Source organism: Benincasa hispida, chromosome 5 (genome assembly GCF_009727055.1).
Source record: "Benincasa hispida cultivar B227 chromosome 5, ASM972705v1, whole genome shotgun sequence".
Lineage (NCBI taxonomy): Eukaryota > Viridiplantae > Streptophyta > Magnoliopsida > Cucurbitales > Cucurbitaceae > Benincasa > Benincasa hispida.
Window position 1 is genome coordinate 19,767,237 of NC_052353.1, and position 144,179 is coordinate 19,911,415.

Here is a 144,179-nt window from a genome sequence, read left to right on the forward strand (position 1 = left end):
GTATATTTATGAATGGATCGACGTCCCTATCATGAACGTATGTCTTAGCTAATCAATTTTGGCTTGCACATTTTCTTAGTTGTTTGTCTATACTTAAAATCACTATAGTAGTAACAACTGAATCATGTATACTAGGAATATAGGCTTTCCATATACCTCGAATGCATGTTAAACCTAGTTCAAAGATAAATTGATTAATTACGTTAGGGCTTTCCCATTAGTTAATCACACGATGAAATCCTAAGGCTTAATGCGAATGTTGTTAATTCTATATGGTTGCTTTAAGCCCAGTAGGATTAAAGCATTTAATTAGTTAGAGCTTAGGCTTTAATTCTTGTTTGGGATGCTTGCTCGGTTTAATCAAATGATTTGGCTATTTGTAGTGTCGATGAGTTGGGCTAGGCAAAGTTTAATTAAGGAAAATCAATCATCAAAATTACATAGGAATCCCTTTTGCTCTCAAAACTAGATAAATTCAATCTTAGGTATATTTACCCATTGCTTTTATTTTCTTGCACTGTCACACTATCCACAACAAATCCTCCGTTTACCACTCTAATTAGTCGATTAGCTTTACAAGAACTCATACTAGTGCTTTCTTGCAGATCGATCTAGACTTGCCGCTGTTATTACCCCATCATAGTAGTAGTTGTATAGTTCGGTATTATAATTTTTTTTTATTGGTAGAGGTTTTAGGCGACAGTAAATCCCTAACATTAATAATGAAGGGGATTTAATGTCATTCTTTTTGCAATTCTTGATCTAGGATTGCATGCTTGGATATCTAGAAAAGTTTGATCAACTTGCTTTTTGGAGTATTCAAACCTTGAGCGGGGTAGTAGTCCTCTTTATCTCTTGGTCCTCGATCAAAAGGTAATCCAAAAGTAGTTCTCCTGATCTCTTGGTCCTTAATAGGTGAAATTCAACAATTTATTAGTTAAATTGATACCTTACGATGTCGCTCCCTGAATGCATTTTTCCAAAGTTGTACGCGCTTTTCTTGATTGTTTTAGTTTAAATTATAAATATTAACTAAAGGACCCTTAGATAAAATCGAAAACACTTTCTTAATAGCTATGAAATTCAATTGTATGATTCCCTGAGGACGATACTTGATATTAGATCGTTTTATACTTTACTACAGTTTGACTTGTACGCTCACAAGTTTTTGACACAAAGAAGTTTGAGGCTCTTCAATGCTCTATGACATAAGCAAAATAATAATTTTCATTAATTTCTAGGGTTGGATTATTTCACTATACCATATTCAAGATTGGGTCATCCATGAAAAAAAAAACTCTATTAGTTTACTACCCATGGCAATTTTTCCTGTATTTATATGGTAAATATAAATAAATAAAGAAAGTGAATGAACATAAAGGAACCAAACAAAACATAATGACGGGTGCAAATTAATACACTTACAAAATTTCAAGATTTAAATAGAAATATTTATTAGTATGTGATTTAATTGATACAATTCTCTATGTTTGGGGTGTATATGGATTTTTTTTTTCTCTAAACATTATGTGTATATATAATCTGAAATGGAAATGCTCGATAACCAAATGCATTAATGTCTATGAGAATATGAAAACTAATCATGTACTAAAAAACACAAAATCAATTTTTTTTTAAAAAAAAACTCGAAATCACGTTAGTTTTTATTTCTAAAATAGTATAGTAAAACAATTTTTTGTTTGATAATATGTGGATGGAGGAAACGAATCTCAAACCATGAGGATAATAATACAAGCTTTATACCAATTGAACTATGTTCATATTGGTTGACGAAATAATATTTAAGTTTCACCACCAATAACTATTTTTAATGATTGTCAAAAAAAATCTAAAAGATAATTATTTTCAATGATAAAAGATCAAGTGCAACACACATAGTTTTACTAGGGACCATATAGGAACAAAATTCAAAACTTCAGGGTAAAAATGTAATATTTTGAAGCATTAGGATCAATTAGAAATCAAATGCAAAATTTAACGATAAAAGTGTAACATTTTAATTATTTTTTTTTAGTATAGTAGGAGTAGAAGGATTTGAACTACATACCTTATAATCAATAACACTCTTGTATGCTAGTTGAGCTATCCTCACTTTGACTAACACATTGAAACTTAAGGGACGTTTGGGGCACTAAGTTGGTTATTATACTATATGGGTTAAAATAGTTTGTAGGTTATAATGGTCTGTGTTTGGAGTGCAGACTATTTTAGTCTAAGTTATAATAATATGTGTCTGGAGTAGAGATTATTTTATTATGGGTTGAAAATAGTAAACGTTGAACAAAGAGGATTTGAAATAATAATCTAATTCTTTAATTAATTATAAGTTATAATAGTTGGAACCACCAACTATCGTAGTTTGTGACAACCCCTAAACGAGTGTTTGGGGCACTGAGTTATTATAGTCAGTGGTCATTCTAGTTGGGTTATAATAGTTTGTGTTTAAGATGTAGATTATTTTAGTTTGGATTATAGTAGTATGTGTTTGGAGTGCAAACTATTTTAGTTTGAGGAGGAAATAGTAAACACTACAAGAAATAAAAAAAAAATGATGAATGTAAAATAGTAAAAACTATAGCAAATAATATATACTGTGGCAAATGAGGTTTTGAAATAGTATTGACTGTAGCTAATTGAGGATTATAAAATAGTGTTTCCTATAGTAATGTGCACTTTTAATAATTGGAGGCCCAAACGATCCCGATCAATAAAAACTAGATATAAAATTTGTGAGGCATTTGGGACACTAACTTGAAGTTAGTAGGGTGGGTTATTATAAATAGCCGAACCCATGTTTGGGCACCAAGGACAATAGTAGTGGTTACGATTATTTATAGCTGCAATTAAATATAATAACTCCTATTTTAAAACCCTATTTGCTAGAGTATTTGCTCTTTCTCACTCACCCTCTCTCTTATTCTTCACTACCATGTTTACCATTTTCTATCAAAACAAAAATAGTTTGCACCCTAATCACTAACTATAGTAACCAACTCAATGTCCCAAACGCCCTATATGAGTCGTTTATTTTGTGGGAATTCAATATTTCCATGGAGTGGACATCTAGATTACTGTTTGTTTTGTGGTAATGTAAGATACCCAAGCATTTGGAGATTCTTTGGCATCCTTAGATGCCCTTATGGAGTGCACATCGAGGACTTTGGATGCCCTCCTGAAACGTGGGCTTTCTAGATTCTCATGGTGAGGGCATCCAATTTCTTACTTTTCTTTTTAACCCTTCTCTATTTTATTTTAATTAAATAAATACCATCAAACTATGTATTTCACTTTCTTTGTTTATATTGTAGTTGTTTTATTTTCATTCTAAGAAAAATATTCAAATTCAAATTCAAATTAATATTTATTTTATAAAAAATATTAAAAATATATATATATATTATATTGTTAAAAAACAAATAAAATTATATTAATTTTTAGAACATTATATAAATTTGAGAAAATTATTATAAATAGAAAAATCCTAAAAATAATATTTTTGGAAAATTTTTAAATATTTTTAAAGAGCCTATAAATTGAAGACATTTCGGTAAAACTCCTAAGTAACAAACAAAATTATCTGAATATTCTCAAATATGTATGCATACGAAATAAATATGATTGTGATGATTCCAAACATCTTTAATTTTAGGATCTAAATAAAAAACTATTTTTCCAAAAAAAATAAAAAAAAGCAAATTAGAATCCCTCCCCTCCCGCCAAACCAAACCTCCCCAAAGCCCTAGTCTGGTGGTCTCTTCTTCTGTAGCATCTGCTCCTCCAGAATCCGGATAATCCGTCGATAAAGCCCTCGAACTCTCGACTTCACTTTCTACCAAGCTCCCCATTGTCACTCATTTCCTTTTTGAACATTCACTTCGCACTCTCCGAGGATGAGTTTTGCCGCTTATAGAATGATGCACTGGCCTACCGGCATCGAGAACTGTGATTCAGGCTTCATCACCCATTCTCCCGCCGACTTCGTCCCCGGTGTCGCATCTCACGCCGACGACCTTGACTCCGACTGGCAGCCCCGCCGAGAAATTGGTCCAGTTCCCAATCTCGTTGTCACCGCCGGCAATGTCCTCGAGGTATATGTTGTTAGGGTCCAAGAAGAAGGTGGAAGGGAATCAAAAAGCTCAGGAGAAGTCAGACGCGGTGGCATTATGGATGGAGTCTCTGGGGCCTCACTCGAGCTTGTTTGCCACTACAGGTATGCTTCATGTTTTGTGAATGTACTCAACGATTTTCATGTTACCGTGCTCAATTTTATTACTTGTTTGTCAGAACATACATACACCATGGAGCAGCTTTTTGCGAGCTCCTCAATTTTGGGCCTTTGTGTTGCGTCTCATTTTCTACTTCTCATCAAATGTGATTTATATTTGGTAAACAGTTGCCATTTTTGTTTAGTGATAGTTTGCTATTCTTGCGTTTTGCATTGCAGGTTGCATGGTAATGTTGAGTCCATGGCAATTTTATCTAGTAGAGGAGGTGATGGTTCCAAGAAGAGAGATTCGATCATATTAGTCTTTCAAGAAGCAAAAATTTCAGTGCTAGAGTTTGATGATTCTACCCATAGTCTCCGTACAAGGTGGGTGGAGGTGCTAAAGGAACGATATATTTGTTTACCTTTTCGTTTGTTCTCTACAATCATTTAGTTCACATGTGCAGGTTTTTGAGCTTTCAAACAAAGAAAATGTGCATAATCAGAAATAACTAGATTTACAAGTGTTTTTTTTTTTTTTGTTTTAAAAAAAAAAAGCTTTTGGTATTTCCTTTCAGCTATATCTGTCATGTGTATCTACTAAAACTTTTTCTTATTGTTCGATCTTTGATTAACATAATTGGGGACTAAGTCCCTAATTGTTGAATTCATATTTGTCACAATTCTTGTTATTTTTTTCTGTTACTTTTTTTGAGAGAAAAACATTATTGGTGCAAGTAGAAAACATTCATTCCAGATTTGATATCAGTGGCTAGTTTTATTTCTTATTTTTTGAAAGATCGATACGAAGGCAATACAACTACTTGTTGGCGTTGAATGTACATCAGTGGAGCCTTTTTGTTTTATCAAGATTCCTATTAGAATCTATGAGAACTTACATTTAGTATGGAATATGGTTTTCTAATCTGATATGCCATGTGATACAGATGTTATTCTCTTATCATCTTTTTGGTTTTAAACTTCGTAGTTGTTTATTTTTGCAAAATGGTTCAACATTACTTTTTTGGATAAGAAACGATTTCATTGATTTAGTGAAATACCCAAAGATATCAATGGAATAAAGAGTCCCTATTCTCCGAGGGTATACAAAAAAGATTCCCAATTTGCAATGTGAAAGGAAAAGCCATGACTATGTAAAATGGTTCAACATTATCAGTGAACTAGACCATCTTCTATTGAAGTTATATATATATATGTATATAGAATTCATGGAACATAAACAAGGCTCCAGGAAGTTACTAAAATCCTATTATATATTTAAAATATAAGAACTCAGAGTGTAAATCATTCCAAGTGCACATGGTCCTAGTCTTTCTCCACTTTCTCGATTTTTGTGGACTTACGCTGTCTACTATCTCTATTTGACCAATAATTTTTCTTGGGCTCTAATTTTACTATGTGACTTAAATATCAAGACAAATACTTGTTTGTTATGCATGTAATTATCCTGTCTCTCCAAATAATTTCCTAATTGTTTCCTTCCTCCACCAGATAGATCTACAAAGGTACTATGCTTGGAAAGAACTTGTGCAAGATGATACTCTGGTTATTTATTATTTTAGTTGCCTAAATTTATTTGGCAGTTGACAATTACTATTGAGTGGAAATTTTCGTTTGTAGCTCAATGCATTGCTTTGAGGGCCCTCAATGGCTTCATTTGAAAAGAGGTCGAGAATCATTTGCAAGAGGTCCAGTGGTAAAGGTTGATCCTCAAGGCAGGTGTGGAGGAGTTCTTGTTTATGGTTTGCAAATGATAATACTTAAGGCTTCTCAGGTGTCTTTTGCCTTTCAAACTTTTTTATTTGGTTGTGCATGACAATTTAATGCCATGCTTTGTTAGTACAATAACTATGCTAAAATTGACTTGTCATTCCCAATGTTTGCTCGTTGTGTGAGATGAGATATGACTAGCATGTTTAGTAATGCACTAGTACTGGAAGTAGTAATGTTTAGTGTTGATGGTAGTCAAACTCAAACTAATGGAGGTGACAAATATGAAGAAAATGTGTAGAGGACTTGTTTGACTATGCTTTTGCTTTGTTTTTTTTTTTTTTTTTTCCTCTCTGTAAACCTTTATGGACATTGTTGATTGCCACATCATATTTTCAGTTGATTTTTGGGAAGGAAAATAATATTATTGTATTTTTCTCACATATCTAAAACAAATACAAAGTCCTCTTGTTTAGAAGAAAGACCATCAACCATTAAGGAAAAGGAATCATCAGCAAATGAAATCTGTTCTTAATCAATCTAACTTTATAAGAGTTGGTAGAGAAAAGGTGGATGCTGAGTCTGTTCCATCTTGATAAAGCCTTATTGACATGGAAGGCAAGTACCTGACAAAACGATACTCCTATGTTCTAACTAATAAAGGATGGCGTACCATCAGTAACTTTATTCATAAGTTTGAAAGGTGAGATCAACCATTAATGAAAAATTTTCAGTCATTCCTTCTTATGTCGGATTAAGATTTGCAACATGTTTGTTTTCTTAGGCTCCTTGCAATGGTCTTTTTCTTTTTTGCCTTGACTGTATGTATCTTTCATTTATCTAAATGAAAGTTTGGTTTCTCATGATTTGTTTGTTAGGCTGGTTCTGGTTTGGTTGTCGACGATGAAGCTTTTGGTAACACAGGTGCAATTTCTGCTCGAGTTGAATCATCATACCTAATTAACCTAAGGGATTTGGATGTGAAGCATGTAAAGGATTTTGTATTTGTACATGGTGAGTGTGTATCGGAAATTCCTTGATTTTCTATCATATTTATCCTGCTTTAATCTTACCCTTCATGTTTTATTTAATTTTATCTATTATTATATTGTCTTGATTCTTTGTGTCCTATAGCATTTTAATTATGGGGACCATTAGGAGAGTTTTAAGAATTTTAAGAATTTTGACGACGTTGATCATTCTTCATTGGTATGCATTGTTCATAAAGTTTTTCTTTGAAAGCACGTATATTTTATTTGGGATAAATGGTGTGTCAAGAGGCCCTAATTTTGCATTATGCTCATGGCCTACCTTTTCTAATTAATAAGGGGATCTTAGAATTACTTTCACACCCTACAAGAGTTGTCTCATTAAAACACGAAGTATTGGAGATCAAATGATTAGAAGAAGTGATCAAAAGATCATCAAAAGTAGGAGAGATGTTGATTTTAATGGAGAATGCTCATGTAGTCCTGAGCAAGATACTTTCTTGAGTACTCCCTTCAAGGGCAAGAGTGAACCACCCATTTTCCTCCCCTCCATACACTATAGTTATTACCTTTTTCCATAAAGGACCTTCTTCATTCATGAATCTCCAAAGCCATGTCTACAAAAGAACATTATTCCATTGTTTGAAGGATCGTATTCCCAAATCCTGCTATAAATTAGGGAGGGAAGTCCACACCCAATTAACATGATGAATACATCTTTTAAAATCACCACCATCCATGAAAAAGTCTCTAACCAAATGGTCAATCTCTTCCATATCCAAACATATATATTTATTACCTTGGACACAAATATTTAGTATCTTAGACGTTCAACTTTCAAACATTTTTTTAAAAGGAAACAAAACTCTTCATTGATGAAATGAAAAGAGTCTAATGCTCAAAGTACAGAAATCTCGAAGGATGGTAAGAAAAAGAACACTGAGAGAACATTGATAGAGGAAAATAAGCATCTAAAAAATATAAAGAAGTGAACAAAGTAGCCGACGAACAGATGGAAGAAGGTGTACAAGATGAGAGACTAGTCAAATTAGAACCATCATGGGATGACCTAGTGGTAAATATGGGAATAACCCTTTGATAAAGGGCTAAGAGGTCATGGGTTCACTCCATGACAGTCACCTACCTAGGATTTAAAATCCTACGAGTTTGTTTGACACCCAAATGTTGTAGGGTCAGGCAGGTTGTCTTGTAAAATTAGTTGAGGTGCACGTAAGCTGGTTGGACATTCATGAATATAAGGAAAAAAAAAGACGAGTCGAATTAGTCGAGCAAAACAAGTAAATTCATGAGAAGACACCTAAAAAATCAAGACCAAGGCCTTTCAAACCAAAATACCAAGAACGTGCCTGCGAAACATAAATCCAAAAGAAAAAGTCATCTTCCAACAAGTTTGCACCAAGATCAATTTAACAAACTTCCACATCTTCGATAAAAGCTTTACTGCGAAACGAATGAATCATAATTTTATTGTTAAGCTTTATTGCTTTACAAACTTCTATATCTTCAACTTTCAAACATTCAGTATTGATGAAAACCAATTCTTGGAGACTTCTTGATTTGAATCACAATTTTATTGGAATGAATGCTACCTCATTATAACTGTTAGGTTATTATGAAGCCCCCTATAGTACAGTCTTATGTTAGGAGGGGTTATCGTGGAAATTAACTGTAGTCGATTGTATTTTGTATTTATAGTCCTTGCCCTTTATTTGTTATCTTTTGTGTTAATTATGAACGGGTGGAATCATATATATTTGTATCTTTTGTGCTCAATATTACAAATCTCCCGGTGGAGTTCTCATGACAACCTAGGGTGATAAGGAAATAAGTGGCAATGATCAGAGTTAGAGCTGAAGGTTCTTACACATGGTGAAAACTTGCAACCTTTCAAGTTTCACAAGGCACATTTTCACCCAAAAAAAACATGATGAATCTGAAAATTCAGATTCATTCTCATCTTTAATACATTATGTACTTCTTGATTTCATGTATTTGCACTTATTGATGATGAGTATGAACTTGAAGGGTTGAGGTTAAATCTAGACAATATAGATGAAAGGTTGTAACCTTTCGTGGTGACCTTTCATTTAGTATAAATAGTGTTGTATTTTTCATATTTGAAGTAGAAGTAGAATTTGAATGAATTTATCATAGAGTTAAATCTCTCTCAAGCTATTATGCTTTCTTTGTATTCTAGTGTTTAGAATGCATGCTTAGAACTTTCAGTCTAATTTGATCAATTATAGATTTGGGAGAGTTCGAGATCTTGTAAATAGGAACAAGTTCTCCTATCTTCTTGATCTTTGATCATCTTTCCAAGCCAAATTTGGTGAACTTTCTTGCTGTTGTGAATCAATTTGTTATTGGGGATTATTCTTATTATTGTGGGAGTTCACCTTGAATAAGGTGAGTTCTCAATCGTAATTGAGATAGTTTCCTTTATCATAGGGAACCCTATTTAAAGGCTACAAACCAATCTTTTATTTTATTTTTTAAAACGAAAACAAGACTTTTTCATTGAATTAATGAAATGAGTCTAATGCTCAAAGTACAATGAAACAAACAATGAAAAGAGAAAATACAACAAAGAAAATGGAGCAAACAAGAACAACATGAAAGATAAAGGAGATCAATCCTTAATACAACACCCAACAAACCAACCTTTTAAACACAGGGTAAATAAGGATTACCATGGGTAAACTTTAAAACATTAAAGCAAAAAATACAAAAGAACTTCAAGCTAACAACCAAAGAAAACCGGTTGAATAAAACTATTAACATAATTAAATAGAAAGCCCAAAACCCCTACATCGAATATCCATACCCATCAAACAAAACCCATGATCCAAAGGGAACGTTATATTCTCTCCATTATCATAATGCTTAGATAGCAATAGAAATCTGATTGATGTGTTTGCTGGCAAATTAAAATTTGACTTCTTTTCATATTCCCCTTGCTTCTTTAAACAAGAGCTTAAACAAGAGAACAAGCTTGATTTAAGAGCTTTTTGACCAAAAATCTCATACTAGAATCTCCCGAATCTCTTGTATTCCATGAGGTTTTGGTGTAGAGTTTGTATTTAAATTTTCAAGTGTGGGGTTCTGTTTTTTGGTTAGAGTTGAGGATGGTGGTTTTCATACATTCTCACACTGTAACTTGTCACTTGTTTAATGAAATGTTTTGTTTTCTCTCCTTTTAGGTTATATTGAACCTGTGATGGTGATCCTTCATGAGCAGGAACTTACTTGGGCCGGCCGTGTTTCTTGGAAGCATCACACATGTATGATTTCTGCGCTAAGTATTAGCACAACCTTGAAGCAACATCCTTTAATATGGTCTGCCAACGTAAGTATAAAGTTAGATAAGTCCTACTAGGAAGCTCAAAAACTTCACCAACTTAAACAGTACAGATATATCATTTTTATCAAATAATCTATTGCATTTAAACATTTTGATTAACCAACATATTTGTTGAAATTACCCTTGGTTTTATTGGGTGTTGAAATTACAAATATGGCATTTTTATCAAATGATAGGTTAAATCACATAAGAAATAATAGTGGATTTCTTAAAACGAGAAGAAATTTGCTGTCGCTTTGCATCCCTAACATCAGTACAACAAATTGAAGACTTTTGGCCATTAATCTAGAGCCTAGAAAACTGCTAAAAAACTTTCATTGTTTTGATTAAAATCTCTAACATCAAATCCTCATATTTTTAATATAATAAAGTTTCATCCAAAAATTGAAGAATTGAAACTTGAGTGTTATCCACCCCTGAAACTATTGAAAAATTCTCTAAAAAAAAAAAACCTCTCCTCGAAAAAACCCTAGCCACTTGAAAAATCTAGCTGCCTTCCTTCTATCCTTCGACCACCGCCGCATCTCAGTCCATCCTCTGATCACTGCTGTCAATTGCAGGCGCCTTTCATCACCTACCGTCGCCATCCTTGGCCATCGATCCATGTTCTCAACTTTTTCTTTTCTTCCTTCTTCCAGGTTTACATCTTCTTCTTTTCTTCATTCTTTCGGTTGGTGGGGGAGAGACCTCATTGTTCATTGCTCCCTCGTATGTTGATTTGTCTACTCCCAAATATCATTTGGTTGTCGACTTTCTTGTGTGGTCTGGGAGCTCTTATTTCTTTTCTTCCAGGTTTTATCCCGCTCTTTCCAATAGGGAAGCGATAGAGGTGGTCGCTCTTCTTTCTTTATGTGAGGGTCACCCTTTTAGGCATGGGAGCAGAGAGTGAGGATCTGGAGCCTCAATCCTTTGGAGGGGTTATCGTGGAAGTCTTTCTTTCATAATTTAGTTTATCCTTCTCCCTTAGGTTTATCGGTTTTTTTTGGTGTTTTGGAGGATTAAGATTCCTAGGAAAGTGAGGTTCTTTACTTGGAAGTTTTGCATGGCCGTGCTAAAACAATGGATCGACTTAAGAGGAAGTTTTCCTTGCTTGTTGGTCCTTTCTATATTCTGTCGAAATGTGGAGGAAGACTTGGACTATATTATTTGACGTTGTGAGTTTGCCAGTCTAGTGTGTGGGATTCTTTCTCTTAGATGTTTAGCATCGCGGTTGCTCGTCACAGACATGTTTGTGCTTTGTGCAGTGATTGAGGAGTTCATTCCTCAACTTGTTTCGTGGGGAGAAGGGTCTCTTTCTATGGCTTGCAGGGGTGTGCGCTATTTTTTGGGGTTTTGTGGGGCAAATGAAATAGTAGGGATTTTAGAGGTGTGGAGTAGGACCCTTGTGAGATTTGGTCCTTCATTTGTTTTCATGTTTCTTCATGGAGTTGTGATTTCGAAGACTTTTTGTAACTATTCTATAGGTGTTATTTTGCGTGGTTGGGTCCCTTTTTATGGAGGAAGCTCCCTTCTTTTGTGGGCTGTTTTTTTGTATGCCCTTGTATTCTTTCATTTTTCTCCATGAAAGTAGTTGTTTTCACAAAAAAAAAAAAAAAATGATATTATTATTTAAATTGAGAATTACATGTTATGCTGCAGTGAGATGTGTGCTGCATTGTATCGGGGGAAAAGCCTCTAGAGCTCCTTTGATCTCTTAACATATTGCTATGGTCTATCTCTTATTGACAATATTGTCCATCTGTTCCATTCACCATTTTTTGAGTTGCCAATAAATTCTGTCTATTTGAAGTGAGCTAAAGCAGGGTTATTCTTGTGGCCTGTAATTGTTTAGAATAAGTGGAAATGGTGGTAGTTGTGCAAATAGTTTCGTAAAATGATTAATGTTTGATCATTATTGTCAATTTTCAATTGCAACTTGACAACTTCCTACTTCCACGGTATTGGTGGGTGAAGGGGTCTTAATTACTTACATGTTACTATTAATCTTTCTTTTTGTAGAACTCTTTCAATTGACAATAATTTTCTTTCGGTTGTTTTTTCCTTTTTCTTTTCTACGCTGTAGAACCTCCCTCATGATGCTTACAAGCTACTTGCGGTGCCATCACCAATTGGTGGTGTACTTGTCGTTAGTGCAAATAGTATTCATTATCACAGTCAGGTAGCAATCATTTTCTGTTCATGTACTTTAATTGAACAAAGTATTTGTCTTCTGCTAAAAAAGAAGAAAAGAAAAAAAAAAGAGCTGAAGTAATGTTTGGTATGAGTGGTCTCGTCCTATATGGCTTTCCCCGCTTTACATTTTGGTTACTTTGGAGTTTTGTCATACTTGAATCTAATGTGCTGGTTCTCTATTTCAGTCAGCTTCATGCATGTTGGCTTTGAATAATTATGCTGTTTCTGCTGATAGCAGGTTGTGTTTCTCTCTCATCTTCATTTTTTGTTTATTTATCTGCTTTTTTCATTTATATTTACGTGACCATTTCCAACCTCTTCTCCTTGAAATTGGAAAGAAACATGTTATATGTCTAATATCATTTGTCAGTTTTTAGTTTGGCATTCATGCCGGGACATCATGTAAAAAAAATAATATGTGAATCACATGCCTATATAAGATAATAACTAGAATGTAAATCAAGTTTGGCATTCAGTTCAGAAATGCTGGATAATGCATCCGTTGAACTGAGCATTCAGTTCAGTAATGCTGGATAATTTCTGTACCCTTTTGGTCGTGGTCCATGGAAATTCTTATCCCAACGTGGACCCCATTTCCTCCATTTTGTTGATTTTTGTGTTAGGAATGACATTCACATTCATTCTACGGAGGATTCTTGTTGTTGTTGTTGTTGTTCTTCTTCTTCTATTATTTTGTTTAAGATACTGACTTTATTAATGAGTTAATGCCTCCGAAGGCCTATGTATATAGGGGAAACCAGAAGATAGGCTTAAATAACGAAGTTAATTAACATCTTATCAAAAATAAAAAAAGTGAAAAAAACGTTTTTTGGTCGTCTAGCTTCCATTTGGTTCCTAAGTTTCAAAATGTCACATATGTAGTTCGTAAGTTTTGAGTTTGATTTAATTTTAGTCCCTAGGTTTCAAAATGTTAAATTTTACCATTGAGATTTGAGTTTTGTTTCAATTTTGTCTCTAGGTTTCAAGATCTATACTTTTGACCTTGATTTTTCATTGAATACTCACTTTCAGTCTTTAGTATTATGTTTATTAATAAATTAAAATAATTATGAAGTGAAAATTCAAAATTATTAATAGCTACTAACGCTAAATCTTGAAGTGATTATTTAGTAAAAAATCAAGGTTAAAAGTATAGATATTGAAATCATGGGACAAATTGAAACACACTCTGAGTACAGATGGGAGAGGAATGTTGTTATATGGTTTGTTTTGGTGTAGAGGTTGTTATCTTGAATAGTGAGTAAGAACTTGCAGGTTGTTTAGGGGAGAGGAACCAACCCTCTTGAGTTAGCTGGGGACTATCTTAGTTATCTTTTGTTCTCTGTTGGTGTTGGACTATATTTCGGCTTGTATTTCGCTATGCTTAATCTAAATATCAAGCATATTGAGGAGTATTCTTACATCTTCCTAGTCAGAAAAAATGTTGTGGTTCTTTCATCCTTGGGATTTCTTCTCTTGCTCTTTCCTTTTTTCTTTCAATTTTTTTCCCTTCACCTTGTCTTTTACCCAGTTTACCCTCTTCCCTATCTCGAGAAATTCTATTTTTTTTTTTTTTGGAGAAGCCTGCGAGAGTGAAGATGCCCAAGGTGGGATGTTTGGCATGTCTTGTGCCTTGCAGGAACATCAACAACATTGATGTTTTTCAATGGTCATTCTGGTAAACCGTCTTCCCTGTTGTTTGGGTTCTTCATAATTTTGGCCACCTTATCAACACTATTTTTGTTCTCCCGAACAGTTGGGCTAGGTTAGCACTTTGGGTTCTCTTTCGCTCCCAACATTTACTGTAGGGATCTGTTTGTTGTGGTTTTTCTCCAATCTTACCTTTATTGATAGAAGCAGGGTTCTTTTGTTCTTGGAATTTCAGGCTGTTTTCTGGGATATTTGGTTAGAAAGAAATAGTTTTCAGGAGTATAAGGAGGTTTGCAGTGGTTTGCAATATAATGCCTTTTTGTGGGCCATTTCATCTTTTTTCTTTTCTTTCTTTTTCTTTTTTGATATGGTCTTTTCATCTCTTGATTTTTTTGTCGTAAACTTATGGTTTCAACATTATAATTCAGTCAAGACATGCCTAGATCAAATTTCAATGTGGAATTGGACGCTGCCAACGCTACATGGTTGGTAAATGATGTGGCCTTGCTGTCAACCAAGACTGGGGAGCTATTATTGCTGGCACTTGTCTATGATGGACGGTGAGTGCTTCCATTTTTCTTGGTGCCCATCATAATTTTCAGCTTCTCTCGTTCGAACATTTTTAGGATGGAATAGTACTCTTGATTTGCAGGGTTGTGCAGAGACTTGATCTTTCAAAGTCTAAAGCTTCAGTACTTACATCGGTTAGTTATATTTGTCGTAATTTTCAGCCTGGAAACTTTGGTGGTACTTTGTCCTACCATTTTAGTTGCTAGTTTGATTCAAAATCGAGGTTTATGTATAAGTATATCAATTCTGTTCCTATAAAAAAAAAGTATATCAATTCTGTTTTATTAAAAAAGTATTTCAATTCTGTTTTATTATTGATAGGGAACATGAAAGAATATTGAACTTGATGTTTATATATTTATATCTTGTTGGAATGATACGTAGGGCATTGCGTCAATTGGAAATTCATTATTTTTTCTGGGCAGTCGATTGGGAGATAGTTTACTTGTGCAGTTTAGTTGTGGAGTGGGATCCTCAGGATTGGCATCCAGTTTAAAGGACGAGGTTTGTTGGGCTCCATAAACTTACTTTTGCTAATTACTTTGGACTTGCTTTCGTTGCTTACTTTGGACACTTCTAGTTAATGTTGTTTCGTTGTATTTTGGTGAGTCTTTGTTAAAGTGTTGATATATATATATATATATATATTTAAATGGAAGTAATACCCTTCATTGAAATAATGAAAAGAGGCTACTGTTCAAAGTACAAGAAACTAAAAGAAAAAAAAAAAAACAAGATGCAATAAGATTAAGAAGTAAAAATAAAAGCATTCCAATTTATACAAATATCTTATAATCTGCGAAGAACTAGGAAAGAGAGCACCAGGAATAGGATGACGCTTCGAGGCAAGTAAACTCAATCTATCCATACAAGGAAGTGATTTATCTTTAAATGTACATTGATTCCTTTCAGATCAAATTTAAGATAGAATAGCTTTGATAGCATTAGAATTTAGACCATAAAAGCTGGGATCCACCAAAGATGGCCTAACTAGAAGCTGTAAGATATGTTCCTTGAAAGAAAATCCAAAGACCCACCGGATGTTATAGTAGGAGAAAGAACGTCATTAGGATCGTCTAGATTAAGTGCCCTAGAAAAAAAAAGTGTTGCAAGTCCTCATTATTAGCCAAACAAAGACGACAAATAGTAGGAGATAAATAAAGCATTGATGTAATTAAATTTATCCTAACCCATCAACTTAAGCTTTTGGGTCAATCAATGATTTAACATGGTATTAGAGTAGGAGGTTTTGGGTTCAAATCTTTGTAATTTCATTTCCTTCCCAATTAATACTTATTTCTACTTATTGGATTTTCTTCAAATTTTCAAGCCCACAAGTGAGGAGATGTATTACAGTGTTGATATAATTAAATTTACAAAAGAGTAAACAAAAGGCAAAAAATGGACATCTTCGTTCTCTCTCCTCTCAGATTCCCTCTAGCTCCTTCCCATCCATATTTGGTGACCATGATACAACCAGCTCCATCGTTTGATCTGCCCTTTATCACAATGTCTCCATCCCATCGGTATTGTGTGACCATCAACCATAAAGTGTTCTCCATTGAAGCTAATGTTAGTTGTAGAGCCTCTCACATTCGTCTGAGAGCTTGCCAAGCTTGACAATAATGATGGAGTCAACAAGATCCTTGTCCCTATGGGTGAGGAAGGGATGGAAAGCTTTTTATACCTTACTATAATCCTTCCCCACCAAACAAAAGGGTTACTCGCAGCCCACAACCATTAATACATCCTCTACCAACCCCATCAATGTGGCCCCTCCATCCTACAAAGAGGCGCTTAAAGCCAAAGCTCCTTTATTACATTCGCCTGGAGTGGTTGCAGACATATAAACCAGCCATTAATTACACGCTTGCCACCATCCACTTTAATACAACCATTATTGTGAAGAGACAATGTTCCACAACAATTGGTACAACATTATGAGAGCGCTTTAGGTACATGCTTGCGACCACTGTGTCGTTAAACCTCTCCAAGCCGATCACACCCTCCTTTGTTGTGAAAGTGAAGAACAAGCATTCACCCTTGGAGCAATAAAGGATTGGAACAAAGTGGATCCTTTTTCCCTAAAGTTCTCCTCATGGAGCTTCAATGCAACAAAAGAAAGTCCTGTTGTACCTTACTACAATGCTGGATCAGAATCAGGAATCTTCATTTGGAACATTGGGATGATAACACCTTTAAGCTAATCGAAGACGCCCATGGGGGGTCTCATTAAAGTGGCTAAGAAGACATTATCCCACTTAGATCTTTTAAAGGTGACGATCAAAGTCAAGAAAAACACAACTGCTGTCATTCTTGTCCAAGTTGAGGTTCCGTCCCCTTCATCCTTTCCGATTGTGGTTCAAATTGTCCCTTCTTTTTGCAGCGATCATTATCTTAGTTCATTGCCCGAGTTCATGGTGTCCATCCTTTGGCCGACGGTACATTTTTTGTTTGACGCTTCTCCCAATGTTTCTGATGAGTTGTAGAAAGGCCTCCTCGGGTCGTACCCATTAGCCAAATGTAGGCCTAGGGTTGTAAATGGTTTGGTTCGACTCGGTTTTTGAAGAAAACCGAAATCAAATAGCTTCATTGGTTAAAGACATAGAGAACCTAGAACGGAACTGGGGTTACTAATAAGCCGCACCGTTCGAACCGCTCAGACCGATAGTTTAGGGCCGTGCGGTTCGGTTCTTGGTTGATGAAACGATAATGATGTAATAAGGTAGGGATTTTTTTGGTAAAATCAAGTTAATCTTGGTTAATCTTTGATTAATTATATTTTAATTACCAATTTAGTTTTAATCTCTTTTTAGTTATCCTTTTGGGACTCTTGTAATTCTCTATAAATAGAGAGAGCCTCCTTGTGTTATGTCACATTTTCATTAATAAAAAGACTCTTGATTTGATTCTTGGAGAGAATTCTCCTTTTATCTCCTTTAGGCTACATTAAATAGAGCGCACACACAGGATTTTGGCGAGAAGGGAGTATCTTTTAGGAAATATTCGAAATTAAAATAAAATCTTGCACTCTCCCAATGTCGAACACATGACCTCATGTACTCGAGGGTGCTTACCAACCATCCTAACTAGAGTTCTTTTTGTTGTTTATTATTTCCGTTTATTACATATGATTAAATGGTTGACTCGGTTTTCAATCCTCTCTTTCTGCCTAACCCGAACCAAAAATTTCGGTTTTATATATTTCCAACATGAAACCGCCAACCGGACGGGTTTCAACCCGAACCGACGACTGGTTTCAGTCGGTTTAGGCAGTTTTTCGGTTTTTTTCTTGCACCCGTATGTAGGCCTGAAACACATGTACCTACCCTTGGGTTATCTTCTGACCCATCTTCTTCCTCCTTTCCTATCCACCATTGATCTCACCCCTATTATCCTTATCTGTTTAACACATCTAGTTACCAAACCTCTCAAGCCCAACAATTTTGGGCTTAATCTTTCAATTGGCCCACATGGCACCCCCCATTTTAGCCATATCTGATCCTTTGCTCCTTGCCTCGGCTGAATCGCCAATATCTAACTTGAGACCCTCCTCTCCTTTACCCGACCCATCAAAACTTAACCTCTCTCCACACAAGCTTTCTATCTCCATCCACAATAAAATGTCTTATCTCATCCCTGGGGGACCAGCTTTACCTCTTCAGTCTTCCTCTTGCCCGAATTTTTCCGTTCATGAAGACCTTCCTATCACCCACCTTCCCTTCTCCACAACCCCACCCACACCTCTCTCCAATCCCCCTTCGCCCTCTCTAGACTTACAATTCAAATCACTATGGTCGGATGGCTTTATTGGCTTATAGTGATTTAGACCCTGAAGAAGACATTGAGGCTGAAGCTTCCATCGATCCTACATATCACCTTTGAATTGTGGTCCCTTGGCTTATAGAACAAATTGTGTATTATGGCTATCCCCTCTGCCTCTACCTCCAAGAAAAGTAAGCCCACCCAAAAACAATCGATAGGCATAAACGAATTAAAAGGGCTTCTTTTCTCCCTCAACTATGAAATGTCCACTCATAGATTAGAGCAAGGTGGGTCATTCTCGTCTGAATGATTATTCTCTTTTGGAATGTTCAAGGTATTAAAGCTTGGGACAAAAAGGCATTCGTGAAAAGTCTCATCCTAAAGCACAATCCTACAATGGTTATACTTCAAGAAAGAAGAGTTGGATAAAGCCACCATTACATCTTTGTGGAGTTCAAGACACATTAGTTGATCTGCTTTAGAGGCCTTCTGTACTTTAGGTGGAATCACATGGAATGATTCATTTTCTCTCTCACTTGATTTCGTCCACACTGTTGATTATTGGTGGAAGAACACTCCTCTTCGAGGTTGGCCGGTCATGGATTAATTTTAAAACTCAAGGGTTTGAAAGAGGTCCTCAAATATGGAATCTAGCTTTGGCTGCATCACCTCACAATAGAACCAACTTATCGCTAAAATTGCCCTGCTAGACAACCTAGAAGAATCTAATAACTGTCTTCCTATACATACGGTATAGCGGGGTAGCCTTTAAGCTCAGCTTCTCTCTGTTGTTGCCGAGGAGGAAACCCTTTGGATGCAGAAATGTAAGTCTATATGGCTCAATCAAGGTGATTTGGATACTCGCTCTTTTCATAGAGTGGTGGCTACTAAACGAAGACAAAACACTATTCTTGAAATTATCTATGCCGATGGGTCAAGTATACTCACTGAATCTGGTATTGAAGGAGTTCCTACATTTTTTTTACTCGAATCTACAGAAAGAAATATTGTGCAAACAAGTCTCTTGGCTTTGGTAGCTTTTGGTACAAACAAGTCTCTTGGCGTGGGTGGTTTCACAATTGAATTTTATAAGGTGTCTTGGCACATCCTTAAAAATGTCATATTGAGGGCATACCAAGATTTTTTTTCAAGAAAGGCATTGTTAATGCTAATTTAAATGAGACTTTTATCTGTCCTATTCTCAAGAGATCAGATGCCCGTAGAGTTGGACATCTTAGACCGATTAGCCTCACAACTAAAGTCTACAAAATTCTTGCTAGAGTTCTATTTGATAGACTCAAAGGGGTTCTTCCATCCATCATTTCTGAACACCAATTGGCCTTTGTGGAGGGGTTATAAATCCTTGATGCATCTTTGATTGCAAACGAGCTTCATTGATGATTGGAAGAGGAAGAACAAAAAAGGCATTGTGATCAAACTGGACATAGAAAAGGCTTACTGTTGATTGGGGCTTCCTTAATTCAATTCTGAAGGATAGAGGCTTTGGAAATCTTTGGAGAAAATGGATCATGGGTTGTTGATTTACAACAATTTTTTTGATCATTATTAACGGGTGCCCTCGTGGTAAAATTCAAGCTACTAGAAGTATTAGGCTAGGCAACCCACTGTCCCCTTTCCTCTTCAACATTATTATCAATACCCTTAGCAGACTTATGACCCAAGCTGCATCGGAAAGGAAAATACAGGGCTTTGACGTGGGGAAAGTTGGTTTATCCATTAGCCACCTACAATTTGCAGATGACACTATCCTTTTCTACACATACAACCCTGAGTACATAATAATTCATTTGACATCATTAGTTTTTGAATCCTGTTCGGATGTTTCCATCAATCATAAAAAAATATGAAATTATGGGCATTAATCTCGATCTGGGGAAACACAGAGCATCGTGGATTTATATGGATGCAAGGTTAGTTCTTGGCCTAACTCCTTCCTTGGCCTCCCTTTGAATGGTAAACCGAGAACCTTTTCATTTTGGGCTCCAATTGTTGAGAAGATCGAGTAGAGAATCAAAGCTTGGGCCTCATCCTACATATCCAAAGGAGGTATATTGACTCTCATTCAAGCCACGACGGGTAATCTCCCTACTTACTATCTCTCCTGCCTTAAATTGCCCAGTAAAGTGGCACATATGATTGAAAAGCTTTATAGAGATTTCCTTTGGGAAGGGAAAGAGGATGGCTCCAATTCGCGGTGTTGGTTGGGATAAAACTTGCATTGTGGGGAAGGCTCATTGCGGCCAAATTTGGCTCCTCCAAATGTAATAATAAATATGGTACACACTCGCTGACTACTGCCAAATGTCCATGGAAGGCCATATCCATCCTCCTACCATTGGTGAATCAACATGTTGCTGTGGAAATTAGTCAACGGACGTTCTGTTTCTTTTTGGCATGATTCTTGGGTGAACTCTAACCCCTTGCACATGACCTTCCCTAACTTACTTGCTCTCTCCCTTACTAAGGAGGCTACAATCTTCGATTCATGGAAGGAGGCTGAGGGGTGTTGGAACCTCAATCTCTATAGGAACCTCAACGAGTTGGAAATTTGTGAATGGGCTGATTATCTCATGTGCTAACAAACTACCAGCCACTTCAAACAAATGGTAAATCTTCCAGAACCATCTGGGATCTTCTCCTAATGTCTTATTGCTTTCAAGCTCAAGTTCAACTCTAGGTTGGTTCTTCCAAATCTATATGGTCCGATCACTTGCCTAAAAAGTTTAAATTCTTTTTGTGGGAGCTGTCACACAAGGCTGTTCTTACTCATGTCAAGCTTCAACACTGTTTGCCTTCTTTGGCCGTTTCCCCCAGTTGGTGTACTCTTTACAAGCAGAACAATGAGACTCCAAGCCACCTTTTCCTCTTCTGCCCATTCTCCAACAGATTTTGGAACCACATCCTCTATGCTTTCAATTGGTCTGTGGTCTTTCCATCTGATTTCATCAGTTTTCTATCTCTCATGATTGAGGGACACCCTTTCGAAGGAAGAAAGAACCTCTTATGGATGCATCTTATCATATCTTTTTTGTGGTGGGTGTGGATCGAACAAATAGCTGTATTGTCAATGATGAAGCTCAACGTTTCGACCTTTTTTAGAGCATGTGATCTTCTTCATTATCTCTGGGTGTAAATTGTGTAGATACTTCCATTCACATAGTTTTAATTCTCTTTTGTTTTGTCCACTTGGAGATGTCTTTTAACTCCTTTGGCTTGGGGCTTCCCCCCCTCCCCTTTTTTGTAATTTCATATATCAATGAAATTGTTTCTTATAAAAAAAATTTACAATAACCCATCAACTTAAGCTTTTGGGTGAATGGGTGATTTAACGATTCTTACCCTCCCTGCTTTCCAACTCAATTACTTGTATGCCATTTGACTTTATGCACTCTTTTCATTATTATTTTTAATAACAAAGGTTCTGTTTGTTTGCTGTTAGTGTGTACTTTTTGATCGGAGAAGATTCCTTCTATTATTAATAAATATCAGCATATGACCTTTCATTGAGAAGAAGGAAGTTCATTTATTGATAAAGCATGCAGTTAATTAAGTTCATTTATTACATATAAAATTTATATTCCACGAATTTATGTTATGATTCTTCTGCTAAATTGTGGACTGTACTGTCGAAGCTGGTTAAGGAAATCATCCCATTAGGATGTTAATTTTTTTTGGGTAAAAGAAAAAATTTCATTGATATGAAAAAGGGGAAAACCCCAAGCAAAAAGGAATTACAATAGAGATTGCCATTAGGATGTTATTTTTATTCCCTCCAACAACTTAAAATTAACTGCATAAGTTGAATTGATTGGAGATAATGAAGTTTTATTTGATTTTCCTTTCATTGTGAACATGGAAGTTCATTTACTGATAAATTTTGGAGTTGAATAAGTTCATTTATTATTTATTTGAATAGGGATTGCCATTAGGATGTTATTTTTATTTTCCGTGAACGTTACATGTTGAGATTAGCTTATCCTTACCAATGCATAGTTGTCTTCAGTGCCATGCATATTAATATTTTGTACACTTTATAGGTTGGAGATATTGAAGTTGATGCTCATATAGCCAAGCGAATGCGTAGGTCATCTTCCGATGCTCTACAAGATATGGTTGGAGGAGATGAGCTATCATTGTATGGTTCAGCTCCAAATAATACGGAATCTGCTCAGGTTTTATAGATTGGACTATGTGAACAATCTTTCAATCTCTCTTAACTTTTCTCTTATTTCAATTATTTTTTACCTATATGCATTAGTCTCTTTTCATCATTTCAATGAAAAGGTTTTTTTTTTTAAAAAGGGTTACCTATATGGATAAATAGAAAAGAAACTAAAGACTCCAATCAAAGCCAAAAAGTGAAAGAGAGAGAAGCAATCAAGGAGACTACCGCTTGGTATCAAATGGATTTGTAAAATACATCTAGAATTATTAAAATTTTAATAGTTTTATCTCTATGCCTATGCATATGAAATGCATGGAATTTAAGTTTTGGGTGGGTAAGTGCTTGGAGGATAGACCCCTTAGTTCCTTGTTTCCAAGTTATATTAGTTGCTTTTGTCAAAGTATCACGCTGGTGTTTTGACCCTTTCCTAGTATGAGAGCCCGCCTTCTTTGGGTTTCCACTATCTATTGACCAAGAGAGAAACAACAGATGTTTTGGATTTGTTATCTTATGGAGGGACGTTCACCTTAACCCTAATCAGTGGGATATTCACTCTTGGAGCCCCAGTCCATCCAAAAGTTTCTCTTGTAATTTTTGTTTCAGTATTTGGTCCGTTCCTCCCATCGACCGTTTCCCTTTTTCCCTCATCGTGAAAGTTTAAGATTTTGCATGAAAGGGTTAGTATCTTGAACTAGATCTTGGCTCGAGGGTCCATGGTGATTAGGTTGTCCTGTTGTATTCTTTGCAGGAGAGCAGAAGAGGACTTGAATCATCTTCTTTGGGATTTGATTTTTTTGGTGCTGTTTGCAGTTGTTATTTGAGGTGTTCATATTTGGTTTTACCGAATTTTAGGATTAGAACAGGACGGTCAAGGATCTCCTTCTCCACTCCCCTTTCTAGGGAAGGGGCTTTTTTGTGACAAGCGAGGGTATATGCTATTTTGTGGGGTCTTGTGGTGAGAGAGATGATAGAATCTTTACAAATTGAGAGAGGCTTTCTTCGAGTGATGTTTGATCCTTTTTTAGATTCTAAGTTTCTTTTTGGCTTTTTGTGACCAGGCCTTTTTGTATATATACCATGAGTCTTCTTTTACTTCACTGGAGCCCTTTGGTATAGTCCCATTCCCTTTTGTGGGCTTTTTTTTTTTTTTGAAAAGGAAACAAGTCTCTTCATTAATAAAATTAAATGAGACTAATGCTCAAAGTACAAGAGAGTTATACAAAGAGCATAAAGTATAAGACCTATGGATTAGGCATCTCAACTAGGTTGACACCCCCTTAGCGCTCTCATCATTTCATACAAGCTAATCTCAATATAAAAATATTCAAGGCAAAAGCACTTCTCTTACAACGGTTGAATAAAGATACCAAGAAAGATAGTTTCCTTCCAACAAAAACTACAACAGAACAAAAAAAAAAAAAAAAAAAAGAACAGACTGAAGAAAGACCAAACTATGCAGTAAAGATAAATGCTCGCCAGCTTAAGCAAAAATCTTGAATGGAATAAGCCTCGAATTGCTTGGATTGAATGCACCACAAAGAAGCATTTCAGCAGGCAGCTTCAAAGCGATCTGACCAGCCAAGGAATTTATCATGAAAAACCCTTTGCTTTCTCTCAAACCACAATTCAGCCAACAAAGCCTTGACCGCATCGATCCAAATCAAACGAGGCTTTTTCTTTAAATGAGGACCAATTAACATCTACTGGACATTGTCTCTAAAATCATTGCTAAATACCCATGAGGTATTGAAGATGTTGAATAATTTCCACCAGCACTTAACTGAATAAGGGCAATTGAAGAAGAGATATTGTAGATCCTCTCCGTTCTGTTTACAAAGAAAGCACATGGAAGGAGACAAGCAACTTAAACACAACTTACGTTGCATAACCGAGGAGACGTTTAGTAGACCAAAGACCATTATCCATACAAGAGTGGAGACGTTTTGTGGGCTTCTTTTTGTTCTTGGCCTATGCATTTTTTTTTCTCTTAATGAAAGTATGGTTTTTTCATTAAAAAACATAGTTGTTGATATAGGGTATTCTTGAGTTTCTGCCTAAGCTTTGAGGTGTTATTCTAGAACAGGTTTCATCAGTAGTACTTGAGTTCCAATTGGCCACCTCCTATTAGAGGAACTACGAGGATGAATAACCACCCTAAATGAAAATTAGGAGGGAATGTATGGTTGGTGAGCCTTAATAGTATTAAAAATTGGACAGAGGATTCAAAACGAGCAAATGCATATGTGATAAATGGAAGGAGGTTGGGGTCTAGCATGTTTTGAGTGTTTTGACATCCCTTTTTGGGTCAATTCGTTAGTTCTTTCGTATAATTATTATTTTGTGAGTGATTACCAACAACTGGTGCTCTGTTCTAGAATTTTGTTGTTACTGTGTTGGTTAGACCACTTTTTTCTTTTTTCTTTTTTCTTTTTTTGTATGTGTTTTTAAAAATAAAAGAACCTGCAGAAGTTCCTTTCTCTAACAAGCTACTTTAAACATCAATCAGGAAAATAGTAAAAAGCAAGGTGGGATCACCATTGTGGCATTACCTTTACTTATGAATGTTTTTATTCTTCATCTTGGATTACTATTGAGAAAAATTGAGAACTTAGTATGAACGCATCCATTTGTCTGATTAATCCATCTTTGCAAGAACCAATTATTTCCAAAACAGCTAGAAAATATCTCCCATCCAAGCTGTCATAGGCCTCTCTCAAGGACGTTTCCACTCCATGTTCTGGGTAACTTGTTTTCTTAGTCTTAAATTATTTGCGTGGCATCTCTTACAAGAGAGACAAAACACGTGTAGTAACTAGATAATGTCATGCTTGAGATTGTACCTATAAATTCGGATTTTTTTATCCATGTAATTTCTCAAAGTTTGTTTTCTTTGAACATTTTTGTATCTTTTCACTGTTTTAATTCAATGATAAGTTTTTATGTTGTTCAAAATATGTGCTAGTTTCTCTAGTGAATCATTAACAAGAAAATAAATGGACATTATTTTGCTCAGAATATTGTAACCTTATTTGAATACTTGCTGCTTTGCTCAGAATACTGTAGTCTTGTTTGAATTCTTGCTGCTTGGCTTTCTGACATGAGGTCCTTTTCATGCACGCAGAAAAGTTTTTCTTTTGCTGTTAGAGATTCATTGATCAATATTGGGCCTCTGAAGGATTTCTCCTACGGTTTAAGAATTAATGCAGATCCTAATGCAACTGGAATTGCCAAACAAAGCAATTATGAACTTGTTAGTAACCTAATAACCATGTGAGTTTTAGTATTTAGTTAAAGTAGATACGTAATTCCTCTTCTGTGATAATTTGTAGGTTTGTTGTTCGGGTCATGGTAAAAATGGGGCATTATGCATTCTTCGCCAGTCAATTCGCCCCGAAATGATTACTGAGGTATATTATTGTGATATACAGGTTGAATTGTACAATGGTTCTTAACTAATAATAAATTTATTCTTATAAAAAAAAGTAATAATTAACTTATGCACATATTAATCTGTATAGCTCAACTGACAGTATTGGTTTATTCGAAAAAACATTAAGGATGCTCTTTTACTAATAAAGGATGGTGTACCATCAGTAACTTTATTCGTCAAGGATGCTCTTTTCTCTCTCCTTTCGCATTCCGATGCTTTCAGACTCCAGCTTCATTTGATTCCTTCATATTCGTCTTTTTTCTGCATTGGTTGTTTCTTCAGGATTTTCTCTTATTTTCGTCTTAGTTTGGTGCTCTCTCAGTGATATCGTGGAAGTTAAGAGCTGTTGTGTTTGGAATACTAGTGTATTCATTAAGAAAAGAACGGTTTCTTCCTTGAAGATATGACCAATAAGAATAGAATCTTTCTTTCTTTACCTCTTTGACGATGGTTTGAAGCAGTTTTCGTGGAATTTCTGCATCCTCAAGAAAGTTCAAGATGATTTTTGGGACTGTTTGGTCGTCTAAGTTTGATGCTTCTCATGGTTGGTTCTTTGAATGTGCTGTTTGACAGGCTACTGGAGGAAGGCAGAATCTTCGTGTTAGCTGTTGGTTTTGAGAAGAAAGGATGACTAGTTTTTTGGGAAATGGTTAAAGATTTTCTTGATGGAGCTATGGTAAAGAAAGGTTGGCTTGCCAATTCTTTTCTCGAAGTTTAGTCTTTTATGGAGGTTCTAATTTCACTAAAACAAAGTTGCATATGTGGTTAGTCAGATTCATGCTCATTCTGCTCTAGTCTCTAGAGTCTCTCTCCCTAAGAAATCAACTATTTGGGTTAGAAAAGAGAAAGAGGTATTGGACTTGCATTTTGAAGTTATTATCGTGGTCACCAAATTGTTAGCTAATCATTATTGGGATGAGGTTAAATTTTCTTTTGAGGATTATTTTCAGTCCCGTATTATCCTTAATCCATTCATGGATGATAGGGCCATGAATCCAAGATCAAGATGATGATGATTTCTCATATATTACTTTGAATAAAGATGGGAAAAATAATGGTGTGGTTTTAAATAAGAAAGGAAAATTACCAATAGGGAAAGATAATGATTTAAATGCTTGTTCTGACATTTCAGTGTGCAATCCGAGCCTTCCTTCTGATTGTAATCAAGAAAAGAATGTGAAGGGTTTTATTGATTTTAATGCTTCGAATTTAAATGGGCAGGAGGTTTTTAATCCTATCAGTTCCAAAGGTGCATTAAACTCAATTCTCTCTCATCCTCTTGCTACTAATGCAGTGCCTTCAAGAAGCAGCTCTCAATTATGATGATTCATCTCCTTCAAACGATGGAGTATCTCACCCAATCAGTCAGCAACTTTTCCCTCGAATTAATGAGTCAATGATTAACTACCATTTGTGGAATATGAAATTCTATTAACGCAAGTTGGTGAGTCCAAAGGGTATTTCCTTTCTACTATGCTTGGAAGAAACATCTCTCTATAATATCCGAACATTCTGAAGTAATTGTTGATCAATTGGAAGAGGATTATGCCGAAATATTGTTCCATTCTCCACGGTTGAACACTTCTCAGACTGATTTTCAGATCAAAGGCAAAATCCTAAGAAATTTTCTCAATCAGATATTTCTCTTCCAGGTTCCAATACTCATTTTATTCAAGGAATGTCTAACCCATCTTGCTCTCAAAACAACCCAAATACTGATCTCATTGACACTAACGAGGACTCGATCCTAAGTGCTAGTAGTGAAGAAATGGATTTTGTTATATCAACTGTTGAAACTGAGCAATGTTTAGATGAGCTCCCTATTCAGGCAATTGATACTTTATTTCAACTCATGGATGTAAATCAAGCTGTTCAAGCTGATCGGGACGAAAATTTAATTGATTCAATGTTATCCCCATCTCTCATTCTATCCAAATTTGCTAATATTGTTCCTAATTGTGATTTATAGTTGTGGCAAATTCTTTCTCAACCTCTAAAAGTTCCAGTCAAAGCTTCTTAGTGCTGGTAATTGCGGGGGTTTATTTTTATTTTTTTTATTATGTAGATAATTTCATGGAATATTCATGACTTCCTTAAAGAAATTTATACAGAATCTTCATCAAGATCTTGTGCTAATACAGGGAACAAAAAGAGTGAATATCAATCTTGTTTTCATTAAATCTATATGGGGTTCAATAGAGATTGGATGGGCACTTGTTGCATCATTGGTAATGTGGGATGAAAGGAGCACAAACATTTGTGGCCTGACATTTTTTATCATTGGGACGTTTCTTCTTGTTCATGGAACATTAGCTTTTGAAGATTGCTTAAAAATGATGATATTTCGGATTTTCAGCAGCTCCTTGGATGGTTACTAGGATAGAAAGTGATTGATAACTCAGGCTCTTGTCGTTGGTCTCTTGATGAATCGGGCAAGTTTTTCTGTGAAATCTTTATGAAAACACTTGGCAACACCTTCTCCTATTTGTTAAGAGGCGATGGTGGAATCTCTTCTCACCCTTCAACATCCAGTGGGTTCTCTTAGTTCATTTAAGGAGAATATCTTTCAAATATTGATTGGTCCAGCTGTGGTGCCAAAGTCCAAAGTTTTGTGGTCTATTGCAGTGAAAAATTTATTCTTTGAATTATGGTTTTAACACAATCAAAGAAGTTTCCATAACACTCTCCCTAGGGATGATTGATTTGATTCAACTCATCCAAAGGCCTCTTCTTAGTGTTCTCTTTCTAAACATTTCGCGGGATACTCTATTCAAAATATTTGCATTATTTGGAATGCTTTTATGTTTCCCTTGTAATTCACGTAGGTTAAGATATTTTGAATATTTGGCTGTTTCTTTATTATTCTCGTTTCTCCTTTTGGAGTTCTTGTATTTTTGAGAATTAGTCTATTTTCATTTTATCAATGAAAAATGTTTCATTCCTTTCAAAAAAAAAAAGAAAAAAAGAAAGAAAGAAAGAATATTTGGCTATTGCTTTATTGTTCTTGTTTCTCATTTTTTCTTCTATTTTTGAGCATTAGTTTCTTTTCATTTTATCAATAAAAATATAAAAATAAAAATTATGCATACATTAAATCTTAATTCTTGAAGCAAATAAAACATGCATAGTTTATGAGAAACTTATAATAAGATGAATCCATATGCGTTCCATTATGTATGAATGTAAATAAAACTATATGGTGAAATATTCTTATATGGATTATTATAAACAACAGCCTCAATACATCAGAAGATGCTGCAATAGAAGCTTCCTCATTCCAAGCTTATGCCATCAATTATTATCTGTGTGGATTTGGAAGATTAAAATTGTTCTTTTTTTAGATGTTCATTTGCTCTGGCTTGTTGGCACAAATTGTTTCAGATTTTTTGATTACATTGTGTATTTCCAATTAACTCAAGGAGCAATCCCCATCTTTTGGTCATTTCATGTTCACCATTGCTTTCAACATCTCATTTATTATGGGTTTATTGAGTAGAAGCTATCATTTAGAGATTTTGTTGGAATGCAATCATCAAATAGTTGAAAAGAAGCATCATTTTTGGGTTCACTGATTTGAATTTGCTATATTAAATGCTTCACAATGATTTTCTTCATCTAAGTTATTTGTTGGTTTTTCTATTCGGGATATATATATATATATATATATTTTAAAATTGGGTTGTTTTCATATTTTCAACTTGGTTTATTTTCACCTTTTTTTTTGTATCTTTGAACATGTGGTACTTTACATTATTTTAATGAAAGGTTCCGTTTCTTGGTTAAAAAAAAACTATAGGTTAAAGGTCTTAAAAGTTATTCTTATTCTCTTTTCTCTTGAAGAGTAAGTGGATTCTCAATATTCCATATTCAGCTGGTTAATTTATCGAAGGAAAACACAGTTCAGTTTTTGGTTGGCTCGTCTTTGAAATCTAAATCTGAATTATTATGGTCAAACTTGGTCAAAGCTATCCTCTTTGAGATTTGGTTTGAAGGAAATAAGAGAATTTTTCAGAATAAGCCTCTCCAATGGTCTGCTTGTTATGATTATGCTCAGGTTAAAGCTTGATTATGGTGCTTTATTTCCAAGCTCTTCATTCGATTTTCTATTCAAGACGTGTTCAAATTGAAATGCTTTTATCTTTCCAGCTTAGAATTGTTGCATCCTTTTTATTTTTTGCTCCCCTTTTGTATCGGTTTTGGTTTCATTGTATCTCGAGTATTAGCCTCTTTCATTAATGGACTATTTTCAAATATAGGAAAATGAGTCAACTTATTTACAAATATAGTAAAATATCATTGTCTATCAGTGATAGATATTGATACTGATAAATGTCTATCATTGTCTATCACTGATAAACAGTGATAATTTGCTATATTTGAAATATTTCTAGCAGTTTTATCATTTAAAAACATTTGCCCTTCATTAATTCAATTAAAAATCTGTTTCCTTTAAAAGAAGAAAAAACAGAGTAAGCAGAATTTTTATGACTACATTTTCATTGTGCAACTTGTTCAGTCCTTTGGTCTTCAATTTTATTTGAATTTGTATTTTAGATTTAAATTCCTGTCATGAACTTTGATTTCTGTTTCAATAGTTTGCAAATGATGCCAGTCCTATGACTGAACCATTGTTATTGGTTGGTTGTTAAGAACAATAAAACTATTGGTGTAATCAATTGAATAAATCCTTAAAAAGAAAGTGCTGGCTATCACCAAATGTTTTCTCGGTTTGGTGACAAGCTGACTTAACATACTGTGATTCTAATTGCCATATGAAACATTTTTATACGTGCATTTATGGGATTTTCAGGTTGAGCTGCCAGGTTGTAAAGGCATTTGGACTGTGTACCACAAAAATACTCGTGGTAGTGGTGCTGATTCTTCTAGAATGGTTCCAGATGATGATGAATATCATGCATATTTGATCATAAGCCTTGAGGCTCGTACAATGGTAATTTTTCTTTTTCTCTTAATTTTAAGGTAAAAACTGCACAAGTTGGGACTAGAAATAAGGACCTGGAGGCTGGAACTAAAACACAAGTAATGCACCTCTCCTCTACAACTGGAGCAAAGTGCAAACTTTATCTTTCTCTTTTTTGATTTGAGTTTAGCTTTCAGGTGTTTATAGGGTTTGGTGGTGAATTTATTTTCTCATGATTCTAAAAGTTATAGTGAACTCCACTTGCACTCCTCTAGACAACAAAACACAATGAATAGGTAAAAAAAAAAAAAAAAAAAAAAAGAAATCTGAAGAGAATAACCTTTTCACAAATAGTTCCCATTGAGTTTCTTTTGCAATTGATTTGCTTTCCTATGGCATTCTTTAAGGATGCTAAGTAGAAATGTCAAAGTCTGTAAGGGCGAGGGTGAGAGGATTTTTTGCAAGATAGTTGAGTACAAATGGGTACATCTTTTGCAAGTAAATTGCAAGCTCTGGATTTTTTTGCAAGATAGTTGTTCTATATCAGTCAAAGTCTCCTTTCAACAGCAAAAGGAATGCTGGATTACTAGTGTTTATTGGTGTGCTGCATATTTTCATTTGGCGATATGGAGTCTTGTTTCAAAATCAGACCTGGATGGAGGTCTAAGACATTTACCTTATAACTTTATCTCTCATGCTTAACTTTTGTTCTTGAAGTTTTTATGTCTCTTTATGTTTTGTTCACTCCTTTTCAGAGTTTGTATCTTTTGTGCAAGTATCTAATGAAGAATTTGTTTCTTGTTTTAAAAAAAATATATGGGTACATTTTTGCTATCCAAATTTGTGCCCACGCCATTGTTTCTCCTAGTTTGTTTTTTCATGTATCTTAAAATTCAAAAGCTTTGTTTTTCTTGGGGGCTACTTTCAATTGACGATGATGGAGAACTATCATGGGTTGGTCTAGTGGTCACTGAGGATGGAGGTAAATAAGTAAAAGACTTGGGACTTGGAGAGAATAGGTTCAAGTCGTGGTGGTTACCTACCTTGGATTTAATATCCACCTTAGTAATTGAATGTTGGAAGGTGAAATGATTGTCCTATGAGAATATTTTAGCTGAGTACAAGCTCAACACTCATATCTTGAAATTCATGTCCTCTTCCAATAATCTTCCTTGTCACAAGGTCCTAAACAAGTAATAACTAATATAAAATGATACATAACAATTAAAGTCACAAATGAATTTACTAATATAGTTAAAAGAAAATTGAGGTAAATGTAAAACAATAGAACAAATGACTAAGAAAGAGATGGATGAGGTTTGCTGTGCCAGATCCAAGAATAGAAGATTTTGATGCATTTGCTAATGTAACATTCGCAAGGGATGTAGATGACAAAAGGGTAGAATATAAATTGATTACCTATCATATGATAAGTAGAGTCTAAGACCTATGTGGTAGAGGACGAAAAAAAAGACAACAATTCATGTTACCTAAACCAACAATGACTTGATAGATGTATGCGCGGATGATGAAGAATATGCTTTTGATGATTTCTGGTTCTGTTGAAATTTATCAAACTCATCTAGAGAATTAACAAATAGCTTCTTTGATGAACCCAAGATGGATGGAGTCCTCAATTGAACCACATTAGATTTCCTTACAACTTTAATTCTGTCGTAGGTCAAGGATGATTATATAAACACAAAATCTAATCAAAATAATGAAGTTAGACAACCACATTAGATATCCCTGATTGTGATGGTGTATACATGTATGTATAAGAAGGGAGGGATTACACGAGAGAGGTCGTTGGTTATGTGGTGATGTAAGAAGAATTCCTGAAGGAAAAATATTATTCATTAGTTGCCCATACATGAGGAGGAAGACTCCTATTTATATAGTTTTTAATACAAGTGGGGGTAAAAAGGGAATTAATCCAGACTTTTAAGTTTTACCCAATTACTCAATTAGCCACATTCTTCCTTACATCATGTGGGCCCTAGAAATATTGTTAGTAGGCCTTGAGAGTTATACGTTTACATATATACTGTTTTTCTGTCTGTAGGGGGCATCTTTTTGGCTGTAAACCGAGATTGGGTTCTCTTATGAGAATTGGGAGAGGTTGGGGAGCTCTTGAATCCTTCTCCATTGCTGTTGATAAATAAAATTGAGGCGAAGGGCCCAAGGCCCTATCAAAAGGACAAAAAGACCAATAAGCTATATATACATCCATACAACACTACTCAAAATACATTTTCTAGGCACTCGTCTGTGTATATATATATAGATGAGTGCCTAGCAAATTCATTTTGAGTAGTGTTGAATCTACTTTTGAGTTCATGGAAACTATTATTGATGATATTGGTGCAAAAGATTTTTTGGTGATGATTTAGTCTCATTATTTCAAGAAAGTGACGGAGAGATTTCTCATTCCTTCATCAGTGCCTAGCAAATATGCTTCTCTTATTGAACCTTGTGGTCTTGAGTTGTATAAAATTCTTCCCCTCCATTTCCAAGGCATTCGTTATTCATGTTTGTGCAACATCGCTAGTTAGAGATAAACTAGGATAATTAGTATGGTTATTAGAAGGGGGATATTAGTGAATAGTTAGTAAGTTTGTTAGTGCTTTTAGTTATAAATAGAGGGTGAGGGTTGGGAGCAAGGTGTGGACCATTTTAGTAGGATTTCAAATGTGGGAATTTTGGGAGAGTGTAGCCCTCTCGAAAGGCTACATTATTTTATTTTTTTTTTTTTTTTGGATATTGGGATGTATTTCTATCTTTTAATGTTCTTTGTTCTTGAGTTTTCTCAGTTTGATTACTCTATTGTATTTTTTTATTTGGGTTCAGTGGTTTCTGCTTGATGTTTTGAGGCCTAGTTCTGCTTTTCTCTTGGTATTTGTTCTTTATAACTGGGGCTCAGATCTTAGAGTTTTTCTCAGGTGTTGTCTATGGTTTGGTTTTCAGAGTGCTGTCTTTTGTGTTAAGTTTAGTCTTTTAGGCTCTCCCTTTGCTAGTTTCTTTTGTTCAGTTCGTTTGGTGTCTTTTGTTGTGGAAGTTATTTTCTGTAATTTGTATTTTGTTCTTTCTTGGTTGTCTTTAGTGGTTTCTTTGTGTTAGTCTCTTTTCATTTGTTGGGTCTTCTACATAATTCAAGCCCACAAGTGGAAGGGGTAGGTGGTATTATATTAAATTTACCTTCACCCATAAGTTTAAGTTTTTGATCGATCGGTGATTTAATAATTGTCTATTTTTCATAATACATAGATGAGCATTTAACTAAGGGTTGTTAAATAACAAGACAAATAGTAGACTATCTACATCAATGCACAATGTACACTAGCAGTGACCAATATATTTGTATGAATGTTCGTTCTCAATGTTATAACCATTGTATTGGCAGGTGCTTGAAACTGGAGATCTCCTGACTGAAGTCACTGAGAGTGTTGACTACTTTGTACAAGGGAGAACAGTTGCTGCAGGCAACTTGTTTGGAAGGTGAGTGCAACCGTATTTCAGTTATGTAAAATAGCTAATATGTGCTACATGATATTCTAGGATGTCAACTTTTATGATGTTCTGAAAATAGCGCTATCAACATGCACTAGGCAAAGGTTTAAGTAGAACACTAAAATTTTATTCTTCAAAAGGTAAGGAACTTCTAGACTCTATACCAAGGATTTTGAAAATTAAAGGAAATTCTAAAACTAAGATAAAATTTCCAAAAATAGTTTCCTATGCTAGAAAGGAAATCAAATGAAGCAAATAAAATCCTCCAATCAAAAGTCATCCTTGAAATCTAACAAATTAATAAATAAAAGCTTACTTTATCTTGAATGTTTATATAGCAGGTTATATTTTAAAGCTAGGTATCGAGAATGATTTTTCTTATTCCAACATGATGAGAGACTCGATATATATTCTCATATGTGCTGGAGTTATGCTATCAATCTAAACCTATATGTAAAGAATAAAATTACACAATATACAAGGAATGAAACTGAATTAATTCTCAAATTACAGCTGAATGAGTTAGCGTGATTTTCTGCCCATTATTTTATGATAAATAATAATGATTTTTATTTTTATTTTTATTTATTTTTTGGTTTGTCTATAATCTGTTTCTTTATTTCATTATCGTTGTTGGGTAATGTTTCTTTTGAAGAACAGTAAGGTTCTTTTTTTCAATGTTTTGATCTCTTGTTTGCCTCTTTAGGCGTCGAGTTATCCAGGTCTATGAAAGTGGTGCACGGATTTTGGATGGGTCTTTTATGACTCAAGATTTGAACTTGGTAGTCACTAGCAATGAATCTGGAAATGGTTCTGAAGGTTGTTGTACTGTGTTATCTGCATCTATTAGTGATCCATATGTCTTGCTGACTATGACGGATGGGAGTATTCGATTACTTGTTGGAGGTATGTTGAAGGATCTTTAAATTGTGAAATGGAGACAATATATATCACATTAGATTTGTTTACGTGTGTTGATATAGTTTAATTTACCACAAGCCATTAACTCAAGTTTTTTGGTCAATCGATGATTTAACAAGATTGTATATTGATTTTATATTGTCTCGTTAGGTGCTTCTTGCTAAGAGTCGTGTTTGCTCAACTAAATTTTTTTCTTTGTTAACAAGAGTGGTGCTTCATAGTTATCGGTAGTAGGGGTGTTCATGGGTTGGGTTGGGTTGGGTTGAAGATTTTTAGACTCAACCCAATTGTTCGGGTTGTAAATTTTTTCAACCCAAATAACCCTTATTAAAAAATGAACCCAACCCAACCCAACCATAAAATATTTGGGTTGGGTTGGTTCGGGTTAATCGGGTCATTTATTTAAAATTTTGTTCTAAAAAGAAGCAAAACGTAAATATGTAAAAATCTAATTTAATTATTTTCATATATTGAATTAAGATTAACAACTCAATTTCAATTTATATGGTGAAAATTTTCTTTCTAAAGTGCAAAGAAACTACTTTTAAGAGTTATTGAAGAATAAATTATTAAAAAAATATTGGAATTAAATAAAATTAAAATCAACATATGTATAAACAATTGTGTTATAAGTAATAAAAAAATATATTTAAAAGTTAATAATAAATTCGGATTGGTTCGGATGATTGGTTTGAGTTAAATTAGGTGAACCCATAAACCAACCCAACCCAACCCATAAAATTTTCATTTATTTAAGCACAACCCAACCCAAACTGCACAGGTTGGATTGGGTTGATCGGTTTTTTCAGGTCATCGGATTTTTTGAACACTCCTAGTTATCGGTGGAAGAACAACCCCGTGTCTATGGACCAAGCATGGTTTAATGATGGAGCACAAAGGAGTAAAATTGATGCCTAAAGCTTGGAATCTTGAGGCTTTTGGTAACCTAACCAACGAGAAGGCATCTCTCACTTAGGAGATCTCCATTGATTGATTTTGTTAGATTTCCTTTATAACTTTGTAATATTAGATTTGTATATTTATCATATATATTGGTAAGAATTTTTTGTTCTTGGTAGTTGGTCTATATTCTATGTAAGAAAACCTTGTATTTTTTTTTTTTTTTTAAGAAACAAGAAAGAACTTCCCATTGAAATGAAAAGGATTAAAAGTTTAGAAGATACAAACTCTTCCAACGAGAGAGAAAAAAAGATGCGATTGACAAATACAACCAAATAGAGATGAACTTTCAAACAACTTCGACTTGCAAGTCCTCCAAGTTTTGAAAGAACAAAAGATACAACAAAACTATCAAAGAAACCCGAAAAGCAACCACCAACCAATGAAAACAATAGACCAATACAGAGAAAACTGAAAACTCTTTAACAATGTCTGAACTAAAACTTTGATGAAAGAAGCTTTTGATGAACCATCACCAAGAAACTTGAAAAGAAAACCTTCTCCTAACACTCTAAGATCTTCCAATCGAAGAACGAAATAGAGCCTAACAAGTAATATTAACCCTCCACCATGTAAAACTTCCAAAAGTAGTGAACAAGAAGCTAACCACCCTTTATAAAGCAACCCCAGAAAGGGTACACAATCTCTAATAATCGAAGCAGAAATCCAATTATGATTGACAAACAAGTTACAACTCCTTAAAACTTTACGAGAGGGGAAATATAGTGACTTTTTTGAGGTGTAAACCACACGCCTTAATTAAAAATGAAATCTTTGAAGGAACTGAGGAAGGAATTATAACTGGCTCTTCTTGGACATCATCCTTAAATAGCGTCTCAAAAACATCAGCAAATGAGTCCACAAGATCAGGATCTTTTTAACACTCTTTCTTCTAAAAATGCTCCACACTACTCAAACCAACTTTGGAATCTCCATCGAAATCAAATGCATGAATAAGTGTAGAAAGGACAGGTTCCATAGGAGAAAAAAGCAAATAACCCCTTTAATTAGGTTAACATTATCTCCAGAAGAAGAAATAATTGACTGACTGAATGACTCAGAGGAGCAAGATGCTTGTCGATACGACACATTTTCTTGAGGCAAAATCTCATGATTTGACGATGCCATCAATCTTACAGAAGATTCTTCCAAAATATATGCGTTAAAATCTGAGTTTTGTGAACTAGAGAGGGAATTGCCTTCTGTGAACAAAAAAGGAGGATATGGTTCAAATCAGCAGGCTGTAAAAAATTCAAATCTTATGGATTTAACAATCGATCATTGTGCTGAATTTCTAAAATAGGAGATAAACATACATCACCCTTATAAAGCTTCTCAAAAAGCAAATTGAATCCGTGTTGACGCTTTTTTTTCCCTCCTGAAAAGGAAACAAAGCTTTTCATTAAAATAATGAAATGATACTAATGCTCAAAGTACAAAGACAGTAATAAAATAGAAAGCTTTTGATCAATGAGTATAAGAACTAATCAGAAAACAATAACATTCCAAAAACATAAATCTTCAATAGAGAATCTTGCAAAAGACTTGGAAGGAGAGCACCAAGAATAGACCTTAATCCGAGCAAGCTCAAACCAATTAAACCGAGGAACAGACACTGACTTGGGAAAAAAAATATTGAAAAAAACCTCAATGACCATAGCAACTGAGAGCTTGTTTTATCCCTTTGTAAATCCACAGGATTTGAAAAATGTACAGCAGATAAATCCCCATGAATAATATCTAGAAGATCTATTAAATATATATCACCGAAATGAAGTGAAAATTTTTCAAATTTTGCATAAAAAATCTCAACCTTAGCTGGAATAAGCCCACAAAGATTCTTCTTAACTTCAATTTTAGCAGTATAACAGTTAATGAAATTGAGTGTATTGGAAGAAATGCAAACCAAGCCTCCAAAATGCTGGCCAATAGCTTCAAAGCAATCTTTTCCAATAAGGCGAAGGAAGATTCTTCAAAGCACCAATCGCCATAACCTTCAATTAGCTTTGGATGAGAATGCTCCTCTTGTGACCAATTTTCAGATGAAAATTCCCAACTTGTCTCCACTTACCATCCAAAATTCAAATCTAAAAAGTCATTGCCTATTTTAATATTGCTTCATCATCCATGAATGGATTGAGAAAAATCTTGAATTGAAAACAGAGTCAAAGCAATTTTATCAGAAATTTGGTTGGAGAGAAATTAGCATATCTTTCAAGACAAGTTGCTTTATTGGTTTGATCAATTTGAGATTGCTAGAGTCAAATCTTCTTCTTGGTGGTCCATTTCCAAGAAATTCTCCGATTATTCAGTTCAAGATGTTTGTTTTAATTGGAATGCTTTCGTTTAATCTATGTAATTATATCTTTATGACATAAAGTATTCTATTGTCATTATCATATTTTGTTTTGGGATGTGATGAGGGTACTATGGGTATGTCGATCTAGTTGAGATAGCCAGGTGTACCTGCTAATCCTTAATTCTAGTTCTAGTTCTAGTTCTAGTTCTTGTTATTTTGTTGTATCTTTGTAATTTGAGCATTAGTCTCTTTTCATTTCATCAATGAAAAGTATTGTTTCCTTTTTTTTTTAATAAAAAAATTGAATATTCTTTAAAGAACCGTGAGCTAACAATCAATTAAAGGTCTTATTTCATTGTTTCTGTTTTCAGAAGAAAAATGAAAATAGTGAGCCAACGATCTGGAAACCACACAAAGTGACTGAAAATTCAGATCATCATCACTGTCTTTTCTCAGCCAAAAAGAAGAAACCTTATCCTGAAAATTTTCTACTACTTTCAAGGGATTAAGAGAATCAAACTTTAATTGCAACTTGTTCTCCAGAGATGGGAGGAAATCCTTTTCCATTTCCCGAAAACCCATCCAACCTTTTTTATCGAAGTGAGTCAGAACTTGCACAATCGCCAGCCAGAAGATGATCTAAATTTGGACAAGTGAATAGCCGTGAAGTCATCTTTAAATTTCTCTTGAACCATAGCAACTTCGAACCAACAAAGAAGAGGAGCTGAAAAAGGAACTTGCTGGTTACGTCCCATCTCTTCCATATAAATCAGACTCAGACCATTATCACCCCTAATTCTCCCTACATCAATTATACTCATCCTCGAATTTCATAAAGAAAAAGAAAATGGAAGGAAGCAAACATACGCCCAGAATCAAATAACTTTTTCCTACGAATAGAAAATACTTGAGAATGTTTTCAATCCATCAAAGAACCAATTTAGTGGCTTATGTTATTGACTACTTGGCTTCCTGAAATTTTCTAAATGCAGGAATAACATGCTTTCTTGATTTTCTAGTGACTTTAGAAAATTATGTTATAATTTGTAGAGAGTATTATGGCGCAAGAGAGTATTCATGGAAGCGGATATAATTGGTATACTTCGGGTAAATTTGGAAGAGGTCTTTGAAGTTCTTGGATCAACATTTCTGGAGTTTGGTTACGAGTAGACTATCTTGCTTCTTTTAAACTTGGCAATGGCAGTAGGATTTTTTTTTTGGCAAGATACTTGGATGAATACTTCTTTGAGTTCTCTTTTCCCAAGTTTACTTGGAATTGCTTCTCATCCCAAAGGCTCCATCCTAAATCATTGGGATCCAGTTACTCAGTCATGGTCAATCACGTTTGGAAGATTTTTGAAGGAAGATGAAGTGCTGGAGTTTTAACGGTTATTGGCATCTTTAGAGAGGGCCAAAGGGTGATTGATAGACAAGATACTAAGAGCTGGAAATTGGATTCTTTAGGTTCCTTTTCTGTTAATTCTCTTTTTGAACATTTGGTGATGTCGCCTCCCATAGATAATATGTTGTATAAAGCTTTGTGGAAATCAAGCTATCCAAGGAGAGTTATCATCATTATTTGGGTTGTGATTTTTGGGGTGCTTAGTTGTTCAAAGACTCTTCAAAGGAAGCTTCCAAGTCCTTCGATTTTGCCCTTAGTTAGTCCTCTTTGTTAGGTGGATAATGAAGACTCTCTACATCTTTTCTTTGAATGTTGTTATTCCATAGAACATTGGAGGAAACTTACTTTTCTTATGTTCAACTTTCTATGGGTTTTGAGTGATAACTTCAAGTCCAATGTCATCTGGCTTTTAGTGGGCCCTTCCTTAAAAGCTCAATCTTGGACTTTGTGAGCTAATGTGGTCAAAGCTGTTCTTTCTGAAATCTGGTTTGAGAAGAATCAAATGCATTTTTCATGATAAACCACTTCCTTGGTTTGATCATTATGAGATTGCTCAAGTTAAAGCTTCTACATGGTGCTCTCTCCAAATATTTTGCAGATTACTAAATTCAAGATATTTTTCTAAACTGGCTTCTATCTCTTCAAATATTTAAATCTTTGTTTAGTCTTGTATTACTCTTTTTGTACTGGCGAGTTTGAGTTTTATGTTTTGTTTCCTATTTTGTACTTTGAGCCTTAGACTTATTTCATTAATTCAAGGAAAAGCTTTGTTTCTGTTTTAAAGAAAAAGACAAATGTTAACAAGGAGTTCATCCTTTATTTCCGACACTGCTCGAATCGAACTGAAAGAAAAATGATTCAAATTGTGGTTTTGAATAAAAAATTGTTTGTATTGTATGATTCAAGATACTGTATTATATGACGTGTTCTTGAATTGGATTGTTTCAATTCATGAATCAGTAAATCTAAGAAAACACAGGCAAAATATTATTTTTGGGTTGTAGTGTTGTTTGAGCCGAAGAAGAAGGCCTCGTGAAGCAGTTAGTGACAATGTAGCATGGACAAAAAATCCCAGAACATGAATTCTTGGCTCGCTGGTGATTAGATGAAAAATTGAAAATGAAAGATGAATTGAAGAATGTTGAATAAGATAAAAGAGGAGGATAGGGTTTCTCGTTGAAGAAGAAAGCGAATGCACAAGAAAAAACAAATGAGGAAAATGAAATGACTGTTTGATTTGCGATACTTGATAGTCGGGACAAAATATTTTATTATAACAAAAAATATTCAAAATATCATTTAAAGCATACATCTTCCATTCTCTCTCTCAAACACATGCCATTTATCAAAGCTGATGAAACCTTTCATTTTCTTCAATCTTGGCAACTTGATAAATTTTATTTATTTTTTAATTACATTTTTGTTTTTTTCCCCTGCCAAATGATCTTGAAGTCAATGACTGATGTTAGTTGATGTTTTTCCATGCTTATTTTGAAGTTGGTTGATGTTTTCTTTTCTTGGATATTTGTAACTTTGAAGTTAGTTTATGTTTTAAATTTATTTTGGAGTTATTTATTGTTTGAGTATTTATTTCTCTGTTTTAAGCTTTGCAATTTATATTTATATTTAAATGGTATTTATCGAATTGAATCTTAATATACACAATACATAGCAATACAGGGATTTCAATACGCGTTCCATTTCAGAAGTTAACAATTATGTCACATGTCCTTGTCTATGTTTCTTGGGTTAAAACTTGTTTATTGTATAAGATCTTTGATGTTGTTTATCTTTTATATAAGGATAAGGGAATATTATGGTTCTCATTTATGTTTGAAATGTTCTGTTTCGTGTCAACATTTCATGTGGTTTCCTTTTGTCACAGATCCATCTTCTTGCTCAGTTTCTGTATCTGCACCAGCTGCCTTTGGTAGTTCAAGAAAATGTGTATCTTGTTGTACTCTTTATCACGATAAGGGCATTGAGCCATGGCTTCGGAAGACAAGTACAGATGCATGGCTTTCTACCGGAATTGGTGAGACAATTGATGGTACCGATGGCTCAGTCCAAGATCAGGGGGACATATATTGTGTTGCTTGTTATGATAGTGGAGACCTTGAAATATTTGACGTACCTAATTTCATTAGCGTTTTCTATGTGGATAAATTTGTTTCTGGAAAATCACATTTAGTTGATTTTCAAGTGTCAGACATGCAGAAAAATTCTGAGAAGGTTGATCAAAATTCTCAGGAATTGATTAGCCATGGTAGGAACGAAAGTTCACAAAATATGAAGGTTGTTGAGGTAGCCATGCAGAGGTGGTCAGGGCAGCATAGCCGCCCATTTCTTTTTGGAATATTGACAGATGGGACAATCCTTTGTTACCATGCTTATTTATTTGAAAGTACAGACAGTGCCTCTAAAATTGATGATTCGGTTTCCATGGAAAATTCTGTTAGCTCAAGCAATATGAGTTCTTCTAGGTTAAGAAATTTGAGATTTGTTCGTGTCCCCTTGGACATACAAGGAAGGGATGATATGCCAAATGGAACCTTGTCTCGTAGATTATCTATTTTCAAGAATATTTCTGGTTATCAGGGGCTATTTCTCTGTGGGTCAAGACCTGCTTGGTTTATGGTGTTTAGAGAACGGCTTCGAGTTCACCCTCAGGTATTTGTCTAATCTATTTCTAATATTGCATAAGATCTAGAAAGCATGAGGTGTTGGCATTCTTTTTGTTGTAATATTGTTCTGAAATATCAGTTAATTAGTTGTGCTTCATTTAGTCTTGCTCATGCGAAGGAATACCACTGGATCAATCATTTTTGTTTGATGTCGGCAAGTTGCTGTACCACCCAACTTGGATTCCTTGGGAAAATCTATCAACTACTTTAATGTTTTTTATTTGCGGGTCAGTGACAAGTCAAAAATTTCATTTTGTACTTGGGTTGGTTATTGTTATGAGCTATAAAGCACCGACACTCCTAAGATGGCCAAGTGTCAGTGTCGGACACGTGTCCGACACCGACACGTCTCGACACGCCTCCGACATGTGTCCGACACGCCAGCTAGCGTGTCGAATATTTTATTATTTTTTTAAATTTCCGATACGGCAGGGACACGGGTGGGACACGGTTGGGACACTTCTGGGACACTGCATTGCAAAATTAAAAAGAAAAAACAATGAAAGCTTATAAAACTAAAGTTAGCAGCCCAAAAGCATCTGCCCAAGCCCAAAACTTTTAGGTTTTTGTGTTTTTTATTTTAATTTCTCAAAATATATTATTCCTTTCCACTTTTCTTTTCTTCAAAATATCAAAACTCCCCGAGTCCCCACGCCCAAAACGCCACACCTCCACGCCCACTCGATCGACGGCTGGCCACACCTCCACGCCCACTCGATCGACGGCCGGCCACACCTCCACGCCCAAAACTCCACGCCGGCCACACCTCCATATTGGACCGTTAGTCATCTTATCTATGGTTGTGGTTGTATCTTGTATGGTTATTAATGGTGTTTTTAAATGGAATATTTCCCAATATGTTTATTTCACGACATATATTTAATTTTTTAATAAAAAAAAATAACGTGTCCCCGACGTGTCGTGTCCTACTTTTTTGAAAATTGGCATGTCGCCGTGTCGGTGTCGCCGTGTCGCGTGACGGTGTCCGTGCTTCTTAGGTTATGAGACCACCTAACCAGAAAACTCAAAGAAACAAAAAGAACGTAAAGATAGTAATATATTGCAATATTAAGAGAAGTTGCAATATGCCAATAGCCTTTTGAGAGGGCTACCTCTCTCCCAAAGCCCCACAATGGAAACGGTTGATTTATGCCCTAATTGTTGATCAATATTTTCTGTAATTATAATGTGATTGTTTGGTAGGATTTTTTATTTTATGTTTTTGGTCTTGCTTCTATTTAAGACAAACCATTTGTATGATTGTAAAATGTGAAAGAGAGGAATGTGGAAAATCAATTCGCGGACGACACTTTGATATTCTGCGGACGACACATTGATATTCTGCAAATATGAGGAGGAAATGTTAGCAAATTTAAAGAAAATCATAGAACTCTTTGAGTGGTGTTTAGGCCAAAAGGTGAATTGGGAGAAATTAGCTCTAATCTGAGTTAATGTGGAAAATCAGGACATCATTACAGCAGCTGCCAGATTAAATTGCAAAGTTGGCAGCCTACCTTTCAGGTATCTTGGTTTACCTTGGAGGGATATCCAAAGAAGGCTTCCTTTCGGCAATCGGTAATAGATAAAATCCGATTGAAGCTACACAAGTGGAGAGAAGGTACAATCTATCAAGAGGGAGAAGGCAACGCTTCGTAAGTTGGTCTTATCTAACCTTCCCACCTATTTTGTGTCCTCTTTCCTAATGCTGGAAAAAGTAGTAAACTCAATAGAATGTTTGATGAGAAATTTCTTTTGGGAGGGACACAAAAGAGGCAAAATAAATCACTTGATCAATTGGGAGGTGATATCTCGATATCAAAAGGATGGAGTTTGGGTCTCGGAGGTTTGAAGGTGAAAAACTTGGCATTATTAGCTAAATGGGGATGGAGATATTTTCACGAAGAAAGCTCCCTTTGGCACCAAGTCATCAAAAGTATACATGGAAAAGACTTGTTTAATTGGCACGCATCCGGTAAGGCCAACCAGAAGGGAGTGTTAAACAGACCCGATAAACGCTCTTGATCGTTAGAACCTGATGGTATTTTCTTGGTTAAATCACTGGTCAAACATCTCCAACATTCTTCCCCATTAAAAAGAAGATTGGAAAAGGCACTTTGGAAATCCAAGAGCCCGTGCCGAGTTAACATAACGGTATGGGTAATGATTTAGCTTTATTTAAACTGCTCGGAGGTATTACAAAGGAAACTCCCAAACCACTGATTGACTCCTTCCATTTTGTCCCCTATGTATGGCAGCAAATGAAACCCAGCAGCATTTATTCTTTGAATGTTTTCATGCTTTATCTTGCTGGAAGAGTTTACTAAAAATTCTGGACACAAGCTGGGTTTTCGGAAACTGCTTTCATGATAAGATTTTGCAGGTTTTGGAGGGTCCCTCATTGAATTCGGTTCCCAAGTTACTGTGGAATAATGTGATTAAAGCATTGTTAACAGAGTTGTGGTTTGAAAGAAACCAATGCGTATTTCACAACAAAGCAGCCCACTGGCAGGTTTGGTTTGAGTCAGCAAGGATCTTCCTCATGGTGTTCCCTTTTTAAGCAATTTGAAGACTATTCCGTGCAAGACATAAGCTTAAACTAGAGTTCCTTTCTTAAGCAAGATCATTAGCAATTATATTTGTACTTTCTTATCATTTGATGTACAAATTAGGAGTTAGGTTTTCGTCCGGTTTTGTGGCTGGGTATTTTTGGCTGTATCAGTTTTTGTAATTCTTGTACTTGGATTCATTGCACTTCGATATTTGTTCCCTTTCTTTTGGTAACAATTTTTTGGACATGATGCAGGTGGTTAGGGGGTGTCAATCTAGTTAAGATGTCCATGTGCACCTCCTGATCTTCTATATTGTAACTTGTACTCGCTTTTCATTATATCAATGAAAAACTCTGTTTCCATTTAAAAAAAATGTGAAAGAGAGGAATTATTAAAATAAGATTCCAATTTTACCAGTAAATGAAATAAACCCTAGAAAACACTAACCCTAGCCTCCGTTGCTTCAACTTCAATCGTCGTCGTCGTTCAACATCATTGTACAATGGCGAGTCATCTCAACATGTGGCCAGATGTTGCCACACGATAGAGGTTCCCTAACCTGTTTTGTTTTCTTTCTTGTGGAGTCTCCATCTGTTTTTCTTCAAATCATTTTGTTTGTATCCTTATTTTTTAAATTGACAGTAAGCTACCATGTCAAATGACAAGTCATTATGGCCAATGCTTTAGACAATCTCAATACTCCGAACGTCCAAATTGTCAGACAACCTTTCATTTAAATCATTTGGGGGAGCAGCTAGATGCTTCCACATGACAGAGGTTCCCTGACCTGATTGGTTTTCTTTCATATGGAGTTTCCATCTGTCTAGTTTCTTCTTCTTCAAAAAGGGAAAAAATAACAGTAAGCTACCATGTCAAACAACAAGTTACAGATGGCCAAAGTTTCAAACAATCACAATACTCCAAATGTCCAAATTACTACGATCCAATTTATGGGAACAACTTCGTTTGTTGGTTCCAAAGTGTTCAGATGTATATACGTGGACAAGCCTACAAGGAAAACTACCAACATAGTACAACATTCATAAGGAAGGTGCCCAATCTATTTAGGTCGTGATGTTACATTTTTTGTAGAAGGTAGGTGGCAGATCTTGACCGTATTCTTTGGAGTTGTGATCTTGTTTATACTATTTGTGGTAGGTTTTTTTGAGGGGTTTGGCCTCGTTTTTGCTAGGCATGGGGGTTATAGAGAGATGATTGATGAGTTCCTTTTCCATCCTCCCTTCCATGAAATGGGCCATTTTTTGTGATAGGTGGGGTTATGTGCTATTTTGTGGTGCCTTTTGGGTTAGAGGAACAATGGAGTTTTTAGAGAGACTGACTGTTCTCTGAGTGCTTTTTGGTCTGTTATTAGATTTAATGTTTCATTGTGGGTGTTGGTGGAAAAGCTTTTTTGTAATTATTTGTTAGGTCTTAATGTATATGATTGGATATCAGTAGTTGGTTTCCACTTTTTGTGGTCATTTCTTGTTGTTCTCTGGTGTATTCTTTCCTTGGTCTCTCTCAATGGAAGCCTTAATAATAATAAAAAGTTACAACCACCGTAGTTCACCGTTGACTTGTACAATTACCTTTGTCGAGAAAAAGAATATCACATTTGGATAGTCTAATTCTTTGAAATATTCTATGAGGAAATGATCAACCAAGAATATGTTTGATTCAGTCATGATGTTAGTTTGAGTGTTTTGATTTGGCTAAGACTAAAGCTTCCCAATGTTGTTCTCTCTCTATTTTATTTGTGAATTATTCTTTTAATGATATTTTTATTCATTAGGATTCTTTCGTTTTCCTTAAGTAGTTTTTATTAAGCTTTTGGTTTCTTTTTCTATTTTTTCTTTTTTCACTCTTTTGGAGTTTATCTCTTTTTAACATTTTTGTTCCTTGTCATTAATTAGTAAAACGTTTGTACCTTGTAAAAAAAATGAAAATGTTTGATTCAAGAGTTCAAAATGAAAGAATTTGATAGTTAAAAATAAATTTTAGGAATATATGTGGTATATTCCTTAACTCTCAATCTTTTTATTTCTTTTTTCCATCTTTCTTTTAACCTGGATTTACTTTATGACAATTGAAAAAGAATGTGTTACTGAGAACTGCCTTGTCTTTCCCAGCTATGTGATGGACCCATTGTTGCCTTTACAGTGCTACATAATGTAAACTGTAACCATGGACTTATATATGTCACATCACAGGTCAGATATTCTTATAGTGTTCTGCTGTGATTCATTGAGCCTTTAACCAACGATTGTTGTGTATGATTCTTAGCATTTACTGGTATTTGCATGTCCTAGGGTGTTTTGAAGATTTGTCAACTTCCATCTACATCGAATTACGATAATTACTGGCCGGTACAGAAAGTATGTTTTGCCCTTCCTTTTCTAATTTTATTTTTATTTGAATCTGTTTGTCTTTCATTAACTTTAGCTGGTGCACAATATTGAACTTCTGCTCAGGTTCCACTGAAAGGAACTCCACACCAGGTCACCTACTTCCATGAAAAGAATCTGTACCCGGTTATAATTTCAGCGCCTGTGAGTACTTCTATATTTTCTTTCTTTCCATATGCTTACTTCAGCTGATGACTTGCTGACTGTGGATGACATCATGTACAGAGTTCGTGGCCTGGAGTTCAAAATAGATTTTTCTTTGATTGTCTTTAATTTTGGTTCCATATGAACTAATGACTTATTCTGGTGATGAAGCCTTTAATTGATGTAGACTACAAATATTGGAGAATTCTTAAAGGAAAATCTTATTAATTTGTTATTGACATATACATGAGAGGGAAGACTCCTATTTATAGAATTTTTAATACAAGTGGGGGTAATAGCAAGGTGGTCAATTTTCATTCTATAATCCAAATCTTGGTGCCAAAGTTGATGATTCACTTTTTGGTGATGTTAAACTTGGTAATCTTGGAAAGGTTCTTGGTCGTCATCAAGTCTAAATTGTAGGTGATGCGACCATTATGATAAGTTGGATAGGTTTCTTGAAAATGGAGATACTGAATTTGATAATCTTGAAATGGGTTGCCTATGATTTCATCATTTGAAGAATCTGAATTGAAACCCAAGTGTTTGTGAAGAAAAGGTCTCTGTTGGAATATGTGAGGGGCTGGAGGTTGAATTTGAACATAATTTCCTGGCTGTACTTCTTGGTGAAAGCCCCTGGGGATTTCTTGCTACACCCCTCTTGGAAGATTTTGACAATTTCTTGATTACCAGCCAAGTTAAATTGTGGATGTCTTTGTTGTGATGCTGTCTCCTTTGTTCTTGATGTTCTTAAATCTTGGCATCATGTTCTTGAATCTTGGCAGCACGTTCTTGGACATGATGTTGATTGCCCATTTGATCTAGAAACGGTTCTTGAACCCATTCCTTGACTTTCTTGGATCGGTGTTGTTGATCATGATTTTCATAGGAAACCGAGAAAAACCTTGCCAACCAACTTCTTCGTCCTCTGATGTTTCAAAATCAAACCAACTACATGTGGAATAGGCCTTACTTGTGGACAATTGGGAACTTGAAGATGGCATGGAATGTGTTTAGGCTTCGAGACATCTCTGTTTTGCACTTTTTGAAGTAATCTTGCTGGTTCTTGGTTTCTTGGAAGAACTCGTTGAACATCTTCTTGCCTCTGTTTCTAAGGTTTTCTTGATTGAAGATAAGATTATCTTGGATTCTTGGTTAATTATTGGCTATCTTTCCTACTTTCAAAGTTAGTTTCTCAACTGATTGGTGCATAACAACCATTGGAGTTTGCATTGCAATCATCTTATCCAATAAACCACTCACAGAAGTTTCTAAATTTCCAATTCGTTGATTCAAGGTTTGAGGAGAAGTAGAGAGAGATGCTTCCGCATCTTGAGGTTGAGGGTCGAAGAGCTTACCGGAGCCTTTACCTGCCATTAGGTCCCTTCACGAGTGTGCTCTAACACCAAATTGATGTAGACTACGAATCTTGGAGAATTCTTGAAGGAAAATCTTATCATTTGTCATTGATACATGAGAGGAAAGACTCCTATTTATAGAGTTTTTAATACAAGTGGGGTAAAATGGAAATTAACCTAGACTTTTACCCAATTACTCAATTATCCCTATTCTTCTTACATTATTAATACTTGATAAATTCGTACTTCGTCCTCTCCCATTCATCCTGATGCACAAAAGGATTTGAAAAATACCTCAAAATTTTATTAGCCACCACATGGGAAACTACCTTCATATTTATAGGTATGAAGGCAGTAGCTAAAGTACAAGTCAGTTAACTGGCTGTTACAAGGGTAAAAGTAGGCTAAACTTTGCTAAAGAAAAGCAAACTAAAAAAAGGCAAACGGATCAAGAAAGACTACATGCACCCGAATACTAGATCTAACCCAAGAACTATACTGCCAAGACTAAAAGATAATGCAAGAAAAGACAAGGCAAATAACACCCGAGAAAGGCCAAGAACATGAGGATGTTCCTACATTAAACCCCTCCATTGAAAAGGAACCTTGTCCTCAAGTTTAAACAGCCAAGGAAAACTCATCTGGAGCATGAAAAGGAGAAAGATTCGAGATGATGAAGATAGAATTGCTGCACATAGAAGGAGCAAGATCATTATTGTAAGCATTCAGACTGATATTGGATAAGAAAGAAAAGGGTCCAGTTGGAAGACAAGCAATTCACAAATGGACCATGACCAGAACTTCATTAGTAAACATCTCGTCGATGAGCATCATCTCGACGTTGGTAGAATGCATTGGCCTCCTCAAGATGCTTGGACTTCATCATGCAACTCCTGAATAATGAAAGTCATAAGATTTGCTTAAGCTCAGTAGGACGATTTCAAATGATGACTTCCTTGTGGATTGATTGGCCATATGATTGAAAGCAAATTCACCTTGAGGAAGGCAACGATCCCATTGCTTAGGGTTGTTGCCACTTAAATATCGAACCAAGTTCTGCAAAGTACAATCGATCAACTTAATTTTGCCATCAGTTTGAGAATGACAAGTGGTGTTGAAAAGTAAACTAGCGTCAAACTTTTTCCCTAATGACTTTCAAAAGTAACTAATGAATTTCACATCTCTATCTTAAACAATAGATTTAGGAATACCATGTAAACGAACAATTTCTGGAGAGGGGAGGTGAGAATCATGTAAAGTTTTGAAGTCTTTTTGCAAGGAATAAAGTGGATCATTGTACTAAATCTATCAACAACTACAAAAATAGAATCAAATCCTCTAAAACAAAATCCATGGAAATATCTTCCCATTTAGTTTCTTGAAAAGGAAACAAAAGTTTCACTGATATAATGAAAAGAAACTAAATGCTCTAATATATAAGACCTCCAATTTATTTATTATTTTTTTTTTCAGAAAAGAAAACAACTTTTCATGGAGAACAGAAAAGAGACTAATGCTGAAAAATACATCAACCTTCAAGAGACGAGAGAAATTGAGAAAATCAAAAGAAGATAATACTGTTGCGATGCAATGAAAAGAAAACACCAAAAAGCAAACTCTTAAAACCTAACAAACCAACTCTAGAAAAGAAACCCAAAGCTAGAGAATGCATAAACTTTAAAGCCAAAGCCAATTGAAGACCATCAAGAAGACAAGGAAAGAAGCTCTTGAGGACCAAACCACAAAGCAAACCAACTTTTAAACTGTCGCTTCCAAGCTTGCAAGTATTATGAAAAATAACGCAACTTCTTAAGGGCTAAATAGTCAGGCTTAGTCACAAAAACACAAGAACTCCAAAGTAATAATTCTAGTTTTGGAACAAACCACCTAGCTCTTCTTTAATTGAAGTTTGAAAGAGAACGAGGTGGCATTGATTTCAATTGCAAACCACATTTTTCATTCAAAGTAGAGAATTTGGCAGGGATTATGGGTGAGTTTTTTGCTTGAACATTTTCACCATTTTCAAACAAGGTATCAAAATTGTTTGTAAAGTAAACCTCTGAAGTCTCCTCAACAAGATCTTTTTGTGCCTGAGAGTCCATAATATCCTCACCACTTACACTAATAGCTAAATCTCCATTAGAGTTGAAATTAGAAAGACTGTCCAATAGATGGGGGATGACTAGTTTATAAACTCCTTTAACAAAAGAAATATTTGATCCTAGGATATTAGTGACTGATTGGCTAAAATTCGTACCATGAGGCAAAAGATGTAGATTGTCTTCCGATTGTGATTCTACTATTAGGGGACATGTATAAGACCTCTCAAGATCATCTGAATTGAACTTTAAATGTTTCTTTGCAGATAATTGCTTCTTTTTTCACCGGTAAAAAAGAGGATAAACTTGCAAAGATCTTTCAATGCCCACATCCTCTTTACCGCTCTTTAAATCAATAGACTGTAGAGTGCTAATACTTCCAAAGGCAATTAACACTTCCTATGGGAAGCTGAACCACGTCATTCAAAGCCGAAACAAATTTGGGTTCCTTGTCTGACTGAATGGGAACAAGACCTCCAATTAGAAGTCAAAAATAAGATGGGATGAAACCTTATCAGAACAAAAGTGAGCGTATACTCTTCCTGAAGCTAAATGGTAAAAAATAATATCTTGTTGGCCGAGACATCAATTGGGCCTTTGGAAGTGGAACCCGTGCTAGCATTAAAATAGTTATTGGTTCGTTTCTCTTTCTTCTTTACAACGGCTGAGAATTAAACTGATTTTTGTTCATATTCATGACTTTGAACTGGCAAACCATCCATTAATTTTAAAAAAATGTTCATCTTCCTGCATCCCTCAGCCGTCAATCTTCGTTTTCTCTACATTGCAATTGCTCTCTCTGTCCATACCCTATTTCTGTTCTTCCCTGCTGCTCCTCGTTTTCAGCTTCGACCTCCACGCCCCATCAACTTCCGTCCTTTATTTCGTCTCTGACCTTTCCCCTCTGCCTTGTCTTTGGCTGCCACAGACGTCTCCCAACCACCAGTCCTTGCCCTTTTCTTGCAACTAGTTCATATTAAAGTTTGAAGAAACATGTCGTAGAGAATAATAATTGGTTTGCACAGGTACACCAAGAGCAAATCATATGAAGGGTGTTGTTACTGCTAGAAAATAGAGATGATCAAGAGTAGTTTGAAGGATTAAAATTTTTTTCTAGCTATTGAGTTTTTGGTTAAATCCTTGAGGAAACATCCAAGGCAAAAATTTTTGACCAGTTTTAGGTTAAATCCATGAGGAAGTAGACATGAGATTGTTCATTAGTGTTACAAAACTCAAGAAGAACAATTGGTTGAGACATTTGCTTTGAGGAACTTATGGCTGTAAGGGGTCTTAGTGTACATATTCGACCAAGATCGATTGTTTACATGAAACATGCTACTTAGAGTAAAGAGACAAGGAATTTGTGATAATTGGAGATTCTTGAAATTCTGGGGATTTGAAAGTTCTGAAGAGTCTAGATTGTGACGATATAGCTATTATGAGTATTTGCTTTTACACAGAATTCAGTATAAACATGCTATAGATTAATTTTTTTTTTTAATTTATAAAAAGAAAATAATGTAAAAAATATAGGTGAAGATACTTCGTATCCCCACCATTTTCTACATGCCAACAATTAAGGTGACGAGAATGGCAAGGATGCCTAACAGTACAAATCTGCTTGAGCGGAGTGATGAAAAAGCAAGCAAATTACATTGCCATTGTATACAAATAGTAATTCTTGGATTGCTTATGTCTTAAATTATTTTGTATGTTCTTCCTTCTCCTATTCCTGTTTCTATTAGCCATGAATTATGAACAATGGTCGCTGTAAGGTGGAATGTTGTTCCTTTCCAAACAATAACAATAATTATAATAATAAATAAATATATTTTTTTTCATTTTCAGTTATGGGGGATTTCTTCCTATTAGTGAATAATATACTCTTCATTTGGGAAAGTAGAGAAATTTCCTTTTGATTACTATTAATGTTGACTCTTACCACGCAATACGTTGATCGTTAATGACTTGCCATCTGTGGGAATTAATTTAATTCATCTATGCTTTTCTTCCCTATTGGAGTGCAAACTTATGCTGTAACAGTGATGCGGCATATATTCTGCAGGTTCAGAAGCCATTGAATCAAGTGCTATCATCAATGGTTGATCAAGATGTTGGTCACGTTGAGAATCATAACTTGAGTGCTGATGAGCTGCAGCAAACTTACTCTGTGGAAGAGTTTGAGATTCGGATTTTGGAACCAGAAAAATCTGGTGGCCCTTGGCAAACTAGGGCTACAATTGCTATGCACAGTTCTGAAAATGCCCTTACCATTCGTGTTGTTACACTGTTGGTCAGTTCTTTTGCTTTTCTTTCCTTTTCTTTGTTAGTCATTCTTGGTGATCCTATATTCCACAAATTTCTAGCTCTTTCTTTTGGAGTTCTCTTTAACAGGGATAGGGTATGGTGAGTTAATAGTTGAAGACAAAAGAAAGAGTCATATTTCTTATTTAAATATAATATATTGAAGGTATAAGGTTCTTTGATCATTCCTTATTTATTTATTATTTATAAATAAGGAATAAATGGGTAAAAAAGCTAGCATAATTATTTTCATAAATATGGACAGCTACTGTTTTTTAATTATTATTATAATGTGTATATTATATTGTGAATGGATGTAAGTGTCTTGCATTCACAAGTTTATTGATATGTTGTCCTTTAATGTATTTAGGGTTCCATGTATGCATGTATGGATGCTTCAGAATATGAAATGACGATGATTCTTCTTCCAAATGATCTATTAGTTCACATGTCATCTAAGTTTTGCTAGAATTCCTACCAAGGCTATTTAGTTTACTCTGGCAAGAATAACTTTTGTTTTAGTACTAATGTGATGCTATGAGAATTTGAAATTTTGACCTCAAGGGAAGGAATGCATGTTAATTACTGCTGAGTTACACCCATGTTTGCTCTCTTGCAAGAGTAACTATGGTTGGAAATTTGGAACATCACTCGTGGCTGTAAGATGGATCACCCACCCAAGGATGATAATCATCATTTGGAGAGTTGACGCATGTCTCATAAACTTAATAGCTCTTCTTCAAGATCACCAGCATATGGCTCTCCTAATCTCCTCTCACGTTCCCCTCCCCCATCCCAACCTTCCCAACCAGCCTTCTTACCAGAGCTTCCTATCCTGAAAATGGCCTCTGAAAATCCAGCCATCTCTCACCATGAATACTTCTAGAATAGTAATCATTGAAGAAAAGCTTTTCGATTAAGATAGACCCAAACTCTCGAGGTTCTGGAGCGTGTATCACTGAATCTACAAAGGACAAACCTTCTTTATTTCAGTTCATTGGAGCACTTTGAGATGGATCACCGGTAGTATCAAACCCCTACTGACCATGCCTTTGAACAAGAGGTTCTTCAAAGGGTTGAGACTAGATGACCAGCTTGTGTGGCTTGAAAAGATATCAAGAAAAAATGACTACTCTGTGGAGATTGCCAAGCTTATTATAATGGGAAAAAATTGTATTCTGATACCATCTAGAGAGCAAAGAAAAGGATGGAAAGACTTAATGGGACTTACTGCTTTTTATAAGTTTGAAGCTATGGGCATCCGCATTATGGAGGACACAAACCCACGTACAAGGAAACTTTTCTTCACAAAAAAAAAAAAAAAAAAAAACAAGCCAACAAGGAAAAGGTTGATGTAAAAACAAATAGTCAACAAAGATCTTTTAATAGGCTGCCATCCTCCTTTAATGTTGTTCCAGGTTTCCAGCCACCTCAGTATTGTCCAACCTCTCAAGGCCTTTGACTAATATTACTGTTTTGGAAAGGAAGAATTTTCATGGTGACTGGTGTCACAATCGCTCTTTCGGAAGCTTCCCTTAGCGATTGTGCGGCACTTGTTCCTGCTCACGAACAAGTTAGCCAACTCGAATACGGACTGCCGGTGGCACACCGAGTGCCTCTCGCAACCTCCACCCCCGTTTTAGGGAAAACGGTTTTAGAAAATGGGTTTGGAGAAAAGGTTTTCGTAAGAAGTTTTTGTGAGTGTGAATAAAGAAAGAAAGATTGTAGTAGGCTAGAAAGCAATAAGCAACAACAACAGCTTTATAGAGTACTACTCCGAGTATGGGGAAGTGATGATTAGTCTTATCCCCATATAGTGCATTCTGAATAAAAAGCCAACTGGCACCCTTGCATATGCAAAAGGGCGAGTGGTCACTTACAATGAAAATGTAAAGAAAGCAAGCTAACTAAGCTATTACAACACATGATATGAAAGTATGCTAGAAGGGGGTTGGATCGGGCATGCGGCCATGGGCAACATGCCCTGGACAAGCATGACCGTGACAACTGGCATCCTTCAAGCGATGCAATAAAATGTAACATCTGATTGCTCCATTGCACCATTCCAACCTAATAAGGCCATTATGAGATGCGAGGACCAAGAACAAGCCAAAATCGGGTTCTTACAAAGGTTGGCAAAGAGCGGGCTCTTATCAACTACAATACTCACCGTGGAGCCATGGTGAGTACTTTAGTGACCAAGTTGTGCCTTCTTATGGTTGATGGATCGAGGTACGTGGTCTACCTTTTAATATATGGAGTTTGGAACCCTTCAACTTCATTGGTGAAGCTTGCAGAAGTCTAATAGAGGTAGGCAAGAAAACTTCATTGAGGATTGAAATCACCACATATGTATTCTTGTCGGAGTTTATGGTAAAATGGCAAAGCCAATGTCGAAGAAAAACATGTCTATTGAGGCACTTTGCATAAATAATGGAGCTTTTAGCAAAGTTGAGAAACCGTACCATGAAAAGCAGCTTTTGAGAAATAAAGTAGTCAATGGCCATGCAGCGCACCTTATCCTCAATAATGGCCCTGTGTGTACTTTCATCCGAGGTGGCTCTTCTAAATCACCATTGCGTTTTATTTCTTAGACCATTGATTTCATTGCCTCTCATGCATGGATTCGAGTTGGTAATGTCACTTCTACTTCTTTTTGGAAGGTTCCTTGGCTAGATTGTGGTATTCTCTGCAATGTTTTTCCTCGATTATTTGGTCTTGCACTTCATCTTGATTTTATTGTGGCTATTGCTTGGGTGGCTGATATTGAAGCTTGGGACTTGCACTTTCGCCAAAATCTCAATGGTTTGGAGATTGTTGAATGGGCTTCTCTATCACATATCTTATTATCGATTAGGTTGGGTCCCATATCCGATTCTTGGTCTTGGGCTTTGGATTCCTCATCGTCTTTCTCTTTTAAACCCCTTTTAGATGTTATGGTTGGTGTGGCTACGCCTCTTGCTAAAGACCTCTATTATATTATTTGGAAAGATTTTTAATCGTAAAAGGATAAACATTTTCTTTTGGGAGCTTAGTCTTGGTGCAGTCAATACAGCTGATCGGATACAGCACAAGATGCCTTATATGTCTCTTTCACCTTGTTAGTGTATTATGTGTCGGTGTCATGAGGAATCTTCTGCTTATTTGTGGATAACTCTTTTGTTTTGGCACATTATCTTGGAGGCTTTTGGTTGGTCCTTGACAAGCTCTAACCATATTTTTTATATATTGGCATCCTTTATGGTGGGTCATCTTTTTTATGGTACCAATGTTTGTTGTGGTTGGTTCTTACGCGTACTTTCTTTTGGACCCTTTGGTGTGAGCACAACGGTCGTATTTTTAAGGATTCTTACTCCCATTTTGATAGATTTATGGATCTGATTTTATCTACAACTTTTTATTGATGTAAGGATAAACACACCCTTTTTATCGTTTCAGTTTATCTTATTTAGTCTCCAATTGGAAATGGTTCTTGTAATCGTCTATTGGCTTATGGGGTTTCCCCTATTTCATCCCCATGTACCTCACCATCCTCCATCACAAAACCTTTCGTCCTTTTGGAACCTATACAACCATCTGCCCCACCTATCGATGAAATAGTAAACCTTCCTTTGCCTCCATTAGACATCCCATCACCTTCATCCACCCCTAAGTTATCATCAGAAAAGATAACTTGAAACCACAAACCAAGTTACCAACCCTTTTCATCTCTGGCAATAAGCACTTTACATCCACCGACCCTTACCATCAAAAGTTGATACCGATTACTTCTTGTATAGCCCCAATCAAAGCGCCCACATCTCTCCCTCTCAATCCATGTTGTTGGAACCCACTCATGCACTTTGGTGTGATTTTATCTCTCCAGCCTCTTTGGGCAGATGCTCCTTCAACCCAATGCCTCATTTAGTGGCTTTGGCCCCATGGTCTGAAGACTGTCTTTGTAGTTTGTATTGTGACTTGACAATATCCAGCTCGGAAAAATACAGACAAGCTCACGACAAGATAGAAGATTGCTTGTGACGAGGAATTTGTCTTGCTCAATCTCCTATGACAAAAAGGCTGTGGCCTTGCTTAGGAAGGGGTCTCAATCATCTTAGGGGTTGTTTGGGACGTAGAGTTGAGATAGGATGTGTGGAGTTCATATGTCTATGGAGTTCATATATCTGTGGAGTTTATATGTCTGTGTTTTGGGTGCAGAGTTGTTTGGTTTGAGTTCATATGTCTGTGTTTGGATGCAGAGTTGAGTTCCTATATCTGGGTATCTGATGCAGTTTTTTGAACTCTAAATAATATGCTTTTATTATTACTATTTTTGTTTTGATACTTTTTTATTCAATAATTCTACCCATCTCTGTTTGAATAAAATATGGATTGCAATTTTTTTCTTTTAATTTTAATTTTTTTTTTTCTTTCTTTCTTTCTTTTTGGGCAATGAAAAACAATTAACCCATTACATTTCTTGTAGAAATATGTTTAAATAAAATGAGAAACCAAAGAGAAATCAAAACTTTTGATTCTAGCTAATTTTTCTCCATGAATTTCATTATCTTCTTCTTTTTCTTCTTCCTATTGTTACTCTATATTTTTACTATATCATGAGTTTTTTAATTAAATTTCCCCCATCATCGTAACAACCAATGAAATATCACCACATTTCTTCAACAATTTCACTTTAATTTCCTCTAAATTTGGAGGATCATTAGAGAACAAACCTCTCTTTTTCATTAATTCTTGCTGGAAAATGTTTTAGGAAATTTTTTTCATTGTATAGTTTTTTTGTTATATGTTACATACTTTTCGTCTAAAAATTCTTAACACTCATTTGATAAGTGAATTCAATTAAATAAAAAAAAAATTATAAATTTTTATGTACAAATATTGCACTTAATGTAGACAAAATAATATTTTTTATATAATCAACAACCCTACAACATACTTTAACAGTCATCAGTCTTATAATAGTTGGAAGTGGTTGTCAAAGTTGATTATCGAAGATGATTTTTGCTGGAGTTTTTAGTCAAAGGTGGTTGTCAAAGCCTAAAGTTGGTTGCATGAAGGTGTATTGAAGTTGGTTGTCGAAGCCTAAAGTTGGTTGCATGAAAGTGTATTGGAGTTGGTTGTCGAAGTTTGTCATCGGAGGTGGTTTTCGAATCCCAAAGTTGGTTAGGCGAAAGTGGTTGTCGAAGTTGAACATAAAAGATGATTTTCGCTGGAGATTGTAGTTGGAGGTGACTGTCGGAGCCCGAAGTTAGTCGTATGTAGGTGGTATTAGAGTTGGTTGTCGGAGTTTGTTGTCGAAGGTGGTTGTCGAAGCCCCTAGTTGGTCGTCGAAGTTGCTTGCTCAAAGGTGATCATCGAAAGTGATTTTCATTGGAGTTTGTAGTCAAAGGTGGTTATTAGATCCTACGAAGGTGGTTGTTGGAGTTGGTCATAAGAGTTTGTTGTTGGAGCCAATTGGTCATCAGAGTTGGTCACCGAAGGTGGTTGCACGAAGGTTGTCAGAGCTCGAAGTTGGTCGCTGGAGCTGTCATCGGAGGTGGTTGTTAGAGTCCGGATTTCGTCGCCAGAATTTTCATCAGAAGTGGTTGTCGGAGCCCGAAGTTGGTCGTTGGAATTGTCATCGAAGGTGGTTGTCGGAGCCTGGAGTTAGTTCTCAGAGTGTGACAGTGGCCAATGGGTAAAGTCATTGAAAACATAGGAAGGGAGAGTTGGAGTGAGTTGGGGTGAGTTGGTAAAATATATGAACTCAACTCCACCAACATTTACAGTTGGTGTGACAAACAATGAGTTGGTATATTATACCAACTCAACTCAACTCATGTTGGTGAGCCAAACACCCCCTTAATGATCATTATGTCACGGAGTGTACGTGGCTTGAGCTCTTGGAAAAAAATGTCTACCATAATAAACCTTATCACCAAAATCAATCCATCTATTGTCATCCTTCAAGAGACCAAATACAGCAGCTTTGAACAACCTTCCATCAAATCCATTTCGACCTCTAGAGGTATTGAGGGGGATGCTTTGAATGCTTTTCGGTCGTCAGGAGGTATCTTAATTCTATTGAATGCAGCTTCTTTCACTACTACATCCACTACACAATGTGCATTCCCTCTCACTATTCTCTATACCCCGGTGGGTGCTCCAGTAAAGAGCTCGAAAGACCAACATCTGACCACTTTCCCTGTTGCTGACTCTTGGTAAACAAAGGTGGGTCCTCCTCCGGTTTAAATTTGACCATCGTTAGGAAGAACACAACACAAAATCTCGTGATGCCTTTTATTGAGACAGAATAAAGAAGATAGAATTTTAGAAGTAATCTTAAAGATGAAGAGATCAATGAATGGGCATCATTCATACAAACCATTCCTAGCATACAATATACCAACCAAACATATCAGTGGCCTTGGAAACTATTAGGAACCAAGGTAGTAAGGGCTACCTTTGTCCCACATTGATTAGAATGGGATGACCAATGTGATACTCAAGTGGCTTGGCTCTCTCACCTCAATAGCTGACTTTTGGGGTGTAGTTCTCCAAGGTGCTTGAGTAACTAACAATGATATCAGAGTCGATTGTCGACATTTCAGAGAGGAGCACCGACAGAGGGTTTTGATCGCCGGGCTAGCTGTCAGGACATTAACTTTCTGGGATTGGTGTATCGTTAGGAACCAAGGTAGTACAATTGTTAGGTACTTAAGCTTCTTGGAGAACTACTCTCCAAAAGCCAGCTATTGAGGTGAGAGAGCTAAGCCACTTAAGTATCACGTTGGTCATCCCATTCTAACCGATGTGGGACAAAGGTAGTCCATACCACCTTTTCCTAATAGAAACTTGACAACAGTGGCAATTATACAGTTAAATCTATGATTGAGCGTTCCACATCAGGCCATCTTACAAACAGATATGGAAATGTACTTGCCCGAAATGGTTGAGGTTCCTCATTTGGGAAATTCTGCATTCATATCTTGACACAATGGAAATGGATCAACTCCAAAAAATGTCATTTGCTCTATTTATCTCCATCATGGTGCTGTCTTTGCAAATCAGACATTGAGGCAGCATCACATTTTTTTCCATTGCCATTTTGCTACTGAGATTTTAGGCTGAATGTTTCTCTGCATTTGTTTGCCTTGTTTTCCCCCCTTGAGACTCCTTTGCTTGGATGGGGATGCTGTTTATTGATCATCCTTTCAAAGCCAAACAAAACTTATCTGTAGTCTAGCTTAATCAGGACAATATGATGGAATATTTGAGATGAGAGACACTAGAATTTGCCATAATAAAGAAAAAACCGTTGGCGAAGTCCTTGAAGCGGCCATTTACAATGCTTTTTTTTTTTCTTTGGTGTAAAAACTTACAGCCCCTACAAAGTCATAGTTTGAATTTTCTTGTTACAAATTGGAGAAATCTTTTGTAATATCCTAAAAATAGGTCCTTTTTGTATCTCGTTGGATATTTCAAGTAATCAATGCAATTATTTCTTACCCAGAAAAAGATCACCAGCATATGGTCATGTCAAGTTGGTGAAATGGAAAATTCAAGTTAAAACTAATAATTTTACCAAGACCAATGGTCTTGTAATAGAGTATTGGAATTCCTATTATTCAGCAACACTTATGTGTATATGTTAATTGTCAATATTTTCCTTTTGTATTGTTATTTTCTTTTCTTAATTGTAATAGGTCTCTCTTTTATATAAGGACTAAGTTGCATATATGAAAGATTAATATAGACCAATATACTTTATATCCTCTCAAATTTGAAAATATCATTAGATTTAACACCCTTTTTTGTTTTGAGGATTTTTTGTAGTAATCAATTGGTACTACTTTTTTGGATTGGAACCCTTTTTTGTAGGTTTAGGTTTCTCTTGTTCAGCTGTTTTTTTGGTGTTTCCTTGTGATTCCTTTCATTTTTCTCAATGAGAGCTTGGTTTCTTATTCCAATAAAATAATAAGTAAGAAGCACCAATTCTTTGCTTCTTGAGGTAGCTTTCTAATAGATCTCCAATTATGAAACTGTACCAACGCTAAGGAATGTCAGGAGGTTTACTTAATTTGCCATTGTGTTGGGCCCAAGAATCTTGATCAATTACAAAGGTTGACATGTGAATTCTTTCGGGAGATATAGGGAAGATTAATTTGGGTGAGAGATAGGGGAGAGGTAGGGAGCTATGAAATCTCCATTAGTAAAGTACCTTTAGCTTTAATCAATAAGTTGGTTTCTATAACCTCCTATATCTGTCTTTTGGTTTTATTAAAAAAAAATAAAGAAAGAAAATGACATCGTACACTTTTTTTTTTTTTTTTTTTTTTTTTTTTTTTTTTTTTTTTTGTAGAACACAACCACAAAAGAGAATGAAACGCTTTTAGCAGTTGGAACTGCATATGTGCAAGGGGAGGATGTTGCTGCAAGAGGAAGAGTGCTTTTATTTTCTGTTGGAAAAGATGCTGATAATTCACAGACCTTGGTATATTATTTCTAAACTTTCTATCATATTATTTGCCTATGTCTTACTAATAATTATTAATCTAAGTTCTCTGTTGGTTAATCTAGGAAAAGAAATTTGAAGGTTGCTAATATAAAAACTTGCAAGTTCTAACTTCAAAATATATTCAGTGTTTGCTCATTGATATTCAACCTTTGGTCCTCGTCTTGTTCCAGGTTTCAGAGGTTTATTCAAAAGAATTGAAGGGTGCTATATCTGCTTTAGCCTCTCTGCAAGGTCATCTATTGATAGCTTCTGGTCCGAAAATAATCTTACACAAGTGGACTGGTGCAGAGTTGAATGGCATTGCATTTTATGACGTTCCACCCTTATATGTTGTGAGCTTGAACATTGTATGTTCTACTTTTTCGCTGCAATTTATCTCTTACTTATATATATGATATTTACATCTTAAATCCAGGCAGATGTCTTGAGCAGTGTTTTTAAATGTCCAAGGCGTACTAAGGTGCAAGGTGCACAAAAAGGCATGGACTTTCTTTTGTGAGGCACACTATATATAAAAATATTAAGAAGAGAAAGCATAGTTGAAGTGGAAATATGGAAGAAAAAACCCCAAACAAGAAATTTTGCATTTAAGCTTAGTAAACTTGATTCTTTTAGTTAATAAAGAAGAAAAATCCTTAATTATTACTCTTTTGAGCCTTGAGGCTTCACAAAAGGTGCGCCTTATTTTGTGAGCCTCGCCTTGGAAAGGCGAGGCACCAGACCTGCCCTTGAGCCTAGGCGTGCACCTGAGAGAGCTTTAAAAACACTGGTCTTGAATGTTGCTATTGATGGTCAAATTTATTTCTACCTATGCAAGCATTGTTTTTGGCCCATGTATGTTTTTGAATGGGGAAGAAATTTATGATGGACAGACCTGAGCTTTGGATCTCGTCTTCACAGATACTGCCTCTTTCAAGAAAATTTAATCTATCATGCAAGAATTTACTCATTGGAAGTATTTCTTGGTAGTCTGTCTCTCTCAAATAATTGATGGATATGCAAAAGAGGAAGAAATAAATTTAGAAATATGAGAATGTTTACTATCCACGTGGATGAAATCCCAGTCTTACATTTCCTAGACCTCAAGCCTCTTTTAATGTGTGAATGCGGGAACTGCTGCAGGTCAAGAATTTCATACTTCTTGGTGATATACACAAGAGCATTTACTTTCTGAGTTGGAAAGAACAGGGGGCTCAACTTAGCTTGTTGGCCAAGGATTTTGGTTCTCTAGACTGCTATGCAACAGAATTTCTGATTGATGGAAGCACTCTTAGTCTTACTGTTTCTGATGATCAGAAGAATATTCAGGTATCTTATTTGAATCTTGCACTCCCTTTATTTCCTGTGTAAACTGAACTTTCCAATAAAGTCACATATTTCTCATAATATTTTGGAGTAAATATTATCATGGTGGCATCCATGAGATATATATATGTGTGTGTCTGTCAAATTGTTTGTTTATTCGAATGTTTTATATAATATATATATGCCGCAACCAGATATTTTATTATGCACCAAAGTCGACTGAAAGTTGGAAAGGGCAGAAGCTTCTATCAAGAGCAGAATTTCATGTGGGTGCTCATGTGACGAAGTTTCTACGGCTTCAGATGTTGTCTACCACTTCAGACAAAGCAAGCAGTACAGTTTCTGACAAGACCAATCGCTTCGCTTTGTTATTTGGCACCCTTGATGGAAGTATTGGTTGTATTGCACCTCTTGATGAACTCACGTTTCGTAGACTGCAGTCATTACAAAAGAAGCTTGGTGATGCCGTACCACATGTTGGTGGTCTAAATCCGAGGTCTTTTCGCCAGTTCCAATCAAATGGAAAAGTTCATCGACGTGGGCCAGACAGCATTGTTGATTGTGAATTACTATGCCAGTAAGTTTTGTCCCAAACCTTTTCAATTGACTCAGTATTTTAGACATTAGACTAACAGGACTAGGATTTGATTGGAAGAATTTTACTTTTTATTTCTTCTGTAATGTTAGTTGTAAATGTAGTCATCTATGTTTAGATTAATAACCATGTTTTCCATGATTTTTATTTATTTTTGTTTATCGATAACCTTGTTTAGATCAACCCTATATGGACTTCTCAATCACGAACAGACACCTTTCATGCCACATGAATTTACATTGGAACTCACTATTCCACTTCCCTAAATCCTTGGAACTCACTGTTCCACTTCCCCCAAACACACTCCTGACTTGGTTTGAGAAGCCTGACATTTGGTGTGTTGATGCAGTTAATGATGAATAAATTGTCACTAAAGTTGTAGAAAATTTATGGGAAATCTGAATGAAATAAACGTGATAAATAGTAATCTAATGCCAATATAGTTAATAATAAATAAATTGACACTCAAAAGACCTTGGAACTAGAAGAGGAAAATTTGAACTTGATTTTGTTGCTGCCTGCTTGTATTCTGTGGTTAATGAATGGCTCAATTATATTCCCATTTGTGACAGCTATGAGATGCTACCACTGGAGGAGCAGCTTGATATTGCTCACCAAATCGGGACAACTCGTTCGCAGATTCTCTCAAACTTAAATGACCTCTCACTGGGAACAAGTTTCTTATAATTGTACAAGACAGATTGTATAGCCGTGTATTACAATCAAGTTGCATATTCATTGTAAGAGTAGTTCAAACAAATCATGTACTGCCCCATTCTCAGCTCCTTAGATTGACGTTTTGTTTGTTACCAACTTAAATTAAGTTAGAATGAAAAAGGAGAGAGAGAGAGAGAACTGTTGTATCTACCCGTCTTGTGGGTTCCGAATGCTGTATTTAATGCACAGTAGAGCTCAATTTTCCAGTCATATATGTACCAATAACATGCTAGTTTTTTCTTATACTTCGATGCCATAGTATCTTCTTTTAGTTTCATGTCAATTATTTTAATATCGTATCTGTATTAGATGATTTGCTAAATATTGTCTGTTAGATAATATAATATTAAATTTTCCTTCATCCATTCGTTCAAGTTTTTGAGTTGATTAGAGATTTAAGATAGTATTAGGGTAGGTGGTTTAGGAGGTCATGTGTTCAAACCCCTATAGTGTTATTTATTCTCAAATTAATATTGATTTCCACTTGTTGGCTTTTGTTAGACTATATAATATTAAGGATGTGTTTGATTTAATTTTTAAGTGTTTAATTTTGAAAATAACTCATTTCGGAAAAAAAATTGAAGTGTTTGACAACCACTTAAAATAGCTTTTGAAACATTTTTTAAAGTGTTTTTTAAATGGTTACTTTTTTAAGTATTTTTTTCTCTAGTCAATGTAAACAAACTCTTAATTTGCGTTCACCCATCAATTAAAGGGTCAATCGATAATTTAAGATTATCTATTAAGTATATTCTAGTCTAAGTTATACATTGGTTCTTGTGGCCTTTACAATTGAAGTGCATAGTGTGTCAATTTATGATCATTGGATTTATTACTTTATTATTATTTTGTATTTTTAACTTTCGTGTATCAATAAAGCACAGTTTATAAGAGTAATTGTGTTGTACGTATATGTAATGTATTTTTAGAGAGTGAATGTGGTTGTATAATTGTTAAAACTGCAGGTTGAATTGTTTTCCGGAGAAAACAACTATGGTTGAAGATAGTGTTGAATTATAAATTTTGGCCAACAAAAAACTTTCGTGTAATAACTCGTTTTTTAAGTTGTAAATTTTCGTAAGAAGATATCTTGGTTTAACTTTTAATTAAATGAAGGTGTTTGCAACTAATTATTGGACTTAATTAGGATATTTGAGCTGTAAAAAATCCTCTCCTGAGAAACACATTTTGTGTCCTAACGAGCTTGAGTTGCAAAAGGGATGGTCAGAAGGAAATTTTTATTTAGCAAACTTCTTCCTTGAAATGGCAATCATTTGAGTAGGAACCTCAATTCCTACCTAGGAAGTGATTTTGAAAACATAACGCGTTTGGTGCCCTAACGGGCTCAGATAGAGGTGTTCATGGATTGGGTTGAAAGACTTTTTAGACCCAATCCAATTGTTCGGGTTGTAAATTTCAACCCAAATAACCCTTATTAAAAAATGAACCCAATCCAACCCAACCCAACCATGAAATATTTGGATTGGTTTGGTTCGGGTTAACCGGGTCATTTATTTAAAATTTTGTTCTAAAAAGAAACAAAACATAAATATGTAAAAATATAGTTTAATTATTTTCATATATTGAATTAAAATTAACTATTCAATTTCAATTTATATAGCAGAAATTTTATTACTAAAGTACAAAGAAACTACTTTTAAAAGTTGTTGAATAATAAATTATTCAAAAATATTAGAATTAAATAAAATTTAAATCAATATATGTATAAAAAATTGTGTTATAAGTAACAAAAAATATAAATTTTTAAGTTAATAATAAATTTGGGTTAGTTCCGATTGATTTAGGTTATATTAGGTGAACCCATGAACCAACTCCACCAATAAAATTTTCATTTATTTGAACCCAACCCAACCCAAATAAGTTGATAACCCGGTTAAAAAAAATAAAGAATAGGGAAGAGAAGAACAACAAGATTACGTGGAAACTCTAGTACAGGGAAAAAAACCACGATATAAAGACTTTTCTTATTCTTTTAAATCTGATACACTGAATACACAGGGACACACTGTATAAATAGACAGTAGGAAACCGTAGGAGTCTACACAATTACATAAATGCCCTTAGATTAATACCCTATTTTCAACACTCCCCCTCAAGTTGGAGCATAGATATCGACAAGGCCCAACTTGCTTACATAATAATTAAAATTTTGTCTCAGTAACCCTTTTGTAAGTACATCAGCAACTTGTTTGTTTGAAGGAATATAAGGAATGCATATGTTTCCACTGTCCAACCTCTCCTTAATGTAGTGTCGGTCTATCTCTACGTGTTTAGTTCTGTCATGTTGAACTGGGTTGTTTGCAATACTGATGGCAGCTTTATTATCACAAAACAATTTCATTGGAAGCTCATTATCTTGCTGGAGATCTGATAATACTTTCTTCAACCAGATTTCTTCACAAATCCCTAGACTCATGGCCCGATACTCAACCTCAGCACTACTTCTAGCAATAACTCCTTGTTTCTTACTTCTCTAGGTGACTAGATTTTCCCAGAAAAACGTACAATATCCAGACATCGATTTTCTATCAACAATAGACCCTGCCCAGTCAGAATCAGTATAAGCTTCAACAAATCGTTTATCGATTTTCTTGAACATTAGGCCTTTACCAGGAGTTCCTTTCAGATACCGAAGAATACGTTCAACTGCTGTCATATGATCTTCACAAGGAGCTTGCATATACTGACTCACAGCACTTACTGCATAAGAAATATCTGGTCTTATGTGAGACAAATATATCAACTTCCCAACTAGCTGTTGATACCTTTCTTTATTAACAGGAATTCTATTATTCTTATCACCGAGTTTCGCATTGTATTCTACTAGTGTGTCAACAGGTTTACACCCAGTCATACCTATTTCTTTTAGCAAGTCCAGAGTATATTTTCGTTGAGAAACTGATATACCCTCTTTTGAGCGAGCCACTTCTATTCCCAGAAAATATCTTAGCTTCCCGAGGTCTTTAATTTCAAACTCTCTGGCCATCTCTGTTTTTAGCCTCGTGACCTCTACATCATCATCCCCAGATAAAACAATGTCATCAACGTAAACAATAAGAACAACTATCTTCCCTGATGTTGATCTTTTTATAAAAAAGAGTGTGGTCGAAATACCCTTGAACATACCCCTGTGCTTTCACAAACGTTGTGAACCTGTCAAACCAGGCCCTTGGAGACTGTTTCAATCCGTATAGTGACTTCCTCAATCTACACACCTTATTTCTGAATTGACTCTCGAACCCGAGAGGGGGACTCATATAGACTTCCTCCTCAAGTTTTCCATTCAAAAACGCATTTTTAACATCAAGTTGGTGTAGAGGCCAATCTTTATTCACAGTAACTGAAAAAAGCACTAGGATCATGTTAAGTTTAGCCACAGGTGAAAAAATTTCAGAATAATCTACTCCATCGGTTTGAGTAAAGTCTCTTGCAACGAGTTTAGCCTTGTACCGATCAATTGTCCCATCTGACCTGTACTTTATAGTAAACACCCATTTATATCCAACTGTCTTGTGCCTTTCAGGCAAAGTCACCGGTTCCCAGGTTCTATTCTTTTTCAGAGCTCTTATTTCTTCCATAATAGCAGACCGCCATTCTGGTTTTTTCATTGCAACACTTATGTTATCTGGAACCACCTCAGTGTCCAAGCTAGTAGTAAATGCCTTGAACTCGAATGCCAGATTACTATATGTCATGTAACTAGTATTTAGTACATGAACGAGTACCTTTCCTCAGGCTATAGGAAGATCAAGTAATGCATCACGTTCTTTCACCTCTCCAGGCTTCTCACCATGATTGATTATCTGTGTATTAGAAACTTCAGTAGTATCTTTCACATCATCATTAGCAAAGATCATTTCATCCTCTGCAGCTTCAATCATTTCATCCTCTGTAGTTTCCTCTTCTATCACTCTTTTAGTATTACTGCTACCTTCCCCCTTATCTTGCCTGCCTTCATCAGTCTCCATACATATATTAACATTATTAAGAATATACGTACTTGGACCTGATGGCGGGTCTGACTCCTGCACTAGAGCCGGCAGTTCTGGTTCAACAGATGACGCTGCTTCCTTCCTGAGATTCTTCCTGTAGTAAGTTTTCCAAGGAACTTGATTGGTAGGAAGGACCAGACTATCATGTTCAAGGCTAGGGTTAGACAAGGTTTGAATGGACACTGGCTCTAAAGGAATAACATAAGATGACCAGTGAGTCTCTTCATTTATGTTCTCCCCCTGAAGATGACTAACAGGAAAAAATGACTGATCCTCGAGAAAGGTGACATCCTTGGAGACATAGTATTTCCGAGACGACGGGTGATAACACTTATATCCACATTGATGGAGTGGATATCCAAAAAAGACACACTTCTGAGCACAAGGAGTAAATTTCGTGTGGTTTGGACCATAGGAGTGAACAAAAGCAACACAACCAAAAACCGAAGAGAAACATCAGAAATCAATCGAGTATTTGGAAAGGACTCTTTAAACAATTATAAAGGAGTATGAAGATTAAGGATACGAGAGGGCATTCGATTAATGAGGTGAGTAGCAGTGAGAACTGCATCTCCCCAGAGGTACGACAGAAGAGTGGCGGATAACATAAGAGACTGGGCTACTTCAACTAGATGCCGATTTTTACACTCAGCTACTCCATTTTGTTGCGAAGTATAAGCACATGAGCTCTGGTGGACAACACCTTTAGAAACAAGAAACTCTTTGAAGAAGGCATTAAAAAATTCTCACCCATTATCACTTCTTAAAATCCCAATCTTTGTTTTAAATTGAGTTTCGACAGTTGTGTAATACTGTTGGAAAACAAAGGACACTTCAAATTTATCAGTAAGAAGGAAAATCTGATCATCTATAAATGTGACAAACCATCGTTTTCCAGTGGAAGTAGTAACCAGTGAGTGACCCCATACATCATTATTAACAAGAGGAAACGGACTCGAGGGTTTGTAAGGCTAAGAACGAAAAGAGACACGGTGTTGCTTGGCACAAATACACACATCAAAATTAAAAGAAAAAGTACGAGCATTACGAAATAAATAAGGAAATAAATACTTCATATATTGAAAATTCGGATGTCCTAAGCGAAAATGCCATAACATAACATCACGTTCAGAAATAGAGAAATTTAAAGACATAAACCCAGTTTGGTGATCATTCCTAGATAAAGCTTTGTCAGAAAGGAAGTATAATCCCCTGTCGTGCCGGGCAGTGCCAATCGTCATCCCCGATTTCAGATCCTGAAACAAAACGGAATTTGGTGAGAAATTTGTCTTACATTTCAAATCTCTTGTTATTTTACTGACAGATAACAAATTATAAGATATTTTAGGCACATGTAAGGTATCACGTAGGATTAAACCATTAAACGAAGAGATATTGCCCTTTCCTATAACAGGGGAAAAAGACCCATCTACAATTCGAATATGCTCATTACCAGCACTTGGATTATATGACATAAATAACTCTGAGGAACTCGTAAGATAATCATTGGCCCCTGAATCCACAATCCATGGTTTTTTACCATTTATACTAATAGGCCAAAAGAAGGAAAATTACCTGATTGTGCAATTGCACTCACCCCAACCGTACTCAAGTTATGTTTACTGTCACCAGCAGATTGCTTCTGAGTTTGTTCATCTATCGAGTCACTTACCAGGGCACGACTAGTATTAGATTTGTCATGAGACTATCGTCGCCTGCTTTTTGGGGACTTCCCGTGTAATTTCCAACATTGGTCCTTTGTATGCCAAGGATTCTTACAATGTTCACAAACAGGTGGAGGTTTTTTATCACCATCAGTATTGGATGCCTTGGCGACGAAGGCGGCTGCATCAGTAGTAAGAATGGTATTATTCATGGCACATGACTGATCCTCTTCCAGCCGTATTTCAGAACCGACTTCTCTAAGTGAAGGAGTCAGGCGCTGGCCCAATATCCAACTACGGACACCATCAAATTTTAGGTATTCCAGCCAAAACACATAAACACGATCTGCTTCCTCAATCTTCAAATATTGGGCCCCATCCTGTGGACAATTCAGACAATCTCTCTACACAAGTCCATCTCTTGTCATACATTAATAGTTTGTTTAAAATAAGAAGTAACATCCATGGACCCTTGTTTGCATTCATGGACCTGTTTGTGGAGTGCATATAGCCGAGAGAATTCTGTCTTTAGAGTATGGATCTTGTGCTGCCTTCCAGATATCCTTGCTGTTGCAGCATATAGTAGTGGTCTCTTATCTGGTTCCATACTATTCACCAAAACAGACCGTTAACAACGAATCTTCTCCTTTCCAAATTCGTTCTTAGTGGATCACTAGGGCCGACTTTGGAATTTTTCCCTGTCAAATATCCAAACTTGTGACGCCTTTCCAAGGCTATCCGGATTGATGAGACCAGAGAAATAGTTTTGGCCATTTAATTTTCCCTACGATAAATCCTACAGAATACCATTGAACCAGATAAGTAGGAAACATTTAAAGCACAATAGGTAATGGTTTACCGGATTTTCCTGAATAAACCGGTTGAGATTTATATTGAACATCGTATTCCAAATCAAGAACATCTACTGTTGTAGTAAGCCAACCATTGTCTCACATTCGTTCTGGGTAACAGGTTGAACTACAATGGTTGGAACAGGCTGTTGCCTCGAGCTGTTCAAGGACCTGACCGGTTGAACGTGGTATGGAAGGATAATCGGGTCGGGCTATGAAGGAAGAAGAATTGGCCGGCGCAAAACCTCGGGCTGTGGAAGAACCATCGGGTCGGGCTGTGAAGGAAAGATCGGCCGCGCAAATACCATTGGGTCAGAGCGGAAATCACAAAATCGGGTCTGCCCATCGCCGGTCTGCCCTAGTTCAACCAGGAACAGCCCGGTTTGCTCCATACTGGTACCAATCCTGCTCAGATCTGACCGATACGCCTGTTCTTCGCGTCTGAGGCTGCCGATTCTGCCCTGATTGTGACGGTTCCGATCGTAGGTCATCTATTCTTTGCGGCCAGCCTGCTCTTCGCGTCCGAGGCTACCGATTCTGCCCTGATCGTGATGGCTTCGATTGTGGGTACATAGAACAAAAAGTTTAGGCAATTGTTTTTTGATGTAAACCAAGATCTTGAACTCAATGCTTGGAGAATTCTTATTTTATCACAAGAACAAATGTCTCTTACAATCTAGGGCACCTATTTAAAGGATGCAACCTAGCCTTTGAAGTAACTTAAAAATAAGAACTTTGACAGTAGAGAAGTCTAAAAAACAGAGTAAAATCAAAAGTTTTTAAGCCTAAAACAACATTAAAATTGGGAGCAATCTTGTATGAAGATGGTAGAACAACAATATAAGCATTATTCCCATGTTTTTCCAGAATAGGATAAAGGTCTATCTTCTTAGGATGCAATTTCCCATGAGTTCCAGCTAGAAGACAGTTAAACCATAACTAAGTCACCAACTTTCTTGTATTTTCCGTAACCTTTTTCTAGTTTTTTCATGAACTTCCTTGTGAAACTGTTCAATACGCTCAACTATTCAGCTGCCTGATCAACATTCGAAGAAGATGGTAATTTAGATAAGTCCACAATTAAAATAATAAAAAAAAAAAGTAGTTCTTAAAAACTTTATTTTTTAAATTTGGTTAAGAATTCAACTATTGTACTTAGGAAAGATGCAAATCATTGTAAAAATAGAAAGAAATAGGTTTAATTTTCAAAATCTAAAAACAAAAGACGAAATAGTTATCAAACTGTACCTTAATTTTTGTATATCCATCTCACAGAAGTAGACATAATAAATAAGTCTCAGTTCCAAGTTCTTGTTTCTTACACAATGTCAACTCTTGTCATTTTAATTAAAATTGTGTTTCACCAATTTTCTGCTCACCCTTTTGCAAATTTCATTCAAAAGTTGAGGTGGTTACAATTTGAAATCCCATGAAAAAAGAGAAGGCAAGTTAGATTAAAGAGAACAAGTAGGAATTTGGTTTTAAGTCTCATTTCATATTTCGATTTTATTCCAATTTCAGTTCTAATTTTGCAATATTTGTTGTCTATGTTCTTATATTTGCAATATTCTAATTTAAGATTGACTTTGAAACTTGAATAATGTGCCCGCTTCCTCGCTAGCTCGAGGGGACTAGTTTTATGGTTGGACCATAAATAAAATTTTCATTTGAGAATGAGTGATATTTAAGGACATAGAGGTAATTATAGGAGTAAAACGGATATTTAACTTAGTTGTAATTATGAACATCTCGTGAAGGATCAACTTACATGTAGTGATTATATCAATGAACATAACTTGTTCTACAGTGCATAAGAATGCAACTATGGGTCTATAGTGGTTTGACCCATAGTTAATGGATGGAAATTGATGGAATGTACATGCATACAACGGAAACAATCAAAATTAATAAGCACTCTAATTACATTTAATTTGAGTTTCAAAGCAAAAAAAAAAAAAAAAAAAAAAATCAGAGGAGGATTTCAAGAACACAATACATTTGATGAACCTCTTCAATCCTTGCTTCTTCCAAGAATTCGACCTCCAAATCAACAATGGGCCACCAAGAGATATTCTTTACTATTCTCCAACTTGGATTTGAGTGGTGAAAACTCTAATTAAGGTCAATTAGGTGAAGGGAAGAAAAGGGTTTGAGAGAGCAGAATTTTAGAAATTCCAACTACATCATCCTCTTCAATTCCAAAATTGAAGTATATATGTATCTAATCCATGCAAGCACTCATCCATAATGTTGATTGACACTTCAAGTAATATTGAGTGGGATAGGTGTTCAAAAGTGGAGAAACTAGGCTATTTTCAATTTTTTATGTTTTTAATTTAATTTCATGAAATCAAATTAAATAACACAAAATTCAATTATGAAATTGAATTTATATAAATTGAAATATGATTTATATTTAAAAATTAATTAAACAATTTTAATTAATTAATTAATTAATTAATATAAAATATTAAATTAATAAAACATCTATTTCATACATGAATCCTATTCATGTAATTAATATTTAAATCATCATTTAAATATTTTAAACTCGCCAATTACGTTTAATTTCAATAAAATTAAATGTTTAATTATATCCAATATAATTATCCAAACCCTAATTTGAAATTTAATCACTTCAAATTCTATCATTGTCTATCAGTGATAGACATCGATAGAAGTCTATCACTGTCTATCACTGGTTGACAGTGGACTTCCTATCTCTGTTTATCTCTAATAGACATTTTTACTATTGTTTTCTTATACAATATTTGTTTGCCTTTTGAAGTAATTTGATATCATGGTTAATCTTTCTATAGTTATTTTTTATGGTAGACAGTGGAACCATTACAATTGTTATGGGAATTATCAAGTTGCTAGAGTTTTGGTGGATCACATGATGGACTTCAATAGTTTAGTTGGTTTGGTATTTGAATAAATTCAGTTGGATGATTTGATAGAGTCATTAATATTATTAAATTTTGGTAAGAACAATATTCACAATGTGTTCCCACTAAAACAAGATAAGGATGTAAGTTGGTTTTTTATTTTGGCTATAGATGCAAGTACTTGACATCTTTTAGTTGCTCACATTAGTCATCATTCTTTAGAAGGATCTTCCAGTGCTATTAGTAGTGGAGGTTGTGATAGGTTGTTATGTTTAGCTTTTTCTACTTCATCTTCAAATGATTAAGTTATAAGAGATATTAATTTTAGTGATAGTTTTAAGGAAAAAATGTATTCAGAAGGAAAAAAAATACTGTTAAAGTGTTTTTACATAGTTGCAGTGAAGAAGAATTTTCAATTTAGAACTTCAAGATCAAATTCGAAGTCTCTTGAGTTCAAATGTTTGCAAGAAGCCTGTAAATAGTATGTTAGGGTATCTGGGTACAAGGAGCGTGAGTTGTGGATGCTTAGGAAATACATTTCCGACAATGAATACAACTCAAAGTTATCATGGCAAGCTTCTTCATCCCTAATTGGCGATTGTTTCAAAGATGATTTTAGATTTATCTCTATTGATCAATCTATTCCTAGAGATATTGTGCATAAGGCTCGTACTAAGCTTGGGATTAATATTAGTTATCAAAAAGCTTGGTATAACAAGGTCATTAAAAGGTGATGCAACTGAGTCATATAGCTTGATTCCACAGTTCTTTGAAAAGTTGAAGGAAATGAATCCATGTATTATCGATGAAGTATTTTTCTTAGCAAATTAAATTTCTATCTCCATTTGTTGTAGATAAACAATTATCAGTGATAATTGCAGATAAACAATTATCAGTGATAATTGCAGATAAACAATTATCAGTGATAGTTATTTTTCACTATCTATCACTGTCTATCAATGATTGTTGTCTATTACTGTTTATCACTAGTAGACAATGATAAAAATCTATAACTATCTACCTACCAATGATAGACAATGATAGATCTGTTACCATTGACAATGATATAAGTGTTTTCGTGTATTGTTGCAGGTACGCACACTGCTTTAGAAATGGATGAAAAACGAACATTTCAACAAAAATTTCCATGACTATTGGTGTAAGATTATATCAGCAATAACGGAAGCAACAAGGATCATTAAGCACTCTAATTTATTAATTTTGACAAAATATAAAGCATGGTTTTGCAGAAACACGTGAGTTTCATGACATACCTTTGTAGAACTTCTTTAAAGCTCGATCTCCAGCTACAATCTTCTCTGAATCTTGTTACAGACCACCTCAAGATCTTCCCCACTATTCTCTTGGTGCTTTAGATTGAGTTGTGAGATTCAAAACAAGCTTGAATCAAGGGATTATGGAGAATTGCTCACAGCAACAATCTTGTTGAAGAACCCTTTCTTCACCACGAATTTTCAACTAAAATTCTCTTGATTGCATGCCTTAAATTCACTCAAATCTCTTCAATATATTGCAGATCATCATGCAAGGAAGAGAGCTGCATGAGTTGCAACTCATGCTTGGAGTTAATGAAGAAGAGGAAATGGATATTGTGTAAGCATGAAGAAGATGGATAATGGAATATCACAATATTCCATTTGTGCATGTTTTTTTTTCTTTCCAATTTTCCAATTTTATCTCAAAATCAAAACTTGATTTTTAAAATCCATTTTGATTTTAAAACTGAAAAATTTAATTTTTATAAAATTAATTTCATAAATTAATTTTTAAATAAAACTAATCAAATATTAAATTAATTTTTACACATATCCAACTTCATATATTAAATCATATTTAAATACAAATTTTCTTATTCCATTTAATTTTCAAATTAAACAAGTAATTATATCTCATATAGTTATTAATTCCCTTAATTCTAATTTGATTGATTATAGAAAATGTTTTTCATTTTACAAACTGCAAGTTTTTAGGACATAAAACCCAACAATACTCCCACTTGGACTAAAACTCCAGTGGATCAATATATACAAATATATACAATGTTGAGTTTACATGGAGAGAATAAAATGTACAAATTCTCCCACTTGCCCTAGTGATACAAAACTCGTGGACCTAGTCCTACTAGGTAACCCTCGAACACTTTAGCCGAGAGAGCCTTTGTAAATGGATCAACTAAGTTGTCTTGTGAAGCAATCTGGGTGACAATTACGTCTCCCTTGTGTACAATCTCCTTAATGAGATGATATGTTCACTCGGTATGATTTCCTCTTTTATGGCTTTGTGATTCCTTTGAATTTGCAACTGCTCCACTGTTGTCACAATAGAGAGTGACAAGCAGGTGCTACTTTCAGATTTATTAGGAACTTTCTGAGCCATACTACTTCTTTTGCTGCTTCACTTGCAGCTACATACTCAGCTTCCATAGTAGAGTCAACAATACAAATATGTTTGATGCTTCTGCACACAACTGCTCCTCCATTTAGAGTGAATACTGACTCCGAAGTTGATTTCCTCGAATAAATATCGGTCTGAAAGTCAGAATCAGTGTATCCAGTAAGGATCAAATTCTTAGCACCATACACGAGCATATAATCTCTCATTCTCCGAAGATACTTGAGAATATTCTTAACAGTAGTCCAATGATCATATCCAAGATTGGACTGAAATCTGCTAACTATTCCTACGACATGGCATATATCAGGATGAATACATAACATTACATACATTAAACTCCCTACTACTGATGCATATGGAATTCGATTCACCTCCTCAACCCCTTGAGATGTCATAGGAATCTGTTCCTTAGACATGTGAATTCCATGTTTGAAAGGTAATAATTCTTTCTTGAAATTTTGCATTTTATACCTAGACAACATCTTGTCTATATAAGATGCTTGAGATAATGCTAATGTTCTATTCTTACGATTCCGAAATATCTGGATTCCAAAACATACTGTGCTTCTCCCAAATCTTTCATTTGGAATTGCGAAGCCAGCCATCTCTTAACGTCAGCTAGATATTCTACCTTATTCCCAATGAGTAGAATATCATCAATATACAACACTAGAAAAGCAACAGTTTTGTTAACGATTTTCTTGTATATACAGGGTTCGTCAACATTTTGTTCAAAGCCATAAGATTTGATCGCAGTGTCAAATCTCATATACCAGGATCTAGAAGTTTGTTTCAATCTATAAATGGATCGATTAAGTTTGAAAACCTGTTTCTCTTTATCCGGTTGTATAAACCCTTCTCGTTGAGACATATAGATACTCTCTTCAAGATATCCATTCAGAAAAGCTGTCTTGACATCAATTTTCCATATTTCATAATCATAAAATATAGCTATGGACAAGAGTATTCTAATTGACTTTATCATGGAAACTGGAGAGAAAGTTTCTTCATAATCTACCCCCCTCTCTCTGGGTAAACCCTTTTGCCACAAGTCTAGCTTTGTAGGTCTATACCTTACCAGCTTGGTCTCGTTTTCTCTTGTAGATCCATTTCCAACTGTTGGGTTTTACCCCTTCAGTTTGATCTACAAGATCCCAGATAGAATTGAAATACATAGATTCTATTTCAAGGTCTATGGCTTTAATCCATTGGTCTTTATCCACATCATTCATTGCTTGGTTAAAAGACAATGGATCCTCTAAAACCATCATCTGGTATGATGACTTGAACTTCAGTTAAACCCATGTACCGGTCAGGCTGTTGCACAACCCTCCTACTATGACGAGGCATTCTTAACCTTTGAGAAGGATGTGAAGTCCCAGTTTCATCAACAACTCTTGTTGATGGACCTGCTTTATCAACAACTTTTATTGAAGAATATGCTCTATCACAACTTTTATTGATACATTTGTCGTTTCTCTAGACATTTCTACTATTACTAGCTTACTTCGAGGTTGATGATTCTTTACATAGTCTTCCTCTAGAAAGGTTGCATTTATTGATACAAATACCTTATCTTCCCGAGGATCGTAAAAGAAACCACCCTTTGTTTCTTTTGGGTTTACATAGTCCCCAGAAGGATTTTGCATAGTCTTCTTCTATCCAACTTTTTAGGATTTTACGCCAACACATGTGCTGGACAACCTCAAATCCTGAAGTGACATAAGTTTCCTTTACGTCCTCTCCAAAGTCCGTAAGGTATTCTAGAAACTCTTTTCGATGGAACTATGTTCAAAATATACACTGCAGTTTCAAGTGCATGTCCCCAGAAAGAATTGGGTAACTAAGCGTAACTCATCATAGAATGAACCATATCCAACAAGGTTCTGCTTCTCCTCTCTACCACACCGTTTTACTAAGGTGTGCCAGGGGCTATGAGTTGAGATTGAATTCCATGTTCTATCAAATGGTTCTAGAATTCTAAGTTCATATACTTACCACATCGATCCAATCGAAGCATTTTAGTTTTTTTACCTAATTGGTTTTCAACCTCAGTCTTATACTCTTTGAACTTTTCAAAAGTTTCATACTTTTGGTGCATTAGGTAAATATGCTCATACCTATAATAATCATCTATAAAACTGATGAAATATTGATTTCCTCCTCTCGCTCTAACATTTAGAGGCCCACAAATGTCTGAGTGAATCAGCTCCAGGGGTTCCTTGGCTCTAAGACCTTTTCCAGAAAAATATCTTTTTGTCATTTTACCCTCGAGACAGGACTCACAAGGTGGTAATGAACTGTCATCTAACTTACTTAGATGACCATCCTTAACCAATCTCTCAATCCTGTTGAGATTTATGTAACCCAGTCTCAGGTGCCAAAGACAGATATTTGGAGAAATTTTCCTTTTCTTATGAGTCCCAACAATTTCAAACATCTTTATGTTCAATACGACTTTAACCATAGTTGGTCTTAACATATACAAGTTATTTTCTAATTTTACAGAGCAAATCTGTTTACTTCTTGTATTGATGAACAATTCATCATTTTTGAATTAAACTTTATAATTTTGTTCTAGCAAACAAGAGATAGATATTAGATTCCTTTTCATAGAAGGAATATAATATACATTTTTCAAATAAATGTACTTATCTTCTATAAATAACTTCATATCTCCCACTGCTTTAGCTGAAACAGCCTCCTCAGTCCCTACCTTAAAGATTGTTTCACCTTTTGTCAACTGTCTCCAGGAATTTGTTTCCTGTGAGATAGTACAAACATGATTAGTGACACCTAGATCAGTTATCCAGATTTTATCATTTTCTACTAAACATGCTTCGATAACAAGTAAATCATATTTAACTTATTGTTCAAATTTTGCATTTTCATTTATATAATTCAAAATTTTAGATGAATTGGGAGATAGAGGAAAATCCTCTGTTAAAACTCTTTCAGTGTAATCAACTGCTAGTAATTTGTTTGTTGATTTGATTTTACTGTTTAATTCGAAAGTGAGTATTCTAGAAGAATTTGACATGCTGATAAAATTCAAACAAATTCTAATTAGCAACTTGTGACTAAATCCAAAATCAAGTTTTAGCAAAAAGTAATAATGTACCCATAACCATAATTTATTTGCAACGATCTTTAGTGAGTCAGAATACGTGCTACCGAGGGGCAGTTAGATACTCCTTCACTAAAGCAAACAATTTTGACCAAACACTATCTCCGGAATAACTCTTATTCCTATAGTCGTTTAGTTATCGTTTTCGGTCAAGATCTTTACTAACAATTAGTAATTCTTGTAAGTGTGACTTACCATTTTCAGATCTTATAGGACGGTATGAATATGCCTCTGAAATAGAAGACAATATCCAAGACGGAATTATAAGACCCTATTCATTTTACTGAAGCCTGGGTTGTTTCGAATCTATGTTATGACCCTCCGAGGGGATAGCGGTCGTTAAACGACTAGCAAAGGTCGCCTAAAGCAAACTAGGCGCAACATAGGAATCTCACGGTTCAAACTAATGGAGGAGACCATATAACAATGTTGACACATTTCCTTCACCCATCTACTATGAACTACTTCCTCCGTTTACCTTGTTATTGACTCATACAAAACACTTTTCATATGGAGGCCACTCCTAGGGTGATACAAAGCGTCATGTGAATCTCATATCAAATAAATTTATTTACATTTGAATGGCTTCCTCTTATTCACCGCAATCTAGATTTGAGCTAAAAAATACTTTCCGTATGGAGGTCACTCCCAGGGTGACACGAAGTACCGCTTAAATCCGGACTATGAACTCTTAGAGACGTGAGAGCTAAAAAGTATGTATCGTATATGTTATTAATCTCCCACTGAAATGTTCTAATAACTTTATCATATATAAGTTATTAAACTGCCACTGAAGTGTTCTATTGGGTAGATTTATACTTAGGTTATTTTCGGCTAATAAAACAACCCTAAGTCTATGTGGTTTATCTAAGTATAAATCTTATAATTAGATTTTAACCTACGATGTCTAGGTGATAAACCATTTTATTACCTCACATCACTCATGTAAAACTGGTTACAACGCTCAATAATTAGACCATAATCCCCAGGTAGGAGGTGTTTCGTAAACCGTTAACTTAAATAACCCCAGCCTTAGACAAGATTATATATCGGTTGAGTTTGTAACCTGAGTTTTATAAGTTTTAACTATTTAAAATAGGTGGTCAACCTACGTGAGCATGTAGCTATTCTTTATGGCTTTTAAATGTCTAACCCAATTTTATAATAACTTATAAAACGTTAGACATGCTAAACATCTATAACATACATAAAGGCATTCAATATTTAATATAACACTTATATTTAATACAAGAAACCCTAACATGCATACTATATATTATAACAGATTATAACATACTTTCAATGCATGTAACATGCTTTCTATGGCGGGATTTTAAATCTAAATGGCATACTATATGCACATACAAAATTTATTTAATTATAACATACAACAAATGCATAAATAATTAAACAAGACGGATATGGTTTTAGTTTTGAAATAAACAAGCAAACAGAAGTCTAACTATTATAAATTGCTTTCAAAACTGTCTTTGAACCGCTCGAACCACTCCAAACCGAACTCAAGCAACTTGAACCAGACTAGATAAGTCTGAACCAGACCAGCCAAAAATACTTTGAGGCTGAACTGGATTGGACCTTGAGAAAACCGGTCGAACTGGCTGCTCTCGGTCCAAACTCAAAATATCGCTAAGGGCGATCGTGTAGTACTAAAGGCAATCATCTAACACCATTGCCTTGTGTTGAGAAAAGGTACACGATTGCTTAGTGTCTTCTGTCTATCGCATAGTGCAATCGCTTAGCTCTCGAGGAGAACTACACGATCGCTTAACACCATCGCCTAGCGCTTCATGTCATCGTTTAGTGTCTGCCGTAGCTAAATCATCGCTTAGTTCCATCGCATAGAACATCATCGCGTCGTTGAGAGTTGTAGCTACACGATCGTTTAGTTCCATCGCATAGAACTTGAACGCATCACTTAGCATCGAAGCTAGACGATCGCTTAGCGCTACCGCATAGAACATCATCGCGTCGTTTAGTGTTGTAGCTACACGATCGTTTAGTTCCATCGCATAGAACTTGAACGCATCACTTAGCATCGAAGCTAGACGATCGCTTAGCGCTACCGCATAACACTTCATCGTATCGCTTAGCGCTGTAGCTAAACGATCGTTTAGTGTTATCGCTTAGCACTTCATCGCATCGCTTAGCACGCGTCGCAGCTACACGATCGTGTAGTGCTATCGTACAACACCTCCAACGCATCGTTTAGTTCTCAGGAAAAAGCTAAACAATCTCATAGTGCTATCGCATAACATATCAACGCATCGTCTAGCTCTTATAGGTACACGATCGCTTAGCGTTCAACATCACAACGATTAACGTCCATTGCTATACGATCGTCTAGCTTTTCTTGACATCGTGTAACGCCTAGAACTAGATGATCGCTTAGCAACTAAACCTCAACAACAATTTTGATCAAAAGCTGAAAAACTGGAACAGTAGCTCGGTCTCCTTCACTTGTTTCTTCAATTACAACTTAATTTCAACTCTAATTACTTCAAATATGTAACACCTCGCACATTTTTTTAGTAATAATGTAATTTCAGTAACTTTATTATTTGGAATTTCAGTAATTGTTATTACTTGGAGGGCATTTTTGGAATTTTGGACTTCAAGTGTAAGTGCGGGAATTTAATTGTTGGCGTGAAATTATTCAAATTGGAAATTGGAAATTATTTAATTTTTCAAGAATGAACTTTCGAGGATGAAAGTTCTTTGAGGAGGGAAGAATATAACACCCCACACATTTTTTTAGTAATAATGTAATTTCAGTAACTTTATTATTTGGAATTTCAGTAATTGTTATTAGTTGGAGGGAATTTTTGAAATTTTGGACTTCAAGTGTAAGTGCGGGAATTTAATTGTTGACGTGAAATTATTCAAAATGAAAATTAATGGCAGGAATTAATTTCTTTTGAAACGGAAAGGAATTTAATAGTATAAAACTGAAAGAATTAAATGTAATTATATTTATTTCCTTTTTTTGTTTTATTATTATTATTATTGTTTCTTTTTTATAAAAAGTCAAACCCCACTCCCCCTTTCTTCCTCACGCATTCGATGACACCCCCTTCCCCCCTCAATTCATTTTTCCTCTAGCCGAGACCCTAGCCGCCGCGTCAGTTTCTTCTTCATGACCTCCGTCCACCACTGCTCAAGCGTCGTTTGCTTTTGCCATCACTAGATCTGTCGATTTGGGTAAAATTTCTACCATTTGGGTGGTTTTCGGTTGATTCTTGAATACTTATTTACTTTTGGCATCAATTGATTGATACCCATTGTGTTTCAACTTTGGATTCAAGTTTGTGAAGGTATTGAGGTATTGTTTAGTGAAGTTGGAGTTTGTTTTAGCGAGTTTTGGTAAGTTTTATGCTTTGATTACTCTCTTGTGGATTAGTTTTGGTTGTTGAGAAATTTTGGTAAAGTCATTTGGAAGTGATTTTTTTGACGAAGCTACATATGGATTTATTTGAGATATTGGTAGTGAAGTATATATTTGATTCAAGCTTAATCATGTAAGCCTAATTTCAAATTATGATTAGGGGGTTGATTCAAGAATTTCATTCAAGATGAAGAAGAGTTTGGTTTGCTAATTATTTGAGCTTAAAATTGGAGGTTTGGAAGGTGAATTCGAATTGGACCACACCTTAGTTAAGGTTATCTGGAAATATTTTGTAATATTTGGGTGTTTGGAATTTGGCCTTTACTATTAATTTTAAAGCTTGGTTTATGTTTAGGCTTGATTAAGGATTCAAGAATTTCATAAAGATTCAATTGCATTTTGGTTCGACCTAATATCAAGGTAAGTAATCTTACTACTGGAACTGCCCACGGGCCAGAGATTAGTTGTATGCTAGCACGATAAATGTATGTTATGGCAGAATGTTAGCATGATAGACTGATAGTATGATATGATCAAAGTATGTTCTGGTACGAGATCTGAATTATTTAATTATGCATCTACACTTGAATGCTAGTATGAGATGGTATGTGTTTCCATATAGTTGTATTTGATCTGATGATGTTGAGGTATACATGTATATTGTAGAACCATGATGTTGAGGTATACATGTATGTTGTAGAACCATGATGTTGAGGTATATGTGTATGTGGTAGAGCCATGACGTTGAGGATTATATGTATGTCATAGATTCGTACAGTAATGATTATGATGTTGAGACTGTGTAAATGTCCTTACTGATTAGTTAGATGCCCATTAGATTTTGTGTTTCCTTCGGGATTCACCAGTTTGTGTTTCCTTCGGGATTCACCAGTTTGTGTTTCCTTCGGGATTCACCAGTTTGTGTTTCCTTCGGGATTCACCAGTTTGTATCTCCTTCGGGATTCACCAGAGGTAGTGGGCATACTTAACTACAGTAGGATAGGACTCAGTCTCCTTCTTGTTTCATGTGTATATGTGTCCCATGAGGACTAGAGCAGTTTACATGTTTCACAAGAGGTGGGTATCTAGAGGACATAGATGCCCAGCTTGACCTCAGTAGTGGGGTTACTTACTGAGTATTTTATATTCATTCTTTCTCATGTTGTTGTTTCAGGTAAAGGTAGAGATGCACCGATGATGGACAAACGAAATTCGTGATCGAGCCACTAGGACTAGTTTTTACGCTTCCGCATCTTGAGATTTAAAGTTCTTTTCATGTTTCTCTTAATCTTTAGTTTATATGTTTAAAACTTACTTTTAAGAATCGTTTTTCAGGCTTATTTATTATCCTTTATGATTTATGAGTACCGTACTATTGATTTAGTATTTGAATTTAATGAAAGTCTTTTGAACTTACCTTATTTAATTAGCATTTATTTTGCCACAGTCGAGTGTCGTTTTGAGTTTCATGCATGCATGTATTTAGTAACGGCCTTACTTAAGTACTTGAGAGTGATAGGGTGGGGCCCCTTGTTCAAGACCTGGATTCACCCACAGCCTAGTGAGAGGGTATGGCCTCTTGTTCAAGATCTGGATTCAGTACTTGAGAGTGCAACCTTTCTCCTATCCCTTAAATCGGGTAGGCGTGAATTCCATCTTGCATCCTATGTCCCCAGCTATCTATTAGGTCTTACCCTTAAAATGGGAGGCTTATTGAATCAGTGCTGTTGAGCCAACCTTCACCTAGCTCAGGATTAAGATCGAGTTACCTAGGTTATCTAAGTGAAATAGTTAGTCTTATGCAGTAAACAACGTTATAAAGTAAGAGTGACTTATTTCTTGGTCCAATCTTATGCAAACTCATTGCATAGGATGCCCCCACTCCTCATGTCATAACATGTACGAATTAGGATCACAACATATGTAGCACTTTACAAATCTTTGTAACAACTATAGAGTAGGTCGCATCCAATAGTGTTACCAGAATAAGGTACCCAACCTTACATGTATTATAGATCATTTTAACTATTTACTCGAACCGATCCACTCTTATGTCTCCACATAAAGTTCAAGTACTCATATAATAGTCATGGGTCTTAATTTATTGGATTTAGACTTTCATGTATACAATTTATAAAATCAATAATAAGTTTATTGATTATAGAAAATGTTTTTCATTTTACAAACTGCGAGTTTTTAGGACATAAAACCCAACAATTGGTCCATCAATTTAAAGTGTAAGTTTGTTATTACTCTATTGACAACGTCAACACTAGATGGTAACAATCAAAATTTTCCCCTTGTGTTTACTATTGTAAATTCAGAAAATGTTGCATCATAGAAATCGTTTTTTAAAAATGTATAAAGTCGTTTATGAAGCAATCAAATTCCATGCAGAAGCATGGTGAATGCCTGTGCTTTTAATTTGAGTTTCAAATATACAAAAAAATAGAGAAGATTAAACATAAACTAACTAAGCATGCTTTTAACTATGAAGAACTTTAAGGGAAAAGAGGTAACCTTTGAAGACTACTCTTCAATCTTCTCTGATTCTTCACTGTATCTAAGATCTCTTCAATAATGAATAGGACACCACCACCAAGATCTTCCCCGCTATTCTCTGACAAGAACTAGGTTTGTGGGAATCTCTTTTGAAAGATAGGGAAGAGTATTTGAACTTTTACAGAGAAAATTTTTCTCTGCAACTTTTGTGAGAGTGATGAGAAATTGTGTTCTCTGTGTTCTGTCAAAAAGCAGAACAAATTCTACATAAGCTAAGTTTTAATATGAATCACGTTCAAATTAAATTAAATTTATAGTTTTAATATAAATCTCATCCATATTAAATTTAACATAAAATTTTAATATTGATCTCATTCATATTAAATTGAATATGTAGTTTTATTATGAATCTCATTCATATTATTTAATATTTATTTTGATAAATCACATTGTTTAATTTTTTTGACAAATCATATTATTTAATATTTGAATCTTATTCAAATACATTATTCTTTCATATTATATAGTTTTGCTTCGAATTTCGTTAAAAATTAACTTGTAATATAATATATCTATATACATTTATATTAATTGTATCATATATAATTACAAAAATTTCCTTATAATTTAAACAATTCAAATTCTTCCAAAATTAAATAATTCTTGTTTTATCCTTAGTGAGTTAGCAATGAGAACTAATGAACCTACAGATTAGAAGCTTTAATAATTTAAGATTAATTAGTTAAACTCTTTAATTTAATTAATCAACATTCATTAATTGTGCATCACTCCACTAAAGACCCACAACTGCACTCTTCGCACTATAGAATATTTCTTTATCAATGAAAATAACTATTACCAATAAGTCAACCCTTCACAAGCTGCTTGTAATTATAGCTAGGTTAAATTATCGTTTTTAGTAATTACCTCTTACTCCTTAAGTTCTACTGATCCTCTAATGAATAACTTGTTTTTGGTCCTACCATAAACAAATCCCTTTCGGGCTAAAGAAAGGGAGATGCCCCATTGTTCAAGACCCGAAGTCAACGCTTAAGGGATCAATTCATCTACTTCCCTAAATAAGAGAAGGAGTGGATTCCATTTGGTGTAGTTATGTTTCAAGCTCCCTACTCGGACAAATCCAAAAAATGGTAGGCTTATTAAATTGGTGACTTGGGTCACTCTCACCCATACAAATCAAAGAATTTCCCTCATAGACAAGAATTCATAACTCACTCATGATTGAGGTCGAGTTACCTACGATCATCCTATGAAATTTTAATCTCTTCAATCAACCGTATTATAAAGAGAGACAAATCATTTTACGGTCCAGTCTTATACAATTTTTTTATGTAGAATACCTCCATTTGCATGTCTCCAGATGAACGATTTGGCTCAAATCATTTGTAACACTTACAACTATTGAAACATTTACAAAGTGGGTTATATCCATAGAATCATCAAGATAAGACACCCAACTTTATCCATATACTACATACCATTTAGGTTATTACTTGAAAATGATGCACCTATATGTCTACTACATAAAATAAGATGTTATTTTATTTGACCATTAGACTTGTATAATTCAATCCAATGAACTAAGATCCAAATTTTGGATCTTAGTTCATTGGATTTAGTTATACAAGTCTAATGGTCAAATAAAATAACTTCTTATTTTACTAAATAAATGAATTTTGTTTATACATTACAGACCACGAGATTTAGGGCACAAACCCCTACAGTTTAGAGGATCAAGAAGATTTTGTAATTGTATTTGACAGGCATTTCAACATTCCAAAATGTATCTTAAGTTTATTTGGGAATATTGAATATTGTGTGTGCATTCGGCATGTTATGAGAAATTTGAAGTTATCATTTAAGAATCATTTGATTTAAAAGTTTTTACTATAGTTATTCTAATTCTTACACTCTTGATGACTTTGAGTTAAATATGAGATCGATGGAATCAATTTATTCAAATATTCGAGGTTATCTCAGTAACATAGGATTTAGGAGGTGGTCTCATGCATATTCGCGAAGAAAAAGGTATGAAATAATGATAACGAGTACTGTAGAAAGCATAAATTCAGTTTTAAAGGGTACAAGAAACTTACATGTTGCAAGCTTGTTTGATGCAATAAGAGATTTACTCCAAAAGAATCAAAAATTTTTTGGTAGGAGTTCTTTGTTCTTTTTTTTGTTTTTGTTTTTAAATGTACACAATTGATAGACGAATGATAGAGACTATAGACTAGTATCAGTGTCTTTTAGTAATAGAAAAGTCTATCAATATCTATCACTAATAAACTCTAATAGACTTTTATATAAGTGTCTATTACTGATAAATCCTTATAGTAGTCTATCATTGTCTATCAGAAATAGACATTGATAGATCACTATCACTGTGTATCTCTGATACATAGTGATAAAATAGACATTGATAGATCACTATCATTGTGTATCTCTGATACATAGTGATAAACTACTATAAGAGTGTTTATTACTTATAGACTCTGATAGTAGTCTATTACTATTTATCAGATATAGGCAGTCATAGGCAACTATATAAGTATCTATCTTTAATACATTTGTTAATAGTGATTACTTTATCTATTTTTATTTATTAGGTTGATCTTATCAGCAACCTTGAATACAAAGTAATGCATGATGATGAATAATGCATGGTGAAGGCACACTTGGGTTCTTGCAGTTGTTGAGTATGGAATTACAATGAAATTCCATATTCTCATACACTTGTTCTTCATATGCTTAATATGGATAATTATAATTATGTATTTGAGTAGTTATTATATAAGAGTTTTGTTCGACTTATTGGAGTTCATTCAGATTGGAGGGTTGTAGATGACAACATTATAGTATTGCCTCCTATTGTTAATTGTCAAGCAGAAAGACCTAAAAAACAAAGAATCCTATCTATAGGTGAAGCTAAAAGTTTATCAAAATCTAGTCATTGGAATTGCAAAGATCACAATTTTAGGATAAACTTGCTCCAAATAATCAATGATGTAATCATGATAATTGCATATTTTTACTTGTATTTGTTCTTGTATTGACCTGATAGAAGTTCATTCAACATTTATACAAAAGAAATTGGGATTATTGAATTTTGAATAAATTCCATGTGTAAGTGATAGGAGTTCATTCAAGGAAAAATAATCAATGATGTAACTATCAGTGATAGACACTGATAAAAGTCTATCATTGTCTATCAAATAATGATAGACGTCACTTAGTATTTTGAAAGGATACGCAAGTACCTATTGAAGGAACTCATTTTACAGAGATCCTTGAGCAGAAGCGGATTGTGCAAATTTCATTTTTATTGAAAACTAAATTTACAGTAAACACACAAGATATACATTCATAAACAAATTACAACATGCTTTTTATAAAGAAATAGGGTTCAAGAGATACTACCTTTCGAGAACTTTCTCCTTGTACATCCCTTGAATGATCACGAAATTGAACACAACAACCCTTGAAAACTTTCTTCAAAAACTTCATGAACCAAAACAGACACTACTATAGGGAGCCTTCGATATTCGCAAGATGAGAGTCTAGGAGTGGTGGGCTCTTACTATTTTGGTTTGGAGGGTTTGTTTGAGTTTGGAGGAGGAAGAAGATTAAGAACACATAACACTTTTGTTCTTCAGTCGTATATTAAAAGTGCCAGTCGTGTAGTGTTGTCTTTTGAGGAAGAAAAGAAAACTATTTTCTTTTATCCTATTTGCCACAAAAAATAAATTAACCATCCATTAAAGTGGTTGGAGAGAAATTAGGAATTATTATCTAAAATAATAAAATTATTTTAAATAAATATGATAACTAACTTATCATATCTTATTTATATTAAATTATATGTTATATAAAATAGAACACATAACATATAGTCTTAATATTGTATCATATACAATATAAACTATAGTTCATTTTCTCTATTTTATAGCATTTAATATCATATTTATATTAAATTTAACAACTATGAATCACATTCATATAAAATATATTTGAATCTCATTCAAATATATATTTCCTCCAATTAAACAATAATGTATCAAATATATTATGACAATTATATCATATATAATTGAATCAATTTATTTATATTATATATAATTGAATTCTCTCTTATTAATTTGAACGATTCGATTTAACCCAAAAACTGTTTCTCAACTAAATCTTTTTGAGCTACCAAGGGGGCCTTATGAACCTGCAGTTTGAAGCTCCAATGGTACGTGAATAATTAATTAAACTCTTTAATTACATTATCCACCATTCGTTAACTGTCGGGCACTCCATTAAAGACCGACAGCTACACTCTTCGCACTAGAGATATGTTTTTGTATCAATAGTATGGTGGCCCTTCATAAATTGCTCGTAAGTACAGCTAGGCCAAATTATCGATTTGCCCCTGTAGTTACCTCTAACTCTTTACGTACCATCGATCCCTCTAATGAACAATAGATCATAGTCCTACTATGACTAGACCCCCCTCGGGCTAGGAGAGGGTGTGGCGTCACATTGTTCAAGACCCATAATCAGCCCTTAAGGGAGCAATTTATCTATTTACCCCTGCCTCGGGGAAGGAGTGAATTCCAACCTGTGTAACTGTGTTCTCAGCTCCCCAATCAGACAAATCCCCAAAATGATAGGCTTGTTGAGTCGGTGACCTGGCCACTCTCACCCATACAAATTAAAGGACCGCCCTCATAGGCAGGAGTTCACAACTCACTCAGGATTAAGGTCATGTTACCTATGGTCATCTTGATTAAATGAAAGTCTCTATTATGAACGGTGTTATAATGAGACTAAATATTTCGTGATTCGGTCTTATACAAACTCTTTTGTATAGAATATCCTCGCTCACATGTCTAATACATGAATGATTAGGATCAGATCATTTGTAGCACTTTACAATAATTGTAACACCTACAAAGCGAGCCATACTCGTAGTATCACCAGGATAAGGTACCCAACCTTATCCATTTACTACAGACCATTTAGGTTATCACTTAAACATGATCACCTGTATGTTTCCACATACATGTTTAAGCTACAATGATAATCTTGGATGTTAGTGAAGGATCTCTTAATGAAGAGCATCCATAAGCACGTTCGGATCTTTCTGATTTCATCGTGATCGAAATACAACATATACATTCCAACATATAGTTATGCAAATTAACACTAATTAATGGCATGCTTTGAACACTAAAATACAAGGAAAAGAGTTCTCATACCAGTTGAAGACCCTCTTCAAACATTGAACTCAGAAGTAGCGGAAGAACCTCTACTCGCACTCTATCACCCAACAAACCAGACGGCTGTAGCAACACAATTGTCTACACGAACGACAGCAACAAAAATAGTCACAAACAAGTGAACAGTGGGGACAACACCACCAGTTGAAGCCCTTGGTATTCTCGGAGTGAAAATCCAAAGTGTGGTCTTTGGTGAATTTGGTAGAGGTTGGAGAAAAGATAAATCATGTAGACAATAAGCAAGTGGGAGAGAAAGAGCCATCGTATAGCTGTGTGCTTATCGTTTAGAAGAAGCTACACGATCGTGTAGGACTAAGCGATCGTTTAATAAATGGTAGACAATCGTTTAGAAAATGCGGCATGTGATGCGATCGTTTAGACGCTGGTGTGCGATCGTTTAGACGATGAGAAACTATCATATAGGCTCTCAAACTAGGCGATCGTTACGTTTTCACACCAATTGCGAAATTTTGAACTTTTTGCAAAATGAAACAAATTTTCATTTTATTCTTTGGTTACAATAACCGACTTCGGATTCTCCCACTAACGCACGACTAAAGAGAGGTTTTCGGCCAATTATCATATAACTAACCAATTTAATAATTAATTAATATAATCATATTATGTTCTTACCCTATAGTTTGATATCATATATCTACTATAGTAATTTCTCCTCCACTTGATATAAATCATATTTTTATCTAATTTCCTCCATAATAATGTATCTCATACATTTAGTCAATTATATAATATATAATTAACCAGTCCAATTATATCATATATAATCTAACTCCCTCTTGCCAATTTGAACATTTCAAACTGACCGAAACATTGATTCTTGACTTTATCCAAGCTACCCAGGGGACCTAATGGACCTGTGGCTCGAAGCTCCAATGGTACGTGAATAGCTGATTAAACTCTTTAGCTACGAGATCCACCATCCGTTAACTGTCAGGCATTCCACTAAAGACCAACAGGTGAACTCTTCTTACCACAGATATATTTCTGTGTCCATTGGATATAACCAATCATGAGTACGATAACCCTTCACAGATGCTCGTAAGTACAGTTGGGCCAATTTACCGTTTTCCCCTGTAGTTACATCTCATTTCTTAAGTACCACTGAATCCTTTAATGAACAATACAACATAGTCCAACTATGTGTGAACACCTCTCGAGCCAAGAGAAGGTGTGTGGTGCCACATCGTTCAAGCTCTGGAATCAGCCTTTAAGGGAGTTATCTATCTACTTGCCCCTGTTTCGGGGAAAGAGTGAATTCCATCTTGTGTAGCTGAGTTCCCAGCTCTCAAATCAGACGAATCCCCAAAATGGTAGGTTTGAATCGATGACCTGGCCACGCACACCCATACAAATCAAAGGACCGCCCTCAATGACAGGAGTTCCCAACTCACTCAGGATTGAGGTCATTTACCTATGGTCATCCTAGTGAAGTGAAGTTTCTGTCATGAACAGTGTTATGTAACGAAACATTAACACTTCATGGTCAGGTCTTATACAAACATTTTGTATATGACGCCCCCGCTCGCATGTCCCCTACATGAATGATCAGGATCAGACCATCTGTGACAAGTCACAACACTTGTGACCATTCCACAAAGTGGGCCGCATCCGTAGCATTACCAGGATAAGGTTTCCCTCCGATATCCATATACTACAGACCATTTTGGTTATCATTGAAGACATGATCCACTTGTATGTCACAACATACAAGCTTAAGTTACATACAGATAACCAGGGATTTTATGTTTATTGCTTTGTGGTAAAGCAAATAAAACATACAACTGAGCAAAATCAAGATGTGAATTAAATATCATATATTATACAACACAAGCATTCGTATAAACTGTTTACAAACTACAAGATACGAGACTTTAGGGCATCAACCCCAACAATATCCCACTTATCCTAAAGCAAAGTGGGGTGTACATAAAACTAGTACAAAACAATAAACTAGGGCATAAAAGCCCAGTACAATAGAATCTCCCACTTGCCTTAATCCAGCCATGGGCGATCCTGTAGATCCATGCTCTGAAGGTGACCCTCAAACATTGTAGCCATGAGAGCCTTCGTAAACGGGCCAACAACATTGTGCTCCAAAACGATCTTCGTGACGATCACGTCCCCTCGATGCACTATCTCACGGATCAGATGATACTTCTGCTCTATGTGTTTTCCGCGCTTGTGACTCCTCGGCTCCTTGGAGTTCTTGACTGCCCCACTATTGTCACAATAGAGGGTAATGAACCTGACATATCTGGAACAACTTCCAGTTCTGTCAAGAACTTCCTGAGCCAAACAACCTTCTTAGTAGCTTCGCAAGCTGCTACGTACTCCACCTCCATAGTGGAGTCGGCGATGCACCCCTACTTAGTGCTTCGCCACACTACAACTCCTCCGTTAAGAGTAAAGACTGACCCTGATGTGGACTTGTAAGAGTCCTTATTAGTCTAAAAGTCAGAATCCGTGTATTCAGTAAGGATCAAATCCCTAGAACGATACACAAGCATGTAGTCCCTTGTTCTCCGAAGATACTTGAGGATGTTCTTCACTGCGGTCCAGTGACCCTGGCCTGGGTTAGACTGATACCTTATGCCCACAGCATAGCAGATGTCTGGACGAGTACAGAGCATCGCATACATCAAACTGCCAACAACAGACGCATATGGGACCCATCTCATCTTCTCAACCTCTTGAGGCATCTTAGAACACATGTCCTTAGACAAAGTGACTCCATGCCTGAATGGTAGTAGGCCCCTCTTGGAGTCCTGCATCGAGTACTTGAGCAACATCTTGTCAATGTACGATGCCTAAGATAGTGCTAGCACTTTGTTCTTACGATCCCGAAAGATCTGTATGCCTAGAACAAACTGAGCCTCTCCCAAATCTTTCATTTGGAATTGGGTCACTAGCCAATTCTTAGCTGCAGTTAATAGACCTACATCATTCCCAATGAGTAGTATATCGTCTACGTACAACACTAAGAACACTACTGAAGCGTTGATGATCTTCTTGTAGACACAAGGTTCATCAACGTTTTGGTCAAAGTCATACGACTTGATCTGTCACACCCTGCTCCAGATTACCCTCTTAACCTGGATGGAATGGTGACTATAGTAGTTACCAACCCTTTTGCTGGCACTTACTGCCTATCTGACCTATTAAATTTTGCTCAAACCCTGAATATGTACATATCATCAATATACGAACATATTAACTCAGAACTTAACACATTTACATTACAGGGTTCCGCAACATTGTTCACACATGAATATTACAAGTTAGTGAGCCTCATCTAGAATACTAGTCACTAGACAGACACATGTGTACTAACTAATACAGGTCTTCAATTACGCTTCCTTCAACCTATTTCTTTGAGTGGTAGAGTAGCAGCAGAAAAGTCTTTTGGAAACTGACCGCTAACTGAAAGGAAAACATTTGAAAACATGAGCTAGAAGCCAAGTGAGTGACTTAATAAAAACATAAATCTCATGCTTAAACTGAATGCTTAGAAATATAATACTAGAACTAAAATATGCCGAGCAAACATGTATATAAAACTTTTAAAACCATTGTATCTGAAACCTGAATCTTAGTTGAGAATGAACATCCATCGCTCTAATTCCCAATACCAAGCCACGGGCAGATGAGACCTCTACTTCGATCTCTTCATACTGAACTATGGCTAGGAGAGACCCCTACGCCGATCTCTTTAAATATACCGATGGGCATCTCAAGCAACTTCCTCTAAACATAAACATTGATAACTACTCTTAAACACCATTAAACATCATTATTCCCTAGTTGAGAACGAGCATACATCGTTCTAGCTCCCAACGTCTGTTATCGACGAAAAGACCCATACTTCGGCCTCTCATTCAAAACTACCTACGTGCACATGGAATTTTCTAAGTACCGTCAACACTTTAGTTACATTTACCCAGATACCTTCCTTACCTTCAGTATCCGGCTCACTTAAACTATCAAGTTCTCGAAGAGCATTAAAAAGAATAGTTTTCAAATATAGCATAGAAATCTCTTTAGGATACCTTCCCTACCTTCAATATCCTTTTTCATGTGTTTAGGAATACCAATGCATATACTTTGACAACCTTAGGTATTTAAAACATAGCACATCAAGCTTCATTCAACCTTAGATATAATCCTAACACATGCTTCATGCTTTGTAAAATAAATTGGCTTTAATCATGTTGAACTAGCTTGTAAAAACCATTGGCATGCGTTAGACATGGAAAACAAACTTGGAAAACTTATACATTAGTAAACATCATGTGTTGGTCATGCTTTCAATCATAGAAATAAGTTGCTTGCAGTCACATAAAACTTAGCATGAGAATAACTTTGCAAAGCATAAACTTTATCATTTAGAAACATTAGTCACTCACAGCTAGCCGGGCCCTTAAACGATTTATATGCCTCTCCTAGCTCTTCTTGACCTGAAAGGACATAATCCTCGGTTAGATTCCTTAGAATTCTCAGTAAAATGCTTCAGATATCTCGCTTACTAATGAAACTTTCACCAACAAAACCGCATTACTAGTAAGATGATCATCATCAACGAGATCATCCTCATCAGCGAGACTTACCACTTCCAGCGAGATTAGTAACTTTTCAACAAGATTTGTAACTTTCCAGTGAGATTTGTGTCCTTAACGAGACCCTCCTCTTCTTTTACTCACTATCACTCTCGCTCATTTTCTTATCTCTCGCTCACTCTCGCTCATTTTCTTATCTCTCACTCATTCTTGCTCACTATGGTGAGCTGCCTGCTTAATCTTTCCAAGCAGCTGACTGCTTATGCACTGATTCTTTGTTCCAACTTCAAAAATTCATAACTCAAAATCCAGAACTCTTTTTAAGAAACTTTCTTCTACAAACTTTTTTAGAATTAAGTTAACTTTCTTACCTTATCAGCCCCAAATTCCTTGTAATTTGGCTTGAAGCTTCCAATCTTCACTTCGGGCCCTGATTAATCCGAGAATCTGCTCCTTCTGTAATTTCTTCACTTTTTGCTATTCTCCGTGTGAGATCTTTCTCTAGCAAAACAACCTCAAAAACTAGATTCTCCCAGCTTTCGAAGGCACCGATCTCACTTAATTTGCTTAAGTCATTTTCCAAAACCAAGCTTCTAAAGTTCCTCTCCCTTTTATACTTCCTTCCGCCTCCCCTGTTCAAGGTTTAACTGCCACCTCATCCAGCACTTAGTGCTTCCGGCCAATTCCCATTAGTGAGTTTTATTAATTAATTTATTTTTCCTTCCCTTCCTTCATAACTCATGTTAGGCCTTCGCCTCATAATATAAATTTAGCGTGCATCGCATACTCCATCGTCTAACGCCCAGCGCCTATCGTCTAGTGCCCAATGTCTATCGTCTAGCATTCAACGTCTATCGTCTAGCACTTGTTGTGCAGCTCATCGTCTAGCGCTGATGTCGATCTTGTAGTGCCAACGCACCATCGCTTAATGCTATCGTCCAACGTATAGCGCTATTGTTTAGCGAGATCCTTCGTATCGTATAGCTTAATCGTTTAGTAAACGATCTCGCTCTCAATGATCTTGCTAATCTCGCTCTCAATGATCTCGCTCACACATACCCAACACATGAGCAACTTTTAGCAATGCCTCTTGCCAATATTCCGGCCAATCATGCGTCCAACCTTACAAACGCATGGTTGCCTTCTCATCTTATGTGTTAATGTCTCCTAACACTTAATGCATGGGTCCTTTTTGACCTTACACTTAGCCAAATTTTCACTTGTTAAATAACTCACCTTTGACTAAGTATTTCTAACACTTAGAATTTTTTTCCTCCATCTGCCTACTTTCTTTACCTCCTTTCATAATTTGACTTAACACACTTGTTACTCACTTCTGTAGGAAAAATGGAGTACGGGGTTTACATGATCGCAGTATCAAACCGTATGTTCCAAGATTGAGACGCCTGTTTCAGCCCATAAATGGACCAATTCAGCTTGCAAACTTTTTGCTCTTGACCTTGGACTATGAATCCCTTGGGTTGTACCATGTAAATAATCTCCTCAAGATTGCTATTAAGAAAGGTCGTCTTGACTTCCATTTACCATATCTCATAATTATAATAAGTTGCAATGAATAGGAGGATGTAGTGTGAAACCCGGATTTCTATTTTCCTTACTTAAGCAAGTGATAAAAGGAATTAACTAAGTGAAAGTTAAATCCTAAGTTAAGGGGAGGGAAATTTCTAAGTGTTAAGTAGATTTTCCTTGAATAATTTAAGTTGAGCTTTAATTGGTAAAATTGTAATGAAATTTAAATAATAAGTAGGTTGATGAGAAAGTTAGTGTGGAATGGTGAAGAAGGAATGGGGATTTGAAAAAGAAAAATATGGAAATGAAGTTTGGGAAATTTGGGAAAAATTGGCTAAGTATGGAAAATTTATGTGAAATGCGTGTTGTGCACAGAGCACTGGAAGGCAAGTGACTAGTGGCACAATCGTGTAGAAATTGCACGGAAACGAACAAAGTTTGCAGTAGCTAAGAGCGAGATCGTTGAGAGTGAGATCAGCGAGATCGTTGAGAGCAAGATCATCGAGACCGACACCAGCAAGAAAGTTGGAGAGAGCGAGACTAGCGAGAAAGCTGGAGAGAGCAAGAGTTGGAGAAAAAAGAGAAAGCTAGAGAGAGCGAGAGAAAGAGCGAGATTGGAGAGAGCAAGACCAGCGAGATTGCTGGAGAGAGTGAGAGTGAAGAGAGCGAGATTCAGCGAGAAAGGGGAGAGAGCAAGAGTGGAGAGAGCGAGACCAGCGAGAAAGTGGGCGAGAGCGACACTAGCGAGAGTGGAGAGAGCGATAATGCCGAGAGTGAAAAGAGCGAGAACACCTATGCGTTAGCGTTGCTTTGTCCGATTCGAACGTCATGCCCACGCCTCGCCTATGCATTGAACAGTCGAGCAAGTTTCTGGGCATGTATTTGGACGCGTTGGGGTAGATTATGCATTTAAAAAAACCTAATTTTAATACAAACAAACTGAAGACGTAAGGGCAAACGTCAATTAAAATTTAGGTGTCCGATAAAGCGAAATTCTTAAACCCTAAAAATTGTGTTGGATGCATTTGGGAAGAACACATTGAACCAAGGTGAAGTTGGCTTACGTTGATAAAGGGAGGATTAAACATTTGACCATGCAGCCAAGTAGGTGTTGTCAATCCCACGAGCAATTTAAACTCCTATAAATAGGGAGTTGGGATTTCATTTTCAAATCACACAAAAATCATAAATTTCGTAGAGAAAGTAGAGAGCAGTGAGGGTTCAAAGGAATGTGTCAAATTTTGATGAGAGATCTTCCAATCTACTAGGGGGTTTGGAGTGATTAAAAATTCTATCTGAAAGCTCTGGAAGTCTAGTTTTCAGAGTAGGGCTGCCGGAGGAAAAGGCTCAAAGGAACTAGGCTGGAGGTTGAGAAGAAGGCAGAAGGGCCAGACTGTCGGATCAGTCTGAGCCAGTCTTGAAGATTTTGATATTCCGGCCAAATCACATGGAATTCTGAGCTGAAAGTTTAGGGTAAGATTTATAAGACATTTTAGAATACATTTGTAGAAGGAAGTATTTCCAAATAAGGTTAGAAACTATGAGTAATCTAAGTTGTAAGTTAAATCTGGATTCTAAGGGTGAAAAAGGGACCCGAGGAGCTACTAGAGTGAAAAGTTTCTAAGAGTTCGAGGTGAGTGGCTAAAATGTTTTCGAATTAAAATGCTTTTAAACTGTTTTGATTACAAATATTTTACAGAAAGCATGTTTGCGAAAAATAATTCTCATGCCTACTAGTTTTATAAAGTGGTTTCCAAGCAAGATCTGAATTGTGTTGTGAACGCATGCATATTGTTGAAAAACTATTTACATATGTATATGTATTGATTTTATCCAGCATGCGTTACCATATTTAAAGCCATGTTGTATATGTGTTATACTATACATGCTTTAAAGAGAAAAGTTGTTTATAAATAGTTTTGGTAAAATGCGATGTCGAAGTACAAGGAGAAGGCATCCACCCAACTAGATACTGAAGTACAAGGAGAAGGTATCTATTGGTACTAAAGTACGTTTGAGAAGGTTCCAAGCCAACGGGTTACTGAAGTACGTTGGAGAAGGTATCCTAGTAGCTCGATACTGAAGTACAAGGAGAAGGTATCTGAGTAGTAGTACTAATGTGGCCACAGGTGAATAAAGTCAGAGATTGAGCAAAAGGGTTCTCTCTGGACTAATAGTTGGTGTTGGGATTATTTTACCAGTTATACAGTACTTTGATTTGAGAAATGATTTTACTATTTTATGTTTAAAACAACTTTATATAATTTATGCTTGGGAATATTTATGCTGCAAAAGTTTGTATTTCAGATAAAACTATTTTATGAAATTATGCATGAGAATTTACTATGTTTTCTCGGTCACTTACTGGGCGTAAGCTCACCCCGTTTTCAAATGTTTTTGTTTCTCCCCTCCCCCTCACCCCCACAGGTAGTGGTCAAATCCTCTGAAGAAAGCTAAGTATCTGCTTTGCCACTAAAGGACCAAAAGACTTGTAACCGTATGCTAGGTGGTTACAGTTAATATTGTACATATGTTGCTATTGTTCATATAGAGACTAGGGTTTGTGGGTTTTAGGACTTGTAAATCTAGTGTTGTAAATACTCTAAACATATTAAGTTAATAAATTGTGGGCCTACAGCCGTCCCGTTGCATATAATTTGTATTAGGTATCAGAGTTATTCCGCAAGAGTTTTTAGGCAGTAAGTGTCAGTCTAAGGGTTGATAACTGCTGTAGTCACGCCCTTCTCTAGGCTAAGAAGGTGATCTTGGACGGGGTATGACATGCAGATCGACTTTAACATGGTAACAGGCGAGAAAGTTTCCTCATAGTCGACTCCCTCTACCTGGGTATAACCCTTTGTCACAAGTCAAGTCTTGAAGGTCTGTAGCTTCCTATCAGCACCTCGTTTGCGCTTATAGATCCATTTATAACCTATAGGTCTTACCCCATCAGGCTGATCTACAAGATCTCAGACTGGGTTAAAATACATCGAATCCATCTCGAGATCCATGGCTTTGACCCATTCATCCCAATCAACATCCTCCATTGCCTTCTGATATGGATCCTCAACGTCACCATCTACTACCATAGCAAGGATTTTCGTGAAACCCAGATAGCGAACGGGCGGGTTCGCAACCCTCCCACTACGTCGAGGTTCCCTCAGCTCTTGAGGTGGAACTGACCTACTAGATGAACTCCCATCAACAACTCTTGCTGATGTAACAGGCTCTTCAATAACTCTTGTTGAAGTTTTAGTAGTTTCATTGGAAAGCTCACGCAACACAACTTTACTTCGTGGACTGTGCTCCCTTATATGATCCTTCTCCAGGAAAGTAGCGTTCATTGAAACAAACACCCTATTTTCCATTGGATCATAAAAATAACCCCCTCATTTACCTTTGGGGTAGCCTACAAAGAGGCATAACCTCAACCGTGGTTCCAATTTCTTGGGATTTGCCTCAAGCACGTGTGCAGGGTAACCCCAAATGCGGAAGTGACATAAACTAGCTTTATGCCTGTTCCACAACTCTAGAGGTGTTCTCAAAACACTCTTAGAGGGAACACAGTTGAGTATATGTACCGCAGTCTCCACTGCAAAACCCCAAAACGAGTCCGTAAGGAAGTGTAACTCATCATCGAACGAACCATGTCTAACAAGGTCCTATTTCCCCTCTCCGCTACACCATTTCGCAAAGGTGTACCCAGTGCTGAGAGTTGGGAAACTATTCCATGTTTTATCAAATAGTCCTGGAATGCCAAGTCCAAAAACTCTCCACCTCGATCCGATCGAAGTGTTTTAATCTGTCTATCCAATGCGTTTTCAAACTTCAGCCTTGAACTCTTTGAACTTTTCAAAAGATTCAGACTTCCATTGCATAAGATAAACATACCCGTACCTGGAGTAATCATTATAAAACTGATAAAATACTCATAGCCATCTCGGGCTCGCATATTCATAGGACCACAAAGGTCAGAATGTACTAACTCACTTAGAAGTCCATTCTTCATTAATCTCTCAATCCTATTGAGATTGATGTGCCCTAAACGTAGATGCCAAAGATGGGCATTTTCTTTTGGAGAAATGTGCCGACGTTTTATTTGAGTTACAGCAATTTTTAAAACAATTCTGTGTTATGGAGGGAATTAATGGCTAATGACCTTAGCACAATATAATTAAAATTCCAGTTTTGATGTACAATAATAACATCATATTTATGAATAAATGCTTTATTACATTAAAAGAAATAATGTATTTATATTGAAATAAACACTTTTTTAAACAGAAATGAGGTTCCTCTTAAGTTCGGGACTAATATATACAAATTATTCAAAACTAGAAAACATATTATGTAAAGCTAACTGGAGCCCTCCCACTGCATAGCTGAGACGATGTGCCCGGTCCTACTCGCATCGTTCATTCTTACCATCCTCTAGTTGTCGTCAGGATCTAATCCCTTGAAAGAGAGAACAAACATGGTTATGGCGCCCGAATCAATTATCCAGCAGAAATCATCATTCTTCACTAAAACAAGATTTCAAGAACTATTAAATCTATTTACCTTTATCTGCCTTGGCCTTAGCCCTGCTGCCTTCCTTTCTTTTTAATAGCGAGAAAGACAGTTCCTCTTCTAGTATCCATTCTTGATAGCAGTTAGAAAATGTCACATCCCCTCCCTAGCCTTAAATCCCAAGACCTGGAAGGGAGCGTGAGGGATAACTAGTAAGTACTCTAAGACAATCTTTAATATCAACAAATTTTCCCCCCCCCCCCCCATCTATTTAAAGACTTCAAACATGTTTACAACACTCTATATAACTTTCATACACATAGTTCAATTTCCTATATTCTTTATTACATGATTTGAGCCGTGCCCTGAGAATTTACCAAGTCCTGGTGTGTTGGTGGTTAGTAGACTCCTTCCTAAACGATCCGCTTTGCTACCTGGGGGGGAGGGAGGGAGGGATATAAGAAAATATTTGGAAGAGTGTGAGCTACTAAGTTCAGTGAGTGGTTCTTTTAGAATAACAATCACTTTGCAAAACATATTTTTGGGAAAGCAATCACATAATCACAATTCCAATATAATCTATGCATGATCATGTGTACATTCATTCAATTATCATCCTTCAGTTCCATGCTATACGTGGCATGCTCATATCATGGACACATTTATCAATAACATACAACTTTTTATGGAAACTTTCTATAACCCACTTCTCCCGCCAATGTGCACATCGACAATTCTTTTCCCGCTAGTAATGCTTAGGTACTTAACTATATTTTCCGCCGGTCGTCATCGACTATTATTTCCCGCCGACCGAAGCCGATTATATTTTTCTGCCAAGCACCTTTTGTTAAGCATGCTAACTTATGTAATCTAGGTATAATCTCAATTTCCATAGCAATTTCACAAACAATATCATGGCAACAGCATAATCATCATAAGCATGCATTTGGCACTTACATATGCATTTATCCATATATTAATGCATAAAACTAAGTAAACACTCACCGTTAGCATGTTTTTCCACTAAAATCACCTTGAGAATACCTTCCTGAGAATTCCTCAATTAATATTTGTTATATCAATAAATAATGTCAAACTAGCCAAAATACTATTATATAATGAAAACATCAGCTTACCCTACTCCAATTTAGCCAAAATACCAAAATTAGCCTCTTTAGAGGTTATTTGGACTGTGGTAGGCAGCTAGGCATTGGGCAATAGGCAGGGTGGGCATGCTGTGCCGCATAGGGGACTGACGCATCTGGGCATGCGTTGCGTTGGGCGTGCGCTGGTCGTGATGCGTCGTACAGGGGAGGCAGTTGTGCTGGGCTGGTGCACGGGATGCGTCGAGCGAGGCGTACGCGAACGGCTGACTCAATGTTTCACCAACGCAACCTTTGTTTCTTTTGATTCTCCAATCCAATTTAAGTGATGTATGAATTTCCTCCTGCCCTTCTATTTATAGCCATTTCAAACTCACCCCATGGTGACAAACTAAACTCCCATTTGTCTCACTTTGGAGCTGCCAACACTCAGCCTACCAAGCCTAGCCTTGAGTTTTCTCATTTCAGCTTGCCAGCTAAAATCTCCTTTTTTACATCTGAAATCTCCTTTAGCCACCTCCTACTAGAATTTTTATGTGATCCTCCTTTTGCCACCTATTAACTTAAATACTTCACATATTTCTCTACTTAAGTTGTTTAGAGACTTATGCTCGTATACCATTGGCATCCCCCTTGAAGTTCATTAATTAGCCTTCCCTTTATCCTTAACGCAAGATACTCACCCTTCCTTCATCAAAGTCCCACTTAGCCAACGCATGAGTTGGCCATCACCAACGCATAGGATGGCCGCTCACCCTCGACGATGGCTTGCTAGGTGGTGCTTGCTCGGCCTATTAAGCATGGACACATGGTGCGCTGCCTAGGCGTTTGAGCGCTTGACCGCATAGGCACTTCGGCCGCATAGGCGTGTCTCGCCGCATGGGCGTCCCTCACTGCATGGGCGTGCGCTTGGCATAGCGCATCGACGCATGGCTGCTCAGCAGACTCGACAGCGCTTCGACGCATAGGATGGCTTGCCCATTCGACGCATAGGCAGGGCGCTCGACAACAACACATCGATGCATGGGCTGTGCGCTTGACGCACGGCCTGTGCGCTTGTCCTCGACGCACGGCTGCTCTCCTAGCATGATCACTCGACGCATGCTTCCTGCCCGTGTCCATATGGCTCATGTATGCCTTTAAGTTGGTTGTATGCAACCCTTAGCCATTTTTTAAGTTTTCTTGCTTTCATCCTCCATGCCTTCTTGCGTCCAACATGTTTTAAGCCCTTCATAGGCATTTAGACTTTTGGTCACCTTTTTTGGATAATTTTGATGTTTTTGTCCCTTTGCTCCAATATCCTTACTTAGGATTTTTCTTCTCTATTTAACCTCCCACTTTAGATTTAGTGTTTGGGTCTTACAGGAAACACTTTCCCTTTTCAACTGGTGGGCGCCTCCTTGGGGCGACAGGGGTGGGTTAACAAGTGACTTCCCTTTTCCCTTACCACCCTTCTTCTTCTTTCCCTTTGTAGAGTTAGAAGTAGAATGTGCAACTTCATTCCTGAGGTCGAACCTCTATGGAACGTCTTGGAGGATGAGCAACATTGCTCACCCTTCTTCCTTTCCTTACTTTTCAGTAAAGACTAGTAGGTATGCAACTCGTTGAGAAGACTTGTAAGGTTACATTTAACTTTGTTAAGAATCACAATGTAACAAAGTGCAGGAAGCTCTCCGGCAATGAATGCAGGATTATGCTAACCTGCCTGCCTTTATCGATGGTAGACCCATTCAACTCCGCCACATTGAAGTGGACCATCATGTTAAGCACATATTCACGAATAGATGTGCCTTCTTCCATTTTGGAGTTGAATATATATTTAAAAGCCTCATGCATAAGCTGTTTCAGACGGTTGTCCAAACATCCCCCGCAAGGACTCCATGATCTCACGCGTTGAGAACATAGGCTCATGTTTCTTGGCCAAGACTTTAGAAAGACTTGCCAAGATGTAGGCTCGGGCCATCTTATTCTCCTGTGTCTATCGTTCGTATGCCTCCCGAACATTTTGAGCATGATTTGGAGCTGGAATAGGAGGACAAACCTCCGTAAGGGCGAACATGAGATCCTCAATGATTAGGATCGTCGTGATCATGTGTTTCCATGTCGAAAAATAGTCGCCAATTAATTTTTCAGCGCTTAGCAAAGCTAACGTGGTTGTTGCCATTTTTGAAAAGGTTGTTGCTGAAAATACGAACAAAACTTTATTAGATTTTGCTAAACCACATTTAACCAATTATTTTTGCAAAATAGTTTCAAGTACCCTAAGTGAAAGACTTCAGTTTTGCAATGATGCCCCAGTGAGGTAGGACAAACATCACCGGTGGGGTGATCAGATGCCCCTTCGCTAGGATGAGACATTCTTAACCATTAGGCAGAACCAACTCTTGGAACTAAACCTAACAACCACCATTTTTCGGTCCAGAACTGTTAAAGATTAACAATTCCGTGTAAGTGTGACCCCTCGCTTTCGATGCCAGAGTCCCACCCTAATGAGCCCACCATAGGGAAGAAACAGATTAGAACAAGAGACTAAGTTACCTTATCCTTTTATAGGAGATCAAATAAAGAAATGCGTAAAACTTCCATCCTTTAGGGGGACACTCCCAGGGTGGCTCGAGGCGATGCACAGTAACTTTATTCAATCCAACGTGGGAGACCGAGGAATATGCTGTCACACTTCCCGCTCCCACTTACTATGACCACTCTCTCCATCCACCTTGATATTGACCTACCCAAACACCATCCGTTAGGGGGACATGCCAAAGATGCCTTGAGCCCGAGGGTAAATCTCACGGTGTGGACTATTTAGGAGAAACGTGAAAGGTTTAAGTGAAGCATCTTATACCCCAAGTACCTCCTATTGAATGTTCTACCTAGGGGTTCGTCCCATATGCCACAAAAAACCAATTAACCACCTACTAAAGTGGTTGAAGAGAAATTAGGAATTATTATCCAAAATAATAAAATTAATATAAATAAATATGATAACTAACAAAATAATAAAATTAATATAAATAAATATGATAACTAACTTATCATATCTTATTTATATTAAATTATATGTTATATCAAATAGAACACATAACTTATAGCTTTAATATTGTATCATATACAATATAAACTATAGTTTCTTTTCTCTATTTTATGGCATTTAATATAAATCACATTTATGTTAAATTTAACAACTATGAATCACATTCATAGAAAATATATTTAAATCTCATTCAAATATTTATTTCCTCCAATTAAATAATAATGTATCAAATACATTATGACAATTGTATCATATATAATTGAATTGATTTAATTATATTATATATAATTAAATTTTCTCTGATTAATTTAAACAATTCAAATTAACCCAAAAATTGATTCTCAACTAAATCTTTTTGAGCTACCAAGGGGACCTTATGGACATGTAGTTTGAAGCTCCAATGGTACGTGAATAATTAATTAAACTCTTTAATTACATCATCCACCATCCGTTAACTATCGGGCGCTCCACTAAAGACCGACAGTTGCACTCTTCGCACTACAGATATATTTTTGTGTCCATTGGATATAACCAATCAATAGTACAATGAACCTTCACAAATTTTTCGTAAGTAAAACTAGGCCAAATTACCCGTTTGCCCCTGTAGTTACCTCTAACTCCTTAAGTACCACTGATCCCTTTAATGAACAATAGATCATAGTCCTACTATGACTAAATATAAACGATCGAGTGAGATTTACTAGCCGATCGTGTAAACGATTGAGTGAGAGACTAAATGATCGGCTAGACGATTCTCACGAGAGCGAGATTTACTAAACGATCAAGTACTCCCAGTCTATGTGATAGACAAAACCTTTCTCCCACTTACTTGATCGTGTAATTCGATCGTATTCTTCCTCCTTCCTTCTACTAAATTCACACAGAGCCCACACCTCCTAGATTCTCACTCTGAGAATACTAAAGTTGCCAAATGGTAGTGTCGAGGGGTTGTTGTTCGTGATCAGACAGTTCGTGATTGTTAGACGATTGTGACAACAACGAGAGGTTGTTGTTCGATTGTTCATGAGAGTGAGATATTGCTAGTCGATTGATCACGAGAACGAGAGATTTCCATAAAAAGAGTTCTTCAAAGGTATGTCTCTCAATTCTTTTTGTATCTGTTTAACAAAGCATGTTGTAAGTTTGTTTAAGATACATTAGTGTTCTTTTATGTTTGTTAATGTATTTATTCTTTCACAATGGGCTTGGAAAGGTCTTGTTTCCTCTCACTGGTTCTCTTAAATAAGGATTCCTTCCCTAAACCCTTCTCGGGCTAGGAGAGAGTGTGGTGCCACATTGTTCAAGACCCAGAATCAGCCCTTAAGGGAGAAATCTATCTACTTACCTCTACTTCGGGGAAGGAGTGAATTTCATCTTGTGTAGCTGTGTTCCCAGCTCTCCAATAAGAAAAATCTCCAAAATGGTAGGCTTGTTGAGTCGGCAATCTGGCCACTCTCACCCATACAAATCAAAAGACCATCCTCATAGGCAGGAGTTCACAACTCACTCAGGATTAAGGTCATGTTACCTATGGTCATCTTGATGAAATGAAAGTCTCTATTATGAATGGTGTTACATTATGAGACTAAACATTTCGTGGTCCGGTCTTATACAAACTCCTTTGTATAGAATATTTCTGCTCACATATCTAATACATGAATGATTAGGATCATATCATTTGTAGCACTTTACAACAATTGTAACACCTACAAAGTGGATCGTACTTGTAGTGTCACCAGGATAAGGTACCAACTTTATCCATCTACTACAAACCATTTAGGTTATAACTTAAATATGATCCACCTGTATGTCTCCACATACATGTTTAAGTTAAAACGATAACCTTGGATGTTAGTTTATTTGTTTGTGGTTAATGCAACTAAAATATCACATATTTCATAGACAAAGTGAATAAGAATATCATATATTATTAATCACATAAGAGTTTGTTCATACAAAGTTTACAAACTATAGGACCCTACGAGATTTAGGGCATCAACCCCAACACCTATTACAGAAGTAATCATATCCAAATTCTAATTTTTATAGAACATACAGAAAATATAAAAGACGGAAACAAGATATACATAAACAACAAGCATGATAAAGAAATTAAAGAGGAACAAGAGATCGAGAGATTATATACCCTTGAAGACTAATCTCTTGACAATTCCTATCCGATTCTCGAACACAACAAACACTTTGATCACAGAATCTCATCAATCAATTGAACACCACTACACGAAAACCTCGTTATTCCTGGGGTAGATAATTGATGAGAGTTGTGGACTTCAAGGTTAATTTGGAGAAAGGATTTGAGGAAATAATTTGAGAGAATAGAACATCAAAAGGAACTCACGCCAACAACAACACAATGTGTCCTTATATAAGTAAGAGGAAGATGATCCATCTTCCATACTTCTTACACTTCCAATTCCATAAAACTATATCTAGAATTTTTTTTTTTTTTTTTTGGGGGGGGGGGGGTGGGGGGGCTTTCTCCCAAAATAATTAAATTATTATAATTAATTAAAACAAATTTCTTAATTTTAATTAATTAAAAATAATATATATATATATATATATATATGTTTAGATACATACATACATATAATACATTTAAACTATATGTTATATCTTAATATAACCTATAGTCTAATATTTTCTCACTTAATTTATATTAATTAATATGAATCAAATTTAATTAATATTTGAATTATATTCAAATAATTAATTTTTTCTCAAATAAAACTTTATATTATAATGTATCATATACATTATATTAATCAATTCCCTTTATTAGTTTGAACAATTCAAATTAATTCGATTCTCATAAATCCCAATTGAGCTAACAAGGGGACCTTATGGACCTATAGATTGAAGCTCCAATAGTACTTGATTAACTAATCAAACTCTTTGATTAAATTAATCAACTTTCATTAATAATCGGTCACTCCATTAAAGACCGACAGCTACACTCTTCGCACTATAGATATATTTCTGTGTCCGTTGGATATAACCAACCAACGGTGTGTTGACCCTTCACAAATTGCTCGGAAGTACAACTAGACCAAAATTGATGAATATTCGTTGTATATCTATATTAGACTTTCGATTTAGCATTGTTTTTTTTTCAGTATATATAATCCAATATTCAGTGAGAAAACTTTCCTACTGATGGAATCACTTGAATTAGTTGAAGGAAAGGAGGTGGCTGGTCTCACTGGAGAGGAGAGTTTTGACAGCGAGGGTGGCAGGGGTGCGTGCGTCTGCTGGTATCGTATATAAGAGAAAGGCTGCATTCAGAAGTGATCTTTCCCTCTTCTTCAAGCCAGTGGTGATCTCACTTTCGAAATCAAAGGACTACCTTCGTAGGCATGAGTTCACAACTCACTCAGGATTCAGGTCAAGTCACCTATGGTCATCCTAGTGAAATGTAAGTCTCTTCTAACAATGGTGTTATATAGAGAGACTATTCATTTCTTGGTCCGGTCTTATACAAACTCTTTGTATAAAATATCCCGCCCACATGTCTTCACATGAGTGATCAATATCAGATCATTTATAGCACTTTATAACAATTGTAACAACTATAAAGCGGGTTGTATTAGTAGTTTCACCAAGTTAAGGTACCCAACCTTATCCATTTACTACAGACCGTTTAGGTTACCATTTAAACATGATTCACCTATATGTCTCTACATATATGTTTAAGTTACAGAAGATAACCCTAAATCTTAGTTTATTGGTTTGTATGGGTTATTGCTACTAAACGTTAAATAAAATACCTCTTTATTTTATTAAATAAATAAAGTATTTGTACAGTATAATTACAAACTATGAGATCCACGAGATTTAAGGCATCATCCCCAACAATCGTCTACTTGTTCTAAAGCTAATGGGGTGTAGAGAAGAAAGAACAAATAAGTATAGTGTATATAAAAACAATAAAGTAGGGCATACAATATGCACCCTCTCTGACTTGTACTAAACTAAATGAGGCATGTCTCATAGACCTAGACTCTCCAGATGACCCTCAAACACCTTAGCTGTGAGAGCATTTGTAAATGGATTAGCAACGTTGTACGCTGAAGCTATCTGTATGACGATCATGTCCCCTCGATGCATAATATCTTGAATCAAGTGATACTTACACTCAATATGTTTTCCACGCTTATGGCTTTTGGGCTCTTAAGAATTAGCCGTAACACCACTATTATCACAACAAAGAGGGATCAGCCTTGACATGTCTAGAACTACTTCTAGATCATTCAAGAATTTCAGGGGTAAGACCAGGTAGAAAGCTGGGAATATAGGGTGTAAGACGAAATTTACTCCTACCCGTTTTTAGGGATAACAGAGAGGTTGTTCTCTTAAGAACTAATTCTAGGTCTTGAACTTGGGGTCTCACCCTCTCATTGATTCAAGAGGGGCTCGATTTAGTGATTGGATCATAAACCAATTGTTCATTAGAGAATCGGTGGGACTTAAGGAGCAAGATGTAATCTTGGGGGTAAAACAGGATTTGACCCAGTCGTTATTACGAACAACCTGTGAATGGTTGACTTATTGACTATAATTAAATCAAAGGAACTAAAATATATCTACGGTGAGGGGAGTGCAACTACTGGGCTTTAGTGGAGTGACCCGGTAGTTAAAGAATGTTGTTTAATTCGATTTAAGGAGTTTATCCAATTAATCTCGAATCTGTGGAGCCCATGATCTGTAGGTCCATTAGGTCTCTCTAATAGCTCACATACATATTAAACCTTAGAATTGAGTGATGAGTTTACTTTGAAACGTTCAAATTCGAATTAAGAGAATTAGTAATTATATACGATATAACTGCATGTTTAATCATCGAATTAAACGAAATTGGAGAACTGGATAATATTTAAAGTTCATTTAAATATTAGTTACACGAATATGGATTCATGATTGAGAAATTGGTATTTAATTAATTTAATATTTGATATTAAATTAATATAATTAATTAAATTGTTTGATTAATTATTAAGAAATAATTTTATATGAAAATAATTATTGAATTAATTATATATATATATATTATTAATAAGGATTAATAGATATTAATTTTAGAATAAATATATTTTTCTAAAAAAAAATAAAATTATTTTTATAAATAAAAAGGAAATTGAATTTCAATTTTTAATTAAAGAAGTCCCATTAGTGGGTTTTTCCAATTTTGCACAATTACACCAAATAATTCCACTCAATCCTTTGATTATATGTTGTCATTATGCTACGCAATGAGATTGCATGAAGAAGCTCAACAAAACCAACTCAATTTGAGCTGAATGAAACTGTGCAATCGATTTGGGAAGCTGAAGTTATTAAGAAGGCAAACATAAAACTTAAGCATGCTTTTTATAAAGGAGAACTAAAGGGATTGAATCTCGTGGGGAAGCGTATGGATGCTTGTGCTTTTAATATGTGTTTCGAATTTATAGAGAAATATAGAGAACTTTAAACATATTTTAATTAAGCATGCTTTACTATGAAGAAATTCAAAGAGAAGTAAATACCTTTAAGGACAACTTCTTCGATCTTTTCCAAATCTTCACTGTAATCACGATCTCTGCAACTTTTCTTGGGTCTCGAACAAGACACGACCACTAAGCCTTCCCTATTATTCTCTGGCAATTAAAAGGTTTGTGGGAATTGTTGGTGTTGAAAATCAACAAGCAAAATCAATTTGGATCTTAAGCACTCTAATTCTATTAATTTTAGCAATCAAGCAAGCATGTTCATCAACTTAGAAATAGGGTTTCAGAAATAGGGTTCAATTTGTATCTAATACATCACATCAATTATATCACATATAATTGAATTTCTTCTTGTTAATTTGAACACTTCAAACTAACCCAAAATCTTATTCTCAACTTGAACCCATTTATCTACCAAGGGGACCTCATGGACCTGTAGCTTGAAGCTTCAACGGTACGTGAATAACTGACTAAACTCTTTAGTCACGAGATCCACCCTCCGTTAATTGTTGGTCACTTCACTAAAGACCGAAAACTGCACTCTTCGCACTACAGATATTTTTTGACCAATCAACAGTACGATGACCCTTCATAAATTGCTCGTAAGTATAGTTGGGCCAATTTACTATTTTGTCCCTATAGTTACATCTAACTCCTTAAGTACCACAAATTCCTCCAATGAACAATAAATCATAGTCCTACTATGAGTGAGTCCTCTTTTCCAAAGAGAGAGTGTGGCCACTATGTTCAAGACCCAGAATCAGCCCTTAAGGGAGCAATTTATCTACTTACCCCTGCTTCAAGGAAGAAGTGAATTTCGTCTTGTGTAGCTAAGTTCCTAGCTCCCCAATTAGACGAATCCCCAAAAAGGTAGGCTTGTTGAGTTGGCAATTTGGCCACTCTCATCCATACTAATCAAAGGACCGCCCTCATAGGTAGGAGTTCCCAACTCACTCAAGATTAAGATCATGTCACCTATGGTCATTTTAGTGAAATGTAAGGCTCAATAATCAACGGCGTTATATAAAGAGACTAATCATCTCGTGGTCCGGTCTTATACAAATATAGGACGCCTTCGCTCCCATGTCTCCACATTAATGGTCAGGATGAGACCATTTATAGCACTTTACAACACTTGTAACATCTATAAAGTGGGCCGTATCCGTAGTGTCACCAGGATAAGGTATCCCTCCTTTATCCTTATACTACAGACCATTTAAGTTATTACTTAAGGCATGATCCACTTGTATGTCTCACATACATGCTTAAGTTACATGAAATAACCACGGATCTTAGTTTATTGGATATGAGTAAATGCAAATAAAATAACATTTATTTTATTAATAACAATATGTACAAAATGTTTACAAATTACGAGACCACAGGGAGAATTAGGCACCAATCCCAACATATATTTGATATGAATCATATTCATATTAATTTTAACATATAGTTCCTATATGAATCATATTCACATATTGGATATAATATTCATATGTGATATAATATTAAATGTGAAGCACCGGTTGAGTCCCAAATTTTAACTTTTGGAACTTTAATTCAGAGTTTTGGTGGGTGCATGATGCATTTTGAATGTATGGGTTTTTGCATATTGGATGGTTTTGAAATTAACCTAGATTTTACTGCTTTAAAGGTGTTTAAAGTTGTAATTTTTAGGTGTTTTGGGGCATTTAAATTAATGTAATCAAGTCTATAATTGTCTGTATCATTTGTTATAAAGTGTCGACTTCAATTTGGTGAAATTTTGGAGTAAGAATGGAGCAAATTAGATGAACGGGCGAAGCATGGCAGACTTTCTGCCTTACAACGTCACAACGCTTCAGCCACAGTGTTGCAACGTTGCACGCTGCATGCAGAGTGGCCCAACGTTGTGACAACATAAAAGCCAACATCACAACGTTAGCATCAAAGTGTTGTGACACTTCGGATGGTCCGCGCCAATGGTTTGAGCCTCCCCAATGGTTTCTTTGCAGTTTTTCCATTTTTTTAATTGTTAATTTGTACTTCTTAATTATTTATTGTATTTTCATTAATTAAATTAATATAAGTGATATATTAATTTAATTAATGTTTATAATGCCAATTTCGTACCAATATTACTGTTTTATTTAATTATACATATGATATATGATTTTAACTATTTATATGTCATATAATATAAATTCCACCATAGGATAAACAAAAAAATCAAGCATCATTTTAATATAAAAGTTATATTATATAGTTGCATGATTTCAAGTTAAGCATGTTCATGTATCATATTTAATATAAGAGTTGTATTATATGATTGCATGCATAGTAACATGTTCATGCATCATACTTTATTATAAATGTTATATTTTGTATTATGTATAATATAAATGTTATATTATGTGATGGGTGTCTTATTTATTTTCATTATTTGATAATATAAATGTTATGTTATATAATAAAAATGAAAATGTATGAAGCATGACATTACCTTAGAAATATAATTGTTATATTTTTTATGTATGTAATTAGATGCATGGGTTAGGTTTTAGTTGTTTCATTAAATTTTATTATAGTTATAAGTTAAATGAAATTAGAATTAAAATCTATAATCAAGAGCTGCATGCAAACATAGGTTAAAAATAATTTTAAATGTTTTAAAATTAATATCACCTACACCTATGTTAATATTTTTCTAATATGATTAGAAATGGAATTAATCTTTTAATTCTCTTTTAATAGGATTAAATTGGAGTAAATAAAAGATTAAATTTGTAACAAATATATCTATAAGGGACTTTTGTCTAGGCTAGAGTATTTAAGCTGATGGAAACGAAATACCCCTACCTCGGAACTAACCTGGAAGGCGAATTAGATACATTTGTTTAAAGCATGCAATGAGTGATTAATGTTTATTAAAATGTTTAATGAACATAAATCAACGTTGTTAAACTATCCAAAGTAATTGTTACATTGGGCAAAGTTAACAAATCACTTAGATAAATTTATTAGCCTAATTTACCTAAGGTATGAATTCTCATTTGTAAAATACTTAATGGGAGGAAAATGATTTATATGATATTTCAATTTTCTTTTCACATTTCTCCCTAAATAGTTCACACTGTGAGATCTATGCTCAGCCTCAAGACACCTTTGCTTGTGTTCTCCTACAGATGGTGTTTGCATAAGTCAATACCAAAGTGAATGGAGAGAATGTTTATAGTAAGTGGGCGAAGGAAGTGTATCAACACATCCCATGATCTCATTTATTGGTTTGCAGTAAACTTTTATGCTCTAGAACGATTAACTAAAATATGTCTATGATTAACTAATTGTCGGGCTTGAGGAATAGTCGAAGCCATATCCAATCGAAAAAGGATGTTATCCAAACGCATTTCAAGTAATTGTATTAAAACTTGACCCGTTGATCCTTTGGCTTTTCCGGTGATACGAACGTATTTAAGTAATTGTCGTTCTGTAAGACCATAATGAAAACGCAATTTTTGTTTTTCTTCCGGCTTTGAGACACCTTTTCTTGTGTCTCCCTAGGGATGATGTTTGCATGAAAATTTACTCAAATTCCAGAAATGGATAGGTTTGCTTTAGTGTTTGCTCCAATCAATTTTTCCTTACGGTTAGCTAGCGGAACTCTAGAATCTAAAATGAAGGGTTACACTTACAAGAAATTGTTAAGTAATTCAATGGTTTCTTGACCAAAATATGATAACTAGATGTTATAGGAATAAAGAGTTATTCTAGTGTAATATTTGGTTGAAAATGTCTTAATCTAGTGAAAAAATGATTGATTGCCCAATGGTAGGTTTTATTTTGACTCACCGGAGTATCATAGCAATAGAAATTTTACATTTATATGAATGGGATTCATATTCAAATTCTTTGCTGAATTAGAACGGATAATAGATTGCATATAGTCTATTAACATATTGCATAATTCAAAATTGTGTCTTTTTCTCTAAAAGTTTTGATTACCAATATAAGTCAAAGGTTTTGATTAATATATTATATTGAAAATTTCATCAACACATAATAGCAGTGTAATTTTTTCTTTTAATTTGGGAAATGTTTTCAAAAGAATTGTTGTCATTTCATGATGTGTTTATGAATAAACTTTGCACCAATATCTTATTCTAATTGTCTACATAACATATGATGTGTCTAGATAAAAACATGACAAAACATATTATATGTTGGAGTCATGGGAAGCTAGATAACCTACGAAGTTAAGTATCATCGGAGTTCCAAGAAAATTATAATGACTAGAGCTAATGAAAAAAAAAAAGTTTCCTAATTAGTTTTGATGTCAATTGTCGAGGGATTTTGGAAATGTCTCAAAAAGAAGAAAAATGAGAACAAATAAATCTAATTTACTAAGTTAATGGTGGAGAATACAGATTCACATCTTGATAACTGAATAATGATTCACTATCAGAATTTTTCTTCATTACAGTTAGATTGTAAATCTTAGCGAATACTTATTTAAGTAGAATAGTTCTACTAATTGGCAACAAGATGCTCATCTTAGTTAAAGTAGTGGGAGACATTAAAATGTTTTTAATTTTATTGAATATGGTGTTTTTATCACCTTAAGAGAAAATACCATTTCTCCAAGCTTTATTACTAAATATTTCATAGTGTTTGATAGTTAGTGATAAGACATGTTTTTCAAAAGTTGTTTTTGAAAACATGTTCAACTTTAATTAAATGTATTTTTCTGCATTAAAATGTAATGATGTTTATTTATGTCGAGTATGGTGCTTTTATCACCATGAGAGACATTCAATTTCTCCAAGGAAAATTACTAAAATATTTCATAACATACGAATAGTTTTGGTAATTAGACATGTTTTCAAATTTTTTTTGAAAATATGTTCAACATTAAATATACACATTTTTGTTTGTTAAAATTTAACACATTTACTACTCAACTGTGAGAGTGTAAGGATTAATGAATCCGGAAATAAAGACAAATTCTATTCTCCTGAAGGATACATGACTTTGTTTTTAGAAATAACAATTTCGGATAATTCTCTAAGGGTTAAAGTTAAATTATTATTACCTATCAAAAGTCTTGCTTCTCATGTAGGTGAGTTATTAAACCTTATTAGATAAGGTTATCTAACCAATATAAGACTTTCTGTCTTTGACCTAAGTGATCCTATGTTAGAAAGCATAAGTCTGGTTTCATAAATAATGTATTAATATGATTGACGAGTATTTATGAATAAATCTATCTTGTTTTAATGCAACTCGGGTCTTATTTTCTTTGAAACGTTCAAAAGAAATTAGATTAAAGTTTAAATCACTTAGGCAAACGTATTGTGACATTATGATCTAATCATAATTAGAATCAGATATTTGATGTACTAAGCCTAATTGACAAAGATGAGATGAGTTCTCAACTTGGAGCATTCAGTACATTTTGGGAAATTATGCTGTAGCAGGAGAAATATGGTCTTGTTCAACTTAGTACATTTTACGTTCTTTGTTAACTGAGTCCTAATATTTTTAAATTACACTAATATCTTATTCTATTAAGGCAATGTGATATAGATTGCATTGTTTTAAACGTTATTTCTGCCAACATGTTTGCATAACATTGTCTATTTTTAAATTACATTTATAAAACTTGTTTATGACATTTCAGGTTTTGGGTAAGTTGAGACACTTATGTCAAAACAAACCCTTACTGAAAGAAATGTTTAAAAGATGCCTAAGTAGTCTTTTGGACATTCCAAAGTAAAATGAGGTGTTTGCGTGACAAATACTAATTGATTTGGAAATTTATAGGTGACGGACCTGTAAAAGGGTTGAGTTGTGTTGATGAAATAGTTCCAAGTAAAACCACATGATAGTTAACAAGTGTTGTTCACCATTCATTTTCATTTGAGTATCAATTTCTAATTTTCAAATAGATAAGTCTTCATCGTAGTAAGAGAGTTATGAGATAACTCAACCTTTGCAAAGGCTTACTTTAAGTCTTCATTGTTATATAAGATGACAAGATGAAAAATTATAAACCTTTTAGTACTGAGAGAGTTATGCAATGACTCTACTTAAGCTATTGAAGTTGTCATACTAGATGACAAGTATTGAAAGAAGTTGACAAACATTATTAAAGTCATAATTATGAGATGAAGTATTGTACTTAATGTTAATTAGCCTTTCGTAGATTTTCATTGATGGGAGCAACTTTAAAGGATATGCATGGGTCTACGAAAAGAAAGCTTGAAAGTGTAGTATTTGGAGATATAAATCTTCAAAGTAAGACTTGTGGCATCAGGTGAAAACCCACACTAGAACTGTTAGGTGAAAATAGATCGTGAGTCAATTTTCTTCCTGGTTTCTATAGCAGAGTCTTTGTGCATTCACTATTGCATATGAGATATGTAAAAATGAATAGTTTCTTTTATGAAAAGAAGTTCAATGCATCTACACAATGTCAAAAGAATTTTCAAAGATTAAATTGCAAAAATGTTCGTAAAATTGTGATAATTTTTACATTTGGGATCTTTGAGAAAAAGGTTTTGATATAGTATCATAACTACTGACTTTGAACGATGACAATGTTCTTGTACAGACAAGAAAATGAAAAGTGAGTATTTATCTGTTTTATATTGATAGTAGTTCATTGTGAATGAAGTAAAAATCAATATACAAGTTTGATTGTTTAACCAATTTCAAGTAGTTGATTTGAAGTGATTTTATATATTAAAAGTCCACATACAGATGTTTAGGACATGTTTAATTTGTCTCATGCATCTTACATTTACAAAGTAGTGTCCTACAATGAAGTTGATAGGTAATGTAGTGTCCTACAATGAAGTTGATAGGTCTAAGGGAATGGTTAAGACACTTCAAATGTTGAGGGGATGTAAATTTTACATGAGACTTCATTAACAATTATTATACATTTGGTTAGTTAAATTGGTAAAGTCGATGGTATGCCATTGTTTTTAAAAATTAAAACTTACAAATAATAAAACATCAGTGTATATTGTTTAAGATTTGATCTTTTATGGGTTACATTATTTCATATTGGATTTAAAGAAATTCATGTTTTATCCTAGATGGTGTCTACTGGACTAAGAGGCGGTATTTTACTTGTGAAGCAATAATTTTCCTGTGTGTCTTGAGATATTTGAAAACTATTTCAGATATAACTTAATCTATTCACTTTATGCGATAATGTGATTCAAAGATTAGGTTGGAGGCCATATGTAAACACTTAGTGGAAGGAATAATATGGAATATGGGTACATCTCGTTGGTGAACAAATGGTTCTTATAGACATAACTATTTTTATTATATAAAAGGATTCTTTAGGCTAAAGTGTGAGAGGATCTCCTAAACTATCTAGGACTACGAGACATGTCTCTAGCTTGCCTGGGAGAGCATGTAGGGTATAGTGTATGTCCTATGATACATGTCTCATCGGCTCATATTTCCCCAACTTTAGTGCAAGTGGAGATTGTTGGGGTGTATACCCTAAAGCCTCGTAGTTTTATGTTAGTTGAATCAATGATTGATTAAATTTATATTACTTGTGCAATAATCCATTAACCTAAGATCCAAAGTTATCTGATGTAACTTAAACATTTGTGTGGAGACATACATGTGGATCATGTTTAAGTGATAACCAAAATGATCTGTAATATATGGATAAGGTTAGGTGCCTTATCTTGGTAACACTACTAATACGGCCTGCTTTGCAGTTATTACAATTGTTGTAAAGTACTACAAATGATCTGATCCTAGTCATTCTTGTCAAGATATGTGAGCGAGGATATCTTATATAAAAGAGTTCGTATAAAAACTGGACCACTAAATGTTAGTCTCTCTTTATAACACAGTTGCTAGAAGAGACTTACATTTCACCAGGATGACCATGGGTGAGTTGATTTTAATCCTGAGTGAGTTGTGAACTCCTGCCTATGAGGGTGATCCTTTGATTTGTGTGGTGAGAGTGGCCAGACTCGCCGACTCAATAAGCCTACCATTTTGGGGATTTTTTTGATTGAGGAGTTGGGAACACAGCTACATAAGAAGGAATTCACCCCTTCCCTATAGTTAAGGTAAAAGATAAATTGCTCCCTTAAGGCTGATTCCGAGGGTTGAACAATGAGGCGCCTCACCCTCCCCCGGCCCGAGAAGGGTTCAGTCATAGTTGGACTATGACTAATTGTTCATTAGAGGGATCAATGGTACTTAAGGAGTTAGATGTAACTACAAGGGTAAAATGATAATTTGACCCAACTGTACTTACAAGTAATTTGTGAAGGGTCAACGTAATGTTGATTGGTTATATCCAATAGACATAGAAATATATTTATAGTGTGAAGAGTTCAGTTGTCGATATTTAGTGGAGTGACTGACAATTAATGAATGTTGATTAATTTGATCCATTAATCTCGTATCATTAGAGCTTCAATCTATAGGTCCATAAAGTCCCCTCGTTTGCTTAATGAGAACTTATGGGAATCAAATTAATTTTGGTTTAATTTGAATTGTTCAATTTAATTAAAGAGAATTAATTGCATGAGATACGGTTAAATAATGTATATTGATACATTATATAATATAATGTATGTTGATACATTATATATAATTTTATGAGAGAAACTAATATTTGAATATGATTCAAATATTAATTCTATGAATTGATTCATATAAAAACTATATGTTAAATTTAATATGAATATGATTTATATTAAATTTACATAGTTTTATGAGAGAAATAAATATTTGAATGTGATTCAAATATTAATTATATGAATATTATTCATATAGGAATTTTATGTTAAAAATAATATGAATATGATTCATATAAAATTTATATATTTTATTGAGATGTGTTATAACTTGAATATGATTCAATTATTATGTATATGAATGTGATTCATATTAAAACTATAGGTTAAAATTAATATGAATTTGACTCATATTAATACCTTAGGTTATTTAAGAGGATAATAAACTATAGTTATGTTATATGCGATATAATATTAACTATAGGTTATATGTTATACGTGATATAACATATAGTTTAAATATATATTAAAGTGGTTAATATATATATATATATATTAAATTCAAATTTAGAATTTGAATTTAATTCTTTCAAATTTAATTAAATAAAGGAGAGGGAGTTATTACTCCCTCGTCCTTTAATCTCTCATTCTCTCATGTAACAAGAAAAAAAAAGTTTGGAGAGAGAAAGTGTTCTCTCTCTCATGGTTTCTTTCTGCTCTTTGCGTTTTTATAAAAGAGTTTTTTGGGACAGAATTTTTCTCTCAATCATCTCCTTCCCTCTTCCCAAAATTGAGTGCAAACCCACACCTCTACACTGGATGTGATTGCTTCATCCCTTCCTCTCTAATTGCACTATAAAAGTATGCTTAATAGGTTTTGTTTACCCTGTGTTTTCGTCCTCTAATTATTGTTTTGTATTCACCTACTCCTTCACTCTTTAAATTGTAGAATATTTTTGTGTCCATGGATATAACCAATTATCAATAAGTCAACCCTTTACAAACTGCTCATAATTATAGTTGAGTCAAATTACTACTTTACCCATGTAATTACCTCTTACTTTTTATGTCTCACTGATCCTCTAATGAACAACCTGTTTATTGTCCTACCATAAACAAAACTCTTTCAGGCCAATGAGAGGGAAGGAACCTATTGTTCAAGACCCAAAATTAGCACTTAAAGGAGCAATTCATCTACTTACCCTAAAAATGGGAATGAGTAAATTTCATCTTGTGTAGCTATGTTTCAGCTTTCTACTCTGACAAATCTCCAAAATTATAGGCTTATTGAGTTGGCGACTAGGGTCACTCTCACCCATACAAATTAAAGGACTATCCTCATAGACATGAGTTCATAACTCGCTCAAGATTGAGGTCGAGTTACCTATGGTATATTAATCTCTTCAATCAATGGTGTTATAAGAGAGATTAATCATTTCACAGTTTGGTCTTATAAAACTCTTTGTATAGAATACCCACACTCGCATGTATCTACATGAACGATTTGGATTAAATCATTGGTAACACTTAAAACTCTTGTGAAATTTACAAAGTGGGTTGTATCCGTAATGCCATTAGGAAAAAGCACCCAACCTTATCCATATACTAGAGACCATTTAGGCTATTACTTGAATATGATCCACCTGTATGTCTACCACATACTGTTCAAACTACATAAAATAACCTTGGATCTTTCCTTAATGGATAAAATAATCAACCATTATTTCAAATAACTTAATTAACTACGAGGCTTTAGGTCATACATCCCAAAAATTCCCCATTTTCATTAAAACGGGCAAGAAATAAGTCGGTAAGGCATGTATCCTAGGGCATACTCTATACCCAACCTGCCCTCCCACTTGCCCTAGCACACTAGAGACATGTCTCATAGTCTTAGACCTTCTAGAAGATTCTCTTACACTTTAGCATAGAGAATCCTGTCATATAATTCAAACTGTTATGTCGACAAATATCATTTGGTCACCACCATGATGTTTCTTTCATTCTGTTTTTATTCCTACAACTTGGTGTTTACAAATATCCTCATACTTAGTCCTTGCACCACACTATCTCATAAAGTTGATAGACTACTTCATATCTAAAACAACTTTCAATTATTTAAGGATATACCATGACTATGCAAATTATTACTTCACAAGCAAAAATATTCCTTTATAGTCCAATTTACTCCACTTATGATAAAACATAGATTGCTCTAAATCCTTTACAAGAGAGTATATCTCATAAAGATCAAATATTAAACTTTATACATCAATGTCTCATTATTCATAAGTTTTTATTTTTAAACTCTATGGTCATACTATTGACTTAGTTGATACAACTAACCAATTGTATATTAAATGTTAATTCTGGTTGTTCGCTGTTCAAGAATTCTTGTTTAGGCAGTATGTCGCAAACCATAGGTATTTCATTAGTTCATAAGAATAAGTACCAAATTAATCAAAGATATCAAGAAAAAGACTATCCTTATAAGAAGAGTTTTGATGAATCCATTGCAATACATCAAAAAACGAATGAAAATAGAACCAAGTCTCATGCAAAAATTATATCCCCTCAACACTTGAGATGTCTTAGAAAAGTTTTTCTTAGACATATCAACTTTACTTTAAAATGATACACTATCATTCCATCTGAAGCTATTACATCAAACATTCAACAACTTTGTAAATGTAAGATGCATGAGACAAACTTAACATCATGTCCTCAACATCTCTATGTGGACATTTAATATACAAAATCATTTTAAATCAACAATTTGAAATTGGTTAAACAAACTTTCATACTGATTGTTACTTCATTCATAATGAATAAATATCAATATAAAGAAGATAAATACCCACTTTTTTTGTCTATACAAGAACATTATCATCGTTCAAAATCATGGGTTATGATATTATATTAAACCCTTATACTCAAAGACCTTAATTGTGAAATTCACTTCTCAAATGAACATCACAATTTTACAAACCTTTTGAAATTCAATCTTTGAAAAATTTTCTTGATTTGTGTAGATGCATTGAACTTCTTTTCATAAAAGAATTAATTTATTTTTATATATCTCATATGCAACAATGAATCAAATAATGCATAAAGACTATTAAAGTAAAAAATGAGAAAATTGACTCACAACCTAATTTCCTTACTAGTTGCGGCGTTGGTTCTCACTATTCGCCAAGAGTTTCATTTTGAAGATCATCTTTAAATTCTACACCTTTTTACGTCTCCTTTTGTAGATCCATTCATATCCTATGGGTTAACCCCATCAAGAAAATCTACAAAAACAAATTGAGATTAAGTACACATACTTTATCTCAAGTTTTATGACTTTGACAAAATGTCTTTTGTCAACTCTCTTCAATTTCTGTCATCCAGTAGGGCAACTTTGACTTCCAATAGGTCATAGCAAAAGTTGATTCATCTCATAACTCTCCCATTACTTTTGAGGTTTATAAGTTTTCATCTTGTCATCTAATATGACGATGTAGACTTCAAGTAAATCCTTGTAAAGGTTGAGTTATCTCATAATTTTTCCACTATAATGAAGATTTATATGGTTGAGAATTAGAATTTGACTTTCAAATGAAAATAAATGGTTAACAACACTTGTCAACTATTAAGTGGTTTTACTTGGAACTAGTTCAACACAACTTAACCTTTTTACAGGTTCACGACCTTTCATTTGACATTCTTGATAAAACAAGTATTAGTCACACAAATACATTGTTTTATTTTGGACTATACAAAAGGCCATTTATAACTCCTCAAAGACTACCTACATTTAGATGTATTTTCAAACAATTGTTTCACTAAGTGTTTTTGTTAAGGATTCGTTTTGACACACGTATCTCATCTTACCCAAATACTAAAATGTCGTAAACCAGATTTACAACACTTTCATAATCCAAAATTTTTTCTCAAATATTATTAGAGGAAATAATGTTCAAAAATGCAATCTCTATTGCATGTCCTTAGTAGAGTCTGGCATCAGTGTAATTTTCAAAAGATTATGATTATGTTTAATAAAGTACTTAACACGTACTAAGTTTAACAAGACCACATTTCTCCTGTTGTAGTACAATTTCATCGAAATTGTACCTAATACTTGAAGTTGAGATATAATCTCATTTCTATTAATTAGGCATATTACAATAAATTTTCTGTAATAATCATTATGATCTTATCATAATGTCTCAATAGACTTTCCTAAATGACTTAAACTTTAGTCTAATTTCTTTTGAACATTTCAAAGAAAATAAGACTTACGTTACATTAGACTAAGATACTTTTACTCATAAATATTCATCAATCATATTAATGACATATTTACGATGTCAAATTTACTCATTCAGCTACTAGGCCACTTGGGTCATAATGCATAAGCCCAATGAATTCTTTGGGGGGGTAGCCATATCAAATTAGATTCAATGACACTCTTGCATGAAAAGCTTAAATCGTTAAAAGAAATAACAAATATTGAATCTTGTATGCTAGGGTTCACAGGCTAATCTTGAATCTTAGAATGCATGGTTTGATTAGGTTCAAAGAAATTTGGTTAATTAAGTTTGGGCTTTGTAATTAATTAGTCACACAATAGAAACCTAAGTTTAACAGATTCTGTAGGACTGATTGCATTTATATTAACTAGAGCTTCATTTGAGGTTTCAATAATTAATCAGGTTGCTTGCATGGTTCGGTCTTAGCTAATTGTTCACCATTGTAAAGTCTAATTAGGTCGAGTCAAGTATGTTGTTGTGAAAAGCATGATCATATATGAGTTAAATCAAAATAATCCAATGATAGAAAATTGCATATAAACTCAATTTACTCCCAAGGCTAGAATTTCTTGTCCATAATTACATTTACTCATTTGATCTTTACTTTCTTGCTTTTAAATTCTCATTTATTTCTTATGCACACCAAAACCCCCATATTTATTGGTAAACTATAAAATTAGCTTAAAGAAACAAATATCGCGCCTCCCTATGGATCGACATGGATTTATCACTATTTCTACGTCTTTGTTGTATTAGGTGTTTAATCGGTATTATAAATTTTCTTTGATTAGTGGTCTTTTGGGAACGGCACCAAACGTCATGGTTTCTTACTATTTCTACACTCTTTGTATTGTAGAATATTTCTGTGTCCATGGATATAACTAATTATCAGTACGTCAACCCTTCACGAACTGCTCGTAATTACAGCTGAGTCAAATTACTATTTTATCCCTGTAATTACCTCTTACTCCTTAAGTCCTGTTGACCCTCTAATGAACAACCTGTTTATGATCCTACCATAAACATAACTCTCTCAGGCCAATGAGAGGGAGGGGTCTCATTGTTCAAGACTCAGAGTCATCACTTAAGGGAGCAATTCATCTACTTACCCTAAAGACGGAAAAGATTGAATTCTATCTTGTGTAACTATGTTCCCAACTCCCTACTCCGAAAAATCCCCAAAATGGTAAGCTTATTGAGTCGGTGACTCGAGCGAATTTCACCCATACAAATCAAAGGACTGGCCTCATAGACTACAGTTCATAACTCACTCAGGATTGAGGCTAAGTTATCTATGGTCATCCTATGAAATGTTAATCTCTTCTATCAACAATGTTATAAACATAGATTAATCATTTCGCAGTCCATTATTATACAAATTTTTTATATAGAATACCCCCATTCGCATGTTTGCATATAAACGATTTGGATTCAATCGTTTGTAACACTTACAACTCTAGTAAAATTTACAAAGTGGGTCGTATCCATTATGTCATAAGGATAAGGCACCCAACCTTATCCATATATTATAGACCATTTAGGTACTTGAATATGATCTACCTATATCTCTACCACATACTGTATAAGTTACATAAAATAACCTTGGATCTTTTCTTAATGGATAAAATAATCAACTATTATTTCAAATAACTTATTAACTACGAGGTTTAAAGGCATATATCCCAAAAAAAAAGATGTAGAGAAAGTAGTAGACAACATGCTTTTAGAGTTATACATCAAATACAGAGAAGAATAGAGAAAGGCTTACCCTTGAAGATCTTCTTCAATGTTTTCCTTTGCACGAACTCTTTCATGAACATGACACCAAAGAGACACTACCACTAGTGTCTTCCCTGCTATTCTCTGGCAAGGAACGGATGGTAGGATCCGAGAATTATAGAAGAATTAAGGGAAGGAAAAACAAAATTTCTCACACAGAACTTTTTTTTTTTTTTTTGTCTAAAAATTTCTTGAGAGAAATTCTGTGAGAACTTTCCAATATCAAAATTCGTATGTTTCTTCTGCCATTCATCTCATCATTTTTTTGAGTGGAAGGGATTTGAACATGAGGAAGACCTCACACGTTAGATAACTCCCTTGGGGAACTATCTTATTGTTTATTTAATTTAATATTAAATCCAATTTAATATATAATTAAATAAACAACAATTAATTAATTATTACATATTTAATTAAATTTATATTTAAATCATATTCAAATATGGTCTTCTCTCATAATCTATAGTTTTAACATAAATCTCATTCATATTAACTTTAACCTATAATTTTAATATGAATCTGATTCATATTAAATAATATTTAAATCTCATTCAACATAATTAATATTTGAATCTTATTCAAATAGATATCTTTCCATATTATAAAGTTTAATTTTGAATCTCATTCAAAGTTAACTTTATATTATAATGTATTAATGTATATTATATTTATTGCAATTTATACAATTAATTCCCTTATTTAATTTGAACATTTCAAATTCTTGAAAAAAAACAAATGTTTCTTGTTTTATCCTAAGTGAGCTAGTAGGGGACCTAATGGACCTATAAATTAGAAGCTCTAATGATCTAAGATTAACTAATTAAACTCTTCAATTATGTTAATCAACATTCATTAACTATAGATCACTCCACTAAAGACCCACATCTACACTCTTCACATTGTAGATATGTTTCTAGTCCATGGATATAACCCATTATTAGTAACACGACCCTTCATGAATTTTTTGTAGTTGCAACTGGGTCAAATTATCATTTTATCCCTATAATTACCTCTTACTTCTTAAGTACTACTGATCTCTCTAATGAACAATTAGTTTATAGTTCAACTACAAAACTAAATCCCTCTCAAACCAATAAGAGAGTGAGACCTCATTGTTCAAGACCTAGAACCCAATCCTTAAAGGAACAATTCATCTACTTATCCTAAAATGAGAAGTAGTGAACTCCATCTTGTGTGGCTATATTCTCAGCTCTCGACTTGGACAAGTCACCAAATGGTAGGCTTATTGAGTCGATGACTCGAACGACTCTTACTCATATAAATCAAAGGACTACCCTCATAAATAGGAGTTCATAACTCATTCAGGATTGAGATCGACTTACCTATGATCATCTTATGAAATGTTAATCTCCTTAATCAAGGGTGTTATAAAGAGAGGTTAATCCTTTCATCGTCCGATCTTATACAAACTCTTTATATAGGATACCCCCACTTTCATGTCTTCACATGAATGATTTGGACCACATCATTTGTAACACTTACAACTCTTGTAACATTTACAAAATAGGCCATATCCGTAGTGTCACCAGGATAAGGTACCCAACCTTATCCATATATTACAGACCTTTTAGGTTATTACTTGAACATGATCTACATGTATGTCTACTACATACTGTTCAAGTTACATATAATAACCTTGGATCTTAGTTTATTCAATTGAGTTATGCACAAATAAAATAGCTCTTTATTTTATTAATTAATTAATTCATTTATACATGATTACAAACTACGAGATCCACAAGATTTAGGGCAATAATCTCAATAATAACCTTGGGTAGTTTGTCAAACAATCCCAAGATAATATGATCAATTACATTCAAGCAAGAAGGAAAACCCAAAGACAGTAAAAATCGATTTTGATTAAGCCCAAAATCTCACAAGTTCAACATAAAATAGAGAAGCTCCTAAACCCAAGCTAAAACTATTTACCTTAGCCAAGAGTCATCCTGCTAATCGATGGAGAAGGATAAAAGTACAACAATACAACCCAAATTGAATAAAAACAGAAGGAGATGAGATATAGCAGAGGGAGAATGGGGAAAGTCGAATCATCCCAAAATCAAGGCAGCTAAAGTTTTGATGTAGAGATTTGTCGTATCCTACAAACCTATAATCAAATAAATTTATAATATCGAACTGTACTACTACTACTACAAAAGCGTAGAAATCGTGGCAAGTCTAAGTCAATGCACAGAGAAGTTCGATTATAGTTTCGAACTAATTAGGCTTTTCTAGCTAAAATAGCATTAGGGTGGTTTTGGGGTGGTTTGAGTATCAAGCGAGGAAAACAAAATGCAGAAAAGTAATGATCAGGAAAGTAAAGTGCGATAAAAATAAAAACGCCTAGCTAAGACTTAGGATCCACCCAATGCTCGATTGATTATAGGATTATTAAGGATTATTTGTCATGATTTAATGTGATTAATCAACTTGCCTGGATAGTCAAGGCAAGCGCCCTAGTTACTGATTAATTACTTAATTAAATTAGATGCTTGATTAACTGGGCCTAATAGCATTCATAAAAATGTTACATCTACCCTTAATTCTTAATTAGACTAATTACTCAATTGTTTGGGTTCAATAACATCCATAACAAGTAAGCAACTTCATTAAGTTTAATGGGTTAGACTGAGACGATTAATAATCTGGATAGCTGATGGCCAAAAATATGGTTAACACAAGTGTACATATCAAGTTATAGTAAAGTAAAATACTCAAGAGATCAACTATCATCCTCAAGGAATTAAGTGGTTGACTTATGCTTAGCTATTCAAGAACTGTGTTGGTTTTATCTAAGGATTAGGTTTTTTGATGATGATTTTGAATTTTAAAAGAAAGCAAATAAAGATAAAGTCAAAACTCAAGAGACAAAGGTGTTCCAAGGTATTGAATTACTTAATTAGTTCATTAAGTCTTGCAAACGATTCCTATAAATTATTATGTCAATGATATACCTAACTCTTATACTATTTTCAAGATTATTACCTTTCAATACCAATCTATTCTCATGCAAACATAATTAATAACTAATAACTTGAAATCAAATTAAGAAGCATGACATTAAGAATAGTCACGATCAACTTTTGTTAACAATCTAACTATTTGCATGAAAGATTTAGCTAACAATTCAATATTATAAATTCGATTAAATATGCAATATTTTTTAATTGACATTCAACCTGAAATACATCTATGATGTGATAAAGCACAATAATATTGAAAAGCATTCAAGAATAAACATCTATAGAAAATACTATTGTGTTAACATGAATCCATAATTAAGTCCATCAATATCTTAGATCTAGAATGTTTAGCCACACGTTGATTACAAATGCATTCTCATACATTGTAATCATCAAACACAGCAAAGAAAAATAAAGAAAATGAAGAAAAAACCACTTTCGAAGCAATCTTCGTTGTTGAAGCTCGAAAATCTCACCTCAATTTGTAACTCGGGATCTCGAACGGGCCTCCAATTTTTCTCACTTTCTCTAGACTAGAAACTCTCTCTAATACTCAGAATTTCATGGTGTGATGGAATGTAATCGACAGCCAAAACCCTAGGGGATTATATAAAGAAGACTTTCTTAAAATTCCAATTTCTTTTCAAAAATATCTTGGTGTCACAGTGCCATTAGACAGCGTCGTGGCGTTACCTACGTCTGTGAAGCGCAACGAAATTATCTCATTTTCCCCTCTTGTGTTTTTTTGTCGAGGGTAGAGTCGCTATGCTATCCTGCTTTCAGCAATTTCACGTTTTTTTTCCTCTTTTCTTCCCTCCTTTCAAAATGTATGGCTCAGGTTTGACTTCTTAGGGCCTTTTTAGGCTCTTTTTGGCATTAAATTTCCTTCTCGAACATAACCCTAAAATTCATAACAAACACCTAAAATATAACAAAATTATATTAACAATTATCCTAAATCAAAAGCTATAAACGCACATTTTGGATGCATTTCAATAGCATAAGTTAACGATCAATTTCATTCTTGAATTACCTAACCATGCAATGCTATAAAGAGTTGTTTGAAACAACCTAAAATTCACAAATAAGCATGCTTTGAACTTTGCCCTAATGAAACTCATACACATAGATGCATTTTTCTCTAGTCTAACAAACAAATTATGAAAATTGGTCACATCAAAAATTTATTCTAAGTATAGAAATTCAAATACATTCAAAACCCACAGAAAATCAATAAGAAATATAGATTAAGCAAAATACCTCACTACCAATCCATGGGTTTCACCTAAACCTAAGCTAGCAACTTATCTTCACCATGAGATCGATTTTTCAATCATCAATTACGCCCAAGATCAAAGAAATACAAAGGAAAGGAGAAAAGAGGTGGAGAAATTCAGATTGGGGGCTAAAAGTCCAACCTCCTTGACTTAAAATGCGAAAGAAATTATTGTAAAGTTTCAATGGTGGCTTGGCCCCGAGCCCTAAATTGGCCTCCGTTGGTCACTATGGTGCTTCATGTGCTGCCTAGTGTGTCCCTTACATGGACGCGTGCGCCTGATTCCCTGCCGCCCAATCTTCCAACGCTGCAGTGCTATAAGGGAGTGTTACAATGCTGCACCAAATGGTGCTACTAGAAAAGGCGACACACCTGGCGCCAATCAATGTCGTGGTGCCAGGCTCCTTGGGGGCATTTTTTTATATTTTTCACTCACTCTCTTCCATTTTACCTAGTTGCATTGTTAGGGCTTCAAATTGATCCATTTTAGCTTTTATTACTCTGTAATGCTCAATTCCATCTCTTGGATGCTCAATGCCTAAACAAGGGGTTTAACACATTAAATAGCATAACGATCCCGAGTTAAGCTAAGAAAAGTATCACTTTCGGGTGCTAACAAGTTTTTTATAGAAAAAGAACTAGCGACATAGCTATAGGACAGTGTCACAATGTTGTCTTCAATTTCCATTCTATGATCAGTGCCTTGCACTGAAGAGTGCTACAACGCTTCTACCTAACATGCTTTTCTACCTTTAACACCTGCATAAGTGTTGTAGCATTGTGCAATGCTTACCCTCAGGGGCATTCCTTTTCTTTTCCCAATTGATGCTTTAAAGCTCCATTTTGGTATGTTACACCCTAACGCTTAGTTCTACCTTCTTGATGCCTGAAACCTACAAAATCATAAAATAAACACATAAAACCAAGGAATAATCCCAAATTAAGTTGAGAGAGATAGAACAATTTAGGTGTTATTAGTGGGATGACATTTATTATAAAAAAATTCTATTGGTCCCACTAACTTTATTTACTTTATTATTTATTTCTAAATTGACGTATGAGGAAGGTTAAGAGACTCTCATGTGCGACAAAAAAAGGGAGGGAAACCGATAGATTTTTTTCTACATTCAGTCTTCAATTTTAATATTTGAATTGGATTATTGTGAAGGGATATTCAATTTTAATATTTGCTTAGAGAATAATTTTGGAATTTAGATTTGATTAAAGAAAAATTTGGGATTTATGTCAAATTAATTCAATTTTAAGTTAATTTGGGAAATTTAATTAAAATTTGGAGATTTGGCTGTATTTTTGTAATTTGGAGAAGATAATTAGAATTAATTAGTTTGAATTGAGATATTTGATTTGGAATTATTTTCCCAAAAGGATGTGAGATTTTTTTTAAATCCAAAAAGATTTTGGATTTTAAGAAGGGAAAAGGAAAGGGTTTTAAAGTATTATTTAATGTTTATTGGTGTTAAGTTAAAAAGAAAAATAAAAGAATCTCTCTCTCCCCTTCTTTCACAAATGCACGAAAGCAACCCCCTTCTCTTTTTTTTTTCCTTCGAGCATCAGAAGCCCTAGTCGCCCCAGGCCTACGTCGTCGGTCATTCATCAAGGGTTACATCATCGATCACCGTCGATCTCTGTCCGGTTACAGCCCCTTCAACAACGTGTCGATCTGTCAGCCTTGCCAGTAGTGAAGTTCGTCCAACTGTTGCCCAGATCTCTTCCAGACGCCGCCACTGAGCCTTACCACCGTTTTGAAGTCGTCGCACAAATCTCTGCCGCTATCTGCCCGTGCAACATAACGGTGACTTTTGCCCCAGTGAAGGGGCACTTAATCACCCCAATGGTGACTATTGTCCTACCTCGTTGAGGCATCATTGCAAAATAGATGGGGTACATTAGAACTATTTTGCTAAAACCTAAAATTGGTCTTAAAAGTGGTAATGCAAATAGACTTATTAAGTTTGTTCTTGTTTTCAACAACTTTTATTTAATAGCAACTGATACATTAGCTCTTTTAGTCGCTGACAAACTGATTGGCGAATTATGCTAGTTGGAAGAACACGATAAACATAATACTTATCATCAATGACCTCCGGTTCGTCCTTATGAGGAGTGTCCTCTTATTCCAACTCAGAACGCCACTCGAAATGTTCGAGAGGCTTATGAGAAATGGACACGGATGAACGAGAAGGCCCAAGCTTATATCTTGGCCAGCCTGAATGATGTCTTAACCAAGAAGCATGAGCCCATGGTCTCTACACATGAGATCATGAAGTCCCTGAAGGGAATGTTCGGACAACCGTCCACGCAGCTCAAGCATGAAGCTCTAAAGTTCATCTTCAACTGCAAAATGAAGAAGGGTACATCTGTTCAAGAACATGTTCTGAATATGATGGTCCACTTTAATGTGGTGGAGATAAATGGGGCTCGCATTGATGAGGGAAGCCAGGTTAGCATTATTCTAGAGACATTGCCAGAAAGCTTCCTTCATTTTGTTAACAATGTTGTTCTGAACAAGGTTGACTACACCCTTACAACTCTCCTCGACAAGTTGCATAGATTCCAATCCTTGTTGAAAAGCAAGGAGAAGAATGTTGGTGAGACAAAAGTTCCTCTAATGTTCAACCTCAGGAACTAAGTTTGCACCTTTTTCTTCCGGCACTAGCAAGTGGAAGAAGAAGAAGGGTAGTAAGGGGAAGGGGAAAGTGCCTGCTAACCCACAACCTGTCGCTCTGCGGGATAGGTAACCAGCACCGGTTGAAAAGGAAAATGTTTCCACTACAACCAAGATGGGCACTGGAAGCGAAACTACCCACACTGGTGGAAGGAGTAGAAGAAGGCCAAGGCCAAACAAGGTAAATATGATTTACTGGATTTGGAGACTTGTTTAGTGGAGAATGATGATTCTGCCTAGATTATAGACCCTGGGGCCATTAACCATGTTTGTTCTTCTTTTTAGGGGATTAGATCCTGGCGGCAGCTTGAGGCTGGTGAGATGATAATGCGAGTTGGCACGGGGCACGTCGTCTCAGTTGTGGCAGTGGGAGGCCTCCAGTTGACTTTACATAATAGATTTATCATTTTGAATGATGTGTATGTTGTTCCCGAGTTAAAGAGGAACTTGATTTCTGTAAAGTCATTGCTTGAATGTAAATACACTTTTAATTTTTCAGTTAATAAAGTGTTTATTCTAAAAGATGGTGTTGAGATATGTTCAGCAAAACTGGAAAATAATTTGTATGTGCTAAGGCTGTTAGCAACAAATTCCCTCCATAACATAGAGATATTTAAAACCGTCGTAACTCAAAACAAACAACTTAAAGTTTCTCCTAAAGAAAATACCCAACTTTGACACCTTTATTTGGGGCACATCAATTTCAATAGGATTAAGAGGTTGGTGAAGAATGGACTTCTAAACGAGTTAGAGGAAAATTCTTTACCTGTGTGCGAGTCATGCCTTTAAGGTAAGATGACTAAAATACCTTTTACTGGAAAAGGTTATAGAGCTAAAGAGCCTCTAGAGTTAGTGCATTCAGACCTTTGTGGTCCGATGAATGTGCGATCCAGGGGAGGTTACGAGTATTTCATCACCTTTACTGATGATTTTTTGAGGTATGGGTATGTTTATTTAATGCAACATAAGTCAGAATTCTTTGAAAAGTTCAAAGAGTTCAAGGCTGAAGTTGAAAACGCATTAGATAAAAGGATTAAAACACTTCGATCTGATCGTGGTAGAGAGTTTTTGGATTCTGAGTTCCAGAACTATTTGATATAACATGGAATCGTTTTCCAACTCTCAGCACCTAGTACACCTTAGCATAATGGTATATCGGAGAGGAGAAATAGAACCTTGTTGGACATAGTTCAGTCGATGATAAGTTATGCTTTCTTATTGGACTCGTTTTGGGGTTTTGCAGTTGAAACTGTAGCTTATATCCTTAACTGTGTTCCCTCCAATACTGTTGCCAGAACACCTTTGGAGTTGTGGAGCAGGCGTAAAGCTAGTTTGCGTCACTTCCACATCTGGAGTTGCCCAGCACTTGTGCTTGAGGCTAATCCTAAGAAACTGGAACCACGTTCGAGGTTGTGCCTATTTGTAGGCTACCCTAAAGGTACACGAGGGGGTTACTTTTATGATCCTAAGGAAAATAAGGTGTTTGTATCGACAAATGCTACCTTCCTTGAGGAGGATCATATGAGGGAGCACAGTCCAAGAAGTAAAATTGTATTGAGTGAACTTTCCAAAGAAATTACTGAAACTTCAACAAGAGTTGTTGAAGAACCTGCTATATCAACAAGAGTTGTTGATGGAAGTTCATCTAGTAGGTCAAATCCACCTCAAGAGTTGAGAGAACCTCGACGTAGTGGGAGGGTTGTGAACCCACCCATTTGCTATTTGGATTTAACTAAAATCCTGGCTATGGTAACTAATGGCGAAGTTGAGGATCCGTTGTCTTACAAAAAGGCAAGGAGGATGTTGACAAAGATGAATGGGTCAAAGCCATGGATCTCGAGATGGAGTCTATGTACTTCAACTCAGTTTGGGATCTTGTAGATTAACCTGATAAGGTTAAACCTATAGGTTGTAAATGGATCTACAAGAGGAAACGGGGTGCAGATGGGAAGGTGCAAACCTTTAAGGCTAGACTTATGACAAAGAGACCTAGGTGGAGGAAGTTGACTATGAGGAGACTTTCTCGCATGTTGCCATGCTTAAGTCTATCTGCATCCTCCTATCTATTGCCTCATATTATGACTATGAGATATGGAAAATGGATGTCAAGACTTCCTTTCTGAATAGTAATCTTGAAGAGACCATTTATATGGTGCAACCCTAGGGATTCATAGCCCAAGGTCAATAGCAAAAGGTTTGCAAACTGAATCGGTCCATTTATGGACTAAAGCAGGCTTCTCGATCTTGGAACATAAGGTTTGATGCTATGATCAAATCTTATGGCTTTGACAAAAACGTTGATGAACCTTGTGTCTACAAGAACATCATCAACAGTTCAGTAGTTTTCTTAGTGTTATATGTAGACGATATCCTACTCATTAGGAATGATGTTGGTTTACTGACTTCAGTTAAGAACTGACTAGCAACCCAACTTCCAAATGAAAGATTTGGGAGAAGCTCAGTTTGTTCTTGGGATTCAGATCTTTCGGGATCGAAAGAACGAAGTGCTAGCACTGTCTCAGGCCAAGTACATTGACAAGATGTTAATCAAGTACTCGATGCAGAACTTCAAAAGGGGCCTTTTGCCTTTTCGACATGGAGTTACATTATCTAAGGAACATTGTCCTAAGAAACCTTAAGAGGTTGAGGAAATGAGACGGGTCCCCTATGCATCTTCCATTGGCAATTTGATGTACGCGATGTTGTGTACTAGACCTGACATCTGCTACGCTATAGGGATAGTCAATAGATATCAGTCTAATCCAGGATAGGGTCACTGGACAACCATCAAGAATATTCTCAAGTATCTTCGGAGAACGAGGGACTACGTGCTTATGTATGGTTATAAGAATTTGATCCTTATCGGATACACGAACTCTGATTTTCAAACTGATAAGGATTCTCGGAAATCCACTTCGGGGTCAGTGTTCACTCTTAACGGAGGAGTTGTACTATGGAGAAGCACTAAGCAGGGGTGCATGGCTGACTCCACCATGGAGGCCAAGTATATAGTGTCTTGTGAAGCTACTAAAGGGGTCGTTTGGCTCAAGAAGTTTCTGACTGATCTAGAAGTTGTTCCAGTCATGTCTCTGCTCATCACCCTTTATTGTGATAACAGTGGTGCTGTGGCAAATTCCTGTGAGCCTCGGAGTCACAAGCGCGGCAAGCATATAGAGCAGAAATACCATCTCATTAGAGAGATTGTGCATCGAGGTGACGTCATTGTCACGAAGATAGCTTAGGAGCACAACGTTGCTCATACGTTTAGGAAGGCTCTCAATTCTATAGTGCTTGAGGGTCACCTCCAGAGTATGGGTCTACGGGACCAAACGCGGCTGGACTAGATCAAGTGGGAGATGTTTTACTGGGACTTAATGCCCTAATTTATTGTTTTGTACTTCTAATATGATTACCTTATACAATGGGAGATTGTTGGGGTTGATGCCCTTAATCTCGTAAGGTCCTGTAGTTTGTAAACATCTGTATGAACAAACAGTTTTGTGATTTATAATATGAGATATTTTATTCACTTCAGTCTATGAAATATGAGATATTTTAGTTGCATTAACCACAAACCAATAAACTAAGATCCCTGGTTATCGTTGTAACTTAAGCATGTATGTGGAGACATACAAGTGGATCGTGCTTTAAATGATAACCTAAATGGTCTGTAGTATATGGATAAAGGAGGGAAACCTTATCCTGGTGATGCTACGAGCGTGGCCCACTTTGTAGGTGTTATAAGTGTTATAAAGTGCTACAAATGGTCTGATCTTGACCATTCGTGTATTAGACATGCGAGCGAGGATGTTCTATACAAAGGAGTTTGTATAAGACCGGACCACAAAATGTTTAGTCTCGTTATATAACGCCATTCATGACAGAGACTTTCATTTCACTAGGATGATCATAGGTAACATGGCCTTAATCCTGAGTGAGTTGAGAACTCCTGCCTATACGGGCAGTCCTTTGATTTGCATAGGTGCGAGCGGCCAGATCGCCGACTTAAACCTACCACTTTGGGGATTCGTCTGATTGGGGAGTTGGGAACTCAGCTACACAAGATGAAATTCACTCCTTCCGGAAGCAGGGGTAAGCAGATAAATTGCTCCCTTAAGGGTTGATTCCGGGGCTTGAACAATGTGGTGCCACACCTTCTCTTGGCCCGAGAAGGGTTTACTCATAGTGAGACTATGATTTATTGTTCATTAGAGGGATCAGTGGTACTAAGGAATTAGATGCAACTATAGAGGCAAAATGGTAAATTGGCCCAGCTGTACTTACGAGCGATTTATGAAGGGTCATCGTACTGTTAAATGGTTATATTCGATGGACACATAAATATATCTGTAGTGCAAGAGTACAGTTGTCGGTCTTTAGTGGAGTGCCCGAAAGTTAACAGACGGTGGATATCGTGATTAAAAAATTTAGTCAGTTATTCACGTACCGTTGGAGCTTCAAGCTATAGGTCCATAAGATCCCCTTGGTAGCTCAATGGATTCCTGTTGAAAATCAGTTTTTGGGTTAGTTTGAAGTGTTCAAATTAATAAAAGGGAATTTGATTATATATGATATAATTAAATTGATTTAATTATATGTGGATATAATTGATTTGATGTATTAGATACATTAATTTGAGAAATTAATATAAATATGATTTATATTAAATGTCATAAAGGAGAAAAAGAACTATGGTTTATATGTTACATATGATGTGATATTAAAACTATAGATTATAAATATAGTATGATAAATTAGTCATTATATTTATAGTAAATTAATTATGAGATAATTGATTTCGATTTTCTCCAATAACCAACTTAGTGGTTTTAGTTATGGCCAGTTTATGGCAACTAGCGGGATAAAGTGAAAATGGTTTTCATTTTATCACTACACTAATTACACATGCTAGAATAATCAAGTTATACGATAGCTTGGTGAGAGAGTAAGCGACCGAGCGAGTTTACCTATACGATAGTGACTCGTTTGCTAAACAATCAAGTACCCAAGTCTATGTGATAAGCTTCTTCCTTCTCCCATGTACTCGATCATCTACCTGATCGTATAGTTCCTCATTCCCTCTTCCAAATCTAAACAAAGCACACACCTTCTGGATTCTCACAATGAGAATACCAAGGTAGCCTCGTGGTAGTGTCAAGTTGTTGTTCGATGGTCGAGGATCGAGTGTTACTCAATTGTGTTCAAGTTCTACTAGTCTGTGCAGTTTACTGGTTTGTTCGCGTTGCATTCGTGCTGTTGAACGCATTGCTGAGTTTGATCGGGGGATACATGAAGAAAATATTCTTCAACGGTATGTTCACTCGATCCCTTTGTGTTTATTCTTTTGAAGCATGCTATAATTTAGACTTGATGCATAACTGTTGCTATTTGATTGTAAATGTTGTTGTTCTTTCACAATAGGATTTGGAACGATCTGCTTCCGCTCATTAGTTCTCTATATTTAGAGATCCTTCAGCCTCCACCTTTTATGTCTGAAGAGTGGAAAATGGAGTTTCGAAAGATGCCCGACCAATGATTTGAAGAGCTACTGGCCATGGAATCCATTGGTAGTGGTGCACCCAATGGGTTCTTCTTTAACATCCAACAAGCCAATATCTAGGAAGAAAAAGCGAGAAATGTCAGAACTAAGAGATTGGGTTTGAGTTTGGCATGTCAATCGAATTGTGGCACGCATTCAGCTAAAAGCATTAAGCCTTGATGCAAGCTCCGAGGAAGATGTGGAAAAAGTAAAGCAACCCATTGCTCAAAGAATTATTCGGGAGCCAAGTCAAGAGAAAAAACGGAGTCTGATTTAACCAAAGCAATTTCATCTAACAAGGTACACTCCATAAATTACTCTACTTCTGATGTTGTGTGTTTGGGGTGTCAGATTAAATAGAAACGTTGTCGCATACGATCACTGACCCCAAACAAAGAAATATAATCACTGATCCTAAGACATATACCAAAAACGCAGTAAAAGCAGTAAGAACGGGGTCGAATCCACAAGGAAACTATTGACTAGCTAGGTCGTTTAAAGAATTCATGTGACGGGGCCAAGTTTTGGTTTGTTTATTGAAAACGGAATTTAAAAAGTAACATGCAAAGAAAAGAAGTTCAAATGATAGTGAGTAACCGATTGGGTTGGAGTTAAATAATAAGAGGGAACTTGTGAATAATATGTATATCAATTATTAGATACTAATTAAAGATACTAATTAATAACACTAAATTCGTGAACTCCATAACCTATTAGAGATACTAATAGCCCAATTAACCAAATTCGATATTGAACTAAATTGGCCCTAATTTAACTTAAAATTCTTTTTTCTCAGCAAAATCCAAGTTAAAATTAAATTGCATTACGAAAGGGTTCACGCATTGAGACATACTACAAGTTGGAAAGCCTAATCTTATAGCATGATTGATTTGGATAAGATTAAACTAGGGCAAGCATGCGTAAGATAGAAACAGTCTTAGCCTAACACATGCAATCCTAGATTGTGCAACTAAATCATCAATTATGCATAGTGTCATGAAGATTTTGCAAGCAAGAATTTTAATCCAATTGATTTGTCAAATCAATTCAATAAAATTCCATTAGATTTAAGCCAAATCAACCTACAGAGTTCACAAAATTCGGTACAATTAACTAGAAATCTTCAAGAAATCGAACATACAACTAAACCCAAGGAAAAATTTACCTAGCCTTGCATAGAAATATGAAAGAATCAAAGAAAGGGGATGGAAGAATTATGAATCTGGTGAGAAATAGCCCAGAAATCATCTCAATCGTCACTCAAATCATCCTCCTTTTGGTACTTCTCTTCACCCTCCTTCTGCTGCAAGCAAAGCTTCTTATTTGTAGAATGATTGCAGCATCGCAACGCTACAAAAAGCATTGCAACGCTGTGGCTAAATCAGATCTCAAGCGTCAAGGAGGCACTGCAATGATGCTTCAACATTCGGTTCCGTGCGTGCAGAAGCAGTTGTTCATTAAAGTTCGTAGCATTGCAACGCTTTGCTAAGTGTTGTAACACTACCCTGTTCGATAGTTACTGTCCAATAGCGTCGAGCTAGAGCATTAGAGGGACGTTGCGACGCTGACTGTTTGTCTAGAATATGATGCTTACTGCCTTTCAATGTCAGGCGATGGTTAGGGGAGGGTTGCAACACTGCCCTCAAAGGAAGTTTGGTCATTTTGGTGTCTCTACTCAATATGGTGCATCCAACTCCAGATTTTGCTACATTTTGGCTCGGTTTTCATCCCAACAACACACTTGCTCTCTAGGATCGATTTACCTATAAATAAGATAATTAAAGCATAAGAATTATTCAAATCAATAGGATTAAGGACATAAAATTTGGGCCACTTCTTGAGTTCATTACCTCAGTGATCACAATAGTTGGAAAAGGCTCTATGCATACCAAAATCCAGCAAGTATGCCACTTGTTTTTTTATTTTTATGCCAGGTTAATAGAGGAAGATGCAAATGAGATCACTCTTCATGAGAAGATAGTGTCATTTTCAGAAAATGGCATTAATCAGATCTTTTCAAAATGAAAAAGATAAGGTGGTAACTAAAAATCCATCTGAGGAGCAGTTGGATGAGGCGCTAAAAATCTTGACTCAACCAGGAAGTAACTGGTAGGTAGCTTTGTAAGGGAGGAAAAAGTTAATTAGATAACTGGTAGGTATCTAAAACATGAACCAGTTGTTTGGCTTCATGTCGTCAAAAGCAGATTAAATCCAACAACGCATGACTCCACGATCACTCAAGAGTGTGTCATGTTACTGTACTGCATTTTCAAGGGTCTACAGATTAATATAGGGTAGCTGATCAGAGAAGAGATTATCGTGTTTTCCAAAAAGAAAGTAGGGAAGTTTGTGGTAGTTGTTTAATTTTTTATATGCATTATGATTGTTCGACGATGCCACTGAGGCATTTTTTTCTTTTTCTAGATACATCATTTTGCAGTATGTTTGTTTTGCATATGGACTATCATTCTTGTCATGTCGTTATTTAAAAAAAAAGAAAAAAAAAAAAAGTGAACTTTTGTGATAAGATTGGAGCGTCTTTTACTCATTAAATGCTTTTTATAAGACTTGCACTTTTCTCATACCATGCAATTTCATTATTCCCTTGCTTTACAAGACACTTAATATTAAAGTCATCTATGTTTCTATGCTTATTTTCTTAAATGAGTCTTACCCTTTTGTTGCTCAAAAAGCACCTCCTGTTTCCTTTTTTCACCATTTATACCAATGGGAACATCGACCATCTTAAAGTTTGGGGGTGGGGTCTTTGTACTGCAATCCGTATTCCAAAGTTTTGATGTACTAAGGCATATTGTATGCTATGATCTTGCTTTTATGCTGGTGTAGGCTTTTTGGAAAGAAACACAAAGAACAAAACAAAAAACATATACTCTTCCTTTGGAGGATAACTTAGTAATTAGAGGCGGTCATGACACCCGTGAAGGGATTGAATCCTGGAGTAGAAGTGATATATTGCTTTTGTCTTTTATTTTGAAAGATTATAATTAAAAAATCTAAATAAACATACTGAACATCGCATGCTATAGAAAAAACATAAGCTAAGCATAAAAATTGAGTTTAGAGGATTTACTTTTGATGACCGTTCTTCACTTCCCCAAACTTTCACATCCACAATTGTTGATCTCCTACTTCACTTGGAACATCTTCAAAAAGTCTTCCTCGCTATAACTCTAGCAAAGGCCGGCTTGTGGGAGCCTCTTTTGAGAGATGAAGGAAACATTATGGAGAGGATTTTAAAGAAACTTTTTCTCTGAAACATGAGAGCTTGAGATTAAGGAGAGAGTTCACTTTTGCCCAGAGAACCATACACACCACAGAATAGAGACATTCTCTTAATATTTTTTACGTAAAAGGGAAATAACTTCCTGTTGGGATTGGTGTCCTAAATCTCTCTTGTATTCTTGTAATTAGTAAATTTTGTATAAAAAAATTTTTATTAATAAAATAATTATTATTTTATAAGCATACACTCAATCCAATAAAAAAAGATCATAAGTTATTTTATGTAATTTAAACATGTGTGTAGAGACATACAGGTGGATCATGTTTAAATGATAACCTAAATGGTCTGTAGTAGAAGGATAAGGTTGGGTACCTTATCCTGGTGACACTATGGATGTGACCCGCTTTGTAGATGTTACAAGTATTGTAAAGTGCTACAAATGATCTAATCTTGATCATTTATGTGGAGACATGTGAGCGAAGGTATTTTATACAAAGAGTTTGTATAAGACGGAACCACGAAATGATTAGTCTCATTATATAACGTCGTTGATAATAAAGACTTACATTTCACCATGATGACCATGGGTGGCATGACCTAAATCCTGAGTGAGTTGTGAACTCCTTCCTATGAAGGTGGTCCTTTGATTTGCATGGGTGAGAGTGGCCAGATTTCCGACTCAATATGTCTACCATTTTAGGGATCCGTCTGAAAGAAGAACTAGGAACACAGCTACAGAAGACGAAATTCACTCATTCCCTCAGTATGAGGGAAAAGATGTACGTCAATTTCCACTCATGTTTCTCCCTTAATATTCACACTGTGAGACTCATGCTTGGCCTTGAGGCGCCCTGAGAGTGTCCCCCTATGAATGGTGTTTGGATGGGTCGATATCAAAGTAAAAGGAGAAAGTATTTATAGTAAGTGGGAGAGGGATGTGTGTCAACATGTCCTACGGTTTCCTTCATTAGTTTACACCATGAGATCTTCTTGCACGACCTCAAGGCGCCCTGGGAGTGTCCCCCTTCAGACGATTTTTGCATTAGGTCAATATCAAGGCGAACTCTAGAAATGGATAGGATCACTTTAACTTTTGCCCCAATCGGTTTTTCCCTTCGGTTGGCTCATTGAGACGGAACTTTAGGGTCTAAAATGAAGGTTGCGATGTTGATATTCTCGGAGTGGTAAGATAACGATGACGATGATATCTAATACAAGGCAACTAGAAGCTGGTGAGATGATCATGCGGGTTAGAACTGCGCACGTCGTCTCATTGTGGCAGTGGGAGGAATCTGGTTGACTTTACAGAATAAATTTCTAGTATTAGATATCGTTTATGTGGTTCCTGATTTGAAAATGAACCTTATTTCTGTAAAGTGTTTGTAAGAACAATCTTATGTAATCAACTTTTTCGTTAATAAAGTGTTTATTTCCAAAAATGGCATTGATATTTGTTCTGCAAAACTGGAAAATGACCTTTATGTGCTAAGACCGTTAGCTACTAAGGCCCTCCATAACATTGAAATGTTTAAGACTACAGTAACTCAAAATAAAAGACTTAAAATTTCTCCAAAAGAAAATGCCAAACTTTGGCACCTAAGATTAGGTCACATAAATCTCAATATGGTTGAGAGGTTAGTAAAGAACGAACTTCTAAATGAGTTAGAAGAAAATTCTTTGCCAGTATGTGAGTCATGCCTTGAAGGCAAAATGATAAAAATACCTTTTACTGGAAATGGTCATAAGGCCAAAGAACGTCTCGAGCTCGTACATTTAGACCTTTGTGGTCTGATGAATGTCAAGGCTAGAGGGAGTTATGAATATTTCATCACTTTTACTGATAACTATTTCAGATATGGGTACATTTACTTAATGCAACATAAGTCTGAGTCTTTTGAAAAGTTCAAAGAATTCAAGGCTGGAGTTGAAAATGCATTAAAAAAAACGATTAAAATATTTCAATCTGATCGAGGTGGAGAATTTATGGATCTATCTTTCCAGAACTATATGATAGAACATGGAATAGTATCCCAACTCTCAGCACCTGGTACACCTCATCAGAATGGTGTATAAAAAAAGAGAAATCGAACCTTGTTGGACATGGTTCGGTCAATGATGAGTTAGCTTCCTTACCTGACTCTTTTTGGGGTTATGCAATAGAGACTGCAGCGTATATCCTGAACTGCGTTCCATCCAAGAGTGCTGCTAGAACACCTTTGGAATTATGGAATGGTCATAAAGTTAGTTTACATCATTTCAGAATCTAGGGTTGCCCAGCACACGTGCTTGAGGCTAATCCTAAGAAATTGGAACCACGTTCAAGATTATGCCTATTTGTAGGCTACCCCAAATGAACGAGAGGTGGTCTTTTCTTTGATCCAAAAGAGAACAAGGTGTTTGTATCAATAAACGCTACTTTTTTGGAGGAAACAACATAAGGGAGCACAAGCCACATAGCAAAATCGTGTTAAATGAAATTTTCCAAGAAACTACTAAATCTTCAACAAGAGTTGTTGAAGAACCCATTACCTCAATAATATTTGTTGAAGTAGGATCATCTAGTAGGTCAAATCAACCTCAAGTGTTGAGGGAACCTCGATGTAGTGGGAGGGTTGCGACACCCCATGTTCGCTATATGGGTTTAACAAAAATCCTGGCCAT

The 144,179-nt window shown here is 35.3% G+C and overlaps 1 protein-coding gene across 3 annotated transcripts; it reads left to right on the forward strand.

Annotated features, from left to right (window-relative positions):
* The first annotated feature begins 3,694 nt into the window (after nt 1-3,694).
* Nucleotides 3,695-65,013, forward strand: LOC120077777 (cleavage and polyadenylation specificity factor subunit 1). 3 transcript variants are annotated; one of them, XM_039031794.1, is made up of 26 exons: nt 3,695-4,231; nt 4,466-4,612; nt 5,867-6,020; nt 6,835-6,970; nt 10,167-10,312; nt 12,390-12,485; nt 12,685-12,737; nt 14,578-14,709; nt 14,802-14,853; nt 15,104-15,223; nt 22,543-22,677; nt 25,792-25,920; nt 26,000-26,077; nt 30,911-31,051; nt 34,425-34,519; nt 35,238-35,437; nt 41,999-42,783; nt 47,476-47,556; nt 47,656-47,721; nt 47,818-47,895; nt 53,418-53,645; nt 61,998-62,129; nt 62,324-62,500; nt 63,276-63,461; nt 63,653-64,035; nt 64,626-65,013. In XM_039031794.1, exons 1-26 carry the CDS (start codon nt 3,912-3,914, stop codon nt 64,738-64,740), a joined length of 4,365 nt encoding a protein of 1,454 aa, XP_038887722.1. In that variant the 5' UTR covers nt 3,695-3,911; the 3' UTR covers nt 64,741-65,013. The 3 variants fall into 3 exon arrangements, with proteins under 3 accessions (XP_038887722.1, XP_038887723.1, XP_038887724.1); XM_039031795.1 differs by lacking the exon at nt 3,695-4,231 and having other exon boundaries at nt 4,596-4,612; nt 5,867-5,965; XM_039031796.1 differs by lacking the exon at nt 3,695-4,231 and having other exon boundaries at nt 4,596-4,612; nt 5,867-5,965; nt 10,167-10,247.
* The last annotated feature ends 79,166 nt before the right edge of the window (nt 65,014-144,179 follow it).

Coding starts and splice junctions, on each gene's coding strand:
- LOC120077777 (XM_039031794.1), top strand. CDS start 3,912: ATGAGTTTTGCCGCTTATAGAATGATGCACTGGCCTACCGGCATCGAG. Junction 4,613..5,866: donor ACCCATAGTCTCCGTACAAG/GTGGGTGGAGGT, acceptor TTTCGTTTGTAG/CTCAATGCATTGCTTTGAGG. Junction 47,722..47,817: donor ATTACTGGCCGGTACAGAAA/GTATGTTTTGCC, acceptor ACTTCTGCTCAG/GTTCCACTGAAAGGAACTCC.